Genomic DNA, 144,179 nt, shown 5'->3' with positions numbered 1-144,179 from the left:
GAGGACAGTCCATGCAATCAACATAAGTTTTTTGATGACTCAGAGGAGTCAACTTTCACCCAAGGCTCAGGAAACCCCTTTGTGTTTTCTGAAATCCACCATTATTTTAGAATGTGTGGAAACTTGGTGGCAGCAGTGGGATTAGAGCTCTGTCCCCACTCTGGCCTTTAACAGCACCCCCTGTGAATCTGAGAGTTGTAAAACCTACAGTAGCAGTGTTTGGACAGAATAATTACCATACCACAGCGAACTAATGAAGACGGGAGTCTGCTATGCTGTCTCCAATCAAGCCAAAGCTACTTGCTCTAGAAGACACAACAGTCCCCATCATATACCTAATTGTGTAACACGGGACTGCAGGGGCACATTCCTGCCACTCACCCACTGGTGATCTGCAGCTTGTGCCCCGCAGCAACAGAATCGAATACCCTGGTAATTTTATTCTTGACAATAAATTGCCAGAACTCAGAGTAACGTGGAAACCTTTTCTCAAACACTCTCCAAGTATCCGAGGCAAGCTGAATTCAAACAAGGACTTCAGTGGAATTGCAGACACTGTGGTCTGTGTCTATTTCCCTGTCTCCCTTTACAGTTACTACTGTTTTGTTTCCCTTGGTGCCTTCATGTTTCTTTGCTACTGAAAAAAGAAAATGAGGGTCTCTGCTTATTTTTTCAACAACACTAGTTGTTTTTCACAGCACTTCCCACGACAATGGCCTCTTGCTTGCCTCTGTTTCTACATTTATGGCTACATTATCCCATTTCTCTTCCGGAGGAGCTTTCCCCACTTGACAATTCTTGCAAATTTCTTGACACATTTCTGGACTGTTTTGTTGTTGTCCTCCCTCCATCCATCCCTCCGTCCCTCCATATCTCTCTCTCTCTCTCTCTCTCTCTCTCTCTCTCTCTCTCTCTCTCTCTCTCTCTTGCTGTTTCATTTGTGAATGGAGTGACAAAAGCAAACACAGGATCAAAGTGTGAGCATATGACAGATTCTGAAAATGGCATGTGAGGATAATGGGCGTATTGCACTGTGTTGCTAAACTTCTTAATTCATGTGGACTAATATTTATTAACATATTGCAGAGACAAATTTTCCCTCCACCAGCTGTTTCATAGGAAATGGATTTCTTTTACATAGCTCTGAAAAACAAATATTTATATGCCTTGAGAAGTTTATAAATCATTTGGCATCCATCACCGACACAGGACAACTGCGTGGTACGCACACACATCTACTCTACATACATGTTGCTTTGGTTTTCCTTGAGAAATTTATCTGTCAAGCCTTTGCTCGATCTTAGATGATTGTGTTGGGCCATTTTTCTCTTTTTGAGGATTTTATTGTATTTTCTCTTCCTTCTTCTGACACTGTGTTTTCAGTAAGTGTTAGTACTTGATAGTTCATATATCTTGTGAGTCACTGACATTGGAAACATCTGTATTGCATGTAGTCTACCTTCTCAGGTCACTTTTCTTAAAGTTATTATGAGAATGGACGATTTTGCACTAAGTATTCCCCCCATCAGTTTAATCCATAAGATATTTGATTGTGAGTATGTTTCAATGAATCATTTTTGTATTTCAACTGGGCTTTTACTCTCAGAAAATTTGAATCATTTTGTCAAACTGCCAATCTGTTTGTACTGTACTCAATGGAGGCAAGACAGGATCCCAGGTAATGATTCTGACTGTTGACTTCTATGAATGTTGGCTACCCATTCCCTGTAGTACTTTAATTTTAATAACATTTAAAAATTATAGATAATTCTCTTCCTTCTTGAACATTTCAGAAGAACTAATGAAATGGTCATGGATGCCCAACAGATACGATCTGTATCCCATCCTTAGATTTGACACTGAGATAAACTGATGGCAAGAAACCGCACAAGACTTCATGCTCTATGGTTCCATGACTCACTTGATAGTTTCTATCCCTTCCTCTCTTTTCATGTAACAGAGCCAAACGACCTTCCTTCTACTGTACCCTTTGCCTGTTCGGTTCACCACTTTCCTATGATGCCATGATTTGTCTCTAGATCCCTATCAGATGCAACACAAATCATGTTGTCTTCTCTGAGCCACGGAGAAAACATAATTTAGAGGAAACTGTCTTGGCAGAAGGGGTTCAGATGGGGTGTTGGGTGGATAAGGATGAGTGAGAGAGACACATATGATTAAAATACATGATATGTATGCATGAAGTTGCCAGAATAAATAGAATTTCATTTCCTGCACATAAGATAAAAAGAGAGGTGTTAAAAAGTGTGCTAGAGCCAAGCTGGGAAAGAGAGGATATGAGTGAGCATGCTCAGATAATTGCATATGTGCCTTTTGTGTGATCATGCCATCCATAGAAAATCATAGAATTAATGACATCAGTAGCTATAATGTTTATATGCTGTTATTTGTATTGTGCTAGGTCACAGCAGGCTGGACACCTGCCCTATATTATTTGTAAGTGAGTGAGCCTGTCATTTGCCTACACCTGTGGAGAACAGTCCACACTGGATTTCTAAAAGAGGTCCATTCTGTGAAGGATAGTATATTTGAATGGTACACAAGTGAATTTCCCATGCCTTGTGGAAATTTTACATCCTGAGTGATTTCACCCTTAAAAATCTGCAAGTTATTAAGGATAATATTTTAATTGGGGAGATGGTTTTTCTTAACAGTACCATGAAGCTTTCATATACATGCATACATACATACATACATACATACATACATACATACACACACACATACATACATACATACATACATACATTTTCTGAAATCACCTTTGGTCTTATTAAAGAGCTGGGTATCACCTTGGTAGTCTGCCAGTCTTCCAGTTCAGTGGCTGTTTTAAATGATAAATTGCATATTTTTGTTAGTGGCACTGATACTTCTTTCTCTAGTCCCTTCATATCACTTGGATGGGTTCCATCTGGCTGGTGATTTATTGCAAAGTAATTTTTGAGCTGTTCCATCACCCCCCACCTCCATGATTTTAAGCATTTCACCTTCAACCACAGAGAAGGGTAACCCAAGCACTACAAGGATTGTAAGAAAAACTGAGAAATGTGACTATTGCCTCTGATATTCAATTTCCAAGAGGCACCCTAGTAGAGCGGCTTCTCCTGGGTACTTCCTCCTGAGCCCATAAGTCACCTGCTCCTGGGCTATCACTGGTGACTATGGGAAGATACAGAGTTTGTGTTTTTCTATGACTAGATACCGGGGAAACCTGCTCATAGTTGCCCATGAGGAAAGAGACAGGACCAAGGTGGACAAGTCAGTCCCCAAAATTATAGTTCTGTAGAGATTTGTTTAAACAATACAGATCTTTCCCTGCCAAGTACTTTTGAGTTAGTATTTTTCAGAAATTTCCTTTTCAATTTTCATCAGATGGGGAATTTGATCATTTGCGAATCATCAATTAGTTTTTTGAGATGGTGTCTCATGTACCATAAAGGTAACTTCCAACTTACTTTGTAGCTAAAGATTGCCTTGAACTCCTGATTCCCTTGCCTGGCTCTTAAAAATGCTTCTGAGATTACAGGTATGTGTTAACCTGCCCGATTTGTGAATCTTTACATGTAAGCAAGTCTTGTGTACTCCTATGCCAAAAGAAGTCCTTTTCTGGTATTCATCTGTCCTGGTGATATTTCTTTTTGGCTTTCTTTGGACTTTTCTATGGTTCACTTGCTTCTATCCCCAACATTCCACATATCCCTATTACAGTGGCTCCCTAAGTTGATTTTATGGCAGGATACACCAAGGAGTTTAATCACAATGCAGATTCTTGATTCTGCTCTCAAATATTTAGAGTCCGTAGTTCTAGTTCAGGTACTGATAACTTGTGTGTGTGTGTGTGTGTGTGTGTGTGTGTGCAAGCACATATGTCTTGTGGTATCTTTCTCTATAGTTTCTACCTCTATTTTTGAAATGGGTTCTCTCTCACTGAACCAAGAGCTTGCAAATTTGGCTGGTCAGTAAGGTGCAGTGATACTCCTCACTTTGCCCCTCAGCACTCCTGTCACGCATACATACCATACAGCATTTAATGTGGGTGCTGGGCTTGAACTAGACCTGCAGGTGTAGCAAGAACTGTACAGATGGAGCCATTGCATCAGTCCTTGATATTTGATATTTTTGACAAGCTCCCAGGTAATGTTGCATCCATCAGCTCTAAGACAGCATTGTAAACATCAGATCTTTCTTGGTTTCTCTTCCTATACTATGTCCTCAGTTGCTTGTTTGGTGTGTTCCACTTGTGTAACTCCCAGGATTTGATTGACACATTTTAATACCTTTTTCCCATTTAAAATAGATAAAAATGTACCACTGCACACAAAGTAAATGGCAAGGAGTTAAAGAATTGTAAATATCTACATGGCATGGCACACTGAGCTTGAGAATATAAGCATCACAAGAGTATTTGTGGAAACATATTAGTTACGGTAATGCAGACTTGGAACATGGGAGATTATACCTACTGTATACTCTCATGGGATAATAATAACATCACAGTGGGTTGTATAAATTAAATTTGGTTACATTTGGATTGCCTCATTCGGTCTATACATTTGTGTAAATCAGTATTCAACAATCCTGATTGATTCTTTTAAAGAAGTTCTCAGTGACAAAATAGAATACCTTAGAACAGTATGTCTATTATTTCATGTAGATTATTATGCTGCTTTTCATTTTTCTACAACTCTTTGTTTTCAGCACCTGATTTTCCATTACTTATTATTCTCAGTATCCAAGTTTAATCCTTTAAAAATCTTTCTACTACGTAAGATTCATAGATTACTAAAAGTACAACTTTTTAGTGGAAAATAGTTGAAGTTGTTTTCAAGTGACCAGAATGATATAAGACAAAATAAATTCCTGACCATTTTCTTATCTAACAATGTACTTAATTAATCACATGGGAACTGACCAGGTTCAGTGTGACCAGAGTAAGTGAATGAGTTTTGCAGCTTCATGCATAAAGAGACTAATGCAACATGATCTTTGTGTCATATAAAATGCCAGTTGTTGAAATATGAATGGTCATTCAAAAGTTAGTTGCTCATTTATCATATAGAAGATCAAAATATGCATGGGCTTCTGTGCTAATTTCAAGGCACTCTGAAATATACGTTAAAAATATACATGGTAGTTTACATAAGATTTTAAAGAGTATACCACCTAGTTATATGATGATTATTACAACTGATATGTTTTCTGAGAAAGCTTGCATAGGATAAAGAAAAAATCTAGTGCAGAAGCAAAGAGAAAAGAAAAACCCATCTAATCTTGTTCAGATGATGAATATTTAAGTTTGTAAAACAGTAGACAATCATAAGTAAGAGAACAAGCTTTTGGCTTTAGGAGCTAATGCTCTAACTTGGATTCATTATCTAAGTTGAACATATTATAATGGGGAGAACATGCATTAGAAGAGGTCATGCTGATCATATTTTTTACCCTAAAAAATATAGAGTGACACCAAAACACTGGGAAAAATCACATAAGTTCTACAGATTGAATGTCACCTCCAGAACTCACATTGAACACTCAATTCACCATCATGACATTGTTAAGAGATAGGGCCATATGGAAAGACATGGCTTATTGGGTAAGGTACTTTCTGAGTAAGAATTGGATTTTAATTCATAGGATTTACATAAAACTGGACACAGTAACATACCTCATTATCCCAATACTGCTATAGTGAAATGGGAGGCAAAGGTAGGAAAATCCCTGGAGAAACATGGCTTAACTATCCTAGTGTGTGTACCCACAAGAAACAAGAGAAACCTTGTTTATAAACAAGGTGAAAGTTAGGGTTGGCCCTCAAGTTTGTCTCTGATGTCCACCTATGTGGCATGACAAATGTTCATGTCTATTCACACATACAAATTCACATGTGTGTACACACATACATGTATGCAAACATTCACACATCATGTACATACAAAATTCACAAAATCAAACAAATGGAGAAGAGAAAGGAGCATTAAGAAGCAAGTACTCCATCCTCAAGAGTGATCAGTGCCTTTATTGCAGGGGTGTGTTAATTACTAAGGGGGAGGCTTACTAATAGATACAATAAATTCTGCATTTTTCATCTCTGTGTCTTATGGGAAATGACTTGCCTTCCCACGATGTTATAATGTAGCAAAGAGTTTCTTGCAGTTTCTGAAGCCCTGATCTTTGACCTCCCAACCTATAAATTGATGAGCTAAATAAATGTGTCTTGTTTATAAATTACATACTCTATGACATTAAGATATAGTAACAGAAACATTCTTCCATATAACCATAGCTTCAAAACTTTAACTGCCTTATTAGTATGTAAATTACACAGTATTAATGAGTCTTAGTACTTATGCTAGAGAAAATTTAATCCAGTGCCCTTTGATTTATGATTTAGTTATGATTAGCCAATATATATTCTGTGTCTCTCAATCTAGGTACTATGAGATACTACACCATTACTTATAACTTTCTTAACTAGAATTATAATCATATTACAGTTTTAAGCAAATCAGTTTTAAAAGTAACAAAATAATGAGAATTACTAGGTAAACTGAATAGTACAGAGTCAATAATTGTATAATTTTCTTAAATTGTCTCCAACCCATCTTTGTCACCAAACTTCTGTGGACCAAGCCTACAGATTTTCAAACACAGTTAAGTAGAATATACTCACCTCCTTATAACTCTACATCTACCACATATCCATATAGCTGCTATACATCCATCTAGCAATCCAACCATTTTTAAATTTTTTAATCCATTTATTTCTTTCAAAAATTATTTGTTTTGCTCTCATCTCTGAAAATGAACAATCTATATTAAAAGGAACAAAAATGTATGTCTTGTGAATGATTCATTTAGTGTGAGTGATGTAAGACAACAAAAAGAAATTTAAGAATGCAACACATTTTAAATTTAGTAAGAGCTTGGTGTGGATAAGATGTTCAAGTCTTTCCTTCTGCCGAAATAATCACTTCCAGAGTGATGGTATTAGGAGGTGTTGACTTGGGGATGTCATTAGACTGTTAAAGCAGAAACCTCATGAAATGGAATTAGTAGTATCTTTACAAAGCCATTCCATAGAACGCTCCTGTCTTTTCCTGGCTGGAAGGTCTTATCAATGGATAAGATTGCAGGCCCTTACCAGATAATGAATTGATCCAGAGCTTCTCTGGCTCTTAATCTTTGAAACACTGTATTTCTACTCTTTATCAGTCACTCAATCTATGCCATCTTCTTTACCACCCCAAACTGAATTCAATGGTTTTATTGAGGGAACAAAATTGTGGAGACTACAAACAAAAATCTATCCCTCCAAGGACTTTGTTTTTCCTGTCATAAAGTTCTTAATTTTTTATTTTGAAAATATCTGCAGGCACATCATTTCTCACTTTATCACATGGCCAGGTGGAAATACCAAATAGTTTTTGCTGCTGTAACTTGAATAGTAGTGCATAACACACTATTGTTATACAGAGCAGTCTAACTTTTCCATGTATTCACTTTTCCACCGATGTGCTGCATATGCTAGACTTCAAAGGCCAAATCAAAGTGGAATTAATACATATGTTTTGTTTCTTACTGACCATATGCATGTTGGCTGCTCACTGATCCTGAATGCTCATATAAGAAATATACTTCTATTTTGATGAAATGGTGAAATTTGGGGAGCTCTTTTGTTACAGGAGCTAATTTATAGATTGATCCATAAATAAAAAAACAGGGGTTCTTGGAGATGGGGGTTGATTTTGTGTAATGTAGTATGTTGATATTTGTATCTATATGTACTTACATGCATCCATATGAACCTTCAAATAGCGTTACTTTTCATTGTTTCTGACAGGCACAATGAAAAGTATTTGCCTTTGCTTAGAGGGAATGATTTTTGGAAACATGTTAAGTATAAGACATTGACATATCTACTTGATATTAAGAGACATTGAAAAGGGAATTCTGGGATTTTCTAGATGATATTGAGGTAGAAAGACCCATGCTGAATGTTGAAGTCACCATGTCATGAGCAGAGGACCCAGATTTCATAAAAACAAAAAGTATAATTAGAGCTTAATACCAGAATTTAATCTCTGCTTTCTGACTGTGGGTGAAATCTGAAAAGCTGCCTCATACTTCTGCAGTCATGACTTCTCTGTTATTAACTGGACCTTCAACATGTGGGCCAATATTGGGTAAGATCAAGGATGAAGGATGTATGTGCAGATAAGAACAGGTAATCCCAGAACTGAAGCGAAGTCTTGGAACCTCCAGTATTAACCTCTTGCTCACAGGATAGAGTGCAAGTGAAGAAGTCTGGCCAGGAGCACCCAGAGATGCAGGAAGACAAGGCAAACAAAAGACTGACTTCAAAATTGGATTTGTATACTTCCTTTCTTACAAAAAACTTTAGCTGAATGGGGAACTAGGGAGTGCCAAGCTTCATTCTTGCAACTCAGGTGAGATTCAGAGTCAAAGAAGACACAAGAGCCATTTTGATAACTCAAAGAGTTTTGCTGGAAGAAGGAGGAGAGAAGGTAGTAGCTGATGAAAAACACAGCAGCCTGTCCATGTGTTGATGCTTAGATAAGTGGAGATCCGGGCTCAGGGAATATTGTTTATGGAGTCTCAAGTGTCAATACCAGGAGCTAAGGTCTTAAGACATCATTCGGGGCTCAGAGAACAGAGCCAATTCCCCTTCAGTCTCAGCTAACCAGGTAGAGGAACATGCAGGTGACAGATGAAGCTGTAGGAGCTTGTAGTGTTATCCCATGGCTATTTCAAAAATCTTCACACTGTGCCAATCTTAAAGTTGCTGAATCATTTTCCTCCACTTCAATCACACTCTTGCTGTTTCTTCTATGGTATTCATTCTTCTTCCATATCTATGTATTTTCTGTTGAGAATTTAACAACTATTCACAGTTTTAACTATCATCTCCAGGGCACTAGGTCCTCAAATTTCCAAATTTTCTACTCTACTCAAATCTAGGCATCCTGACTTCAAACCCATGTTCCAGAATACATGCCATGCTGTTTCACCCATCAGTGCTTTCTTGTCCTCACTTTTCTCCACCAATCTTCATAAACAAGTTAGAAAGCTGGGTTAACTGAATTTCTAGTGTAAATCCAGACCAAGTGTCTTTTCTACATTTTAAACATGTTCATTAATTCCAGCCTTTATGATTGGGAAACTTTTAAATGGCTGGTTCCTTTGAAATCATAGCATCTGGCAATACAGAGCTTGTCTTCCCTCCAAGTAGGTTCCCTAGAAGGGACAAATCCTTATTCCACTCTGAGCTCCCATGAGTTCCCACTTTATATGTTGCATTTAGCTTATGCCCCCAACTTACTGAAGAAAATCAAGAACTGTTTAGCAGATGAAATTCAGAAACACTCATTGGTACTATTTCAGAAGCTAACCCAGAGCTGAGGGAATCAGGAAGCACCAGTTTCTGTGTGTTCAGAAACCATCTGTTTTGCAACAGCTTTCTCCATAATTGAAACCTCCCATCTTTCGGGAAAGCCCCATGTGCCAGAAGGTAAACAATTCAGTATAACTTTAGGAAGTCCCTGAAACTAACTAGATTCACTAGGCTGCTCCCTCCAGAGAGTAAACAATAAAGGCTGCTAGAAGTCACCCTCAGACCAGCCAAGCTGTAAAGAAGATTCGACACCTGGGAGAAGCAGAAACCAGCCAGGCTGCCTGAAAGAGGTTTAGGCCCTCTCAAGCACTAGGAAGGACATTTTCCAAACTTGGGCTGCCTTCAGTACAGTGTACTCTTGACCCAGTTTAAGTATGCCAATTGCTCACCTAAGACCATCTAGGATGAAGGAGAAAAAACTTATCCACATCAATAGCAGCATGTGTTAAAATACTTAGACAATAATAAATTCAGTAAGATTATTTGATGTAAACTGAGTTCAAAGACACATTGTTTTCTTTTCCAAACTATATGTGAATATGAATCCTACTTGGTGTTCATTTTCCCCATAAGATAAACACCAACAACCCCCCACACAATATTTGTATCTACAATTAGCTAAAATAGTATTAAAAAGCAGCATTAATTATGTAGCAATCACAATAAAAAATTTAAGTCACGGAAATTCATTTTTCAACTTTCTCATTTGCTATGCCTACATGCATCCCCTTCTGCTGATAAAGAGGAAATTTCAACCGCTCAGTCCCATCCAAATTAATGTGAATTCCTCTTGTAAATCTCATGGGTACAAATAAGAAATAAATAACCTTATTTTCAGGGATGACTCTCACAATAGTTATATAACTCTGTTAGCAGATTGCATATTTTTATTGCTTGTTCTTCTTATTCCATCAAAAACTGATGATAACTATAGAATACATTTTTCATGAAAAGATTTATGAGGTATATTCATTTCAAAATAATATATGCAACTCTCTAATTAATCTATAAAAGTAAAATTTAAAAATCACTGAAAGTTATTTTAAGATTTTTAAGCAAAATCAAAACCGTAAACAGCCATGTTAGACTGTTTTGTGAGAACCAGTATAGAAGCTAATAACAAGATTCATTAAGGAAATGGATATATTAATTTAAAGTGATTGAAATTTTGATGTAAATTATGAATCATCCATTAGAGCAAAGGCATTGAACACATTAATCTAAAAGAGCAATAGAGGGATATCTTATTTCCTACCAGAGAGACTTAAAATATATGTATCCTTAGCTCACTCCTAGGGGTAAGATCAATCAATGGAGACATATGGTACCCGCAATAGAAAATCCATAGGAAAACAGATAACATATGGTTTGCCTTTGCAAGGTAAGCTGTGTGAGAAAAAGTATTTCACACCTTTCCCCTCAATTATAAATGGTTAGAAAAGACTCTTTTGAAAAAAAAAAGCACTATTAAAAAGCAAAGAATCAGATGTACACTGTGAAAATAGATCCTTGGCAGAATGTGGAATCTTTCAAGGCACGAAAGAATCAAGGCCTTGTTTGTTACATCAATATTTCTTCTCTAGGGTGGACATTCAAGGAGCAAATGGCTGTTTACAGCCCCATAAGGCCAACAGCGATAAAAGGCAAATTTACAGTTGGCAAAGGCAAATATGTAAATATGGTTTATAGCTTTCTCCAAACATCAGCATTCGAAACCGTGACAAGACAGAATATCTGCTAACAGAATGTAATCACTGCCAAAGCTACCTGCCATCAATGTGTTACACTGAGACTATCAATGTGACGGATCCGAAGATGGAAGTCACATTTCTCCCTGAAAAGCAGAATACAAATATGGAAGAAAGAAAAAAAATGATATTCTTCACCCTCCCTGATAAAATGTCAACATGACCTTAAGGTAAATTAGCACATTGCATTAAGGGATTGATAAAAGGCTTTACTTTGGTGCCAGACAGCATTTGACACGAATCAGTTTAGTATTCAAAGTAGAGAAGATATAACTTGCTGCAGCTGGTTGTGGGTGGGAACAAAAGTTACCAAGTCAAATTTATGTTTCCTGTGTTAAGAGACCCAGGGAATAGGAAATTCCCCAAATCTACCATAGAACATTTTTTTTTTTATTTTGCAAAAGAAATTGGACATCTAAGTAGGGCTCTCAGCTATTACTTCTAAGTCTTCAGAATTGCTTCTTCCCCAAGTATCACTCTTTATAGTCCTCATCAAATAATACTGATCAAACTCTTATGGATTAGCTTTATAGTAATTTTATAATTCATCTTAGATCTGAGGTGCCTTCAGTATCTTCTCTGAAAGCCCCGGAACCATAGCATTTGCAGAAACATCAACCATTTTAGGAATGTGACTTTCTATGTACCTGTTGCATTTGACTATGGAAGAAAAAATATCAAAGTTGGATACATTATTATCAAAAATGAAAATTCATAGTCTCACTGTAACCCATTCATACCTTAGGATATAAAAAATAAATAGCTGCCAAAATAGAGATTGATTACTGTGTGTGCTCACTCTCTCAAGGCCTAAGTGAGCTTTTTTTTTTTTTCTCTTCGTGATTTTCCTTAGGTGAATTTTATCTTATTTGCTAAATATTGAACAAAGAAGTCACAAAATTTATGGGGAGTGTGCTGACACACATTTGTGGCTGCGGGGCTATGCATAGTGGTTACTGCACAATCCTGCCCTCAGCAGCCACAAGAGTTTAATGACCGTGAAATATAGACATAGACCACACTGTGAACTTCTCCCAGGCCAGAGGAATTGCCCACTTCTAGGTGGGGGGTAGATAAATTTTACAAAGCAATTTTGGGGGTTGGTAGAAAGGACTCTCACCAATATTGTTACATGGTGATCTATTGTCCCTGAAGCCAGAGAATAGCTAATGCACAGCAATATGCATCCCAATCACCGCAAAGGTTAAGATTAAAGATTAATTTTGTTGAAATTGTTTGGTTTGGCTTCAGAGTTCCTGCCCAAAAACGTGTTTATGGAGTCCCATTCTGACCATCTTACTCTCCTATGCAGGAACCTTTAACACAGCTACATCTGTCTCAGGATTCAGAGAAGTCAAGTCCAAGAGAGAAGTTGCCCTGACGATGCTATACTACCCTAAATAAAATGATCATTAAAGTAGGGATCATGTGGGAATCATACTGAGACATGACACAGAACATGTATGTGGGAGATCACATTCTAATTCAGAGTACCAGTGACATTTTTGCAAAGATTCTGACTTGTAAAGATCTTAGCTAATTTTCTCATTTTGGTACCCTGAACTGCAATGCTGAACTATGGTTTATTTAGTATCTTCAAAGATTTTTGGAAGATTCATACAGTTATAGCATATACTTCTCTGTTTTATGCTGTAAACTTTACCTAGATCATATACTTAGGAGTTAGTGCATACTGGTTTTCTCCCCACACCTCCATGGCCTTAGAGATTATATGACAGGCTCTTAGAAACAACTACTAAGTTGACACAGTAACACCAACTTCTTCAATAACACATCTGTGTTCAGAAGACCTCCCAAAGGGTTCCGTTTTCTTTCCACCTCCCAATACGTAGTGCACATGTCCTGTATAATCCCACTCCTTGGTTTAGTGGGTTGGTAAACAGGAGTGTTAGATGACACTGTATAAGAAAAATCAAGGAATATTGCAGATGATGTTAAAGGTATCACATGATTAGACTATGAATTAGCAAAAGGAAGAGAGTCTCGGATGGACCTGACCCATCTGGTAAGCAGTAGGAGAACTGGGCCTTTCAGACAGGAAGAAAGTGCAACAATGAGATAGATGCCTTAAAGGTGATCTCAACAAGGATCTGGCACTGGTCTCCAGGATTTGTAAGTCATCCCTTGGTAGCATCCAATAGGACATATACTAAGGATGATGTCTTGCAGTAAGAAGGACATGGAGTTTGGAATGGGATCATCTGGTTAAATCATATATATATATATATATATATATATATATATATATATATATATATATGTTGCTTCTACTACCTGTCCAGTCCCTCCCAAGCATGAACATCTCTCTCCTGGATTTTAGGATATATGTTGTCCTGCTTCCATCTTGCCCTGGTAGGATGTATTCTCCACATACTTAGTAATATTCAAATGCCCCGACTAGGTCACTTTCCAGTCCACACTTTTTCAAAGCTAACTCTCAGTAAGACCCAAAGCCCATCTGAATGGTTGGTATTTACCTAGTTGCTCTGAGACCCTGCCACTGCCAAATGTTCTGAGCCCTTCAATGACAGTGGCCTTGCCATAGTTGGCCATGCTTTACTGCTTTCAAAGCCACAGCCCCCAAACATACTTTCTCTCCTTCACCTCTGCTTGAATCCTCCCTCCTAATGCCTTAGTTTCCTCAGCTGTGGCAGAGCCAGGTGAGACCAGAAGGATTGGAGGGGCTCAATTGTCAAAGATTTGTAGAGATACCTTTGAGTCCATATGTGTTTAGGTGAAGTCATTGGAAAACTGATGTAGTTCATAATTCATAACTCCACTCTGGATGTCAATATCAAGAAAGGAATGTTCATGATATAAATCCTTTACAGAACTAGCCTACATCAAATGTATTGTTATGGAGGGTTTCTTCTCATTTTACTGTGTCAAGATTTTTGACATGTTTTTACCATAGGAAATAAATGCAGTTTTAGAAAAAGAAAGCAGAATTAAAAATTACAAAAAGCTGGGCGATTGTGCACACCTTTAATCCCACTCTGCCCAACAGAGGCAGGCAGATCTCTGTGAGTTCAAGACCATCTGGGTCTACAAGAGCTAGTTCCAGGACAGTCTCCAAAGCCACAGAGAAACCCTGTCTCGAACTGCCCCCCTCAAAAATATTTACAAAGAGGTGGTCATTTATCTGCTCCCTGATTGATCCGATTGTCTGTTAGCCCACAGTGTCCTTCATCTTACCAGATGGAGATGGTTTGTGCTAGCTCCTGGGTTGGGTTGTATGGTGAGTACTAACTCTGTCTGAAGTGCTTCTCAATTCTCTCTGACAGCTGTTCAGGATACCAAAGAGGCAAATTCATTCTTCTCTGTGAGCAACATCAAATTTTGGGTATTTTACCGGCCCTGTCTTATAAAATATCATGCAGACATTTTTTCTATACCTCCTAATTCACAATGAGCTTACTTTGTGCATCACCTCTCAAGTCACTTAACATCTGGGTAACTATTTCTGCAGGTTGGTCACTAAAATCATGACTTGTCCATGAATTATTCCTGCTGTCGCATTTACATGTTAATCTCCACAGAATGTAACAAATAGTTGTTTACAAAGTACAAGAAAGCCCACAGCTCAGAATGATTTTATCAGTGGCTCCAGCACACAGGAGCTGGTGACTCTATGCTGATTCTGTGATGTTTCAGGAATGATTGTCACATCTGCTGCCTTAATAAGTAGAGTTTAAGAACACTGATAACAAGTGCTTCTCAAACTTGTAAGGAAGGATAACTATGTGATTTTTTTAAAGCTAACTAAACTTTTCTTTGTTGCTTTTTCTTTACATCTTACCCTTAGGTCACAGTGTCCTATGAAATAAGCTTTTCTTCAATTTTCTTGTGGGAACTTTTCAAGACAGACGCACAACCTTTATATAAGTTGTATGTAATAACTCACTTATTTGATATCATGAATCTATGAGATAGATTATTTTCTCATTTTAGGCATATGGCGATTAAGTAACTCATCTAATATCACAAAGAATGTAAACAGAGCAAAGCTGTATTGAAGCAAGGGGCAGCAGATTTGGTAGCCTAAGTTTTTATCAACATTGTATGGTTTAAATGAAGTCACAAAGTTTCCCTTCATTCAAGTTGATTCCCACAATGTCATATTGCCTGGAACTTTACTATTGTAAGTGAATTCATTGAGGTCAATCATTGTGTTCATATAAATTCTTTTCAAGAAATACAATGCCAATGGAACAGAGTTATACAACAAAATCCTAGTAAGTATTAAGCTATTAATTGTACTAAGTTAAGGAAGAATCTTAGTCAAGTTAGAGGAAGAAGGACTTGGTTAAGTTTCCAAAAGCCAGAAATTCATAAAAATGGGAAAATACCTGTGTTCTATTTTTGTCCCTTTGATAAAGTACATCATAGAAGCAATTAAGGGAGAAAGACTTAAATGGCTCCCAGCTTCTGGGAACACTGTCCACCATGGTGGGTTAGGCCATGTGGCTGTGGTAGCTCTGCTTGTAACACTGGAAATAAGAGTATGTTTACTCACATGTTGGTGGATTTGTTAGCAGAGAGGACTGGAAGTAGGTCCAGGCTATACTCGTCAAGGAATTATGTTTTCCACCTTGGCCCTACCTCCCAAAGTTTCTACTGTGTCCGTAACAGAATCAGAAACTAAGGCCAATTATTCAAACCCATGAATCTGTGAAGATATTTTCCATTAAAATAGTAACATCACCGGAGAATGAAAGCATGGGAGGTAAGGCAATATTTTAGTTAGTTGTCTGTTGCTGTGGTAAAACATTGACCAAAAACAAGTTGAAAAGACATGGGTGTGTTTCAACTTACTGGTTGTAGTCCATTGCAAATAGAAGCCAGTGCAGGAGTTCAAGGAAGGAACTAAAGCAAAGGAACAGTGGTTCTTAACCTGAGGGTTACAACCCCTTTGGGGATCAAACTAACTTTTCATAGAGGTCATCTAAGACCATCAGAAAACACAGATATTTACATTATGATTCATAACAATAGCAAAATTACAGTTATGAAGTAGCAACAAAAATAAGTTTATGATGGTTAGAGGTCACCACAACAAAAAGAGTCACAGCAATAGGAAGGTTGAAAACTATTGCCCTACAGGAATGCTATTTACTGACTTGATACCCATGGCTTGTTTAACCTGCTTTCTTATACAACCCAGAGTGGGTTGGTTCCTCCTACAACAATCAAGAAATGCCCCTTAAGTCAACCTAAATTGAGGCAATTCCTCAATTCAGGTCCCCTGTTCCCAGAAAAATTCTAGCTTGTATTAGCTTGACAAAACAATAATAACAAAAAAAAGTCAACCAAGTAAATAAGAAAAGAAAACTGAAAGACTCTCTGAAACCTAACCAGCACAGGTAGATAAGACAAATCTAATTTATATGATTTATATTTTAGAAGATGCTAAAAGTTGAAAGAATCCTTCTAAACATTCAAAAGCCACACTACACAATAGCCTCCTTATTGTTAACAACATTAAAAATTAAGTGATAACAATGTACTATCAGTAGTTATTAGAATCTAGTTTCTCAAATACTGTATTTTTATATTTATTGTATTTATTATTTGAAGTTTTATATGAGGACCTGATACTTCAGAAAGGAAATTTTTGATAAGGGGAACTGGGAGTGTTGATTATACATAGATGAATTTAAAGAACATGTTTTGACTTTTAATTTTTGATTGACTGACTGATTGATGATAATTAACTTAGTACATGGAATCTCCTAGCAACAAGGGAGAGAAAACAAAACATGGCAAGGGAATTCCAGTAGAGTCCACAAAGGATTTTCTGCCCTGAAGTTCCTAGCTTTACAGGCATCTGTAGACTTCAGTGACCCCATGTTATATCTCTGGAGAGGCTAATCTTGAGAATTCACTATCTTCGAAAAGTCCAATAGATAAAGAATTAATTCCAGGTGTACATTGCTCAGTTTACCTTACAAGAGACACAGTTCCCAAAATGTGGTCATTTTTAACCTGGATGAATGCATTGTTTAGAACCAACTGAAGACTCATGTCTATTTATGCTAAATGAATTAGCTTGGTTGCCTGTTCAATTGCCTCTGCGTGGATGGCCAAATACACTTTCCTGACTATTTCTCAGCCGCATAAACTAAATAATTCTTCCACATTGGGGACCCTCTTCTGAATCTCAGTTTAGTATAAATCTAAAAGTCAGTGGCATGCAGGGTTCTTTACCTGGGCAATGATAACTCATTTTACTGTTTGGGGGTTTTTACATTCTTGACTCTGTGGCTATCTTTAATATCTAGTTATAAATGATGATACCTGACTTCTGAGAATTTTGTAGAAAGGAGGCAACACATAAGAATATGAAATGATTTTCTTTGTGAGACCCTGGACAGAGATCGCAGCAGGAATTATAGGCCAGCTGAGGTTTCCACTGTCAGGAGGCTATTCGTAAAAGCAGGTATCAGAGGAGACAAGCCAGTAATTAAAGTTAATTGATGCATTATTGTTCTCTGTACTGTAGCATTCAAATATAGAAGAAATGTTTACTAACTTGTTAGGTTCCCCTTCTATCTGCCAAGTGGAGACAAATAAAGACATGAGAAATATATGGAAGAGACAGTTTCTTTGGTCTTAGATTGAGTATGTAGACTGACTTCCTCCTTAGCAACATAGTAAAGCATAAAGAAAACCATTCACTTAATATGCAGTTTAAAGGGTACAAAATTACTTTAAATAGTCGTCTCTGCTTATAAATGGAATTAAATTAAAACACATAATAATTTCATCCATGCTAAGGTTCAAATGTAGTTCATCATATATATTAACAATTTGACCTCTGATTATTGTAAATTATATTCATTCTTTTTTTCATTCTGTCATCTTAATATGTACATAAAGACAAATTCTGGTTAAGATGATTTTATTTAAGACTGTGCTGAAAGAGTTAACTAATGTAAAAATCAAGACACTCTTGGGTTTTTACTTATTCTGTAATAACCATCCAAAAATGACTAATGCATCCTCAAATATTTTGTACTTTCTCTAAGTCATAATATAATATTTTCCGTATGAGAAATTATCACAGTGTTGAGCAATGACAACCACAGCAGTTAACATTTCCTGAAACTGCCTGTTCGAATCCACCTGTTACTAATGTTTTAACTATTGTGCTTACTGTGTTCAGGTTATAAATTGAGGTCAATTTGTACAAAATGGATATTAAATTTGGGAGTTATAAATATAATTTCTCTTTTTAAAAATTAATCACAAACTATTTATATGCATATACATATATGTGACAAATATCATAGGTGATACCAATGCAGTGATGGAGGAGGGCTTACTAAAGACATGTGAAGGAATTGAAGCTGACAGTTTTGTGTCCTGAAAAGTGATGAATGCTTAGTGAATTCCTGTGAAAGTAGCTTTGAGTTTAGAAAGGGCTATTCAGGGTACCTGTGGCCTTACAAGAGGGAAAATCCACCTCACTATCCACTTGGGAGATCCCTGAGTAATACATACTATCCCAGCCACAGTCTCCTTTTCCCTTTGGTCTCCTGTTCCTTTTCCCACTGACTGAGAGCCAGGGGTCAAGGTTCTGGGCTTGAAAAAATGGACTGGTGTGTATCGGGCAGACGAAAGTAGTGATCAAAACCAGAAGTTTTGTTTGTCTCTTAGCCCTTTGGTTTGACACTTTTCTACATTGAAGTTCCCAAATATTACCAACACACTTGTCCTCTCTTCCTGAATCATATCATTGAAGCGGAAATTGGAAAACTCCCAGCTTCCTACTATATATCCTTCATGCAACCACTACCAGCACAAACAGGATCCAGACCAGTGTGCATTCATCAGGCAAGAACACCCCAAGAGGACGTGGGTTCAGGCCTTCCCATTGCAATGGAAATATTGGAGAGAAGGGTTATATCTATAGAACATGCTCAAGTCAATTCCCCAGAATTCTCCAAACTGGCTTAAAACCATTACATAGCTCCCATTGCCTCCTAAATCTTTGACCCAAAATAGACTCCTACTACAAGCACCACAGCTGCAGACATCAGCAACTTGTAGGAAGTTAAAATCGACACTGTCGGGGAGCAAATTGCCCTCTGGTCACCAGCTGATGGGCTCACACCCCCAACTCCCTCTTTCCACAGCAATCAAGCCCAGGATGATTATGTCTGCTGATGTGTTTCATCTCCCAAGGAACTCTTTAGGTCTTCTTAGAAAGTTCTTGCTGCTCTATCTGCTGGAAGTGCTTCTGAGAGGGTCTAGCTAATTGCTTGCTAGCTGTATGAGTCAGCCAGAAAGCGATGATAGGCCTGAAATTGGAGCAAGCCATCAATGTTGATAAATTGGCTCTGGACTTAACCCACACTGCCTTCGGGAACTCATAAGGGCCACAGTCTGTCACAGTGTAGATAGCTTAGATAAGGTGCCCGCTCCAAGCAGAAGTTAGTGCCAAAGTTTAAGTCAGTGTCTTCAAACTTTATACTGTCATCTGTGGTTTTCATAGATGACACCTCTCATGCAGACTGTGCAGTATGTAGAGCAAGTCTGGATACTGATGTAAGACTTCAAGTTCAATTCATACTGTGTGCTCCTTAGGCTTCTGTTCGGCTTGCACTGACTCCACTATTCATAGAACTATCAAATTCTTGTTTTCTTGCTCCTTCAAATAAGCAATGCATGCTCCTATAAAAATCCTGCTCAGAGATGATGCCGGCTTTCATGGTTGATGTTTAATTGACACATGATGGTTGGGGGGGGTCACAAATAAGCTGCAAGGTATAAGGTGAACTTCTGCTTTGCAGTAATTAGCTCCACTGTACTTAGAGGTACTGTATTTCTAGTCATTGTTGACTAGTTAATTAACAACCATGTAACTCCAAACTTACATCTGCCAAAGGCTCCCAATGTAAATAAATCAAGTCTTCAATATAGGAAAAAGTTCACTTCTTATGACTTCACATACTTATAAGTTCTACTGTCTCTCCAGCCTCTGCTTCCTACCACTTGGTCCCTTATTGCACAGCATATGATGGCGGCCTTCCCCTTGTTCCAAAATCACTTTTCCAAACTCTACTAAAGAGGCAAAGCAATAATAACCTCTTTATAGATCATCTGCACTTACCACCTACCCTTGGGTTACTCTTGGTAATATCAACAAATAAATATACTTCATGACACACACTAAGATCGTAATAGGCCTTAGATTTTATTTCTTTGTTGGTATCACCTTTACTTTGTACCTCTAGGAACTCCAGTTTCTGGCACAGTTCTTCCAAAAGAGTGATTATTAATTGCTGAATGTATTTATCTAAATCTGAATTCTACTGACTGACCAAGTATTTGTCCATCAATCTGTTTATAATACTTACATGCAAAATTTTGTGGGGACTGCTGTGCTAGAGAATTTACTAGTGGGAATCTGAGTACTGAATTATTAGGACTATGAAGATACTGAAGATCACTTTTTATAGAAAGGATTGTGCTGCTTAATATTGAACATCTAATTTTGAGTTGATTAAGTAATTCCCAGAATGTTTATAGAAATTATTTCTCATTGTATCAGCAACGGTTATTTCTAGAAGAGACTAGTGTTTAAACCAGTGACCCAGTAAGGACAATCCTCCACCACTCATTGCAGGTAAGCAACAACCAAACCAGAGGAGCCAAATGGGAGGCATAGTGATGGTAAACATAAATATGACTATCCTCCCTGTCTTCTGGAGCTGGGTCTCCTAATTTCATTTGCCACAGCTATGAGGACTCTGAGTTCTCAAGGATTTGACCTTCAGCACTAGCCCCAGCAGCCAGTCAGATTGTCACACTTTCGACAGAAACACACCTGGTCCCCAGCTACCCAGACTTTCTGATTTGCACTGAGCCATACTTCCTGCTTACTTGGTTCTCCAGCTTTTAAATGGTCTGTCATGAGATTTCTCAGCTCCCTATTGCAAGAGCCAATTCATACACAAATTATTTCCATTCCTGGTAGTGTTTTACTTGAGAATGCCACTTGAGATGGGTTCTGATGCTCCCTCAGGTCTGAAAAAATGTTAGTATGTAGACTACATTGAGCATATGCATATACTGATTTTCATGTAAATTAAAATCACATATTAAAACTTCTCAAATGATTAAATAAAATGGAAAAATAACTGTGACTTCAGACATTTCTATTTTTTATTTTATTATTTTATTTTTATGTGTATATATGTCACCTGGGGCAGAAGGGGGTATTAGATCTCCTGAAACTAGAGTTAGAGGCAGCTATGAGATGTTTGGGTCCTCTAGAAGAAGAGCAAGTGATTTTAATATTTGAGCCAATTCTCCAGCTTGGACATCTCTTCTTTCTATTGTTGCTATCTCACACCCAAAGAATAGAGAAAAACAAGCCTAACTAGTATTCCTCTCTCTTGCCTTGCACTCCTCTTCTCTCCTTCAGTCTCTCTCTTTCAAATGCATTCTAGTAACTGTGAAACTGACACAGGCAACAAGACTCTCCATTTAGACAGCTATTACAAATATTAAAATTACTTCTGCCTCAATTTTCTCACTTAAACTTCCTGCTTTTTGTGGGCACTACAATAACTTCCTCAAAGGAAGAAGTATTAATCCATAGTAGATGCTAAAATGTCTTCCCTGCAGGCAGAGTTTTCAAAGGCTTTGCATTCTTATGTCTTTCTTAGTGCCTCAACCACTATGAACACAATCAACTAACATATTTTGTTCATGAGTTACCTTCTGACCTATAGAATTAATATTTTAAACTGGAAAAAATTATCACTAAATAGTAGTAGGAGTTTTGCTGGTATATAAAGCCCTTACAATGTATTTGGAGTTGCTGGGGGTTGCAATATCTTATGTTTGATGTACCCATTCTATTTTCCTTTCCTCTGAAATAATTCATTTTCCTTCTAAATGGAATCATAAAAATACTTAATAAAAATGGTAATACATCCAAGGGCACATGGTCATAACTGAGGGATTGATGTAGAGGAAGTTTTAGTGGGGGTAGAGAATAGCAGCTGAGGGAGGTGTTGGGGTACTCATTAAGTGATAGTGGGTTTCATGGCATTTTTCTTTTGAAAAATACTTAGCTGTGGTCAGAATTCTTTTTGTTAATTTTGATCGGGGATTAATGTGCCTTTTTCCTGTGGATCTGTTATAACCAGTCACAAATCAATCAGAGCACAGTGGAGAACTGCTATTTAGAAAATTAAACTTGTGAATAATTTTGAAGGCATAATATTTCACATATCAGTTCTAGTAAGTACTTGAACTAGAGGCATAAAGCCAACTACTCTGATAACAGGGAAGTAGTTTAATACTGTGATTAACTTTTCATAAGAGATATGGCATCATCAGCCTGAGAACACACATGCTCAATGTCAAGCTTTGAATTTTTTTATTTTCTCTCTGTATCATGTTCTTCCCTCCCAAAAGGTAAATAAAAAGGTTTCTTGCTGACAGAAAGTCAAACAATACATACTACTCTCTTATCCAGTGTATTCTCTGTCTACCTAAATTTCTACCCCATTCTAATCTTGTTTGTCACAGATGACAGGATGCCTGTGGGACAAAGTTCTCTCTTCCTGTATGTTAGCCAAAACCTGATGGCAATCATATGAGTGCCATCATGATACCTAGACAACATCAACTTCTTTCAAATCCCATCTGTAGATTAAATGATACACCCTTACCTGATAATAGTTGAAAATAACCATGAGGATAACTAAAAAAATATCATAAACAAAGCAGTCCCTGAGTGGGTAAAGTATTTGCTCTGCCACGTACCTGAGTCTGGATGTTCAGAATCTACATAATGCCAGTAGTGGCAACACACAACTGTAATCTCAGTGCTATTGCTGAGATTGGAAGAAGAGACAGGAGAATTCTAGAAAGCTCCTGGGACAGCTACCCTGATATATATTCAGTGAAAAACAAGAAACTCTTGTCTCAAACAAGGCAGAGGATGAATACCATCAATGTTGTACTTTGACACTTGTGCCATGGCATGACTGCTCACATTTACACAAAACAAAACACACACACACACACACACACACACACACACACACACACACAGTGGGAAAGGGAGGGAGGGAGGGGGAGAAGAAGGGAGAGAGAGGGAGGGGAAGAGAAATAGTGAATATATATGTATATATAAGTATATATATATACATACATAATTCTTGTTTTAGTATTATATAATATTTTCTTATATGATACATTATATATTATACATATTTTCTTGCTTGAGTATTCCTCACATTCATTAGTTGATCTCTACTCTCAGTTCTTTTAGTCTATACCTACTAATAGATTGGGGACTTTTCAAAATGTAAGAAATGTGGTGAAGGAGTTGATTTGTGAATTGATCACTTACTTTTCAGTCAAGAATAAGCCTTCCTTCACTACTTAATTGGGGCTAAATTTCCTTTACGTGTTGGCTCTATGATTCTAAAGAAGAAATAAAAGGAGCCATTTAGATATTGGCCATAACAGTGTGACTCCATCTACAAATTCTCTGAGGTTGTCCACAAACTACTCTTATCTCTGTGTACTGCTCCTTCCTGGTAGCTGATCTTTCATCTCAATTATAGTCATGGTTAGTTCACTATACCCATATAACAACTATTTGTAACTCCAATTTTAGGATTTCCCACACCCTATTCTGACCTCTACATTCAAATGCAGCATATATGTACATGTAATAAAAACATTCATACATATAGCATAAAAATACATTTCAAAAACAAACAAAAAAGCTTTAAAGACTTTGAAGAGCTTTTGTGTATTCGTGGTTATATCTGTTAGTGTGTTTCATATTAGAAATTTAAATTGAGAAATTTAAACAATTATATAAATTCACTTGTAGTGAATTATATAATTATATAATTATATAAATTGTATTGTAGTCATTAATATTAACAGCAATGGCATTCTTTGATGAAAAGTGATTACATTTTCTGAAATTAAAAGCGATAAATATGGCATTTCATATTTTTGCAATTAACTTTCACTGTGTGATTTGTTAGAAAGTACACTGGATTTCTAAAATTTCGTTTTGCAGTTAGTTTGGCACAGAGTCACAGGGCATGTGACTTTTGTACATTCCCAGTCTAATCATGAGAAAAAAAGAATAAAAATGTCTAATAGTACCTCAGAATTATGATAAATACAATTTGACCTTAGGAGACTACAAAAGCTTTCCCTGAGGCAAAGTGTGAAAGTTAATATATATAGTTAGTTTGACTAGATTATGAATCATCTAGGAAAAAGTATCCTGGGGCACATCTCCAGGAATATATAAAGAGCTGAGGCCCACCCTAAAAATAGATGTAGCATGTCTGGGCCCGCCGACCTTTGAAACATACCTGAAAGGGGAGTGAGGATTGAGACAGAAAGAGACAAAAGACAGAAGACAGAATTGGGAGGGTTCTCAGTGAATACTGCAATAGCCTCAAATTTATTTCTCATAGTCCTTTTTACACCCAAAGTAAAAGGGGAGGGCAAGACTTCTTCTCCATGGTTCAAGGAACAAACAAGCGTAATCACCACGTTAGCTCTCAAAACATCTAGTAACTACACCTTAGTCCAAACATCCTATTATTTGGCCTTGAGGAGCAAGAACAAGCTAGAACTCTCTGACCTTAAGTCAAGATGGAATGGAGTCACTGTGAGCTCCCACAGTCTCAGATCTCAAATTTAGTGAAAAGGAGAATACAGAATACCAGAACCCATTCCTCTCTACATCTTGACTGTGGTTTCAATGTGCTGATAGTCCTCATGGCAACATGCTTTATCCACTATGACTTTCTTACTATGAGAAACAATGACCACCAATGGGGTAGCACTCACAAAAGTATGGATTCTTTCAGTGGATTTGCAGTACCCTAAATTACAGGTCAAGGGTTGGAATAGCTATATTTATAAGATATTTGAGGAATTTCTAAAAGTTGTTAGGGAAACAAAATTCATTAAAAATATAGCACAAGTATATGATTGCAAGAATTTTTAGACATTCTTTTTCACTTTAATCACATAGAATTTAACTTTTCAGAGACTGGGCAAACTGGAGTTGTATATTCTTATTTAAATAATATTTTTCTCAGCACAAAATAGTTTAAATTTGTTATCTAGACCCACAATGATATAACATTATTATTTTTAGTTAAGGAATGTTAGTATATTAGCAAGTTAGGTGTTAGGCTTTTAGGCAAAGTCTTCTTGTTACCCATTATTTCAATAGACTGCTTATTTTATCAAATCAAGAGGCAGGAAGTAGAGAACACACAGACAGACACACACACACACACACACACACACACACACACACACACACACACACACACGAACATCCCCACACACATTGCTTCTTAAAGTTTACAAAATCACCAGGAGGTATATCCCCAACTTCTAGTAATATAGAGGGTATTGGCAGTGAAGAAGTTAAACATTTCCTGATTTCTCTCACATCTTAGCTAAAGAATCATTCAGATCTCTAAGCTGTTTCTAATTAGGTGTTAATGACCTCGAGTTGTGTGAGTTTACCATGTTCTGTACCTCATTTGATATCCCCCCCTGGGCTAAAACAATACCAAGAGGAATAAAATGAAGATAAAATACACCTCCACGTCCCCCATGGTTATAGGATCAGAGATATATAAATACAGAGAAGTCCAGAGGGAAAGATTATTATTAACACTAGTTCCATGACCTGTGTGAACCCAGAAATGAAAGTAATTATAGAGCTTTAGTGTGCTGGGTAAGGGGACCCTCATGTGCAGAAATCATGAATGAAATAGATATGCAGAGGGCCACAGAACTTCAGAGGCTACAGATTTGGTGTCTACTGGATCTTCTGAATAGAGGGTTATAGAAAAACAACATATATTCCCTGAAGGAGGCTTCAGAAAATAATTTTCATCTTGGGTGAGAAGGCTATTGTTATCTTCCATATTCACAGAAAGAATTAAATAATAAATAACCACATAAGCATTACAGTTTGTGAATTTTCAAAAGTGAGCCTATACAGGATTTGGAGTGAATTCCAATTGATGAAGTTTATCCTTTAATTTGTGTTTCCAATGGCTACTTGTCTGCATACCTGTGCCTAGTATGCTGCCACTTTCTATCTAGGAATGAGTGAAAATAGAGTACTTAGTTTTCAGTAATCCTTGATGCAACAGTTTTCTTTCATTATAATTCTATAATTGGCAATGCCTCATACTAAGAACTCATTTGGTTGTTAAAAATTAAAACAACTCAACAGATTTGAGCCAAGGATTGAGAAGAGAAAGAGTTTACCAAACAAAATTTCACGTGTTATGAAGCAAGATTGATCACTTTGAAGGGCTGTTAAAACCATAAATTTGGACTAGACTAAAATAAAGTGACCTGGGTATCATTAAAAGAGAGCTTAAAAAGGAAAAAAAGAAAAAGAACAAGGGGAATGAAAGGCCAGCAATATGCCATTACAGCACATTGACTAAACTGGTAAACTCACCATAATTAAAATGAAGTAATTCACTTTGAACTAACTCTAGTTGACACCTCTAATGTGCCAAAGGATTGTCTGTGGCAAGCCCAGAGGAAATCTTTTGTGCTTCAGTTAGCAATAAAGCTTAGAAATCATTATTCTTTCAAAGATGAACATAGATAACAGAAGGAACTAGAAATGTTTGGCCACTAATATTATTCAGTCCGTCTACACATAGCCCAATCACTTTGCTTAGACACCAGTGAGGTATCTATGGGTGTGTTAATTTAAATAGCACAAAATCTTCACACACCCCATTAGTCAATATATTTAGATCATTAACATTATAAAACAAGTTGCTTAGGATATGTCTAGAACATAATCAATCGTGATACAAATTTTTTCCAGTTTGAGGAACCAATGTACTCAGCTAAGTCATTATGAACTAAAATCAGAGACAAATTGGCCCTTTCGATCTGTTCAAGTGAACTATCCACATGGCAATATATCTCATTTTGTTTTGTTACATTGAAAAACCAATCTGTTAAGAACAGATGTTTGGCTGTTTTGGGGGGATGGGGTGGGAGAATGGTGGCATAATTAAGGAGTCCTAATGATGATCCTAGGCTTCTTGTTCTTCTCAAGTAAATATGTAACTCCAATTTTGATACCAAGATTTTGTGTCTCCATATGAGAGCACCTAAAGGATATTGAAACGACAACAACAAGCAAACAAACAAGCCCACACATGCTGCATTATACTTTTCCTTTCTTCCTCTACCACCTTGCCCACACCACATTTAATTACAAGGTCCATGTCTACAGCTTAATCGGTTTCTCATTGCTCATCTCTACTATTTCACATGTAGAAATGAATCCTGCCCTGCACTTGGTGTATAAATGCCGTCCTATTCAGGGCTTTTATGCCACTGTGTAAAAGACAGCAGGCAGAGGCATATGAAACTAGGTTAAAAAGCTTTAATATGACTACACTAGGTTGACAAAGCTCTAGAAAGCTAGGGATTAAAATTCAGTCACGCATGCAAAAATGTAATAAATGAATGAAAATGTATGCTATGGGTCATTTCTGCTTCAATAGCACCTCTGTGCTGTAGACTCCAAATAGCAACAGTCATCTTATACATGCCTCACAAATGAAATAACATTAGGTTTCCAGGAACCTAATGACACACGGCTAGCAGAGAATGAGGACTGTGCCCACGGATTTATTTCATGCAAACATAGAGGGCGTGAAGAGACAACTTATCAGTCAAAAGATAGGACTCCGTTCAAAGCTGTTGCAACATTGATGTGGTTCGTTTCCATTTTTCAGCTAAATAGAGGTTTTCTTTCTCACGTCACATAAAGTCTTCAACTTGCTCAAGCTTTCTAATAAATTGCAAACTCTGTAACAATATATCTTCCATTATGCTGCTTGTTACTCTACTAAGACAGGAAATTAAAGCAATAAAACACTTTCAAAATGATAGGGTACACTCAGGCAGTCATTTTTCTTACATTCCAGTAGTATTCTTCAAAGGTCCTTTTATGATACTAATATTAAATTCTTTGAAGTTAGAAGAATCTGTTGAAAGTGTTGAATCCCTAAAATATAGCGCTCAGATATTGCATCTACTCATGCATTTATTAAAACTGAATATGCGATAGAAATTTTTAAAACGCAAAATACAATACAGCTAAATAATACATGACCAACTATATTTCACATACACATTAGAGAGTGCATTGTGTGGAAATTTGATTTAATACTCAGGAAAGTCTATTTTTTTGCTTCTCACCTTCAGTGGCTAAATGTACAACCATGTGGCCATTCATTTAAAAGGCCAGTACAGTGCAAAACTGCTCCCGAACCGAATACCATAATGGTCACTTATGCCTTATGCTCACATAAAGGAAATTGAATCAGGCTTATAAGGCATTGCATTCTTTATTAACCTCCTAGAAAAAGGTCAGACAACTGTTCTCTTAATGGCAGGAACACTATGTGGAAAAAAAAAGCTAAAAGAGAAATGCAATATATAATTATATATTATATATATATATATATATATATATATATGTATATATGTATCAATAGATACCAGGCAGGACATTAAACAATTGTATTAAAAAGCTTATAGAGAGAGGTGGGAAAGCGCCCTTGTCATTGACTGTTACGAAAAAAAAAAAAAAAAAAAACTCTTATTTGCTTTTCGGCAATAAACATTTCTGTCAAACTTCATGGCGAGAGAAGAAAGGAAAGGACAAATGAGTAATGTAAAACTATTGCAGTATACAAATAAAGGGGCACTCATAAAAAACGGCTCTTCCTGATTGATTGACTCCCTTTCTCTTTTACTCTGCACCCTCCTCTAAAGTTCTTCCCTCTTTCTCCCCCTCTCTCCATCCTCCCTTCTCTCCATTCCTCTGTCCCTTTCTTCCTAGATTTGCAAAGATTTGCAAAACCATCAGGATTAAAGGTGAGCATTCCCATCCCCTAAGACTGAGCAAAACCCTGCTTTTCCTGCTCCAAGCAGGAATCCTCTTCTTTGGAAACCTCCAAATGGTTGATCTCTTTCTCTGTGTCATTTTAAACAACTGCTATTTAGCAGGTGTGAATGTTCCAATTAAATAGCAAGTGCTTTTCAAGGCGATCCTAAGAGCCTTTATCATGTCAGGCTCCATCCCAACCCACTAGCTTTCCTCCCTCAGCTGATTAGGGTCACCACTTTCAAATTAGAAAACGAAGCCCTTGAACCCCTTGTCACAGCTATAGACACACTTGCTAACATTAAAGGATCTTCCACACACCAAAGGGAAGTCAAACTGAGTCTGCATGCTGCCGCTAATTTACTGCAGTTCTTTACCAATTTCTATTTCTGTCTCAAAAAGAAAATCTTTTTGATATTTTCTGAAACATTGTCCTGAATTTTCCATAGTAAAATTAACCAGTCCAATCTGAGGTTTTCGTTCGCAATAACTTATGTGTTCCTTCTCAACTGACACAGTTCCTCTCTGTTGGAGTTCCAAAGCAATCAACTACCTGGGGATACTTTTCCCCAGAGACCTTTCTTAGCGCACTATATCAATTAACACAAAAGCAATCTTGGACCCCCTCCAATACATGGCACTACCATCTGGTCTCCCTGGAACCTCGCAGAGAGGGGCAGATTTCAATTTGTCAAAACAATGCAAATTCCCCAAATTATTTTCAAATTATGCATGTGTACCTTAATGTCATGCTCATTCATCTTGTAAAAAAGGTACTTTGTAAATTCCTCTTAATGGATTCTCCAGTTGCATCCCCCCTCCCTTTAAGACTCTGTTATTCTCTTGCTTAAAAATGGAGGGTTATAAAGGTTAAAATCTACCTATAAAGTGTAAGTGTTTATAATACCCAAGGACAATAAATGACTAGGTATTTTACTTCCCATGAATCCACATGCCCTAATGATTACTATAGGAACACATGTTTGGGAAAGCAAAACAGTGACTATTACATGAAAGACAGTGTGAAAATATTTGAACGAAAGAAAATTGTTCATGATAGAACATAAGCAATTGATTCAAAAGTGTTAATGAATTAAGTTATTCCCACCCAGTATAATGAATTGATTTGGCAGAATGTCTTGGCTTGGAAAATTCTGACATGTGAAAAGACCTATGGCTGCACTGCCCAGTTTAATAGCCACTGTCACACATGGGTATTTAATTTCAAGTGTAAAATAATAAATACTCACTTGTTAGATTTCAGGTACCTAATAGCCACAGATGGTCAGTGACTATTGTATCAGACTGTCCAGATAGAGAGTATCTCCCTCACTTCAGAGATTTCCATTGGTAAACAGGACTGGTTGGAGTGGCACACCAAGAGACAGAGACATGATTTAGAATTTATATTACAAGCAATGGAAACATGTTAAATGTCAGCATCTTGACTTGTGACATCTGTTTGCCTATTATAATAAGTTGGAAAAGATAAGGTTAGAAATATGGTGACCTCTGAAGGAACCCAGGTAGAAGATTTGGGTTGACTGAACCAAAATGGTAGATGGAGGAGGATAGGAGAATATAGGGTGCAAGCTAAGAGTAAAATGAATAGAATAGAATAGAATCCAGTTTTTTTTTCTTTGTTTTGTTTTTTGCTGCTGAGGTTGAATGGATGTTCATTTAACAAGATAAGAAGCTGAGAAGGAAGAGAAAAGATTTCCAGGTAGAAGGAGTCCAAAGTGGAACTCACTACAGTATCCCCAGTCATTTGATGGACAGGATAATCTGGACAGTTCAAATTAAATCCAAACTTATAAATGAATCCTAGACTTAGAAAGTGGGAATGTGCCCTGAGGAATCATCCAGCTACAATTTAACTGAAGCTTGAATCCCACAGGCCCAATACTATCAAAAGATTTTAACTGCTATGTTGTTTTTGGACAATTAGGGTACCATTTATTAGGTTATAATAACGTTCCAAAAATATCACTTTTAAGATTAGAGTTTGATTCTATTCTAGAACTTTCCTGGTATTCTGGCCTTATAGTCTTTATTTTATGCTTAAGAAGTTAGTTTGTTTTCTATTAAATAGGCCTGTTGCTGAACTGGGTTGCCCAGTATGTCCCTTTCTGTTTCTATTTGATAACCATAGGACCAATATAGCTATATACCTTCACATACTATTTCGATGTTTTCATTATTTCGAGCCACATAGTATATCTAAGACTATATCACACTACATTAATAACAGTAGTCATTAGTAGATGAATACTTTGTAATATAACATACATACATTTTCACAAAAGAGGAGCTATTCTATGGCCTCATTTTACAGAAGAGAAAATTGAGGTACTAAGGGTTAAGCAATATACTAAAAAATGACCAAGAAAATTTCTAACCAGAATCGTTGGTCTCATTTTATGCTTCTTTTTTAAGAAAGACCATTATAATTCAGTCCATTAATTTGGACAGTTCATGAAAGATAAAAATGCTGCACATGCATGTCACACATGAAGCATTCATTCCTTTCTAATTGTAAACAGCTACGTTAGTACAATGTCAGCTATGGAGACAGTAGCAGTGGTTAGAATGACTATAGGGTGGCTTGAAATTATGGATGCAACACCTTTTTGGACTTGTTTGTGGCCCTGCCAAATGTTCAGCTCTTATACTTAACACTAAAAGCAGATTTTTTTTTTCTGTTTCAAGCAAGTAGATAGAAAGCCCTTGGCAGCCTCACTGGGAATATCTCTCACAGAGCTATAATTTGTAATCTGAAGACTATTATAATGCTTTCTACAGCAGTTGGGTTTTCCATTCTGAAAGGTGACGTTTGTTTGAGAAAGACAACTTGAATGAAGAAGGATTTCTTCTGGCTTATAGTTTCCAATGATTAAGTCCATGCTTGCTTAACTGCATGGCTCTGACATGTGGTGAGGCAGAATTTTATGGAAGAGTGCAACAAGGGAAATTGTCTACTTCATGGAAGCTGAGAAGGAGGAGGAGGAGAAGGAGAATGAGAGAAGAGGAGAAGAAAAGAAAGGGGTAGAGGGGGAAGAGGAGAGTTGGGGGAGAGAGATAGAGACTTCAAATGTATATGTCCAGTGACCTCCTTTCTCTAGCCAGGCTCCTATCTCCCAGGAGTTCATTCATCTATGAATTCATCGAGTTTATGGGTGGATTAATCCACTAATAAAATCATTACATTTATTTTGTAATGAATTTTCACAAGTGCCACCATCTGGGCACCCTAAACCTTCAACACCCGAAGCTTTGTGAGTGGGCATTCCATTTCTAAACCCTATTGCCTCTCAAAACATTTTTTTCTTTCTATGAAAGCACATATCTGTTGACATAGTTCTTTTGGGGGGGGTCTTTCAATGCTTATCATTTGAAGACATTTTTCTTTAGTTATAGACAGGTTGGTCCATGTAAGTCAATGCTCCAACCACAACTTCTATTTCTTTAGGTAAAATGGAGTCATCCTTGTTTCTAGCCTTTTTTTCATCCTGAGTATTAGTAATGGCATGTTCTTTTTCCTGAAGTTGTTGTGAGCTCTGTTTTCCTACATTATTTTTATTTCCAATGAACTTTAATAAGATTCTGAAGGCAGAGTGTATGTCTTTATGCTCCTTTATATTTATCAAAGCAGCTTGCTCCTTGTGGGAAGCAGGTACTTGGTGTATAGAAAGAATTATGTTAAAGTTTTATAATTCCTGATTTTCATGTTATGTTTTACTGGAAGGTAGAAGCAACATTGTAGGGCTATTTTCTAATACTCCTTGCAGCTAAGTTTGCTTTTTTCTTTGACTTCACCTTCGTTTAGGATTCTAAGCCTTGGATTGTGCTGATGACATTGATGTCTTTGTCTTATTTTAGTGTTGATTTTGCTGGTGTTAGATTGAAAAATCAGCCTTAACTGTAGTGGCTAGTAATAATGATATCAGACTTTCTCATTGACAATTTGTTCATGTCCTCTCTGCCTATACAAATATAGTTGTATTAGGACTTTTGAGGCTTTCTGCTCTCAAGTACCACACCACAATATATGCAAGATCAGCTGATTGTCTCAACTGAAAAAGAATGATACTGCTTCATCTAGAGTCAGTAATGAATATTGCTATAATTTCAACAACTATGGCATTTTGTCATTAAGAGCCTTTTCATTTTCTAAGATCTTCATCTTGAGTCATCCAGATAGCCTGGTTACATCCCTAATAACGGATGGAAAGAGAGCAGGAAATAGCCATTTCACAGGTGGCATGGCACATATTTGCAGCTTCTGAACCTTCTTTAGGCAACACAGTTGAAGGCTGCATGATGAATGAGCAGCCACTGATTGGTCCTATTGTGCATTTGTGATTCTTCTTCATTTTTTAAAAATTTCTCACTTTAGTATGCACAAGACACTTCTGGTGATCAAAAGCAGCTATGTGACACATGTACCAAGCCAAAATATAACAATGAATTTTTTTTTTTACTCCCTGAATTGTTGGACTGATGACAGTCTCTTAGAGTGTCCCATGTGTCACAAATTGCCAAGAGTTGTTCAAATTTATTCCTTAAAACCCAAATTTTGACTTTTAGAAGTACCATACAAGGAGCGACGGAGACAATTCTATTCTCCTGAAGTTTATTCCTTATTCATCCCCCTCCCTGCTTTCCCTTTCTCTATCTCCACAGATCTTGAGAGTAATGACTTGCCTACCATGCAGAAATGACTTCTGACAGACATTTCCAATTTCTGATGGTGCAGAATTTTCATTTCAAGGTTTAAGTACAGACTGCATAATAACACTTGTCACTAATTGTTCAAAAAAATCTTGGCAAATCCCTCTAATACTAATGATGGTTTTCTGTGTCTAACACTAAATACAATGAAGGATATCACCACACAAAAATCTCCACAGTACAAGCTTGGGAAATATAAACCAGATGCAACAATAGAATGCCATAATAACATTTGATTAGTAAAACCACAAAAAAACAATAAATAGTGAGTCCCAAGACAGAGATTAACAGCATCCCTTATACTCACATAGCAGTAGAAAGTGGTTTGTCCAGCTTTGGAAAACATACCTTTTTAATTAGATAAGCATTTATATATTTTTCTAACCAGAGATTCCATCTTAAGTATACTGTTTGCTTAAAGTTGTCTGCAGCTCCACAGAAAGACTATTACAATGGGTTGCACTATATTTCCCCAGAGATGTGCTCACTGGGAACCTAGAAGTGGGCCCTTATTTCAAAAAGGGTCTTTAGAGAGGTAGGTACCTTAAGTATCTCTAATGGCACCATCCTGAATTAGGATGTAACCTAAATCCAAAGACATGTGAATTTATAAATCAGTAGAAGGAACACAGAGGAGGCTGTGTGAAGACTGAGGGAAAAACTGAAATGGAGCATCTTTAAGATATTTTGAGTATTGGTTACTGAAATATGTCTTCCTCCCCCTAACTGGTATGTTAAAGACCATATCTCTACTATCTCAGAATGACATTGCATTTACACACAAAGTCTTTAACCAGTTATGCCAGACAAAGAAATGCCAACAAATGTGAGCTGCAGTGCAACATAACTGGTGCTTTTCAAGAAGAGGTAAGATGTAGATAGTTGCATATAGGGTAAGGGAACATGTAAGGATATGATGAGAGGATACTCATCTTCTGGATAACACCAAAGAGATCTCACATGATTCCAACCCTAACTACATCTTCATCCTGTACTTTCAACATCCAGTACTGCAAAAAGAATCATTTCTACCCTTAAAGTCACCACACCTGCCAAATTGTGCTGTAGCAACTATAAATGAACATCCTAAAGGTTGTTTGTCACAGCATAGAACAGCAATATAGAGCAGGATGCAAAAGTAAAGATCTGGGGGGAATGATTTAGCCTTCTGTAGTTACAAGGGAATTATTATTTAGTCCCAATTTAGGTTCAGGTCTGCTGAATCCTACATCTCAGTCTAGCTTCTGATTTCTCTGCCTCTCATATCACAAACCCTTAGTGGCTTGAGAGACAGGATGGCTCCTTTATCCTATGGATTGTCATCCATTCCTGAGGTAAAAAAGATGTGGGTCTCTAGGCAGGAATTGGACTCCTGGAGTGGGTGTGGGTGAATTTATATTATCAGTGTTTAGAATTAATTATGCCTGTGCCTCCATTGTTCTCTTATTTGTCCCTTAGAAGCAGGTCTATGTAAAGAGGAATATTTAGGCACACTTACAATCCCAGCTCTCTGGAGGTAGGGGCAAGAAGATCATGTGTTGGAGGCCAGTCAGATCTGTATGACAAGACTTGTCTCAAAACTCTGAAGAATGGAGCTGGAATCTAATATTCGAGCACTTTCTTAAATGTGGAAAGCCCTGGGTTCATGATCTAATTCTGGATAGAGAATGAGAAGAGAGGGAAGGGAGAATGGGAGGACGAGGGGAAAGGGAGAGGGAGAGAGAGAATGTATGCCATACTAAATCATTATATACAATGGCAAATTTTAGAAACTCAAAGGTCCACAGTACAGGAACAATGAATTCAAATGGTATTGTGTAGTAGGCCCTTTGTTGTGGGGATGGGATTAAAACCCTAGTGGATAACTGAAATATGGTGGGACTAATCCTGAATATGCTTTGGTTTTGTCTTTACTACATATTGATAGACACATATAGACACACATATATGACAGTCTGAATTATGAATTAGGCATAGTAATAGATTAAGAATGGCTTGCATATAATATAGTAATGTAGAAGTATTCTAACAATATACATTTATTAAAATTGTTTAGAATTTAAATGATTTATTTCTAAAATGTATATTTCAGATGATAGTTGATCCCGTGGTTGGTAATCTGGACCACAGAGCACAAATCTGAGTTAAAAGGGAATCCCTTTAGTATATCACAGTCAAAAATGATTAATTGATTGTTACTTTAGCAACGTAATACTGAACAACAAAAGTCAACAGATTGTATATTGCATAATTTTATAGTACATTAAAATCTCAAATGAAAAGTACATGATTTTTATGATGTACAGATCTCTCTATGGAGAAAGGAGAGAATGCATGTAAGACTCAGGGGAGAGGTTATCTTGGGGCAGGGGAACAGAGGACTCAAGATGGTGAAACCATTCACAGGGAGATGGAAGTTACTGTAACAGACTAGGTAAGGGCTTGAGTGATGTGCTCCTCAGAATTAATGTATTTTTCTAAAAAAATTATAATAATGAACAAATAATAGGGAAGTATGATAAATATATAAAGGTTGTTAGATAATGTGCTTCACAAAGAACTTTAAATTAAGTAAAAATTATTATTATATTCATAATAATAATTATTATAGTGGTTGTATATGTATGTGAGCTGATGGGCATACCTATGTCATGGTCTTATTTTGGTGGTCAGCAGACAATCCTTGGTAATTGATTTGCTACTTCCACTCTGAAATCTCATATCAAACCAGGACACCAGGCCTGTGCAGCGTCTTTACCTCCTAAGTCATCTTGCTGCCCCTATTCACGTTTGAACACAGATATTAATACCCCTCCCAAGAGCCTTACACATATCAGATGAGTACAGGAGAAGGAAGTAGGGAGCTGTATGATTTACTGATTATTTACAGAGCAACCAGTTGTTCTTTGTTGTATTTACAAATGCAGCTGTGTCTTTAACCTGAATGTTTCAAAAGAAGGAAAATATATGAAAGTTGTGGTTTGCACCATTCCTATGGCCAGATAATTTTTTTGCCTGTGAAAAAGGACTGTAGAATGTAATTTCATGTGGCCTTTGAAGAAGTTTTCCTGTTCTTAACAACCGTTGGAGGTTATCGTGTCCTGCTGTTGCTTTTGTCCCAGTTTTGAATGTGGCACTTATAATTACGGAGTGAATCACAGGAGCCATGTCTCTGTGCTGTATCCCCAGCATTTGTACATAATGAAGGGAACACACACTCATTCGGTTGGGTTGCCTTGAGATAATGAGGCCGGTGAAAGGAAGCTCTGCTCAATGTGATTCCCTCATTCCCTGTGAACTTGGGGTAAATCTTTCTCCAAGAGCTTGTTAGGGCTGGGGATAGCTAGACAGTTTTGCTCTACCTGAATATTTACACAACTTTTCACCCCACTTGTCAGTTTCAACCACACTTGGTAAGGAAGTAGAACTGAGTTGCATGCCAAGATACAAATAGCTAAGTTTCCTATGAGTGAACATTACCTGTATATTAAAGGGGAAAATGAAAATGAAAATTGAAAATTTTGTTGCTATCTGAATGTGCACCACAGGTATAATGAGATTATTGCACATATGTTTGAAAAACTGGCATGGTTAAAATCGGAGTCCTATAATCTCCATTTTTATAATAGTTGAAAAATGGCAAGTGGTTCTTTGAATTAATAAGCAAATGATAACTCTCTTCATGCTTCCGTTTTCATTCTGGTCAGAATTTCATAGCTGTGTTATGACAAGATGTAATCTCTCCTACTTTCATAGTCTCATTTTAATTCTACTGTATGCTTGTTTAATGATAAAATCAAGACATGTTAAATATTGGCCTTCTGACTAAAGAATAAGTATAACCTGGGCAATACCTGAAATATTGAGATTTAACTTTCTGTTAAGATATGTGTCCATTTCCTAACACATCACTGGGAAATATCAGTGAGTCCCAGAAAATGATCAAAAACATTCCCTTTTAAAAATAGTTTTGTAAATTTTTTAAATTAAATTTACTTTTAAACTGATACATAAAACCCAAACATAATGCATGGATAAACAATGAACTGACAATGCATGGCAAAGGTGTATGATATTTGCACTGGTGTGCACATACTTATTTCTTTAAACATTATCAATTCTTTGTGGTGAGAACATAAAATGCCTTTATCTAGACTTTAAAATGTACAGTGAATTGTTCTTATTTATATGAACTATTCTTTAATTCAAAAAAGCCTGAAGAGGAGTCAGGAGAAGATTTCTTCTGTCTAGGGGCAGAGGAAGCACCCCTGTGGGTATCTTGCAGAGCATTCTATGGTGCTCACCATCTCATATGCTTGCCAGAAGCTGGCTGCAGAATACTGTTAGCTGGGGACAACCCACAGAATGGAATCAAAGTCACCCCATAGGCCCATTTGTGAGGATTATCAATCTGGTTTTCAGGTGACACACATTAAAAACAAGGTAGCCAAGGCTCACCTGCTACAACAGCTCTCTATGTGGATTGGAAAAGAAGAATATTTTTTTTTCTTTCCTGAAACATTCTATGGTAACTCTGAATTATTGATTAATGGAAACATTCAGGGATGTGAAGCATTTTGGACTTCTCTATCTATGTTAATCAAAACTACAGCTTCTGCTCTTCCCAGTGTGTTTCAAAACAACAGGAGTGCTGATTTATTGAGAGAACCAATGGCAAACTGCTTTACAACACTCGTTCTCTGGGGAGACTCAGTGGTATATCAATTAGGCAATATGTGGCATGCTAAAATATTTTATCGACAACTGTTAAGGAATATTTAAATGGGATTAAAATATAGTCCTAGATATGCTAATTCTTGGGGAAATGTGTTTCAACAGGGAGAAATTTAATAAAAGATAGACTATAGCTATATTTGTAGAAAAAAGACAAGGGGAGCAGAATACAAAAGAAGAAATGCAATGCTGTCTTCCAGCCCCGAAGGGAGAAGCTTTGACTTTGACTAATCAGATATGCTTGAAATTAATCTAGGATCTGCTTATGTCTTGTCACAAATGTATTTTTATAGTTAATTGACTCAATCTCTACATAATAAGACTGGATCAATATTTTCCCTAAAATGAAAAATAAAAACCTTCTTTGCAACAGACAGAGACCATCACATAAAACCATAAGCAATCCAAATGAAGAGTTGTGGAGTCCAGCCTAAACAGATACAATGCAACTCCTGTGCCTAAGGCTCCGGGATCACGGCAGAAGAGGGGTAGATAAAAGGCTAGAGGATCAGGGAGTTTGCTATGAGATTGCATCTCTTATAATATAGGAAGCAGCACCAATGAAATCTCAGCACTATGACTACCTAAACATGATTTGAACAAACAACAATAGCTATGCTATCACGAGGATTTGCGGAGAGGGGAGTGGAGGACAGAAAACCTTGACCTTGCAGAAAGAACTACAGATAACTAATAAACGGCAAGAGTGGGAGAAGTTTGCTTCCCCAGAGAAGAGTACAACAACTGGCTATCCAGTGCCAGTGGTAAGCCCTGAAAACCCACATACCACTAATGCTATACAGACCAAATATGTTGAATTTATATATTTAGTAAAATAAGTGTAAATATATATATATATGTAACAAAAATTAATGAAAAAATAGTTCATTAATTTGAAAGACAGCAAGGAGTATATGTGAAGAATTGAGGGAGGAAAAGGAAAGACGACATGCTATGAATATATTATAATCTCCAAAAGAGAAAATAATACAAAGGTAAATAAATATTGTTTAAGAACTTATATCCCTTCTCACAATGGTCAGTGTGTTTAACGTTAGCTACAGCACACATTTAATGATGTGTAAATGAAGCTTCACAAAATAAGTTGATATATGTATTGCATAAAAATGTGTTTATGTGTGGGGGGGGAAGTACATGTGTGAATATTTAACTACAAATGATATTGTTGGTCTTTGGTTGGGTTCAGGATTGGAGTTATACCTTAACAGTCCACTAGTAAGTTAAAGTCAGATGAAATATAGCCCAATCCATAGTGTAGATGACAGACACTTAGAGGCAACTACTAAACGTTTCCTTCATGTTCTGAATCAAGGCAAAGCTAACAGTGCCAGATGTTCAAAATTTTCAAACACGGTCCCAATTCTAATTTTTAGGCAAAATCTTATTTTTGTTATTGCTTCATAAACAAACAAACAAACAAAACCATGGAGGCTTCTCAAAACGCATTCTAGTGATCATATTCCCTACATCTAGAGCAAAGTTAGGAAGCATCTCCTCTATTAGATTAGAAGTTTATAAAGAAAAGGTACTTGACTGCTTTTTTTTAAAGTGATACACAGATGCATGTTCTCATAGGATAGGAAATAGGCAGGCACTCATTTTCAAGACATGCTGTGCAGTTGCCCTGGGACAGGCATTGTGCTGGAGCTACAGATGAGGTTGAGGAACATAATACAAATCAAGCCCATGTTTTCAAGGTTCTTCAAAACCTAATGAAGGGCAAGTGATCATAAACACGGCAGAGATAAATGAACTGGTGAGAGATGCCAGGACAATTCAGTGTAAGGCAAAGACACATGTGACCTGGGTATGGTGTTCTAGCAGGGATAACTCTTTATACTCATCTGAGCAATATTAGCTGACCTGACACCCCTATAAGGCCCAGGGATTCAGTTACACCAATGCATCACAAAATTGATTCCTAAGTAGAAGCATAAACACTGAAAATGTCCTCCAAGATAGAATCCATTCGCCAGGTTGGACAAAAAGATAGTTGTGTGGAGAGAAGTGGGTGGAGCAGAGAATGATTTTGGAGGGAAATTCAGAACTCAGATTAAGTAGGGCTTAAAAAACAGTTTTCAAATTGTATCATTTAAGTGGATCAATTGGGAGTCTCATTAAAACAAAATTTCTTATTTGTTATGTTTAAGATTCTGTCTCTCTAACAAGCTTTCAACTGAGAGCCACATAACTACTTGTCTTGTCATACTTCTTTTAACAGAGTGGTAAATAGTGAAAATGGGTTGGAGATAACTCCACTTCCATTATAAAATCATGCAGGGCAAGCAGGGATGAGGAAAGATGGACGGAGAGGTGGGCAGAGAAAGTACAGTAGGTGAGGTATCTCAGCAGCTGCTGACAGGAGAAAGTTGAATAGTTTAGGTTTCAAAGAGAGAAGGTGCTTGTATGGTATCAACACAGAGAAACCAAGCTGACCCATAATACCCCTTAAGAAAGAGCAGAACTACTCTAGATATTTAACAGTTTATGATTCTAAAATCTTTGGGCCAAGATGCCACAAGAGGTACTGTCCTTGAATGTGGATGTCAGGAAAAGTTTGGCAATCCTTAAAGGTTTTGAATTCCCAGTCACCAAAAAGTAATTAAAAGTCAAATTCATAATGGGTCTCAGGTGTTTTTGGTAGTGTTTACCCTTATTGTATCATGTGGCTACACCATAGCCTTGGTTCTAATACAGGACCTGAACATTGTCTGCAATACAACGGTGGCCAATGAACACTGCCTGGAAGCAGTCTGGCTCAGATTCAAAACTATTTTAAGTTATGAATGGTAGTGTTTTTAGTCTACAAAGTATTTCCCTCTTATCACAGCATAAGAATTTAATTAGGGAAAACAAAGATGATTAATGTTTTTCTACCATTATTGTCCAACATATAAGTATCAAATTAGCCTGAATTTGAACTATATTGTGTTAGAATTTCATGCATCCATACGTGTATCTCTGTCTGTCTGTCTGTCTATCTATCTATCTATCTATCTATCTATCTATCTATGATTTGTTACTGCCTTTCATTTATCTACCTACCTACTATCTATCTATGTAAGGCAGGGTCTAATTGTATATTTTGTTTTGGTCTAAAACTCTATGTAATGAAAGCTTGTGATCTTTCTTCTTTTTTTTCCAAGCACTACATTTTTATTCAAGAACTACATTATGTTCGAACCAATAGAAGGTAGATATAGCATAATTCATTGTTACTCATTGTTTAGGTTTTGATTTAACACCCAATAGAAAGAAGTTATTAATCGCTCTAAATATTGTTCATGACTTCAGTCACTACATTGGTGATGGCTGAATCTTTATACCCAGAGCTAGTCCTTCTTCAGTCTTCATGCAATGTAAGCACCTGTTGGCAGGGTTGAATTAAGAAACATGTTGTGTCACCTTATTGCCTTTGTATTTTTAAGAAAAGCATTATTAAAATATAAAGTGACACCAAAGTTCTGTTCTTTTCTGATTTTCATTAGATTTATTTTGACATGGTAAATATACCCTTCACAATTTTTCATGTTACTACTTTGATTATTTTTACACACTCATGCATACTGCATATTTCCATTTTAAGATATGGCCATTGCCTCAAGTACAGCCAATCTACAACTGTACTCATCAATTTTTCCTAACAAAGCAGTGTTGCTTTTAGACCAGCTTTCTTAACTATTTCAGATTGAGTCTCTCTGAAAGGCTGATGAAGCCTATAGACCTCAAAAAATACACACAAATAGATATGCAAATATTTTCGCCTGCTTAATTTTCTTTCACTCCATGCTCATTTCTACCACATAGCTAGATTAGGAGAGCCCATGAAGCGTCAGGTCACGTTTGCTCTTGATTTTCATAATGATCACTTACTAATCGTAAAATGGAAATGGCTCCAAACTGTGCAAGTAAAACAAAATAAGCCTTAATTCCACTCAAAACAACTTTTAATGGAGAGGCTTATTGTTTGGTTTGTATGAGAAGTGATTGTAGCATAACTGTAAATGAGTAAATAATCTCAAAAGGCAACTGATTGAAGATTTTTGCTTTGATAGAAAAAAATGAAGGAATTCCACACTCACAAAGAAAGGCTGAAGCAAGTAGAAACTGAACTCCCAAGGCTGACTTTGTCAACTGAGGGGTAAGCTTGTCAAGGCTTGTAAGAATCCCCATCCCACCATTTCCTTTGTATCTGAGTCAAAGAGGACATTGTGGTGAGGGCTGAATCATTGAGACCATCTGTGTTAACAGCAAAAGGATTACAATTTGTTGGCTCCATTTTAAAGCCTTCAGAGCAGAAGTAACCTTCAGAGAGGTTTTGCAGATCTCTGCCTGCTGAGAAATTGAAAGGCTCCCTTCCTCTTGACACCAGCCTCCAGAAATGTTTCTTCCACATTGAAAAGTTTGCATTCTTCACTTCCTGCTCTCTTTCCTGAGAGGCAGACAGGACACAAGAAAGCAGCTTTTCAGCAGTCTCCAAAATAGTGACTTCAGTGACTCGAATCAAAAGTTTTGCTCATTCTTACAACTCAAAATACTAGCTAGAGAGCCAAGCCAGGAGCAGACCACCCCCTGGCACCAAGTCCCAAGAGAAGCTTGTTCTCTGTAAATGATACCTCTGCTGCCTATACTCAGTCCTAGGATCTAACAACATGAGTTTTTGTGTGATCAGGTAAATTAAATTTTTAATAAATTCCTTTCTGTGAACAGTTACCTCAAAAAAAAAACTATTTTGTCTGTTTTTTTTTTTTTTTGAGAAGGGGCAGATAATGTGAATTTGTGTGTGTGTGTGTGTGTGTGTGTGTGTGTGTGTGTGTGTGTGTATGCTATGTGTTTGCATGTCAGCACTTACTGATGTGTAACTAATATATTGCAGTTGCATAATTTTTAATCATATAGTCTAAACCTTGTAGTAATATAAACATTCTAAATCCCCTTTGTATTTCTGTCCTTCCATGTTTTTCAGACCCCAGTCCCTATGTAACCATTAATCTACTAATTTTAATGTAAAATAAAAATATTCTATATGTCAAAAAAGATTAATAAATTTGAAAAATGAATGAAAATCTAGAAACATATTTGTAACATATCACAAATTCCTAAGCAAGATGTTTAAGTCTGGCATAAAATTGGCCTTTTCTCTACTGGAAGGTGACACTGAGAGAACTATTTTCTAGACCTTGTTAAAGTAACTCTTACCTTCAGGCTTCCTCACATAATTTAGTTGCTATATTTAAAACATGCCATTTTGTTCAATTAAGTATATAATTGTTTCATTTATATCTGTGGTTCTTCATTTTTCTATTCCATGTAAAGCATGAATGTATGCTTTTGTGTTGTGGATCAGTTTTATGTTAATTTAATTCTCATGCCCCCATAATAAACAAATAAGACCTAAAATGGGCAAATTTTTCTATGTACTATATCCCCCCTTTTTAACTTTTTGTGCTTTCCTTCTAATCACACTCTTTATCATATTTTGTTTTTTCTCAGTTGTTTCAGTATATAGCTTGTCATTCCTTAAAACATTCTTGTATTGAGAATTAATACTAAACAGAAGGTATAATAGATATCAAATTTTCTTTTGCAATCTGTGCAAAAGTACTTCACAAACCAAGTTATAAAAATGAAATTATAAGGAGTCACTAGTCAGATCAATTCATGATAAAAATATAGGATATGCATGCACGAAGCTATAAAACTGGGAAATGTTTAGTAAGTTATTTACTTAAAATTCCCTTATCAAGTTTATTTTGTCCAGTCTCCTTTTCTAAGAAGAATTACTAGAAAATCATTTAGGACAGATGGTTGCCTCTATTTTTAAAATGTTCTAGAGTTGATAATTTCACAGGCTCCTTCAGTAGCCTGCTTCAGTGTTTAATGACTCTTACTCTCAAGACGGTCTTCCTTATGTCTAATATATGATATCTAAATAATGAAACACACTGAGTGAAATAGGGAGGATAATTTTAACTCTCATAGCTGCTAGAACTAGAGACCTAAACAATTTTTCAATGAGACACATGACTCAATTATCTCCCTCTGGAGTTGACATCTCCATCCCTGACCTCTCACCCTCTTTAGAAGTCTATAATTCTTATTTTCCACAGGATATTGTCACTGAATATCCTACAGACATTTGAAAATTTAACTAATCAAAATAAAGTAGTTTTACTTTGTGAAGCAATGCAATTTCCTTGAGATTGTAATTTTCTATTTTAGCCTGCTGAATCTCCACTCCATTTCTGCCTTTCTCCATGTTTTATTTTAACACAAAATTTAACAAGCTGCTATATCTAACTATTGATTAGCTTATAGACATCCTTTGCTGAAGGTTCTAGAAATTTCATTTCTAATCTATTTGTTCTTTAGCTCCCAGTTGGAATCTCTATCATTCCCACATCAGTAATTGACCCATTTTTACCATAGAGTTCGAGCTATTAATGACAATATTAGGCATGTGGCTCTCTGTTGCCTCTCTTCCCTCCAGCATCATCTTCCATCCAGCTGGTATACCTCTGGAATGATGGCGACTGGTTAAGTTATTATTCTTAAGTTTCTTTTAGGTGTCGGGGAATCCTTTCAGGATTGACCTTAGTAACTAAGGGGCAGAGCATTTTTTGGTTAAATGAGAGATTCAAAGTCCAAAGGTCTCAGATTGTATAGCTATTTTCTCCTAGTCACACTGGAACATATTCTCAAATTTATTTCTACCCCTTTCTCCATCAGTAAATTGGAAAGCTAACCAGCCCTGGAGGTTCTTGTTAGGCCTAATCATCAGATACCACATTAGCACTGAATTACAGTGAATATAGACAATACTCATTGGTAACAGACAAGAAAGCACCAGGTTTTCTGTGAGGAAAAAAAAAACAAGCTATATTATTTCATATTAATTAATGGCAAGAAAAATAAGATGTTGGGAATATTAAAATGTGTGGCAAAATGTTAATGGCTTGAAAGTGGTTTATAGAGGCTAGTCACACTGACTTCCTAGCAACAAACACTTGATTGAAAAGGTTTTAGGCATCCACTTGAAATGGGTACATTTGCTGTTAACTTTCAGTTTAATGGTAATTGTTCTGCATTACGTTTTTTTTTTGTCCTTTTAAACAATACTTATAAGAAAAAAAAAAAGAAATGAAAACATATGACCAAATGCCCTTTTTCCTTGCTGGAGGGAGAGTACAAAGCCAAACAGTCTGTTTATTTAATAGGTCATCCCATTTAAGACAGAGTTTTCTCCTTATGTTACATTAATTGATAGATCTAAGTAGTTCAATGTACATGTATTGGGCTTTGGGATTGATTTTCTCCCTCATTTTGCCTGATAGATGAATACACAAATGATGCCAAAAGCTTAAGGCAATGGTATTCATACAAGGACAACAAATAAGAGACTAAGAATTAGAATTGAATTCACATGCTACACTTGTATTCTCTGAATATTTAAAAAAATACAGTCTATTTTTTGAAAACTGTGAATAATGGTAATTTAAAAAGTTATCCCATCCATGAATAAAATCCAAAATTCTCTGCAGCTTCGAAAGGAATGATTCTTATCACACTTGAAACCTTTATGCTTAGTTACATATGCTACATGCATTCAGCATAAAACCCTGAAAACGTAGCTAGTGGTAAAACTATAAAGAATGTTTTTATGTTTTTAATTGAAATAGAATTATATCACTCTCAACACTGTTTCTCTCCTTCAGGCCTTCACAGTTACTCATCCTTGACTTTACTCCAAAGTTGATAGCCTTTTATTTTTGATTACTGTTTGCACACACACACACACACACACACACACACACACACACACACACACCCCTCTGCTGAGTCTACTTTTGTTGTTGATGTGTGTCTGGTTTCAAATATGACCACTTTGGATTTGACAGCCAGTCGGGGGGGGGTGTTCATCCTTGGGAGAGTCTAATTCTCTTTCTCCCATAAGTCATTAGTAGCCTGTAGTTCTTTGTCAAGGGATAGAAGCCCTCAAAAATTTACTCCTTCTGTACGAATATGTCCATTGATATTGTCATTGTTTCACTCTTGTCAATGTAGTCATTTGTAGGGTAAACTCAAGATCCTTGTTTGGAAAAATCATGGGATGACTGGAATGAGGAGTAAGTTCCATCACTAGTCATGCTTATGCTGGAGTTCATGAGGATTCATATTCCTTAGCTTGCAAGCATCTCTGTGGATTAATTTATTTGAGAAGTAATGCCAGGAACAAGCTATCATTCGTGCCCTGGCCATCTAAATAAACAGCTATGTGCCAAGGGAAAAGAAAATTTGCAGTAGGTACTCTTCTTTGTACACACTGCTGTCACCACCAGAGGGAAAAATGATGCTTAATTGCAATTTTATATGGATATGTATTTTTTAAGATTTATAGAACAAATATTGCTGGAGAAGAAAACTTTGTGTGGAATTTTCAGCACTTGCCTCTAATTTGAAGTTTTTCACTTAGTTCAGGTCTATACTACACCCATTAAAATTTCTGCATTAACTTAAAATATTTGTTTAAGAAGTGAGATTTTTTTAAGAAAGAGAATTTTTATCTGTGATACTATTTAGTTAATGCCTTTTCCATTGCTTAAACACAAGATGATTTACAAAAGCATAAAATAGGGATTTTAGTGATACTTCTTAAAATTATTATGAAGGGTCAACTAGGAATGGGACCCACTTATTCACTCCCATGATGACTGCATTCATTCTCACCACTGGGTCACTATTGAAAATGAATAACTGCTCTCTAGAATGGCTGTCTGCCATGGTCTTTTTCACATTTCCAGCCCTAAACTTAGCTCAGATGGCATAAAGGATTGCCCAAAGCACTAAGCAAGGGTACTGAAGCTAAGAAAAGACTAATGAACTGAGTGGGAGGCCAGTCTTATAGGAAAGTGGAGGTGGCTGTAGCAAAACTCCATCAATAATTAGATCTGAAGATAGAGTTGCTTACCTCTGCTTCAGAGAACCAAAGATTTTCTGGCTTTGGTAGTAGAATATTTGAGCCTATAAGGCAGTGGTTCTCAATTTATAGGTCATGGTCCATTTGAAGGTAACATATCAAATATCTTACATGTCAGATATTTCCATTAGGATTCATTACAGTAGCAAATTTACAGTTATGAAGTAGCAATGAAAATAATTTTATGGCTTTAGGTAACCACAACATGAGAAACTGTATTAAAGAGCTGCAGCACTAAGAAGTTGAGAACCACTGTTCTAAGGGAAAATTGTTTTTCTCCTCTTCTATTCTTAATATAATTGCTTGGTTCTTTGGTATTTATATGAGAGCTACAGGCGTTTTGCAGTGTTTGGAGCAGGACATTGCCAATAATTATATGTACAAATACATAAGTACTATTCATGTAGTGTGCTTGATGGTGTGGAATATTGACTATTAGAGATACTGGTCTCACATAAATCTCTAGACAGATGACTTCTTGGAAAAGGGCCAAGACAGTGTGTGACAAGGAAATGGATACAGGCTAATGGTACAGGAAAAGCTTTTTGGAGGAAATAGATTGTGAGAATAAGAACATCTATCTAAGGACTATATATTAATCTTAAGCTATGAGAATGTGTTATCAGAAAACATACACAAACCTGAGAAGTATCTGTGTATCAGAATGTTTTGAAAAGATAGACATAATCAAAGAATATGACTGAATTTCTTAAAAAGAAGAAAGGTGGTGAAGATTTAAAAAAATATTCTCCTACTTGAGAAGGACATTATGAGACTTAAATGTATAAACCATATTAGATACCCACCACAGTGGCTAGTAGATGCCCATGTTTTACTGTACCCTGAAGGATGAATATGCAACAAATAGGCCATATAGGTCAGTCATAAAATTTGTTGCCTGTAACACAACAATTTGGAGCATGCAAGGATGAAGGTATAAAGTGGCATGTGTAGTCACCCATTCTCTACTTTACTGTTAGCAGAGATGATGGTTATCAGCAGTTAGCCAGAACGGTCCATCTGAGGTACAGACAATTGCCTCAGCACCTCCCTTCTTAGGATGCCCTGGTAAAACTGCATCTAGAATATTCTGACAGAATTCTGGTCTAATAACGTGGATCATTTTTTGAGTATAAGGATATCGGGTAGGAAATCCTGTGGCTATTACTGATTTCCTTTTATTGCAAAAGTAATATCTGCATAAGGTAACAGACTTTAAACACTATAGAAGGGTATAAAACAAAAAGTAAAATTCTCCCAGCTATTTCACTGCTTCTACTGCCCAGAGGGATTATTTTCTCTCTGTAGTTATAAGTATGTGGCTAATGCTTCAGAAGTAATAATATACTTCATATCTTAAGGGATGAGCATATTTAAGATGAATCGTTTTGGCTCAGGACATACAATTTTCCTCAAAGGTGAATTTAACAAAACTTCTCCTCCTTTAAGGCCAATGACCTCACTAAAGAGATGGCAGGTTTCATCTCTAATTCTGAAGACCTTGGCCACCAGTAGGGGGGAGTTGTGTAGTACGGCCGGCTGTGTGACCCTGGTGTGTTACTCTAAGCTCTTGTATCACTCCTGACAGCAAAGGAATTTGATTTCAGACTCCTAAAGGTGGGATGCTATTTTTGTGGGATACAGCAGCTGCATCTGCATCCTGACTAGCCCAATTCCCCTGCACCTGTGAGGATTCCAGTTCATTTTTAGTAAAGCACACTGACACCAGGCAAGTCAGATGCATCCCAGAGAGCAAGTGCATAAGTTTGCCCTTGTTCACATAGCAGTCACAAATGCCTTTCCTCTCTCTTTTCATGATCTCTTCTTTTTCTCAATGCAAAGCAGTGCATAACAGTTGTGAATGTGAGAGACAGACCCGTGCCCTGTGAGAAGAGAAACAGTCACCAAATACTTGAAAAACATTATGGTGCCTGCCATCAAGAGCTTGTGACTACATTTAGCTATTAACAACTTTATTAAAAAGCAAACACATTTCTTACAGTATAAGACTGCTTACTGAGAATTAATTGCTCAACAGAAGTAAACTTGGGACACAGCATCCTTCCTTAGAGAAGAGGAACCCCAAGGAAGAAGTTCATAAAAGAAAAATAGCGGGTGAAAGATTTTTTTCCATGAGCCCTGTTGGGGAGCCCCAAATTAGTTTTACTATATTTTTAATAAATACAGTGTACTGTGAGATTGGGAGAGGGAAAAAGCCTGGTCTTTTGTGATGCTTCTTATAAAGTTTACAAAGTGCAACAGCAAAGAAATTGGTAGAGACTTTCCTGCTATTTGTTCCACCTTGAATCCATTTCCTGGAGTTGATTTTGTTGTTGTTGTTGTTGTTGTTGGATATGCTGCTATTCCTGTTTACCTGATGCTGGAAAGCATAGGCATAAATGATATATGTTCAAAGTTGCATAACCTTACAGGATTTAGGAAAGCGGTAAATCTAAATAACTTGCCTCTGTGAATAAGTAGAGCTACTACGTATCAACTAAAGCATTTAATAAGTATGAGATAAAGATGACTCAGTCACTTGGATAGCTTTCTGGGATAGAAAACTGAAACACACACACACACACACACACACACACACACACACTCACACACACACTCACACACACACACACACACACACACACACACACACACACACACACACACACACACACACAGTTCTGCTCTCAGTGCCCCATTTGGCAAAAATCAGAGACCATCAGATTCACTTGCATGCAGTGTTTATGAGGACAGGGTGCCAGGCCTAGGGTATTTCCTTCCTGGATGAATCCTGAGCCAGGTTTATTCTGGCTTTGCAGGGGTCAAACTCAGGCCCAGGCTAGATGATGAGTGTGAAATATTTCTCTTCTTCTCTTCCCTCTTTGCCCTTTGACTCCCTCCCCCACTTTCTGTAAGATGCTCTCCTGGTAGGAGTGCCTGGGACTCTTCCCACTTCTTCCAATCTTGGAGAATAAAAATCTGAGCACAGCAAAGCTATCAGATACTGGGACCCTAACCATCTTATATGAGGATTATCAGGCCTTCAAATCTTCATTTACTATCGAAACTTACCTCTGTGAGAAAGTTACCCTCTGCATAGAGACACTCTGCTGTCTCCCTCCAGGTTTCCATGGAGAATCACTATGACTGGCTGTCCATGGGGTTGTGGATATCAGAGACCCTGACTGGACTCAAGAGGTTCTGAGGAGGAAAGCTCCTGAGCTATGCATCCTTCTATACTGTGGGTATATCTACTGGGGAACAGGGATGCCATCTAAAGGCCCCCTCCCCTTCCAGCCATACAAATTTCCTGAGCATTTTTAACTTAACCCAAGTGAGTTAAGTGAATAGGAACAAACAAAACAAAACAAAACAAAAAAACAAAAACAAGAACAAAGACTTTTCCATTCTATACAGAACTTGCCTTTACTTCCTAGGATGGTTTGTGGAGGGAAAAGGCAGGGCTGAAATTCTGGTTTAGGAATTCCCCTCAGCTTCAAACACATCTTAAATTTGAAGGCTACTCTCATCCTGACCATCTGTGTTTCTGGAAAAAGATGCTGAGTTGAAAGTTACTATAAGGATTTGGAAATAACCTGAATTTCAAAATTCTAAGTGACCAATTAGTTGTAAAGATCCACTGAGAAACTGAGGAAATGTCCATCTTAGCAGCTTCTCTAGAGGACAGAATGTGTTCATTCTCCTTACCTGCCTGCCTGTAATTTCCAAGGAATATTATCTATGTGCATGAATTAGTAGTATTTGGTCTATTTGGGATTTTTCCAGAGGGTTTTTTTTTCCAGAAAAGATAGCCCATGAAGGAATATTCAGAGGAAAAATAGTAAGTGGTATTCCTAAGGATTTTACAATTCAAAACCACAAGTTGGTGGTGGATGGGATAGGGAGGAGTTAAACAACCACAGTGACTTCAGTGTGAAGAATAGATCATAGGAAAGAAAGAATAGCTATATTCCAGTGTGAGCTCCATGTCCCTAAGGGGAGTTCTGTCTGGGCCATAGAACACTCAGTAGCTTATTGCTCATCTTATTTCCATCTTCCTGCTGGCTAATTTTCCAGGGATGGCAGTGTGGAGAAAACTAATGGGGAATCATGGACAGGGAGTCAGACAAACAGGAAACACAGCCATAAACATGGGCAGGAAGCTGTTTGTTTCAATTAGTAATGAAATCCACACTAGAGGAAGCTCAATCTAGACAGCCTTTTCTAGTGGCTAATGTGTTAGGGACTGGATCGTGCTCAAATTCCCCCTAAATCTATATGCAGTTGAAACCTCCTGTACTTTGGAGTCAATTAATGCAAAAGGAATTATTGGCGGGGAGGGGAACCCAGTGTAACTCTTGTCCTCATGAGAAGTGGTTTAGTAGTCCTGACCACATAAAGGCATGGCAATTTTTGAAAGCCAAGCTTGGGCAATGTGGAATAATCTAACCCTCCTTATTTCCAGACATTGAACTTCTAGCCTGCAGGGTTGTGGGTGGATGGATTTCTGTTGTTCAAGCCACTAAGTCTGATATTTTGTCATAGTGGCTTGAAGAGATTGACTGCTTGCCTTCAGTAGCAGGTTCTGAGTTGATCTACATAAACACAAATCTGGAAGCCCAGAGAAATGAGGACACTGTTGCCAATCCCATCCTTGGGAGTTAGAGGAGTCTCCCTGAGGGCTGGAAACCTAAGTCCTGCAGTCAGGTGGGCTGTACTATGGGGCAACACCCCTTGAAAGTAGACTTTTGGAAGCTGGGGCACGAGGATGCAGAACACCCCAGAGAGTCATTTTTCTCCTGCCAGATGGGTTAGACACACAGTTTTCCTCTTTCCTGCAGGAACTGTTAGCTGTGTTTGCCATCATGGTTTTGGTTCTAAGGTGCTGGTGAGCTGTTTAGATGGAAGCCTAATGAAAGGATTTCTGACTTTGGGATAAAGCATTACACGTTTCCAGGTAGACAACGTTTCACTTTGAGTCATCAGGGAGCACAATGGAACAGAAGCCTCTCTTCTGGTGGGAGGTACTGAGGACACCTTGGCCTCTGGAGAAAGGCTGTCCTCTATCAGTTACAGAGGCAGCCTCTGGCCCTTTGCTGGGCTCTGCCCACCTTTGCAATCTAGAGGCCTGATGGGTTATGTGACATCATCAGCTCTCACTGAACTGCCCCACTGTTCATTTAGTGGCCTGTAGGGTGAGCAGACCAGAAACTAGAGAACTCCAACACTGCCATGCTTCTCCTTCCTTAGCAGACATGGCAGAGAACTCAAGGAGTGGCAGACTTGAGGAAAGCTAAAAGGAAAACAAAGCAAAACAAAACAAAAAAAAACAAAAATAGAATTTTCCTCAGAGAAAATCCAGACACTTGGGACCTGACGAGAATTTTCTAAATTACAGCTGTTAATTGGTTTTCAGAGGACAGTATATACTTTAAGAGTAGTCAAATTGGCATTTATCCCATTTTTAAATCTTAGTTTTGAGATTATAATTGAAATACAAGTATCCTCCCTTCCCTTTCTTCTCTCCAAGCTCTCTCATATACCCTTCCCTTCTGTCCTTCAAATTCATGACCTATTTATTTCACTAATTGTTGTTGCATTATGCATCTCCATCTCTCTCTCTCTCTCTCTCTCTCTATATATATATATATATATATATATATATATATATATATATATTTCTCATTGAAAACCATTCAGTTCATAAGTTAACACCTGTAGATATGATTTTAGGGTTGACCTTTGGCACTAGAAAACCAAAACCAACCAATGTGCTTTTTTTCTGAAGAAAGCCACCTCCCCTGCTCCCAGCTTTCCTTGTTCTTCCTGTAGGGTTGAGGCCTCATGGATTGTTTTGCTAGCCATTTTGGCACGTTCATGGGTGTCATTCCTGTTTAGCTCACATTTGGAGATCATGTGATGATATTTTAAGGTATAGCTTCTGATACTACTAGAAGACACAATCTTACAGCACATTTTGAGTAATCATGTATGTAATCTATGTAGGGTGTGTTTGGGTGCACATGTCTGGGTATACATGGCGCGCGCGTGCGTGTGTGTGTGTGTGTGTGTGTGTGTGTGTGTGTGTATGGCCAGAAGTTGGTGTTGTCCTTAACTGTTCTCCAATTTATTTATGGAAGAAAAATAGCTCACTGAACCTAGAACTCAACAATTCCATTAGTTATGCAATTTGCCCTAGGGATTCCCAATTCCCAAGACTATGGGCAGGTAGCCTGAATCACTGGGCTTTGTAAAAATTACTACTTGGGACTGAACTGCATCCCTCACAACTGTATACATCCGATGAGCTATCTCCATAGCCTAAAAACTTTAATACATGTATTGTATGGTAAAACATCTCTACTCTTCCTTCTATAATAAAACAAACTTGAATCTATAGAAAACTTGTTTTATATTTTGCAAACAAAACTTATTTGGCCATAATCAATCAGACATGCAATATAATGTAGCTGAAGGAGATGAAAAACCATATTTAACTTGAACTATTTATGTTGTTGATGAGATAATAAAAGGGTAAACAAATATTTTGTTTGACATATTGAAGGGGAATGAGCATATAGAGAACAAACACAAGAAGAAGAATTGTAGAGGACAATGGTGGTGGTGAACTTAAGACATTTATTTGGAAGAAGTTTAGAAGGAAGGAATAAAATGTCATGAAGTTCAGTGGTAAAGCACTTGCTTAGAATATGCAAATCCATGAGTTTTACTCCCATTAGCACACACACACACACACACACACACACACACACACACACACACACTGGGAGGGGGAGGGAGGAGAAGCAGAGGAAGAGAGAGGCAAGAGAACACATACACACATAAATTGGGTGGAGGGGAGGGAAAAGAAGGATAGGGAGAGAGAGGAAGTTATTGTCTTCAACTATTTAAATTTGAAAAAAGAAACAAAGGTCTGATCAGGATATACATATGAAACACTTATAGGAATTGAAGTTCGGCACCTGAACTCTTAAAACAATCTAAAGATGAGAATGGGAAGCACTTTAGAAAACATACTTGCTTACTTCAATGAAGTCTTATTGTCTTCTTGAGTTGCTAGCACTTTAAAATTATTTGCACAAAATCTTTCTAGGAAAAAAAAGACTCAAAATAAATTGATTAAAGTTACAATGATAGTTTCAATGCCTGACAAGAAAAACTTAATGCTGACCCTTGTAAACTTTTATTGGCATCCCTGCAATGGTGCAAACCCTCAATTTTCTTTCAACTACATCTTAGTCTGGCAATTTACCTTCTCCTCTATATTTTCAGTTTTTTTTTATTTTTTTATGAGGAGCTTGATCACAGCATCTCCTTATCTGGCTCTGAGTTCCTCTGACTTCTATTTATGGTGCTTTATTTCAAAATAAGATCATTCTTGCTTTAATATAGAGGGACTAATAATCATATCTATATGATGTTATGATAACTTTGCCCCTTTCATCTTTTCTTCTTGAGTTTGTCTCCTGCAGCCTTACAGACTTCTTTATTTCTGAATCAATGTTTCTATCCTAATGAAAAGAGAAATCATCTCTATAGAAGTTATGGGAGTTATATTTCCCCTGATAGCCAAGACTTCAGGAGAAGGGGTTGTGCAGTGACTTCTGAAAGAAACTTTCTTCAACCAAATGGAAGCTCTGGAGCAATACCAGCTGCAGATCCCTCACTGTGCATGTCACAGTGCTAAATCCTGGAAGGTTGAGTTTTATTAACGACTCCTTTCCTGAGTGTTCAATATTTGTAAGATTTATGAACACATCTCCAAGGGGCTCATTGTGCAAACTATGCTTGCACGATATCCTGAAGGGGTTTCCCTGCTGGTGAAAACCCCTTTCCTTTAATTCCTCCAATCTTTAGCTTTGGAAATCTTGAGAAGTTCATTCTGAAAAATGTAGTAGCCCTGGCAAACAGGCGGGCTCCACAAACAAAGGGCAAGAGTGGGATAAGAGGATAACTTCAATGCTTGTCTACTTTAAAAGAACATATTTTAAGCATAATTAGTATGTCATAACAAGTAAGTCATTTCTTTTCTAACATAAACTAAGATCATTATTGGGTGGTATTGCACTTTGAATGTGAAATGTTCCTCGGAGGCTTGTATATTTGAACACTTGTTTCCCTAGTTGCACTGTTAGGGGATGTTATAAAATCTTTGCGAAGTGGAGATTAGCTGGCAGATACATATCACTTGTGCTATTTCTGGGTATTTTATTAACAGAAAAGTAATTGATATCAGTGGATTCAAATGTTAGCAGTAAATTCTGTGTGCATTTTTGCCAAGGTAGTAGGAGAAAGAGGGAGGAAGAGAAAGGAAGAGAGAAAAGATTGGGACAGAGAGGGAGGGAGAGAAGGAGGGACAGAGGGAAGAAGGGAGAGAAGGAGAGAAATAGGGAAAGGGAGGGAGGGAACATTGCTGGATAATACAATTAGTCCTTCTAGTCCTTCTCTAGTTCCTTTTTTTACATTTTATGCCTCCACTAATTCATGTTTTTATTTCATAATATATACAGCTTCATTTATACAGTTTTATTTATACTTAAATAAAACAATCATGATTAATCATGTGGCCATCTACATTAAAACAACATTGTATAAGAAATGAGGTATTTAAAAGGTCTATAGCTATTTACAGAGTAGTTGGTGAGTTCCATTGACACTTAAACCAAACCATACTTTTTTCTAACTGAATATAGATATATTTTTGCTATGCAAATTTTGGTGTATTATATCATGTACATATTTTTTAATTTTTCCTATATTTTCAAAAGACAAAAAGTAACAATATATTTTTAAAAAGCAACAACAACCAGAAAACTCTTTTGGAATCTTCTCCCCAGCCACTGTTAGAAGCACAGAGAAACTTAATAAGTTACTTCTCCCAAGACCATCAGTCCCTTTGTTTAGCCTTTTTGTTCTTAGAAATTTCCCTTCAAGCATCCAGAGTTTGAATGCTGCTGAACTGAGTATCTAAAATGGATAGATCTTCCTAAGTATCAAAATGCTTATAAACTTGCTTAATTCCACATTTCATCACAGCAGTGTTTTCTCTACACCTTTCAAGTTCCCAGGGTTTCTACATATACATTTTAAGAAAAAGAAATGTACTATAGTATAAAAGTGACCACTTCTGTTTGAGAGAATATTTGTTCAAATACTGTCATAATCATGCTGCCAAACATCTAGGCATGTCTTCTATGTCCTTCCTTTTTGGTTCTTTTCATTTGAAAAAAGAACTAACACTAATGTTCAGCAAGTGATGTTCGTTTTCTTATATGTAGTAAACTTCATATGTGATAAAGGACAGAGCACTTTTGATATATACTGATGAAAATAGAGACAGGTATAAAAAAACAAATTGTTTTCTTTACTTGATTATTTTGTGTATTACTTGGGAATATATTGATTTGTTATTTGATCATTATGAAAAATAGCTGCTATAAAACTACATTTGAAATAACACAAATATTTATAAATAAGGTCAATAATTCATAATGTAGTGAATGTCTGCCTTATACTCTTCACTAATTAAGCAATGGTTTACTTAATATTTGTTTGCAGTTCCTCCATAGTCTCTTTTCCCTCTACTTTCCTACCCTTTCTAATTTGATATTTAAATTGTACCACTAAGATGTTTTTCTATGAAAAACTACTGACAAATAACAGTTATTGTCCTTCTATATCTATTGTCTTCTTCTCATAAAGACAGTTTGTCCCCTAGGCAACCATGGAGGGATGATATAACCTTTCCTCCAAGACACATTCTTTTGATCTGTGCCACTTGTGATCTGGTCTCTCATCAGCCTGGTAGTCAGATGTTCCTCAGAGAGTGAGAAGTATCTTTTCCACTGTATGATACTCCCAACACCCCCCTCTTCTTGGCAGGATCAGAGCATCATATTACTTTGAATGCTGCCCTCCTTATCTGTATCTTCTTAAGTAAACCACTTGAAGATCTCATCCTGTCTTGGATATTTACACCAGCAAACAGTCTCACAAACAATACTTTCTTTGCATCTGTCTTCCACAGCAGGCTACTCATTTCTTGTTTTCCTACTATCACCTACTATAGATTCCTTTCTGACTATTACCAAGTTTCCCTTTGCATTCCAATCCATTCTTCTCTGTGTGCATTGTTTACGTCTATGACCCCTTGTTTAAAGGATTTCTGCTTCTATCTGCATCGTTTCCTTATTCATCCTCAATGCCTAAACCTGCAGCTCACATATATTGCATGCTCTCAAATATTAATACATGAATGCCAGTCCCTAGAAAGATTGAATTACTTAGTGCTGGAGCATGTTTCTTTTCAGATAAAGCAGATGCAAGCTGACTCTTATTGTTCCTGACATCTAGTGGCAGGAAGAAAAACTATCCGGAGACCAGAAAGTAATGTCATTGGCTGGCTGAATTCCAAACAATTGAAAACAGCCAAATGGCTAGTTTGTGGCCCCAGAAAAATTTACAGGCATAGTGCAAGTTTTAGGTATTTTAATGAGATGTACACATCAGTGAGAACTCAGGTAGATCTCAGCATGAAGACAGAAATCTGATAAGAAAGGCTAGCAGTACCCAAGTGGCCAAATAAGTTAGACAGTGACTGAATCACCCCACTGTAGAAATTCATTACTCCTCAGATCTTGCTGTGTCTACTCATAGAAAAAAGTGTGTGTACATGGAAATTCACCAAACCCTCAACATGATGTGAGCAGGGTTTAGGATATGAATGTCAGAATTGAGCATCCAAGTCTACTATAGAAAGATAATAAACTTGAATTCAAACTAAACTTAATATGTCTGTATCAAAGCAGGCCAAGTGGAGTTAGGGAATGGGAAAAAGTGGCTTTTATATCCCCTTCCCCTTTAGTTAGCATGCATTTGATAGTTTTAAATGGTGAAGATGCGCTATGCAGTGTCTACCTCAAATGCCTAGAACAGATATGGAATCTTGGCCAAATTTTTAACCTACCTTCTATTAGTTACTTTTCTATTTTTCTGGGGAAATATGACCAAGATAACTTTTAAAGAAAATATTTAATTGTGCTTACAGTTTCAGAGGGTTACAGTCCATGATGGCAAACCAAAGGCATGGCTGCAGGAACACCTGAGAGCTCATATCTTGATCCACAAGTAGGATGCAAAGAGAGAACTACACTGAGAATGGCCCAAGTGTGAAGCTTGACACAACTGCTCCAACAAGTTCACACCTTCCTGTTTTTTTTTTTTCCCAAGCAGTTCCACTGATGGTAATTGAGTCTCAAAACACATCTGCCTATTATGGTCATTCTCACTCAAACCACCACACAGCTCATCAAGCACAGCAAGAGAGATAAAAACACCTCATTGTCTCATTTAGCACCAAGATTAGAACTGTTTTAAGCCACTGTTGCTGCTTTGTCAAAAACCCCTGATGAAGGAAATTGGTATTGCTTAGTTATAAAAGATAAGAGTTTTAAAATGTCTACCTAATGTGATAATTGCATAATTCCTTAGTACCTACCCCATTCAGTTTTTCTCTCTTGGTAACATTATGTTAGTCAAGACAAACACCACTGCATTTTCAAGAAATCCACATGATACATGTGAATGTATTTGTGTAAATTCAGTTTCATGAATTGGAAAATTGAAGCTTCAGAATTTCTAAACATAAAACATAAACTGAAAGTTTCTAAGGTGATGGGTGCTACTCCTTAAAGAGATGAGGTAGCATATATAAACCTGCAGATAGACCAATGGTTGCCAATTTGCCAACAATTGTTGTAATGTCTCCTCTGGGAACCACTAGATACACAGTGGTTAAGAACAATTGCCCTTCATGGCCTAATTCCACGTTACCCAGATTTTCTGAAGAGGTTGGAAGACTTGATGTCATGCAAGCTGGAGGAGGAAAAGCTGGGATGAGGACTCTCTGCTTGGATTTTTACATATCCTTACAGGCAAGTCCTTGCATTCTTGGCATGGTTGAAAATTTCAAGACAGAGCTAGACAGCCTGACCAAAGACCCCACCAACTAGTGTGGCATGGTAGAAATGACTTATTTTGCCATAGTTTCAAGGTAGGCCTAGAAATCAACAAGAAATTGTTACCTGACCTGAATGAGTTTCTGAATGAAAAGAGATGGCTCTGACTTAGATGTAGCATGAATGGATAGCTGGGTAGACAGCTGGAAAGTCAGAGATCAGGGAGAATAATCACAAAACTGAAAACCAGATGAGTATTATAAACCACAGCTGGTAGCTGTGTGAAGAGTTACCAGATGAGAACCATATGTCTTCTAACACCATGATCTCACAAACTGCCCAGGGGCTCTAATGCTATACTGAGGTAGGGGATGGGGAGTGAACAATCTCTAATTGATGGCACCAGACATTGAGCTGACAAAGATGTTTTCACTCAAGTGGAATGGAAACTCAAGATTGAATTTCAACTTAGTAATAGGGAAATTATATTTTTGAAATTACAATTAGAAGAATTTAACTTCCTTGGCATGTATAACTCCCTTTACTGAAATCTCTCCTATATGTCCCCTGGAAGGATGCCATATCAGGTGTTCTAAAGAACACAGCAATTTCCTTGCTCAATAATTCAAGGAAACTGTAGCATCATCTATTGACAGTTCTAAGATGTCTTCGAAGAAGAAAATTCCTATAATTTTATTTCAGCTCGTATTTTCCCTAAGTCATTTTAATATAAAACGTGTTTCCTTTGCCAAGCATCAGTAAACATCTTTTGAGGACTGAATCCTGGAGAGGTGTCATTTGTTGATGCTCTCTGTGTGTAGGAGCATATGATCTCTATATCCCCACCCACGTTAAAGCAATATATTTGCGGTTGGTTTAGAGCCTATTTCAAATCAACAAATTCAGTTATCATTTTGTGATCACCTACTGTGTGTTGTTCTTCATTCAAGTATTTTAGAACTCTTCTGAGCATTATGAATAGATTCAGTAATTCTTCTGATGTAAAAATTGTAGACCTTTACATTTTAAACTATGTGTTAATATTATATTTTTATAAAAGGAGACCTTATTAATTAAATTTTACTTCTCAATATGATTATCTATAAGAAAGCTTATAAGGTAATGTAGACTAGGAAAACAAATATGACTATATTTTTAGTAAAATAGTATAATTAAATGATTACATATAGATATATTCTTTTAAGATTTTTCCCAGCTATTTCTTTCTATAGGAAGATACTCTGTTAGTCTCTATCCTATGAATGTGTTATGTGCTTTTCTCTATGATCCTATAATATGACATCTGCATGTCTATGTGATGTGATATTTTGATTGCATTTTGACAATAAAGTTTTCTATGAGTCAGAGGGTGTAGCTAGCCACTAGCTGAACAAAATTAACTATAGATGTTTTGGAGGACAGAATAGATAGGAGACAGGAAGGAGTAAGGCAGATGTGGATAGAGTATTGGAAGAAAGAGGAGGTGACTGGCAGCTTTTCCTCTTCTCTGATCATTGAGGTTCTTACCCTGATATCTGACTCTCAATTTTTTTATTGATTAAGAAAAAATTAGGTAAATGCATCATGTCCATTATTCCACATATGGTGTAAATTCTTTTCTGGGTACTGATAATCTCCCATGACTATATCATTGACTTCTTATATGCATTTATTGTTTATATATCTGTCTGTCGTGTAACAGTTTTCTCTGAGAAATTCTCCATCCCATAGGAAGTCCCTTAAGCAGGAAGGTAAACAACTCAAAACAGCTTCAGAAGGTTCCTGAAATGGATCAGATTCACTAGCCCTCTCTATGCCAGAGTAAGCAATAAAAGCTGAGAGTCTCTCCCAGGAGGAAGAAGCTGAGCTGCAGGGAACATTCTCAGGGTAAAAGAGCTGCAAAGAAACCTCTGAGAAAAGAACAGCTGTCTAGAAAAGGTTTAGACCAACTTACGCACCTGGCAAGGACAACCTCCAAACTGTTGATCTGCTTCAGGCTGTGTAGTATTCTCCACATTCCCAGATTTGTAAACTGTCACCCATGCTGGGTGTGGGATTTGTGGTTCAGCTATCTTAGAGTTATTTCTGCTTCTGGAAGTAACCCCAATAAAACTCATAGGTTCACCAAATTGAAGCTTGGTAGTATCTGTGCTTTGGTCTGTCATGTGTTCCCTATCTGGTATGACTAGATGTATGTGTTGTAATTCCTAGGAAATGTTTTGTTACACAACTGAAAGGTCTGACCTTTTCTTAACTTTTCTCATTTTATAACTGGGCCTGAGTTCAGTCTCCCAAAAGGACAACAAGAGAGAACACAGAGAGAGAGAGACAAGGGAGAAAACATGTACCAGGCCTGAGTCAGCTCCTACAATATCTCAAGACAATGATCAAAAGGGAGAGGCCCTGGGACTTATCCAATGGTGCCCAAAGATGGAAAAAACTTTAATCCCAGCTAGCCCCCTGCCAGCCCCAGCCAATCAGAAACGTACTAATATAACTGCCCACTTACTTTGCCAATCATTGATAAAATGACTTAACTGCTTCTGAAATGCCTCTTGGCTATGCTTAAAAGGAGCCTGTACATACCACTTCACTCAGTGTCCTTGCCATTTTGTACAAATGAAGGACCCCAATGAATCCTGGAATATTAATAAGTGCTCTTGCTGATGCTTGCATATGTGAGTGATGGCCTTTGTGAGGTGATCTGTGGACTCTAAAAACAATGTCTTCCATACTATAGGATTTTCTTGTTGTTGGCTTAAATTCTTTGATAAATAATATTAGTATATTAGTTAGCCTTTTGTTGCTGTTATAAACACCATGCCAAAAGCAACTAGGGGAAGAAAGTGTTTATTATATCATGTAGGTTATAGTCTTGTTAAGGTAGGAACTCAAGACAGGAACCTGAAGGCAAAGACTGAAGCAGATGCTATAAAGGAGCACTACTCACTGGCTTACTCAGCTTGCTTCCTCATAAACTCAGCTTCACCTTCTTGGGATGGTTCTGTTGTTCCCTTTCACAGCAATCATCAATCGAGAAAATGCTGCACACACACATGCCCAAGGCTAATCTGGTGGATGTAATCCCTCAGTTCCCTATCCCTAGTTTTGCTGATTTTAGTTTGTGTCAAGTAGACAAAACCTCTCCACTACATGTAGCATACTCCTTTGTAGAGAGTAACCATGAGTTTATACATGTATAGGAGCCTTCGATTCTTCCCAAAAGATTAAAATCATACATAGACTTCCATCTCAGGCATTCCTGGGTGATACTCCTGGTTGCCCATTCTTTTCTAGCCCACAGTATGGGACCCGGAAGCCTTCAATTGCCCCCAAAAGACTGAAATCGCAGAGTTTCATCTCAGGCATGTCAGGTAACCAATCTCTTCTAGTCCACAGTATGGGCCTCTAATAGTCATAGGACAATTTTGGAAAGAAAAGGCAGAATATGACTTAGGGAACCATTTGAGCAGAAAAAAATCTCACTTTTGAAAAGTGATGCCATTGTAAACAGCATGAACAACCTATATATCCTCCTAGTATGATGCTACTAATAAATAAATAAAAATAAATCAGCAAGCTCAACTATTAACTTGATATATATCTGGAGGGTTTAGAGGTCCTTGGATATGAGGATTTAATGCTGGGCTAGACATATATTGGTAAAAGCTGCTAATAGCTTCCTTATTGAGAGAAAGTTGGACCAAAAAGCCTCACATCTGCCCACTGAGATGTTGCACAGAGAAAAGTAGAGCTTCATTAATTCTGTAAAGGTGAACCTGCCTAATGCCAATGACTTGCCCAGCAGGACACTGTGGCTTATGTAAATGGATGCCTTCATTAAGGATACAAAAATATTTTGCAAATTATGGTAGGTCAGAGCTAGTGGTTGACTGGGTTTAGCTATGAAATCTTTTATTAATACTCCATACTTCATATCAAAAACCCAACCTGACCAATGAGAGGAACAGATGAAGGAAGGGTATTTTTATATCCTTTCGTATGATATGCTATAGGTTCAGTGTTTAAATGCAAGATAAGCAGATACTATTTGTTTCATTTGATACTTTAGAACACTGGACATGGAATTTGTCTCAATATTTAAAAGCTTAGTTCCTCAACTCTGATGCCCCTGAATTTCAAACCCTCCTCTACCCTTGTGAAATGTATCTGAGACTCAACCCCTTTCCCTGAGAGCATCATGTCATAGTCAAGAAGCAGTTTTCCCATTGTAAGTTAGCTATGAGTTTCATCACCACTGATTATGTGGATTCCTAATGCTTTAATGAAGGACTCTTCTCATGCTGAAATGCTTCAAGTCATTTCTTTATCGGTAGGTTAAGATATAAAAAAATCATTCATTTTACATAAATCATACACTGAGTCAATGCACCAGAACAACAACAAGAAAAAGATAGGATATAAATACACATCTAAATGCTCGAGGTTTGCTTATACACTTTGAGTCAGAAATCTCACTTTTCAAAAATACAGTAAGGAATTTACTTAGAGAATTAGAAGAGACATTCTCACTAACACACACACACACACACACACACACACACACACACACACGCACAGTCACACAATTCTTTTGAAACTATGCTCTCATTTTGTAGCTCTCCCTGACCTTGAGCTCAACATACAATTCAGATTACTGTCATTAATAACAAAAACTAGAGACAAAATTACAACATCTAGTTTTAAAACCCTATTTTGTGTGTCCAAAACAATCTCATCACATGTCTAGGTTGTAAAATTTGTGCCCCAAATCTCAACTATCAGTAAGCTGCAGAGTGTAGCAGCAGTGTCTAAGAGAGTAATGTCCAGAACCTACATGAAAAGTTAAGTTTTGTTGCCTTTCTAGAGAAAACTTTAATGATTTGAAAAAGACATTTTCATTTTTTTATTTTGATACGTTCATTTTTTTCAATAGAATTTCATCATCAGAAAAAAAAGTTTAGCTGCTCATCAGAAAGAATGCTGTATTCTTCCCAATTTCAGTGTGTGTGCACAAAAATATGTGCATGTGTGCATGTGTGTATGTGTAAGACAGAGACAATAGTTCATATTGCATGTTCTTCCTCCCCTGATTGCATGTGTGCATGCACACACACACACACACACACACACACACACACACACACACACACGTATGGTAGTGATCAGGAGCTAGCAGGCTAGTAGTAGGCGTGGTGGGGCCTGGCTGACCTTCCATGTAGTATTCAATTTCTTCTTCATGTGTAGGTATGATTTTAAAATTAATCTTACAAATCATATAACCTAACACCCATTCTATACAATGAATAGGGTCTGTGTCCTGCAGTAATCATATTCTCAAACTTCAACTCTCAAAATTCTAGGACTAGGATACTGGGTCTCTGTGGGACTTTATGCTCTCATGAATGGAATTTATACTGGTAATTAACAGAAGAACCTTGCCTCTCTCACATGCCAGAGGTGACTGAACATTAATAAGTTACTAAGCTAACAAATTTCCAGCATTTATTATACAACATATGCTATTCTATGTTAGAAATACTAACTGATTTTACTTTAACAAAAATAATGTTGATGAATTTTAAAATGAAGATTAGAAAAGTACTGATACATTGCCGTTAGTTACAAAAATGGTAATTGGTATATCTGGGCTTTGAACCCATATTCTCTGAGTCTGGAAATATTTGTAATGGCAAATCTATGGGCATATGTGAAAATCTTATAGACAAATATAATCCATCATTTAAATGGGCTGCAGAATGAATTAGATCAATTTCTGGTTCATAGGTCAATGCACACTTTCATTTTTGGAGTTTTTCCTTTTTTCTTTGAACTAACAGTTTCTTTATATTTGTCTCAGGATTAAATCACTGAATACTCAGATCATCAGAAATTATCAGAAGAAACACATCTTAAATCCTAATGTTGCCCCTTCATCATCAGTAGATAATTACTCCAATTACCCTTTAGGAAGCACTTTGCTTATCCATACTCACTGGAATTGTAGATAATTTATTTAATTTGAAAAGCAAATCAAACCCTTAAGTTAAATCTTTAGTTCTATCCTGTGAAATACCAATGATAAAAGATAAACAAAGGTTGGAGGGTTCCATGTGCTGCCAGAAGAGCTTAGCTACCCTCACTTCATCATATTTACAGCAGAATAATTATCAAGATCCATAATTATGTTTCTGAGGCTTTCCAAATCCTTCAAATGCAAATGCATTTGAAATATCAAATATCAAGAAGCAATGGTTACAATGGGTATTTTTGAAGAAATTGAATATTATTGTATTTTAATTCTTTTAAGGTTTTCTATGCATGCAAGGTACTTCTTAATGGTATATTTGATTAACCCAAGTATCTTCAGCTTGGCTCATACTTCACTACAGTCAGCTATAGAGATCAGCTTATCTGTGCATTTGGATAATTGCCAGGTGTGCCCATGTTCTTTGCAGAACACTGATTGTTGATAAATGTTACATCCTTATAACACAGGCATGGCTGCTACCACTAATAACACAGATCGGTTCTCCCAGGCATACCTGTATACCATAAAGGCATCCATTTGGACTGACAGAAAACTGTCTGCTTGTATTATGGAATGGTTTATGAGAGAGGGTTTTCATAAGTGCTAGGATAATAGTTTATAATCCTCTATTGAATAGTTCATAAACTAATTTATTACCCATGTCATAATACAGATTTCATCCTAGCAGAGCTGTGGCCGAACTGTTCATTCATGTTAGGAATCTTATCAGCTGTGCATTTTGCAAGCAACTCAGAGTTTATTGTTGAACTCAATTGTGGAGCAATCAGTGCTTTGACATCACATCATACTCTCCAACTTCAAATCTATATTTTTGCCCACAATATCGAGTGTGTTGACAAATTTTTGGCAAAGAACTCCTGTACTTTGTGTCAAGTGAGACTCTTGTCTGATGCCTTTACAAAGTACTTGGAAAATTGATCTGTTCATATAGATTCTTTTTTCATGCACTCCTTCAATATCTGAACCTTCTCAATAGTACTTAGACATCAAAAAATCAAATCCCTTCAAAATCTCCAGAGGGTTACACCTCGTAACGACATTGGGATCATTAAACACAGAAAACCCACGATTATTTGAAGAAATACTCTTGGCTTTGGTAATCACCAGAGAAATACCTGAGCCACTGTGGACCTCTTCATGTTTCAACATCCCTTGAGAGTCAATTCTCCCAAGTGTCTGTACTTCTGTAAATCCAGTAAGACATACTATACTATTCTATTTTCCATATCTTAATTTACTTAGAAATATTTGAGTCATGTGCAATGCCTATTACATACAAACTTTTATGAATGAACTGCCAAACATATTAAATGACCTAAATTTTAAAATAAATTTCAAATGTTTTTTTTATGATTTCTAAATGTGGTGATATCTTGCTTGTACAAATAAAGCCTGCATGAAGGTCAGAGAATGGACCTTGCCACTAGCTAACCATAGAGTTCTAGAGGTCTGTACAGACAGACAGGAAGTAAGCTAGCTGGGCAGAAACCAGATATAATCAGGGAGAACTGGAACTTATCCTCTGGTCTGCTGAGATGCTAAGGAGATAAGGTGTGGCAGTGACTTGCTCCTTCTCTATGAACTCTCAGCATTTTTCTCTATATCTGACTCCTGTGTTTTATTACTTAGATCCATTAAAAACTCCATGTACATTTAAGCCTTCAAGGCCATCTCACACATGAAAGTTAGAAAGGGGACTAGTATTTTTCAATCTGATGACAGATACAATATAGTCACACTGGGTGAAATTGGTTTCAGGTGTCCCTTCTAAATACTGACATCGGCACACATTGTCTCTGTTTACTGTGCACACAAAAGAAAGGAACACGGACTGATGGAACGATTCTGTACTCTTGTTTATTTGTTAAATAAATAACACAAATAAATGACACCATATGCCAGTTTCATCCTGATAACAATTCTTAATATTATTCCTTTGGCTACATATATTTAATTTTTTTTATCAAGGGGGTTTAGGGAAAAGACACCATATGTAAAATTAAAAAAAAATACTAGAGTCAAAATTTCAGCTACATTTATGACTAAACTACCATTAATAACAAGGATTTTTAAAAGCAGGGCTGTAGGGGAAAGAGGGAATATTTATGAAATCAAAGGGTTTTGGAGAGCTTTCATAGGGTAAAAAAGGTTACATTTTCTCATTAAACTGAATTTGGTGTACTATGCACTTGAGATGTTGCAAGTTATAAAATCTAAACTTAAAAAGTGAAGACAATGCATAATTTTACAAAAGCACAAATGGAAAATGTTATGAAATCTCATGGTAATGACCCACTGAGACAAGAATAACAGAATAATTTTACCAACAATGTATCAACACTCAGGATGAGTAATCCATAATAAGAAAGAATTGAGATGAGATTATAGAAAGCGAGAACCCACAGGGGTTCATATTCAGAGGTACTCAGGGGCCATATTCATGTGGTAAATAAAATATTTGACTAAGAATGCACATTAAACTTGGTTGTGATAGAAAAAATGTTTAGTAAATGATTTTTCTGGGTTTCTCATAAACTTTGAAATTCTTTTGCTTGATTCGTAGTATCTAGTTTCTTAGTTCACTGTTAGAACAGTGATAAGTGAGGGTATGTGAATGTGAATTACCGTTTATAAATTCCTGTCAAATTCTCATAAGGTTATGCTGTAAAATTCATATGCTATGCATTACTCAATTTTATGAAAATCTCACTAATTAGAATATATTGAATAGGCAATTAGTAAATTATCATGCATAAATTCTACTCCAGTTGCATGTCTCAGACTTTTACAACATAAACCCAAAGATGTGTGCTTGGACAAAAAGACAGTCAAGGTGCTCTAAAGTTAAAGAGAAATCTGCTAACTAAAATAAATTTATAAATATTTCTGATAGTTGCCAGTGATTCTTTGGAAACACAAATTATAATGTCTACAAATTTACAGAAAAGGAAAAATCATTAAAAATAAATACTCAAAGCATAAAATGTGTCTAAAATAATATGGAATATAAAGACACATGGAAAATGTAGTTTGAACTGAAGTCTTTTGATTTGCCACCTGGCTATGTCTGGGCCCAGGACAGTAACTAGCTATCAATACCCATGTTCTGTTCTTAGTTTAAGAGTCAAATTTGTCTGTGCACTGCTTGCCAAGGAGGTGCATCTACTTTACAGGTGTACAGAAGTTATAACTATTTTGGTGTTTGGCTCTTATAAAAAATACACTACCAAATATTTTAGAATTTGTTCAGCAAAGTCAGATGGAAAATAAGAAATCACAGAAATTTTCAGTCTCAGGCATTAGCCTGTCTGGATCACAGTTTCTAGCTACCCAGTTGTTCACTAGTCCAGTTTTGGGAGAAGACACCAGGAGCTGAGAGCACAGGATGGAAGATTGAAAGAGTAAAATAAATGAAGAGATGAATCAAATGTTATTAAATCCCTGTGTTTCTGAGAAAGGTCCCATAATCAGGCTGAGTTGTAAGAAGAAACAGGCCCTTATCTCATGCCCTATCTCCCTGTTATGACTTAGTCATTGCCCAAAGGAATCTGAGAAAGTATGCTCATCTTAAATGTTTATGTCACTGCTGTCTATCAGTCCCCTCAGGCTCACTTTTACCCTATTGCAGAGAAGGAAAGCATCAACATGGTCATGTCACAGAATCTATGAAAAATATGTATCTGAGTGAACAGTCCAAGAGTTTGTGTGGTTGGTTTTCAGATAGTGAGTGTGAACTAACTTCATAACATTTTTTTTTATTTCTCCTTCCTGTCCTGTGCACAACCAGGAATACTCAGCCAAAGACAGTAACATGTATCTGATGAGGAAGAAGGCTCCTGCTGTGGTCACACACTGAGATCATGAAGTATACCAGGGGATTCTGTAAAGTCTGAAAATACCAGGTTCAATATATTGCCAGCCAAATATGGGAACTGTGTGCAACATCCAAGACTACAGTGGCCAGGACCATTGGATTTTTAGCACTGCAGCCTCAAACAAGTTAGTCTCATAACTTTTTCTGTGGTTTCAATGTTTCTCTAAAGAGAACATATTTCATAAAAACAGTTCTAACTTTCTATGTTAATGGCCTCTGCAACTGTTCTTGCCTCCTGGGTCTTGTACTGCTTTGAGTCCCTGTTCTCACTTCCTATTATGGTGAACAGTGATACCTTGTCCTAAGATAGCATGAGCTCATGCATCTGAGATTTTGTCAAGATGATGCTAACATAGGAGACACAGGCCAATTCCAGATTTCTTCTGGCTCCATCTTTCACATTCTTTCTTTCTATACAAGGTCCGGTCAAATCTATGGGATGAAGAGGGGATCTCCAGTGCTCAAAGAGAGTGCAGAAAGGCCACCACAAGAGAAAAGTGCTCTTGGCTCTTTGGAGTAGAGAACTGACTGAAACATGTTATGATTTACACTAACTTAACAGTTAGCCCATTAAAAGGGGTTTGTGACAAAATTTACTTAACGTGATTCATAGGTGAGGAAAATTCCAGGTAGGGAACAGCAATAATTTTCTATGCAAATTTGTAAGTTAACTAATTTGCTTATGCTGATAAATGTGTACTCAATCAATTAAATATGACTGCCTACTGTCATTTTCAAGTCAATTTCAAAGTTCTACACACAGAATTTCTTTGAGATAAACCTACCCAAGAATTAAAAATGCTAATAACTTACTTTTCCTATCCACTTAGAGTGAGAAACAACTAAATGTTTGTGGCTAAGAGCACAGAGATACAGATCCTAGAGTGAAGTACAACTCAATTACTATCCTATTTTGTAGTAGCTACTAGCTGTGTGCCTCTGGGATGCTGTAAAAACTTCTTTAAATCCCTCCCTCTCTCTTTCTCCTCTCTCTCTCTCTCTCTCTCTCTCTCTCTCTCTCTCTCTCTCTCTCCCATCTTCTCACTCACACATGTACCTCTCTCTCACTTGAGGAAAATAATAGTAGTACTTTTTCATGAATACAAGGCTGAAAATTAACAATCTATTCAGATGATTGTGTTGTCTTACCACCCATGAATCACTCAGTAAACTGTAGCCTTTGGATTGGTGTTCCTAAGGAAAGCTAATGTGTAAGAGCTGGCTCAAACTTCAAAGCAGATCTCTCAAGTGATAAAAACATGATGTTATTAACTTCAGCACCTTGGGAATTTTAGAGACAATTTTACCTAAAGGGAATACCAAATGTTTGATAGCTCAAAGTAAACTGAGTTTTATAAAACATACTGACACAGAAGTTAAGCCCACTCCTTTCTCTGTAAAGCTCCTTGGGTTAGATGGGCTTGGGGATTCTTGTTCCTTCTGGACAACTTGCTTCCATGTAGGCTCTGCCTTTAAAGTCAAAGTTAACACATTCTTAATATCAGTATGAAACCCTTTCTATTTTAGTGTCTGAGACTCATAACTGTGCAACAAGCATTGTTATTTTCTTGGCACACCATTCCTCAGGAACTATTAAATCAACCAAATTAATACAACGATTTTGAAATTATTCACAGGGTAACATGGAGACTAGACCCTGCGAATGGAGGGAACATATGATTTGTGACAGTTACTATACAATGATAGTTTATGCTATCTTTAATAATGTGGACAGTATTACTTCTGTTCAGAAATTGAAGAGAACTTCCCAAGTCTCCTCAATTCATGCTCATCATGGAAAAAGAGCAGCGCATTAATCCATGTGAAGAGAGGGAAGAGGGAAGACATGATCAAGGGAGGCCAAGATCATGATGGGGAAATCTACAGACACAGCTGAACCAAGCTCATGGAAACTCATGAAGTCTGGACCAACAGCTTTGGAAACTTCAGGGGACAGAACTCGGCCTGCTGCATGTGGGAGACAATGTGAAGCTTGAACTATCTGAGGGGTCCCTGGAAGTAGGACCAGAATCTGCCCCTGATGCATGACCAGGCTTGTTGGAGTCTACACCCTATCAGGGGATGCCATGCTCAGACTTAATGCACAGGGAGCAGCTTGGTCCTGCCCCAACCTATTGTGCTAAACTTTGTTGACTCCCCATGGGAGCCCTTACCTGTTAGGAGAAGTGGATGGAGGTGGGCTGCAGGGGCAAGGGAGAGGATGGGTGGAAGGGTAGAGGGGAGAACTTTGGTTAGAATGCAAAATGAATTTAAAAAATAAATTTAATAAAAAATATTGGTAGCATTGTTATTTTCACGTTTATCATTAAACTATTAGTATATGCATAATAGTGCATGGTATGCAACCAATTTCCTGAAGAAATTTAGCTGAGTAGATTATTAGCAGGAAGGAACTTTATTGTCCCTCATCTTCCTCACCTTAAATCCTTTCTGTTAAATGTTCTCCTGTGCTAGTTTTCCAGTTGGCCATAGCTTACATTGGGCAGATCGCTGTAGTTTTCCAACACACCCTTCAATAACATAAGTCTCGTCACTTTAACATGGCTTCTGCCCTATAATTAAATAGTAGGTTCCCAATATTAACCTATTTATACACATCTACTTGTCCTCACAGATCTGGCTTCTGACTCTTGCTCCATTTTTGCCATTTTCAGTTTATACTCTTCCTCCTGCCACCCTAAAAGCAGGCTCATAGTGTTAAATTTTGGTTATCAGAGCAGTTAAGGGGAAAATGGGTGGCAAAAGGAAGCAAAGTCCCTAGCTGAAGGTGAATACAGGAAAGGGTTTGAGAAGCTCAAAGTGAGCAGGAATATTCTCAGCAGTCATTCACAACAATGGGTACATTGATAATACCTGAATTACAGGTTGGCCAGCAGGGTAACCATTCAACCCCTATTCTATTAGAAATTATTTGGCAGTATGTTGGACCAAAATGTGATCTTCATGAAGACAGGAACATGACATATCTCCTTCATTCCTTGATGGGGGAAGTCTTCTGTGCATATGTTGTCTTATTGGGTGATAAATAAAGCACTGTTGGCCAATAGGGAAGCAAGATAGGTGGATCTAGGAGTCAAGGAGGATTCTGGGAAATGTAGTAAAGGGGAGTCACCATGTGATCCCTGGGAAGATAGGACACAGGCTGCTGGCATTCTCTATAAGTCTTTATAAAATACATAGATTAATGGTTATGGTTGATACTTAAGACAGAGCTGGCAAATAAGAAATCCTAGTCATTGGCCAGCAGCACTGTAACTAATGTAAGACTCTGTGTGTTATTTGGGGGCCCTAATGTGGTGGTGGAATTCAGGTGGCTGGCTGAAAGAGTTATCGTTACAATTCCTGAATTCCCAAGGCCTACCGCATACTTATTGCATAAGATGTAGAGAGAGAAACAGTGAATGAAAGAGGTAGGACAGGGAATGAGAGAAAGAGTAGTTACAAAGGAGCTTTGGAATTCTCTGCTTCTTCAGGAGGAGGATTCTAGGTTACAGGGACTTGAATAATTGCATCTAGTACTCTTAATCACAAACTCACATCTGCTAAGAGCAACAGAACTTCAGCAGAAATAGGAGAGCCTTAAGTCAATAAGGCTTGGTAATACAAAACCAAAACCTGATAGTTTTTGAGGGAAGTCAGAGAGAGTCCATCAGCCTATGTTAGCTTGTCTAGAAGAATGTGGATATGTGAGCATGCCTGGCATTCATGGCTGTGTATGCATGCCTAGGTTTGGGTATGCATAAATGAGTACACATGTATGCCTATGGGACATATCTCTAAATTATCCACAAAAATGTGTCACCAAACCGATGGTAAATAATTTGAATGCAGAAATGTTTCTGTACCTTAGCAGCTTGTCTTAAGGATCTCATTTTGCTGCCTTTCTCACCTTCCCACTCCTGCAATTTCTATCTCTTAATCTTTAACACAGTAAATCTTTCTCATCTCAAACACTGATAACATAATAAAGCCTGCTTTTCCCTCTAGTGACTGGAAATGCAGAAAATATACAAAGCTAGAGCCTGTGATATGGCATGTTCTGAAAAAATAATAATTCATAGAAGCATTTGGTTTACAGAAAATCATTACTTGCTGACGGGACTTCAGTGAGGGCTTTGAGCAGGCTCTTACCAAGAACTAATGAGGACCAAGTCCGGTATTAGAGACTTTGCATTCACCAGCAACCAGCAACCCTGCTTCTATTGTACCATGACTTCAGCATGCAATAATGCTGCAAGCAACAATGACACAAGAAATGTTTGTGAGAACATCTTCCTCCTGCCATCTTCAACCTGAGGAAAATGAAGAGATCTTTGCTGTCAAGAGCAAAGAGCTACAAATTTGGCCATTTAAGACATCAAGGGTGACTTATTTCATAAACATTTGCTAATGAATTAATGAAAACTTACCTTATCCTATTATCTTCTAATTCTTGGATGCTCTAGATATTGCCTAATATTTACACTAAGGAATAAAATTGTTCTTTTTATAACAGAGGCATGATTAAAATTCTTCATGTTAAAATCTATGAAAATAATTTGAAATATGAAAATGATTTGTCCCATAAGCATTTGAAGCTCAAGAAAAGCATCTTGAATATTTTTTAAAAAAAAACCCTATTCTATCATAATAGTTACTGAAAAAAAGATATAGGTAGAAATATCTATTAACTTCTTTATTGGTGAGGAAAACTAAAGGAAGGAAAAAATTAGCAATTCCACTTGAAAGTTTAGGCTTATCACAGAATCACTTTATTCACTATTTCTCAGCACCATATATTGACGATTTAGGCCATCTCTTTTCAAATATTTGGTACAACAATTGCCCTATATCACTGACAGAGACTATTCTCCATGAAGTTTTCTGGAGTGATTGAGATAAAAATAAAAATGTTCTGATATATCCCCCCAGGAAAGTGCCAGTGGTTTCCAAAGCTCAAATAAGCTTTAACTATATCCAACAGAGCAAACCTTCACAGTGTATTATTAGTGTGATCAAAAAGGACCAAAACCTATTTCCAGGAAGCCCTAAGTACCAGCCCATGTTAAATATTATCATGTGAACATGGCATACTGAGTTTTCAGCAGCTGAACGTGTGTCTACTGCAGATGGAATGGCAGCAATCTCAAGTGAGACCTTCATTAATTACAACAGCAAAAACATATTTTCCTTTTCTAGATACAGTTTCATCTCCCTTCAAGTTTGCATTAGGTTTTCAAGAAAATACCCAAAACAAAATACTGTTTTACTCAATCTAGAGACAATTGAGACAGAGTAACATCATAAACACTTTTAAGAATCTGTTTCTGCTGCTATCAAGAGAGGCAGTAGCATGGCATCATAACCTGAAGTTTGTAGTCTTTCTGTCTCAGTTTATTTATTCCTGGGGTGCCAACGAGACAGAAGTGTCTGGCATATGTATATTTTAATAGATAAATCATTTACACCTGTAGATATGCAGTATATATCAACTCATTAGTGTTTGTGTGACTTTTGATAATATTGAATGATGAGCCAGTACTTCCACACCAACAATCTTAATATTAAAAAACTTAGTGTTTTCTCATTTAAATCTTATTATAATCTTTATTTTATTTTTGAGATAATATAATTACTATATGCTCCCCTCTCTTGAATAAACCCTTCCATATATCTTTCCCCTGTCTCCTTCAAATTCATGACCTATTTTTCGCTAAGTTTCATTATGATCATGTGTGTGTGTGTGGGGGGGGGGGTTCTAAATGTAACTACTTGTTGTAGACTTTGACACTTTCCTTACAGAGAAACCCAATCTAGACATGCTACAAGTGGCTTGCTCATTGTCTGTTACCTTTGATGGAAACCATCTTATTTGGATTTTGCTTCAAAGCAGGTGGTATTAGTCATTTACTTGGATTCAATAGAAAAATCTTCATAAAATAATTTAGATTTCTCTGAATCAAATTGCCTAAGTCAGAGGATTAGTGGTACCATAATTTGAATCTTATATTTTTGAAAATATAACATCCAATTCTCATGAACAAAGCTGTTCTATGGACTTCTGACAAGCTGTTTTGTGATTTCCATTAAAGCATGCTGCCTCCTAACACACTGTAACTCTGATGTTTAGGTTACCACATTTCTTAGTCAATTGAAAGTGTTACCTAACACTTTATTGGAAAACCAGAAGTGCAAAATGAACTCCAAGCACTTCCGTCACCATGGGAAATGCTGACAAGACACATTATGTACATTATATCTTTAAGCTGTTAAAAGAAAAAAAAATGTGTGGATTTCTAAACCACATCTGGGTATTAGGTTTACCAAATCAGAAAGATTTAGTACTGAAGAGATATTTATAGAGTACGAAATCCAACTTCCGCGTTTTATAGGCTGAGGAAACCAATGTTGTCTTTTCCTAAGGGTCCCAAAAGGGATGCTAGTATGCCCATCCACACCAGGCAAACACTGAACAACAGTCGGAAGAGATGGCTGGAGGAACGGCTGGAGGAACCGTTTTATGTCTTTCTTGAAAATGAAAATCTTCTCAGAAGTTAAGAACTTGAACTAGGTGAAAATACGAAATAATTGCAAACCACACCATGTGATTCATATTTAAGAGAACAAATCTAAACATACACAGAATAACAAACTTACATACTTAAGAAGTGCTGAGCCTGGCACACCATATACTTGTGCAGCCAGGAAGGAAGTATCATGAGGTAACCTGTTAGGCAAGCCCTTCAGCATCACAAGGAGTGTTATGAAAAGAATCCCAGGGTGAGTAGGCCAAAGACAATGAAGACGAGAATTAAAAACACTACCAATCTGTGTTCATGCCTTGAAGTTGGAGGGAAAAAAAGAGATTTGCTGACACCACCACCCCCACCTTGCCCTGGACCATGAACAGTGCAAACAACCCCTTTCCTTTCCTTTCCTTCCCTTCCCTTCCCTTCCCTTCCCTTCCCTTCCCTTCCCTTCCCTTCCCTTTCCTTTCCTTTCCTTTCCTTTCCTTTCCTTTTGAACTTCAGAAATGATCCTCAGGCTTGTAATTCATTTCGGGGTCATCAACTCCAGGTGTCACTGTTCAAACCTATTTATTAATAGATTTGTCTGGTACTCAGCCTCTCCTCTGGTGGGGAGTGAGGGCATGAAATATGGAGAATGTATGTTTGTCTAAGATGAAAAACTAGGTGGGATTTCCAGCATGATCATTGTCAATTTTAGAAGGAGGAAAAAACCTCAGACCATTTCCATGGTATCAATCCAAACAGTTGGGCTCCTCTGGCTGAAATGAATATCTCTCCTTTTTGGGCTTTAAATATACTTGGTTTTCCTTGATTCTAAGAAAAGAAGGTTTAGAACAGGTATTATTATTATTAAGTGTCTAGTGTTTGTCCAGTTATCTATCCTATCATCTATCTATTTATCTATCTATCTATCTATCTATCTATCTATCTATCTATCTATATTCTATCATCTATTATCTAATCTTCATACCCTTTTTACCTTTAGTTCTATGTAACAAATATCCTGAAGTACAATCACTAAAGATCAATAATTATTGGTAACAATTGATATTTACTCCAAATTACTCCTCTCTTTGTCCACTGATACATCTCTATTAACATTCTGAGAATGGTGTTTTCTTTATGTTGTGGCTGACTGTCATTTCTCCATTTCTACACTGACTCTCATGGCTGAGTGTTGAAAAGCTCTAAAGGCTTCCCAAGGAAGGCACACAGAGAACTATTTCCTGAGACCTCTGTTCAGTTGATTTTCAAACAAGCATCATCTTAGTAGAATAAAAATAGAAGCATGCATTTGAAAGCAGAGTATTCATTGGGGGAAACATTTTAAGACATTGACTAGAAAGCTCAAAATAATTCTGACACTGGTCCAGTTTTTGATATGAAGAACAATCTGGGATTTAATTGACTTGTCTGTAATCGAATGATCTGTAGAAGTGTTATGATTATTTCTTCAATCCTGTGACCAGAACATCAACAGGGCTTTTAACTCTTATGAGTGGCTTTCAAATCTTGTATGTTTTTGCATATTCATAAGTGACTTGTGAATTTTCATTTTCTCTTTAAGATTCTTGAATTTTTATTAGCTTGATATTACATGCCCTGGATTGATCTTCTAAATAATTTAGATTATTCTATTACTGTTTTTTAAAAACGTTTTCAGGCGATTGCTTCAACTTAATTTTTCAGAGATAGTATTACTTTTTAAACTTCTGACATTTTTAAGGGAGTTATTTCTCTCTATATAAAATATCATTTAACTTTCTGAACATATTAGTTATACTTAATTTGAAATGTTCTGCCACCTCCACTTTCACCATTTTTCAATTTTCTAATAATTTTGTTCTGCTTCTCTACTTTTGCCCTAAACAATTTTTTTCTCATAAGTGTTGAGATTCTTGATTGTCTCTTTACATTTAAGGGCAAACTAGTAAAATGAGAGGGTAACATGGTTCGGCACAGAAATTATCATTTAAGGTGTTTTGAGTCCAGACTGTCTCAGAGAATGATATTACCACAAACAATGTGACAAGGGCAACAGAAGTAACACAATTCCCTCCAAACTAAAGCCAATCACATCAAGTTAAAAGCTGCGACAGAGGGCAGGCTGTTTGCACTTGTGAAAACTCTCACAGCATATTACCTAACCCCTCTCTAGGAAGATCTGAACTTCAATAAGGTGACCTTCCAGTTCAATTACTTTCCCCCAAAATAATCAATATAATGAACAAAATGCTTTTAATGACAAATTAGTCTCCAGATGTGGACTTTTCATGGTGGCCGGGCAGTAATGCTGCGATCCCAGGATCCCTAAATATTGTAATGCATTTTTGACTAATCAGAAGATACAGGGAAGGCAAAGAGAACAGCAACATGTTTGTGGCCAGGGAGGACATGAGCTACCATTTGAACAGACTGGTCTCCAGAGGACACTCACAGATGCAACAGCTTTGTCCACAATGGCTAAAACCACAAATCCTTGCAATGCCCCCTAGAGAGAAAAATGCCAGGTCAACAATAGGCCATGCCTGAAGGCTTCCTGTGTGTATTCTAAAGACAAAGTGAAGAGATTGGTCCCACTGTCCCTATGCACATGTTTTCAGGAGAACAATAGTGCTTCTCCACGGGTCTCTTTTATGAAAAAAAGAACAATGGCTGCAACAATGTAAAAAGCAACATAGAACCTCACAGGCTCACTTCTTTCTGCAAGTCAAGCAAATAACAAACAATGCAACTAAGAAGACAGAAGCAAGAAATTAGAATACTGCATAAAACAAGTTTATATATGCAGAATTTCTTTCTACACTTAGTGAACTCTAACATAAAAAGATTATGCATTTAGCTACTGTAATATGTAGACAGCAATCATCAAACACTAAAAGTAAAATACAGGACAAAGGCTCTTCTAATAATTGGATTTAGAAATTGGCTGGCCATGCTTTTGTGTTTCCTGGTGATCTACAAGCAAATGAATGTTTAGCAAAATGAATATGACATCCTGACATATGAGGTTCTAGAAATTTGAAGAGGGCCAAGACAAGAAAATACTGTATTGTCATTTATTTGTTCAAATGGCTTTAAGACCTCTCAAAGCCCCATGGGAGTGCAGTATTTTCTCCAGGAAGTTTGTAAATTTGGAGATAGATGATCCTTTAGTGCCCAAAATTAGAACAAATGATATATTATTCCTTTCAACTGGTTCTTAGTTGAATCTTGAGATGCCTTGCTCTATCTGTCCTGTCTCAAGTACAACGGGACTGCAAAGAATGTGCATTTCTGGTGGGGTAGGTAGGACCTTGTTAGGTGCAGGAGGCACTGTTATACAGGGGATCCATGTGCATTCAAGTTTTACATATTTGTTTACTAGCAACATAGGATGAGATAAACAGAGCACACAGCAAGGAACCTAGGATTAAACAAAATAAATCTCTCTTGACTCAAATCTAATAACTTGCTCCAAAAGCTCTCATAAATTATTAGCTTCAAAATCATTCAATGTGTCTGAACCGTAGAGCGTGTCAGTGGTGTACTTGAAGTTCACCTAAGAAACTGTATCATCAAAATGTGCCGACAGAAACTGCCAGCAGCAATGCCACTTTGCAATCAATCACATATCTGTTTCAGAATTATAAAGTGTCTGAGAGCTATAATTTCATCTTGCTTCTGCCTGCATATCATTTAAAACTTCATAGTCTCATGCAGAAAAAAAAGTAAAACCGTTTGTCAGCTCAGCTCCAGTTCTTCCTTTATGAAGACCCACTGTTTTTACAGTACCTTCTGGCTCCCTTATTTTAATATGTGTTTCTGAGCCCATCTCTTTTTTTTTTTTTTTTGTGGGCTACGTGTGGTCTGTAGTTTATGAACACAGTAGTATAGTCAATTCTCAATTATCAGTCTGAATGGAAGCCTACGGTGGGACTGGTAATCCAAAATCATTTTATATTTGACTTTAGAATACATTATGTGAATTTTCCCTGGGAGGTTTACCTTCCTGCTAATACTTTGCTAGAACTAATATTAAAATATGTTTGCATTCCTTGAACTCGTGCCAACTGACAGCAGTAGGGAGCAACAAAGAAAGGGGTGGCCGAGGAATGGTAGATTGGAATTAAACATTCCCATAAAGAACTGCATGTGAGTTTTCCAAATGTGGGTAATTGATAGTGGGTGACATACTTGGGTTTTTTTTCAGTCCTAAAGGGAAAAATATCACTTTGAAGTACCTAAATGCAGAAAACCATATTTTAAAATATTAAGTAAAAGCCAGATTTTCATGTTAGCTAAACTACTTAGATATGAGTTAGATATTCATTTACTTTAAGAGAAAATATAAAATATTCTTAAAGTGAGTTTTATAGCTTCAAATGTATTATTTTAACATAAATCCACCTTGCCACTTTTGTTTTGATACAATGTTAGCAAATGAAGTGATCATTATTAATGGTGAACAGACAATTTCTTAAGAAATTTGGTATTCTGGTATATTAAAGTGGAAATCAAAAATAAATTTTGATGAGTGGAATTACAGTACCAAGGATTGAACCCAAGTTCTCTTCCAGGCAAGGCAGGCTCTCTCTCACTGAGGCAGAGCACCAGTCATTAGTTTTATTTTAAAATTTGAGACAGGGAAGGGTCTCTATGTTGACCTGTGTCTCACTTTAACTGAAACATGCCTTTAACTTACAATTCTGGTTTAATAACTGAGGGTCTAAGCTTACTGGATTGCACAAACACACCTGGAATGTGTTAATATCTTACAATATTTTGTTATTCATTTACCTTTGATATCATTTTATTTAAAGAACTTATCCTGTGACTGTCATCAAAATCTGTCTATTGTTTGCACTGGTATTGCATCTGTATAATGTTAAATCACTCTAAAGCAGGTTAAGATGCACTTTGTCTATTTCTGACATGACCCAGGTTGAAGAATTGGGATAGCAGTTCCTAGTTTATAGTTAGCACTCAGATATTTAAGACCTGTTAGTATGCAAGGTCAGGTCAGGCTGGACCTACCCAGAGTTTAGTTGGGAAAAATCATGTGGTGATTTAGCATTGTTAAAGCCAGAAAATTACAGTTTAAGGAACACTAATAGAGCTGATCATTAGAAATAAAATCCTTCTGCAATACATCTAATAGAGCTTTGGCTTAGGAATTGGCTCCTTTGATAGTTGTTCAGACAATCCCTTAAGCCATATCGTAAGATTGTTTTGTCCTTTGTCTCCTATTTCTATACCTTCTTCTTCTTGGACTCTTCCATGCCTGTATCCCTCCATAACCCTATCACTTCCCTTGTTTTTAAGAGCCCTGGATCTATCAGAGAACTCTGTGCCATTTCTGGCATCCATGATGCCAATCTTGAAAGGTAGTCAGAATGAGTCCTTATTAATAAAGACATTTCTAGACAAAATTGATGAGCAAAGATAGTATGGAGGAAATGGTTTATGTGGCAGTTTCTAGGCAAACTTTTGGGGCTCTAGTTCTCTAGGTATATCCATCTCCTAGTTGTTTCATCTGAATTTTAAGTGTTACTGGGAGTTGGGTGAGACAGGAAGGGAAGAAGCCATGAAGAATATATTAATGCACTCTGTGGAAGGTCCTCTTTGATAGTAGGTGGGTACAGGGGATGCTGGCATCCTTGATGTACTTCAGTGAGGAAAGGCCTTTGGTGTTTTTGAATAATGAACTACATAAAATACTGTATTGATGCTCTCAACCCAACTCTAAAACACACGGAGGTATTGGAAATTTTCTAGGAAAAGAGAGTATCCTCTTGGTTAGAGATCAAAGGCTGGAGACCTTAGATGTGCTTTTCAATTAATCAATTAATTTCATACTATCAGAATAAGTTATATAAGGCTAGGAAAAACCACTTAATCTGAAATTTTCCAGGTGATATCAAAAGGAGGAATTTTTCTCTTTAATCCATACCATTCTTGCCTATATCCAATTCACCTGACATCTAGTGAATTTTAAACACAGCCATTTGTCTCCATCCGAACTTTTATTTTCCTAATATTGAAATACTAATTATTTTTATTATGACTGCAATGCCATTTAAGACACACAGTTCCCTATTCTACCATCAGTTCTTCACAGAATTACCCATAGTCCATCACAAAGGACACTCTGTCATCTACACAAAACCTTCAAGATTCTCATTACTCTTAGCAGATATCCCAAAGTCTTCTCATGGCCTTCAAAGAGATTTGGTATAGGATTTAGTTAATCATTCTGCAAACAATCCTGTGACAATTATCTGCCAAGCCAACTTCTCTCCAAGTGAAGGAAGCCCCCACATCCAGGCCTTATTGTAGCTGGGAAATACTCAAAGGCTTCTACCTCAGGGACCACTGGGCACTCTGACAGCCATAGTTAATTAATGGCTGTGCTCTTTCTGTCATATATTTTACTTAATTTGTAACTTTCATTTTCTACGCAATTTCAGTTTCTACAGTCATATGATGAAGGTCTTCCAGAAGCTAGTTCTGATGGACACGTTGACATGGGTTCTACAGTGCTTCCTACTCACTCTGCTTTATATAATTCTCTATGACTATTTGTTCACTCCATGCTTCGTTAAGCACTGCCCCCTCTTTCTCCATACTTTCCTACTTGTAGTGACCTCCAATATTTGTCACTTCTATCTTTGTAGCCTGAGTTTTTACAAGTCCCTAGGAGACACCTAATAAATATATAGCTGACTATATTAATATTTAAAAAGTGAGTAGATGATAAAAGATTGAAAACTTATTTTATCCATGCTTGCTGTAAGCATGGTACTAATCATGTCGGGAGGGCAGACTAATTTTAATCTATGCATTACAAACAAACATAGCAGGTGACTGAGTATATGTTCATTTTTAACATTTTAATCTTATACTTAATGATATTTCTACAGTTTTTTCTTTGTGTCCATCTCTTACAGGAGGCCAGGAATTTTAAATTAAAAGAATGGCATGCCCATGCTTAGTTAACTATGAAGCCAGTTATTGTGCTGGAATAAAAATTTGTGAAGTACCTGTGTATCTGTATGTCTTTTCCAAAGCACAACTGTGCAGTCCTTAAAATATAGTAAGAAAGTCATATTTGTAAAGTAAATCATATTTCAGGTGCCATTATTGTCTTTATTGTTATTATTTTTTTGTACTTGGGATTGAGCACAGATCCTCATATATGGTAGGCAAACTGTCTAACCCTGAACTCTATTAACTAAATAGTTTTATGTTATATATTGGCATAGTGTAATACTGCTTATAAATGTTTTTACTGGTAAGTAAATCAAGAAAGGAGATTATCTCACTAATTTTGGCTAAGTATTTTGTAGTGTCATACATATAAAATATGCAGATTTGGTGGTAGAAATGGACCTCTTAGCCTCTTTCTTTACTAGCTCTGTGACATTGGGTGAACGATTTGGCTTATCAGATTGTTTCTTGAGCATTGATAAGGGGAAGATAGCATCTCATTACTTGGAAGTTATGTAATGAAATGCTGATAATATAGTGCATAGGACACAAAATATATGCATTAACTATTAATGATTTCCTTTTCTCCTGATGGACTTGAATATAATACAAATTTTCCTTTGGCTTTTGTCTTTTCTCTGAACCAGTTACTGGCTCTTTCTGCAAATGCCTAAAATAGTGAGGCTTACTGAGTCCATGTTTCCCCATGGACTCAAATGCTCCCTGGCCTGTTCTACTCTACAATGCTATTTGACTTTTGAAAGTTATAGGATTTACTTGGTGGCATAGTATCTCACAAAGAAGTTCTCCACAGAAATATTTGGTCCAATTCTCAGGTTAAATTAGCAATCATACCCATATAAACATCCTTGACCTTTGAACCAGGAGTCAGTAAACTTGAAGTGATTTCTAGCTGTGTGGTAACCTCCTTTCTTAACCAAGCCTACTCTGTCAGTATTTCCAAAGTTAATCTTCCTCTGCCTCTTTTTGGAGGCAGTAAGTATTATAGAGGACTTTGAACTTGGAAAAGACAAATATAAACATGTAAAGTTTTATTACATCTAGGATCATTCTCTAAATTGTAAGAGTGAATTCCTACTTTATCTGTAGCCATTGGCCTAGCTGATGTTGGTAAGTTGATGAATCACTGATTAAGGATTTATGAGTCAATCTGTAACAGGGAGCAGGGTTCACAAGGGTCCTCTTCCCATTTCCTTATTTCATATTTCTCATTGCAAATTAATTCTACAATTTCATGAACCATTGCTCCTTTTTAAATCCAGCAGGGCAAAAAGCCCATGAGCCAACCACATGAAGATATTTTTTTATTGAATAATTTTGTACACTAGATCTTACTGGTAGAACAAAATGATAGAATCCATTTCAAGGACATATTCACTCCAGAGAACCAAATAAGTCAGTGGCCCTAATGTCTCAGAAACTAATGCAACGGCAGAAATAAACAACTTGACCATTTCCTCATAGGAACGCTAAGAATTTATTTCTAATTTAACAGTTCCTTACCCACTTTTCTATCCTCTAAATAATAGTTGAATGGTTTTATTTTATTGACTCTGATTTTGAAATGTAACAAATACATATACACAAGTTTTATGGATATCACACACACACACACACACACACACACACACACACACACACATACACACACACATTTTTGAGACTGGTTCTTACATTGTACAGTTCAGGCTGGATAGACTCACTGACCGATATATTCCAGGCTAGCCTCAAACTTCCAGAATCCCCCTGCCTCAATTTCCCAAGTGCTGTGATTGTAGGTCTGAGATACTTGAGATAAGGTAAAGGAGAAGCTTACTAAGAATTCATGTATCATCTCAGATATGCAATATGGCCAGACTTTACAGTAACTCCTCATGCAGGAGCAAGAAAGAAGGGTGCCATCCAAAGGTGGCAATGAGCCTAAAACAGCAAGAAAGGGGCATAGCATGACTAGAAGTGGAATTATATTGCCTTTTAAACAGGTTGGCTACTGAAGATTGTATTTAAGTATTCACAGTATACCAGAAGCTCTGCTATGCAATTGGGACTCATCAGTAAAAATATATGACAGGTTTATGAGTTGTACTTGTTATAATATAGTTGAGAAAAGGAAATAATGCAAGTATTTATAAATATGTAAGTGTGGAAGAGGATGTTGGGTGAAAAGTCTTATTGTGGAAATACAGCTAAAAATCCAGTGTTGACTATTCTAGGTCCAAATATCCTTCACTTTAAAAATAGCCTCATGAACAGCAACAATTAGAGTCAGACTTCTTCCTATCTGTGGGTTTAATAAGAGGCTGACAAATTCAGCTCCACATCTCATCCTACAGTACATCAGTGGAGAAATGAAAAATGCTAGAGAACATTTGTGTTGGGGAATACAGCATTCAAGTAGGAGGCTTTTCATCTCTCTCTAGAAGACTTTAGGGGCTGTGCTTCTCTACAATGTCAAGGTCATGTTAGTGTGACTTGCACATGTAGGAGAGACAAGACTCCTATTTTATTGGTACTGAATTAAAAAGTAGTTGATGAGATATTAATTAACTTATTTATTCAAGCAAAATATTTATTGAAAACACACCATGTATTTTCTAGATATGTTCTAATAACTAAACCATTTAGATGAATAAAACAAGATGTAATGGTCTTATATGTAAATTTTATTTTTTAATATTTATTCTGTGATAATATGTATATGTATTTGCTTGTATGTGTTCATTGAGATGGATAATCAGCACTCATATATTATGTTGACCAGTGTGTAGTAGGGTAAACTACTGGGTGTCACCCAGTATGACAGGTGCTTTGGGGTGACCTTTTTCACATGGTATACTTCAAGCAAGATCTAATGGAGCAGGACTGAGCAACACAGACACTAGAGAATCGTCTTGGCTGATACAGGAATCAGAGAGAGAGTACAAGACCTGAGGCATAGACATGCTTGCTGTACAGAGGAACCTTTAAAAGATCCATTTGGCTAGAACAAAGTAAGGAGAATGCAGGTGACAGACTGGAGGCTGAATCTTTCAAATTCATAGCTTTCATGAAGAATGACCTTTACTTGGACTGAGTTAGAAGCAGACATTTGAGTATTTTGTGCAATGTGTTGTATCTCTCAGCACAAGATTGTCCTCCCTATCATATATTATAGACACTAGGGTGATAGAAAGCAGTGGGATCTCAGTACAAACCTATTGCAAACGTTTGACAATGACGCTAGTTGCTTTAAGCCCATCTGAACGTCAAATAAAATAATCAAAGTCATGGCAGGAGGGGAGCAAGCTATCTGGCCGTTATTTGATGGTGTAGTGAGGTTCTTTGAATTTCCACAGAGTGATACGAACTCAGCAAAACCTATTCATATTGAACATATCGATTCCCACTTCCAAATAGTCTATTGGCAGGACAGGAATCCTTAGCAGTGGGAGGCAGGGGGAGAAATGCTGTCTACTAATTTATAAACTGAAGGGGTGAGTAGGATTGTTCTGGGACTATACAAACCTGGATGAGCTCTTCATGGCTGCTTAAAACATTTACCCAGATGTCCTGTAACAGAGTTGGCATTGAAGTCATGCTACATAAACTACACGCTCAAGCAGAGGGATCCACCGATACAAAGAGCAAGGCCAGCATGATTATCATTACTGATGAGTAAAGAAAGGCTCCTGCCATCTAATGCATCCTCCAGGAGTACTCCAACTTAGAAGAAAGAGGAGGAAAATCAGATCAGATGTCAGACTAGATCTCTCTCTCTCTCTCTCTCTCTCTCTCTCTCTCTCTCTCTCTCTCTCTCTCTCTCTCTCTCCCTCCCTCTTTCTCTCTCATACATTATTTAATAAAAGTTTTAATTATCATATAAAATAATGGATGTCATTATGACATTTTCTTCTTTATGGATATATATATATATATTATATATATAGTGTGTTGTGTGTGTGTGTGTGTGTATGTATGTATGTATGTATGTGTGTGTGTGTGTGTGATTGTGTAAGCATATGTATATGTGAATACAGGCAACTGTTAAAGCCAGAAAAGTGTGTGGGATCTCATTGAGCTCCAGTTGAAGGTGGTTTTGAAGCATTCAACAAGGGTGATGGGAGCCAGATTTGGATCCTTAGGAAGAACAGTGAGCACTCTTAATTACTGAGTCATCTTTCCAATCACATCACACATTTTCCATGCATGTATATCATTGTGTTTTGCTTATAAGCACTGTATCTTTTTACCTTTCAAGGAAGATTAGTGTGGGTCACAGAAGCCAAATGACTGGAAATCTATAAGTGTTGCCTACAATACTATTGATTGAAAAGCAGGGTGTTATGGACCAGGGTGCAAACACCAGAAGCCAGGAAGTAAGACTGCTGATCTACTATAGTAGAAGGGTACAACAAATGTTGCAAAATAGATGCAGGAGAATCAATAGGCATTCTGGAAATATTGCAAAAGAAATCTTTCTTATTATGGGATGTCAGAAGGCCTTCCAGATAAATCAAAACTTGGTCTCAGACTAAAATACAGAATGTTTATTGTCAAACAAATAGGATAAAAACATATTTCAAGACAAATGTATAAGGTGCTGAGATAGGAAGGCAAATGCATTTGAGTAAGGGGTCTTCAGAATTGTCCACATTGGCTACCAAGTTTTCATGATAGCACAGGAACTAAAATGTGTTAGTTTAAAAGGTACTTTTCACTGGGGTAGCAAGATGGCTCAGCTGTGAAAGGCACTTGCTGCCAAGTATGGCATGAGGTCAATACACAGAACTCACACAATAGAAGGAGAGAATACCTCCCCCAATGTATCTTCTAGTGAACATACCATCAAAACACTAGTTCATAGAACTTTCTACAAAAGTTAGCAATGCATTAAGATACAAATCAAGTCTCCAAAAATATTGAGCAACTGAAATCACATCCTGCATTCTATCTGACCATAATGAAATAAAACTGGATATAAGCAGCAATAGAAACTGCAGAAGGATTGTAGGCTGGTACTCCTTTGCTGTATGTGGAATTCAGTTGCAGAGAAGGAGGAATTATGAACAAAGGGGTCAAGACTAGGCTGAAGAAACCCACAGAAACAGCTGACCAGAACAAGGGGTTGCTCATGGACACCAGACTGATAGACTGGATACCAGCATAGGACTGTTCCAGACCCCCTGAGTGAGGATGTCAGTTTGGAGTTCTAGGCAATCTATGGGGCCTCTGGTAGTGGATCAGTATTTATCCCTAGTGTACAAATGGACTTTGGGAGCCCATTCCACATGAGGGACACTCTCTCAGCCTAGACACATGGGAGAGGGTCTAGGCCCTGCTCCCAATGATATGACAGATTCCCCCATGGAAGGCCTCATCCACCTTTGGGGAGTAGATAGGGGTTGGGATGGGGGTGGAGGCAGAGGAGGATGGGAGGGAGAGAGAACTGGGATGGATATGTAAAAGAAGCTTGGTTCTAATTTAAAATTGACCTAATTACCATTATAAGAATAAAAAGTATATTAAAAATAAAATAAAAAAAGAAACTGCAGAAGGCACACACAGATTCATGAAAACCAAATAGCATATTACTGAATGAGAATTACATCAAGAAAAAATGCAAATTCCTAGAACTGAATGTAAATGACTACACAATTTATCAATATCCATGGGACCAATAAAGAGAATTCTAAGGAAATTTCATAGCACTAAAGGTTACATTACAAAATTTGAGAAATCTCAAGTTAATAACTTAAGGATCCATATGAAGCCCTTGGAAATCAAACCTCAGCAAAACAAATCAGTAAATTGAAAGATACAACCAAATTTAGGATTGAAATTAATAAAATATAAACAACAACAACAAGAAGAAAAAGAAAAATAAATACAAAGGAACAGTAAAATGAAGTATTGGCTATTTGAAAAAAATAGCAATGTTGATACCATTCAACCAAATTATGGCCCCAAGTAAACCAGAAAAGCGTACAATTAGAGATGAAAAGGGAGACATTAAAACAGACATTGAGAAAATTTAGGATATCATAAACACATTCTTTAAATCCCATACTCTGCTAAACTAGAAATCTAAAATAAATGAAATAAGAGCCACTAAATTAAACAAAGATAAGTCCATAATCTAAGCAGATGCATACCAATCCATGAGAGAGGAGGCAGTAATTAAAAAGAAAAAATCTGCTTAAGCTAGCCAAGGCCAGATGGACTCAGAATAGAATTCTACTAACATCAATACTCCTCAAACTATTCTCCAAAATAGGAAAGGAAGGGAAACTTCCAATTTCTTTCTACAAAAGCAGCATTACCAACACAACTATACCAAATAAAGATTCAACAAAAAATTGTAGGCACATCTCTCTGAGACTCATACATGCAAATTTTCTCAATAAAATACTTACAAACCAAATTTAAAAGTACATCAGAAAGATGAAGTACCATGATCTAATCAGCTTCATGCCATAGATTCTGGGATGTTGCAACTTATATAAATAGAAAGTCAGAAACTACATGATCATTTCATTAGATGTAGAAATGACCTTTGACAAAATCCAATATCTTTTCATGATAAAAGTCCCAGAAATAAAGGATACAAGGGGCATATCTTAACATAATAAAAACAATATAAAACTCAGCCATAGTCAACATCATACTAAATGGAGAAAAAATCAGCGTATTCTGAGTAAAATTAAGAACAAGACAATTAAGTCCATTCTCTCAATTCCTGCCCAACACAGAACCTGAAGTCTTAAGTTGAGCAATATGACGAGTAAAGGAGCTAAAGAGGATACAAATAGACAATGAAAATGTATTGTGACTTGTAAATATTATAATTCTATATATAAAAGACTTTAAAGACAGCATCAGCAAACTTCTATAGCTGGTGAACACTTTCAGAAAAGTAGCAGGATATGGAATTAACACAAAATAAGTAACCTTTCTGTATACTACCAACAATTGTACTAAGGAATAGAAAATGGAAAGAAGACCATTCACAATATCCTCCAAGACAGGAGATTAAATTTCCTAAACATGAAACTAAAAGGCTTGCCAAGTTCAGACTCTAATCATCAAATAAAGAAACTGAAGAAAACATCAGAAAATGGAATGATCTTCTATCTCCATCATTTGTAGAATGTTGAAAATGATCATTCCATCAAAGCAATTTATAGATTCAATATAATCCCCATGAAAATACCAATGCAATTCTTCATAGAATTTTTTTTTACAAAATTAAATTTCATGTGAAGAAACAAAATGCCCATGATAATCACCAAATCAATTCTGAACAATAAAAGGATTGCTGCATATATCACCATACTTGATTTTAATTTATACTATAGAGTTGTGTTAAAACAGCATGGTACTAGCATAAAACTTGAGAGTTTTACCAGTGGTGTAAAATTGAGGATTCACAAACATATACACATACATTCTTAATTTTGACAAACACATAAAAAACATATTGGAGAAAGGATAGCATCAACAAATATTGCTTATCAAATTGAATAGAAACACATAAAAGAATGAAACTGAATCCCTATTTCTCAGGCTAAACAAAAAACTCCAAATTGGTCAAGGACCTCAACATAATACCCTGAATCTTTTAGAGTAGAAAGTAGGGCATTTGCCTAGGAACTGGCTTTCTGCACAACACTTTGGTAGCATGGGTATTAAATCCAATAATTGATAAATGAGACCTCATAATATTAAAACGCTTCTGAGTAACAAAGGACACCATTATCTAAGTGTGAAGGTAGCCTACAGAATGTGGAAAGATTTTTACCAGTATACTGACTGGAGATTGAAGTCTGTAACATACAAAGAACAAGAACAAAAACAAAGCAAGTATCAAGAAAAAAAAAACTCAATTAAACTTTGGGGCATGGAACTGAGTAGAAAGAAGAAACAGATTGGTTGAGATGTCCAATTACCAAATGGTTATCCCTGAAAACATAGGTATCAGTAATATTATACAGACTGAGCAGGTTGTATTTAGGAGTGTGTGTGTGTATAACAACAATTAAAGAAAACAGAATCCACAAACTTTAGAAGAAAATACAGAATGGCTTATAAGATGTTTTAGTGGTTTGGAGGGAATAAGAGGAAGGGGTAAATGATGTAATTTTATTATCAAAAAAATTAAATATTTAACACATTTTGTCATGCACAATGGCTAATATATAAAAAACACAAATAACAACAAATATTGGTATCAATGTGGATAAAGGGAAACACTTTTGAAGCTATACGACTCTCTGGCATATACCACAAAAATAGGTAAGCTAAAATAGAAAGCTATTTTATTACAGAAATATTTTTATCCATAATCACTGCCATTCTATTTGTCATCACTAAAAAATGAAATGGCCTAGATGTCTATCAACTGATAAAAAAACCAAAATGTAGTATATTTACCCAGTGGAATACCACTCATCACTAAAGAAAAAAATGAAGTTTATAGGCAAATGTATATAACTGGAAACATTTATAAAATGAATTAACCCAGGCCCAGAAAGAGAAATATCAAATATTCTTTCTCATATGTGGATGCTAGCTTTGATCTTTAGATGTGTATATTTAAGGCATAATATCCACAGAAGTCATGAAAGTAATGTGGGACCATGGGTGTATTTCAATGGAGGGGGTATACAATGTAGGTAGGATGAGAAAGAATAAGAAATAATAGAGCAAGAAGGATTAAGTGGAATGTGGGATGGGAGGTCAGATTGGAAGAGAGAATATGAGTGGGGATAACTGACATTAAATGCCTTTAAAAAGCCCATGTGGAGACTAGTTGTACAGAAGACTCCATTTGTATATTAAATGGAATTACCCAGAAACAAGGAAACAACACCTCACTTAACTACTGGTGGGCTAACCACCAGAAAGTTCACTGCCAAGTATGAATTGCCTTTTGTTGGAGTTGTTGATTAGTGCATTTCTACAGAATCCTTCAAATTACAGACTACTGCCAATGTTCTTGTTTACCTCCAGAACTTAATGCTAAGTCTCTATTGTTGAAGACACCATGTGCTTGAATCATGGAACATGGAACAATCAAGTTACTACTCATCTGGTAGCTTCATCACTATTAGTTAGCTTTCATAGCAATGGAAGATGATGTCCACACTGCTAAGAAAGAAAAATAATCATCATCTTAATCAGCTCTGTACTCTTTGTGCGGCCTACAGCAATTACCACTCTGGAAAGGTTCATGGGGGTAGCCAAGCACTTTCTGATTGGAGGCAAGGCATGCTCCACAAAGAAGTAGTAATTCCTGGCACCATTAACTGGGCCAAGGACCTGTGGTAAGGCAAGTTGTGGGGAGAACCTATTATGAATATTCTGTTAACTGGACTTAGTGACACAATAACTCCTAGTGACTTATCATTATATCCATAAAGTAGTGCATCCCTCATCCCTCATCAGACAAGCTTCTTTCTGTAAAAGATGGTGATGAGTGTAGGGGAAGCTATAGCCACGCCTTCTTAGGTGCTGGCTACAGGTGTGCCTGACCAGGCTTGTGAGGGCGTGGTCAGAGTGAAGTAGTGTGACTGCATTTGTGGTTTCGGTTTCTCTTTGCTTCTTGCTGTACAGGCTGCTGCCACCGGCTGGCTAGGTCGCTCTGTAAGTCAGGCTTTTCCCTATTAAATACCCTTATATTTCTACCTGACTCCATATTGGTATTTTCCCACTATAGATGAGTATGGAGAACCACAACTGGTCACCATGCAGAGAATAAACCCCCAAATATTCAGGGATCATGAGAGAAGAGGAGGTTGAAAAGATTTTCAGAGGCAATAGAAAACAACCGCAAAACAGTCTTCCAGACTCAACAGTAGAGTTGTGCATATAAACTCACAAAGGTTATGACAGGCTACTGAAGACTTGTGCAACAAGGTCTTCATCAAGCCAGACAAAATGCCAGCACAGAAATGGGGAGATGATTCAGAATTCCCACCGTAATCTGAGGTTACTGGCAATAGATCTGTACTGGTAGAGTTAGCTTCTTTCAGAGATACAACTCTTGACAGGTGACCCATGCTCCAATAGATGGCTCCATGCCCATGCATATTCTGGCAGAACTAAGCACATTGGACTTAAAAAGAACACATAGAAACAGGGAAGGAATGGTGGTGATGACTATAGGAAGGATGCTGGAAGGGAGGAAATTTGGATGGACTTGATCAAAACACATTATTTGCTTGTATGAAATTCTCAAACATTAAAAATGGAAAAAACTACAACACTCAGAAACCAATTTCATCAAGTCATTCTTGTACAACTAAATTAACCATAAGGAATTGGGGTTTTATTCTCTTTCCTTTTTTGATGGTCTAATGAAAATTGAGAAATTTTAATTCTGTTGATTTCTAATCCATTTATAATTGAGAACACACTGAGATAATCTTGAAATAAACAAAATCTATGAATACATTAAAATGTGGTGTTTTATTCTCAAATTTGTATCTAAGGCCAAGAACTTTTCCTTTCAGAACTACTCTTAATTTCATATTTAATATTCTATTTTATGTCTCATCTTGTGCCTAAAACACAGTAAGTTAAAAGCCGAGTCCCATCATGTTTTGGTCTATGAGTTGGTACAATGGACTGTATTCACCCCAAGAATCTGCGTGTTCTTCTGCCTCCCTAAACCTTACTCTCTCTAGTTGAAGTGCTTGTACCAGTTTCTGTAGAGGGTTAGAGCTAGCCATGGTCCTAATTCTACAATCAAAAACATCACAAAATAATAGTAATAAATAAAAGTAAAACTTCTCTCTGTTCATCAAGCTTCACTACTCCTCTTAGAACAAAATAATGAATAATGTTTTAAATGCATTTTATACAAATGGCTCAGTGGGGTGTGGTGGTACATTCCTCTAATTCTATCAGTAGGGAAGCAGAGGCAGGAGGATATCTGTGAGTTCTAGTCCAGTCTGGTCTACACAGAGTTCCATAATAACCAGGGCTACATAGAAAAACTGTCTCAAAAAAAAAAAAAACTGACCAACCAAACAACCAAAAACACAAAACAAGTGACTTTATGTATTTAATTAAAATGTTACAACAGCAAAGTGGATAAAGTTCACCCATTGACTCCCTGGTGTCATTACTGCATACCACAGTTCTGTTAAAACTAGTTTATTCTCCTTCTTCAAGGATAAATTCCTCTCTTGTAATCATTTCCTAGCCTCTATCATTAGCTATCTAGTTTTTAATTCATCTTCAGGACATCCATGCAATGTATCACTTACATGTACAGGGCAGATGCACATATGGACTTTATAACATGAACTAGTGGTACCTTTTGAAGTTGAGAGCTGAACACAGCATTAAGGACTAACAACTCTGATTTATCCTTCATATTTCTCCTAATGTGATGGTTCCTCAAGGAAGCTTTGTGCACATTCCCTTTCCCCCATCCCTCAAATCTACTGTTATGTACATTGTGCTAGGTTTTCCACTGTCTATTGCCACTGCAGTCTAGGCTTCTCCTTTGCAGCATGTAACATCGTCATTATTTATATAATGTCTTCCTTCCTCTTTAAACTTAAAGTCCCATAAAGTAAGAATCCAAGCTATACTATATGCTCTCTTCCCAGAGTCTTGGACAATGTTTGGGGTTGGTGGGCACTCAGTGATTTACAATACTTTCCATCCACTGGATAAACTTTTTATTAAAAACAACATATTATAGGGTAACTGATTTCAACCATAGGAGGAAATATTGGAGCAGAAAGAATATACGGCCAACAAAACCATCAGAAATGGACCCAAGGCGTTCAGAGCTGTCTCTGAGCTAAGTCAAGAACTGAGTGAGAAATTTCCACTGGCTTCTCTGACTTTGGAAGTTCCTTATGCATTCATTGTGAGTCTTTCTATTTTTTTCTTCCTTTACCTAGACTTCAAGCTAGTGCTGATTACGATGTAATCCCCCCCAAAACATCAGCCACAGATCATTATATCATTTAAATATTCAACTGAAGAAAAATGGATAGCTATTTTGAATTCCATAAGTACAATGCTAATATTCATTTTGGATAAAGAGGCATGAGATTTTTCTGAAAGTTCTTGGCAATGGCATCAGAACAAGAGCTGAACAACTGGAGATGATATGTAAATGACAGTATGGGACTGTGCATGCTTGAAAACCTGAGTTCAGATCCCCAGAACATGTGTAAAGCCCTTTATTGTAGTAAATGTCTGATAGAGATAGGAGAATCCCTCAAGACCTAGGGGCCAGCTAGTCTGCTGTACACCCCTATGAACAACAAGAAAAACTATCTCAAAGAAAGCAAGAGAGGATTGGCACCTGACAATGTCCTCTGATCTCTGAAAATGCATGGCAGCTTGCAGGCACCTGCATTCAAACACAAATGCATACACATACAAACACACAACACATACATCGTACACACATATCATACACAGACAGGCATATAAAATATATTTTAAGAATCAGCAAAAGCCACCTTCTAATTTGTAAAAGACAGAATTGCTCTTCATAGAAGTGTCATTATGAAGAGAAGCAAATGCAACTAAATTCATAAAGAAGTTCTGAGTTTTAGAAATAGATATACCCATATGTGTGGACATGTCCATGCAAAGAATGTGATATTTGAAAATTTTGAAACAATTTTGGATGAATCAGCATTTATTAAAGATAAACTAGATTTGTTTTGAGGATTCAGATTTTTTGTGATTTTAAAAAGGTATATTAAGAGGTGTTTGGATTTATAAATGCTAAAATTGGCAATGATTGGTCAGAAGAATCTGATCTTGCTATGATAGGTCAGCAAGATCTGTCTTAGAGCCAGCTTGGCTTGTTGGGTAGATTTATGAATTACCTGTGAATTACCTGCAGAATGCTGTTAAAAGTCAATGAGATCTTTGGCCCTGTAGTTTCCTTCTGTGTAGTAAATGTCGGTCACCTCCCCCATTCACTGACAGCTACTAATGAGAGTTCACTTCCTAAGATCATTACTGGAAATAAGTTCCCTTGTAAAAATTAATCTATTGGTGCAACATAATACAAAATTTTAATTATTCATTTGTCTTATTTATTACCCTATATGTAGGGCTTTTAAGTATCTAGCTGTCCTGATTTCAGAATGCATGTTTTTATGATCACTGAGAAAGAAATAATAGTTTAATATGCTTTTTCCATGACACTTAAAAAGCCCTCCTTGAAAAAATACAAAACAAAACACTTTCTCATTTGGAGCATAAATTAAATTGTAATTGTGCACAGTTATTATTCTAGTTTTCCCAGATAGAAATGTGAAGAGGAGTCTATGTGGGTACGAAATGCTTCTTGATGTGCCCCATTTCTGATGTTTGCTTTGTTTTAGTTGATAATAACTGACTTAGGTCTTTACATGGGGCCATGTATGTGGTTTGTGTCTTAGAGAGTGAGCATCTACCCATATAAGGCTGACCTTAGTCTTAGTAGACTAAGAGTTCAGTCCAATTCTATTTAATCTCACAAGTGCTTTTCAAACCCATAATATCCATATCATTGGGCCTTCTGAGTTCTGAATCCAAATACCCATCTCCTAAATGTTGGAGCAGGACAGAAATGGAGCTAAATGACCAGTGATTGGCAACACTTGAGAGCTCCCATCAGTATATTCTCTCCCAAGATAAGCATGATAAAGTCATCTATGTGCCTAGTATAGGGAAGAAGTGAAATGACCATGACATCCATGACAATTATTTTCCCACATGATTGTATATAGATTGATCTGTGAGTTTAAATTCTTGGTTTTTGTTTTGTTGTTTTGTTTCTGTTTTTGTTTTGCTGAAAGGGTTATGTCATAGTAGTTGCATCATCTACTGCTCTTTTCCTTGAATTTTCTGTTTGAAATTAATCCTTATTACTGTAGAGGTTAGAAACTTGACATGAGCTGAGTGACTCTACTCTTCTGTTGTGTGTTAACAGGGCCTCTGCTGTTTCCAAAAAGTAGTTCAGTCATTTCCTTCTCTTGTCAAGATCAAAACAAATACAACTTGCAACCCTTTGTCCTTTTCCAAGTTGGTCCACATTAGTTTCTGTGACATGTCTGGACATTTTAGAAAGTGCACAATTGGGGCTGCAGAGATGGCTGAGGCATTAAGAGCCCTTGCTGTTCATTCTGAAGGCAAAGGATCAGTTCCTAGCATCCATGCTTGGTAGCTTGCTATTATTTGTAATTCCAGGTACTGAGGATCTGATGCCATCCTCTGGCTTCCTTAAGCAAACACACGCGCGCGCGCACACACACACACACACACACACACACACACACACACACACACACACACACCCCTGTATAAAATGGAGTACATTTCAAATGAAGACTTGAGAGAAAGACCATTGGACTAAAGACACTAGATCTTTTTTTCCAGCTATAAAACATGTTCAAAGATATTTCAACCTCCCTGAAACCTCGGTCTTTACATCTGTGAAGTGGGTTCAATAATATCTGCTGTGCTTTCCTCACAGGAAGGATACTATAAAGAGTACTTGAACACAGGAAAGTAACAGTACTCAGCTATTCTAAACAAACAAACAAACAAACAAACAAAAAACAACAAATGAAATCCACAAATGGATGAAGCAAACAAAAAAAAATCATCTTCTGTGAGGATTCAGACCCAGAAAGACAAATATGTTATGTATTCACTTATGTGCAGATATTTTCTGTTAAGTCAAAGAGAAGCAAATTTGTAGAACCACAGCAGTTAAGTATAGAGTCAGAGACTAGAGAGGGATAGACAGATTTCCCTAGGGATGGGGAAAATGAATAGATAGTTACAGATGGGTGAAGGAGGGGACAGGACAGGAGGGACAGCTGAAACTAAGGGCCATTTAAGGGGTCATATGGAAAACTAACACAGTAGAAATTTCCTTAATGTGTATTTATAAATGAAGTTGATGTAATTAAACTAAAAATGGGGTAAGTGGAGCCCCAACTGGACAGCTCTTGTCACCAAATGAAATTTTCAGTGTTGGGAATGGATTACAGTTTTACTATTTCTAGGCCAAAGCAGCTCAAAAGGAACCCCCAAACAACCCAGGCTGTTGTCAAGGCTGTTAGTTGCTCTCCAAAAACTGAGGGCAAGGACTTGTTGCTGAAGTCAACTATACAACTCATTGAATATGGAGATGTGAGCTGTCTAATGCCTCTACCTCTATGGACTAGTGGTCATGGTACTTGAAGGTATTCTGTACCCAAATAAAGGAGAAGGCAAACACCAACTTTTAGTTTTGTTTGCCCAAAATATGCAGTTCTATACTTCTTTTTTAGGGCTTCCCTTTCCTGCCTTCCAGCCTCAGCCATCATTCTGTTTGAAAGGGAACCCTGACTTAACTAATATTCAAGACACACTTTCCTGAATGTTTCAAGTTTAAGAAGCATCAAAGTATCTTTTACAAATTAGCACATGGATACAGTTTTTAATACTTCTTTATTCAGAAACTTTTTCTGATCTGGAATTAAAATAATAATCTTATGGTAATAGCACAAAAATGGTTTACTTAGAGTAATATGTAGAACTTAGGTGACTTTTGTTTTAAATACTATGTATACCAAAAACCCAGTCTAACAAATTAATATAAGAGATGCCATTTTAGTAAGAGGGAAAGTGGGAATTAGGGAAATACATCATTTTTACACATGAGATTCTAAAAAAAAATGACTTTTGTAAATCTTAAAAGCAAAAATATAGAAATAAATTAGTTCAAAGCAAAAAGGTAAAAGGTTGATTTGAAATTTATGGATGTTTTTGATGAAATAATTTCATTCATCTTTAATTTTTAAAAGTATGCTGAGATTTTTTTAAAAAAATAAGGATTTATTCTCCTTTAAAATAAATGTTTTTCCATTGTATTTTGGCACATTTATACAAGGAAGTGCTTGGCCAATAATATGATTTTTGGAGAATATTTTAAAACCCAGAAGTATTGATGGGATATTTAAAGAGGAGAAAGGTGATCTAAAAACTGTTTATAAAATAGGACACAAAGTGTGTACACACAGGGTAAACAGACAGCCAATGTTCTGTTAATATATAGTGCTGTTAGTGAAAACATTATGACTGCCTCAATTATTTTCTCATGAACACATATATACACTATACACAAATACATACTTTATTTGCATTTCCACATTTTATTTGTTATAATTTTATCATAAAAATAAAATACAAGAAACCTATCTCTAAGTCTGTATATTGTCTAGCTCATGGTGGGTCCAGACAGTGAATACCTTTAGGTGCATATCTAGTTACACCTCAATTTATGGTCATTTTTTCAGCTCCTCTGTTATGGCTCACTTGTAAAACATCATTGATTGCTTCTGCAATGTGAGACATTCGAGAAAGTGTCTTCCATGCATTTTAGTTGAAGTTGGGGGCCTCCTTTGAAACAGAGTAACAGAGTGCCAGGCCACATGGAATCATGGTGACCAAGGATAACAGCCTCTAGATTGTAGTGCTTGACCCTGAGCCTAATTTAATGTTTGTTACTATAAAAGTATAGAAATCTGCTAATGTACTTTCCCACTTTCAGAAAGAAAAAATTGATTCTTAGAAAGAAAGAGGTGAAGAAGGAGAGAGAATTGGGGATAACATGTATTGTGAGAGTCTCTAAGGACAATGAGGGACAATTGACCATTAAGCTATAATCAGATCTTCCTGTTAGTTATCCCATTCATTCTAATACTTCTGTTGTAACAGCCTACTTGTAACTAAACATACTACCCATAACAGTACCTTCACCTCCACAAAAGTGTCAGAATGGAGTTAAAAGAAGCCCATGAACTCAGATTAAAGGATCAAGTTGACATTCAACAAGTGTCACCCACATGAGCAGTTCCAAGAAGCCTTTCAAGGAGGACCATCAACTTGAACCTGTTCCTGCCTGGTTAAGATTTGAAAGGTCGCAGTCTCTCCTTGGTATGGGTCAAGCAAGCAAAATTAATTGAAATCTACTTCTAAAGGGGGAAAAAAGTACATGCTTAAATCCAAGTGTGGATGTGACAGCCTCAAAACCCATGGAGCTGGCAGACTATATGTTTTAGGTCCCAGAAGACCATGTCATGGCCTCACCCATTTTCTGGTTCTTGTGAAAAAGATGAATACTTTCCCATTGCTATTTAGATTATTTTAAAACCATACAGCAAAATAATCCAATACTCTAGCATCCCTTTCTCTTGGAATGTTGAAAGAATCATTTTGTTCAACCATGGGAAAATGGGTCAGTAATTTAAATTTCAAATTATTCCAGAGGACAATTCCAACAAAACATTCCATACTTGAAAGTGTATTTTTGATCTTGATAGAATGATGATTCTGTTGTGCCCCTTTGGGGAAGCAGAATGCAGAGATTCTTACAGGCATGCCTTACTTGGGCATCCTCTTATTACATTGTTTGCCTAAGGTCTACTGTGCCCTATTCTTATGAAGCGGAAAAAAATCAACTCAGGTACAGGTTGACATTCCTTTAGCTGGCTGTGGCACTCAGTTCTTCATTATCCATAAGGAAATGTGCAAAGTAGCACTGTGCTTGTCTTAGCTCTTTCTAGGGATACTAATGCAGCCATTCCTACTAATGTGGGGGAAAGACACACTGGGTCATAGCCCCTGGAGCATTCATTGCCTTTGAGAAAATGGTTTCAGTATTAAGTAATCTAGTTGGTGACAGTTTTATTCTAAAACATCTATACAATGGAAACATTCAAGCCAGAAAAGAAAAAGGAAAAGCATAGAGGAAACAGTGATTAGGTGAAGGGCTATGACAATGGGTCAAGGGTTGGAATTTCTTGACATTAATATTACACAACATGAGTCAGAACACTACACAATACAGGTTACCAAGTGAACCCTGGTCATTAGTCACAGCTCAGTTAAGTGGCACTTCAATCCTATTAAAAGTCAGTGGTGCCTGTGCTTGGGAAGCTTTTCTTTTTGTCCTTTGTATTTCTCCATTCTTAATAAGCAATACAATGTCAACACTATTTAAAATAAACTACGTAAAACACCACCTTAGGTTAATGTTTGCATCATAAGCAAGCCTTTGCTGGTAATCACCTTATTTGGGGGAAACACAATATTAGTGCCAAATGTGCCTTTGGAAAGCTGAAAACTTGCCAAGCCAAAAGGACAACTTCTAAGCCTTCAAGGCTTGCTAAGACTTCTAGTATATGGTCCCCATAGAGGAACTGGTTGAAAGGAACACTGCTAAATTTACTTTTCCTTTCCTTAGCTTCCCAACTCTGCTTTACCCCCTACCTAGTAAACCAACCTTCAAGCACTGAAAACAAAACAGAACGAATTAATGGCTCCTGTTCTGTTTCATTATTTATACCCTTCTCATGTACCATTCTAACCAAGGGATGCTCTTTGATGATTGTATCTCCAAAGAACATAACTGTGATCATGGGATGTGCTGGGGAACCATAGATAATTAATCAGTCAAACTGAGAGACATGGATAAGAATAACTTTTGCATTTTGAAAAAGTAAATTTAATGCATAAATCCTGCTAGGAACTGATTAACCAAATAGACCCCTAAACTCATAGCTATGCAGTTCAATATACTAAAGCTGATTGTACACCTATGCCTTCAATCCAAAAAAGAATATGTGAATGTCTAGTTTTTTGTCTACACTATTTAAACCTTTCCTCTTAATTCCAATAGCTCATGGATCTGAGAGAGAGTTTTTCCAGCCATGGCAGTTTTGTTTTCCTAACTAATATATTAAGAAATGAACTACCAATTTATTTGAGATGATTTCCACTTGTCTTGTAACAAAGCATTTGCAATCCTATCTGCAAAGTGGAAGAAGAAAAATTCCCTGTTCCTATGTCCACAAACCATGGAAATGGCTGCAAGTGTTCTTCTCCCACATCTTTGCAGGCTACTGGTTATAAAGGAAAATTTGCATGATGATAAGAAGGTTATTGTTGCATGGATTATAAAGGAACCAGTGACCTTTGTCTTCTACAGCAGTGCACCATGGTGAATCCTGGGAACTTAATGGAGAGGAAAAAGGAAGAGAGAATTGAATGGCCTTTTGTTTCTGGGGGTGAAAAAAAAGAAAGAAAGAAAAGGAGAACCAACAAAGACTTGTTTCCCTTCCCTTTTGTTAAATGAAAGCTCTGCAGAGCTGATTGAGCCCTCCCATGCTATGTTTGAGTCCTGGAGCATGGTGCTCTGTGTGGCTTTGCTCTGAGGACACCAAAGGAAGCTGCTACTTTTGAAGGTTAAAACTACTTTGCTGTGCAGAGGGAACCTGTCTGAAGATTTCAGATCCTTGGGAGAAGAAGAACACCCTCTCTTCCCTCCTGAAGCTTGCTTTAAGGAAACAAATTTGGATACCAGCTCACCAGTTTTCTTGGGGCACTCAAGACAAGGATATTGGGGAATAAATGCATCCAAACTAGGATTAAAGACAGAAAGCCACACCCTGCTTTCTGAGTGTGCAGGCTTCATGCTTTGTATCTAGTTCTCTCTCATATGCATCTATGTCTATAAATATACAGATAGATACAAATAGAGATAGATAGATAGATGGATAGACAGATGATAGATTGATCAATAGATAGATATTTGTGTGTGGGCCTCTCATTTCAATCTTTATCTTGTCCTTGGAATGTGGTTTTAGAAATGACTACAACCCCTAAATCTGTCAATTCATTAAGTCAACACAGAAGAATGAATCCACAGTCTCTTTATCACCTCTCCAAACTTACTGTTCAAAGCTCCCAGAACATAGGTCCTTTTAAATTTCTACCATTAAGGAAGGGAAACTGAAACAGTTAGTCTATTTATTGTCCGGTAGCTTGAAAAATAAAGGTTACAGACTTGTTTTGGAAGACTAGCTCAACAAATCAGAGTGGCACAGAGAAATTTTCATAACATTATTCTAATCATACGAGAACATTCTAAAATCTTAAAAAGATAATAAAATAACCATGTTCATTGTGTATGTGTACTGGCATGCATTTGAGTTTAAAGGGTGCTGCTCAGATTTTTCAAGGCCTTTGTGTTGATGAGATAGCATGTCAGTTTTGACATTGCAATATTTTAACTATGAGGTTGCATTCTCTCTGTATACAGAAGCCAGCTTTTCAAGGTATTTCACTGGATTCAGATGGGATGGATAGACCATTTCATTCATGCTTGGTACTACTGCCATGAAATGGAGAAAAGGGGACTACAAGTGAAACAGTCAATAACTGAGGAAATGATATTTTAGCTTTCAGCTTACAGGGAGAGACTAGTTTAGTCATGTAGGCAGTCTGGTTTGAAACAGTTCCAATGTTGAAGCTTATGGATGGGCCCAACATACATGTATATCTCTTGTCATTGAATTTCAATTTCGTGGGCCAAGCGAGTCTGTTTCTTTCCAGGGAGGAAACAATGCTAAATATAAAATAGGAAATTTCTGCATAAAAATGTCATTCACTTTATGTTGTATTAAAATACCTTCATGTTTTAATTTTCCCTTTACAGACAAACTATTTCAGGTAATCTGACTGCTAGACACTTTAAATACCATATATCACTTTACAAAGCTTGTATGTTTAACAAGGACTAAAAACAGTTAATGGTGTTCTTAAGAGTGAATTTTGTTTTTCAGAGAAGAGCTCAGAACAAAGAGTAAGAGGTCAACATCTGGAAGGAAGAAGCTGCTGTGTTTCTCTGGGATGCACAGATGCAATTGGCATGGATCTTACAAGACCCTGTTCAAGGGCTGTAGAAGGTACTTGAGAAACAGAACAGAGGTTCAGATGTGAAGAGCTATGTCTTGCTCTGGCCACAGGCTGCTCAAATTGAACCTTTTGATTTAACCTGAAGTATCCAGAGGAAGAGTCCTGTGACATCACCTTCTCACTAAAGTGAACTGTATTTCTGAGTGGTTGAGGCTTCTGGAGAGGCATATGCACATCATAGAAACACATGCAGCAAGCCCTCTGGGATTCTCCTTTCTCCTACATGCTAATGAAGATTAAAGTGTAAGAAAGTGCAGGCATCAGTTGAACAGATAATTAATGATGATTGATGATTTACTTTTAATTTATGCCACATGATTAATTCGGGTAAAACATGCAGATGCTTAAAACTTCTGGGGCTGTGATATTGTTAAGTGTCCAAGAGGCACTGACTAAAGTACAACAAAGAACACATTGGAGCCCAATATTATATGTAGAGTAATTTCCATCAAATAAATAGAGTAAGAAAAAGCCTCAAGTATTTAAAATAATAAACTTTATCTTCCAAGATCCATATTTACCTTGTTCATTCTTTTATTTCCCGAATGTCTTTGCTGTTATCTTGGGTAAAAAAACTATTTAAGCAATTTCTCTTTTTGTTTTCTTACAAAAACCATATGGGATTTGTTTTATTTTGCACTGTACTTATGCATACTAGTTTGTGTAGTCTTATTAAAATTGTTTCTCACATCCTTCTCATGCTTGTAAGATAGAAAACACAGAAACCACACACACACACACACACACACACACACACACACACACACACACACACACTGATATATCCTGACAGTTGCAAAGATGCCACGGTGACAGCAGTATTTCACAGACAGAAATATTCCAAACTTCAGGCTGTAAATCCAGCAGGAGGAAACACATCAGCATTTTCTTCTGCCAGCGCAGCAGAGTTCTGGGCCACGCAGGTTGTTGCTGTATTGTGTAGAAGCGGTGTGTCCACACCACATCAAATGATAAGGCTGTTTACAAGTGGTAAATTTAAGGCCTTTATGAGTCCTCAGAGTTTATCTCTCTAAGGATGGCAAAGCTTGAAAAGAGTACAGGATTTGGAGCTTTACCATCATACTGTAGAAAAGCTTAATGCTTCATTTGCTGACCCAGAACCTAGATTGCACGTCAGTAACCAGGCAGCCTCCTGGGCCTGAGTGCCAGAAGGGCATTTACAGCTACATATATTGGGAAATAAGACAGAATTTCTGACCTGAGCAATTCTAAAGCTTCCATGTACCAAATGGGTCACGTGGGCAGGTTCCGTATTTGGCTCCAGGAGTCCTTTACTAAACCTACCTCTCAGAGTTTAGCTTCAAGGTATTTCTATTTAGGGGGCTTTTACTGCTCATAGGCACAGATACAGGGAAGTCAACTGCTCACATTTATCCCTGTGGCTAAGAAAACATTCAGAAAAGTTGACAATGTATTACCTTTAAAACAATGATGTCTAATTTCTGTAATTATAAGATGACTTGAATGAACCCTGCAGTGGAAAACATAGCAATGAGCCATGAACATCTTATTATTAAATATTACCATCATAGTCTTTTCCAGTTTATCTGATGTAACATAGGGATTGTATCTAAGCACTCCATGATGTTTTAAAATTAATATGCATGTCTAAATTTTATGTAAGTAATGCTTGGATATAAAAATGACTTTTGATAGAAGATGAACACAAGGATATCCATAGGGGCCAAATTTTATGTAAAACTGATCTATACTAATTATGAGGAAGGCTATAACATCTCTGAAATAATTTTTTCAATAAGGAAATAATAAACATACATTTTAAAATCTTCATTTGTAAGTTATATTCAGCAGCTTGAGACATATGTTAAAGCCATATCATCTCTGTTTTTCTCTCTCTTGCTCTCTCTCACTCTCTCTCTCCCTCCCTCCCTTCCTTCCTTCCCCTCTCTCTTTCTCCATCTGCAGATTTGAGACTTTTAACACAAACATTAATTTTATTAATCACCTTCCCCAACCTTGCATCTTCAGGAATCGCTCAAAGTGTTTAAACAGATCACTGTTACTATTATGTTATGGGCAATTAGAACCCAGGTACTTGTTACACAGCTGGTATCCTGAATAGTAGAGGATATTTACAACTGTGTGGCTGCAGTCACAGAGTTCTGTAACTCATGGACATAGAAAAATACATTAATCTTCAGGGATTGTATGTGGATAGGCAAGGAGTCACATAAACTCTCTAATGTGCTAAAAAGCAAGCTTCACCTACCGAATGGCATTAAACAAAGTATGTATAACAGTTTGTCAAACTCTAGGTCTACATGCTGACAGTCTACATATCCTTTTGTGAGGAATATCCAGTCTAAAATTTTACCACAAAAGCTAATGACCCTATTAACTCTAATTTGTTTACTCACCAGTCTGGAACAGACTCTTCCACAGGTACCTCTTTGATGTTCAAAATTAAGCTTCCTAGAGGCTTGAGAAATTAAATGCTAAAGGAGGTCAATTATACAACAGTTGCCTTCAAAACATGGATCACCACTCCCATGTTGCTTCAAATTGACTAATTTTTTTCCTTGATGAACAGATGAACACAAATACAACACGATTACTACTCCACACATGTTAAACCCTCCTCCTGATTTGCTTGGATGTGATGGATAGCTTTGAATGAGTGCGCCTGAGCGTGTGGGAAAGGGCTTAATTAAAACCTGGCAAGTTTTTCAAGGCTTGTTCCTTAGGCAAAATCTGAAATGTACACCCAAACTGAAACAAATCAAAGGGAAAGGGCATGTTTGATAATAGTGGAGAATTATTCTGTTATCACTTGTGAAGTCTTATATGGGAGAAAATTTACAACACAGGATAGTTCATGTGAATCATTTGCGTTTCTCCCTGTGGTTCAGGCATCAGCACTATTATGAAATAGTTGTGAAGTGGAGAAAGCATTCTGGTTATTGGAAAATAAATGAACAAACCAATTGTAATACAACTGGAATGTGCTAGGGGAATAGACCCTACAACAGAGGTGTGTGTGCAAAGAGCTCGTTTTGTTAATATCCCACGTCTTGTAGCTGTTCTATGGTAATAATGAGGAGCAAAGACATTTTAAAGAGATGGAACAGTGCTCTGCAGAGGCAGAGCTAAGTTTTGTACTCATTTTTTGTTAGTGACAAGACAGTGTGTGTGTGTGTGTGTGTGTGTGTGTGTGTGTGTGTGTGTATACATGTGCATGCACACACATGCAGAGGATAGTTTTTTTTTTTTCTGGTGTCTTTCCCTACCTCTCCACTTTACCCATTTGTTTTCTTTATGTATACATATCTCTGTCTGTCTGTGTCTGTGTCTGTGTCTGTGTCTGTGTCTGTGTCTGTGTCTGCGTCTGCGTCTGTGTCTGTGTCTGTGTCTGTGTGTGTCACTAGACCCTTTGGAGCTGGAGTTGTGAGTGGATATGGTTGCTTAACATGTGAGAGTCAAACTCGGTTGCTTTGGAAAGGCAGTAAGCATGCAGGACCACTTAACTATCTCTATAATTCCACCATGGTCTTTTTTGAGACAATGTCTCTCACTGAACAGAAGCTTGTTGTTTCAGCTAAGGTGACTGGCCAGTGAGATCCAGAATCTGCGTAACCCCTTCCCCCAACCAAGGCCACGGTTACAGACACACAGAGAAACACCTGGTCTTTATGTGGACACCAATGTGATCTGAATCCAAGTCTTCATGCTTACACAACAAGAGCCCTTATTCACCGAGCCATCTCCCTAGATCCTTTCTTTGAATTTTAATGATGACTGATTCATAGCCAGGTATTGTACATGTATTTTATTTTATGTGCACTGGTGTTTTGCCATGGGTTTTGGGTCCCCTGGAACTGGAATTACAGACAGTTGTCAGCTGCTCTCTGGGCACTGGGAATTGAACCTGGGTCCTCTGGAAGAGCTGTCAGTGCTCTTACTTATTGGCTCCATAAAGATATTTGTTTTCATTGTTCTCCACTTTCCTTTGTTTCCATCCAGGTTTGGGTACCAAGAATATAATTGTGTCTGCTGAATAGACTGCACTTTACAGCCAGAGGCCAAGCAGAGAATTTTGGGAGTACTTTTCAATGAGTGAATGCATAGTGCCCTGCTAATGGGGGCAGCCATCAGCTGTAGGCTGAGACCCTTTTTGACAGTGGAAAACATCGAAAGCAGAGACTTGTAGTCATCAAAGTGCTGAGAATATGTAACTACTCAGTTCTCAGCTCCAGGCTGGGTATCTGTGTCATCCATTCTGAAGGCCAGGGCAATGTCCTTTGGAAGAAGGGCCTGAAATAGTGTAAGAGCTAAAGGGTGTGGATTACTGTAAAATGCTGTCTTCTGGATATGAATGGCCATTTCAATTATGAGCACACAGCACATGTGCTGAACTGTGTGACACCTGCTCAAAAATGCTGTTCATTCAGTCATGACACTTCTCTTTCATAATAGATCAGTTCTCACTTATCTGATTTCTGAGAGTTGTTGGAGACCATGTGACCCCAAACAACTCCTTCCTGCTTTCCCTCCCTCTCACTCTCATGCCCCTTCTTCACTCAGGTAGTCTAGACTTACCATCTATGTGATACATTACACCATGTGCCTCTTAAGTAAGGGTATGGAATCCCACTGCTTTGCTTATTATCATTCAAAAGGGACATAAAGATATTCTTGTTTATTATCATATTATCATATTGATTATCTATCTACCACTATGTCCTTAGCATTTGTTTCTTTTTTTAAAAGTTTTTAAAAAGTTTAAAGCATATCCTAATGAAATTGATTTATGCAGTGTGCTTTAAGTTTTACCTATACTAGAGAACTCCTCTAAAAATTTACAGTGATACTATTATTCCTGGCAAACAAACAGAAATTACTTAGCATCCTCTTATATTTAAATTTCCATTAAAAATGGTTTTAATCAGCTGGCCGGTGGTGGTGCATGCCTTTGATCCCAGAACTCAAGAGGCAGAAGCAGGCACAACTCTGAGTTCAAGACCAGTCTGGTCTACAAGAGCTAGTTCCAGGACAGCCTCCAAAGCCACAGAGAAACCTGGTCTCTAAATGCCCTCCCCCTCCCCCGAAAAAAAGGCTTGTATCGTTAGTTTCTTTGATTGTTCATGTTCAAATTTGTCTCTCTAATAGGACATTTAGTGACTTCTTTGCTGTATTTATTTACTTTTATGCCTAGTAAGGATAATGGCAGGACATATGTTATTGAATATTCATGGTCAAAGGCAAGTTTTTTGTTTTGATGAATATTATTGATATGTTCTAACTTGAATCATTAAAATATTTATAAATACAAAATTAAGCCATGACTTAAAAAAATAAGGTATGCAAATAGGAGAAAAGCTATTTGGGAAAAGGAAGATTCTAACAATAACTCTTCCTGACAACTGTCTGAGTTCCAGCACCACTTTAGGACCCCCAAATAACCCACCCCATTTAAATGAAAACAAAAAATTTATAAATAATATTTGGGAATTTGGGCATTGTCAATTCATTCCTGCTGGTTCGGGGTGATGTCCATACCATGGGGATCATGATAAGACCCAGAAACCTAGCCAGGTCCTTGTACACACCATTCAAATGTTAGCAGGGCCTCTTAAAAGAGCCCTGAGGTTTTTTTCTACTTATGCTGAGTCAGGAAACCTCCCTTAAGGGAGGCTCTCGAGTCTCTGCTTGTCTCTAGCAAAACAGAGAACACCAGAGAAATGCTGCTACCAAGAAGTCATGCTTGTCTCTATTCTTTTGCTTCTAAAATCACTTTTTAAACTTTTTTGAAGTTTTGTGTTGAAGTTCGTAAAACCATGTGGTTGCCATTTATAACGATAACTCTTTCTGCTAGTTGCCTGAGTTCCATTGCCACATTAGGGCCCCCAAATAACACACAGAGTCTTATGTTAGTAACAATGCTGTTGGCCAAAACCTAGGATTTTTTATTTGCTAGCTCTGTCCTAAGTATCAAGCATAACCATTAATCTATATATTTTATAAGACTTATAGGACGCTGGCCTTATGTGTCCTCTCTTCCTGGGGCTCACATGGTGACTCTCTTTACTACATTTCCCAGAATCCTCCTTCTCTCCTAGTCCCATTTATTTTGCTTCCCTATTGGCCAACAGTGTTTTATTCATTAACCAATAAGAGAGACATATACACAGAAGGACTTCCCCCATCAGAAGATGAGTAGAAATGGGAGGATATAAGGGGGGTACAGGGACATATGATTACAGTGTACACAAATAAGAACTATCAAAGTGAATGGAACTAGATAAATAATGGTGTATGGGTGATCGGTATTGGTTGAATGTAGGCATGGTAGAACTGGGATTGAGAACAAGACTCTCCACTCTGTCACTTAGATTTGGTACTTGTTCTAATTTATGAAATAGAGTTAGTAGTAATAAATATCAACTTAAATGTTTAATGAAGCAATATGCACACAATGATTAGAATATTACATGGGTTGCAATGAGAAGTCAGTATACACTAATATACATTATTATTCTGATGAGTGGGCCTTGTGTTTGTGTTCTTGTCTCCAGGTGGAATGGGTTTGGGGACTGCTTTGATTGTAAGCAACACAGAGATGAATCCATTTGGATACTAAGGCAAAATGAAAAGTCATCATTACTGCTTCTGTACTTATAATTGGAACATTGTTATTTATATTTTTGAATTATTTTATTTTAAACAGATTAAAATATTAATTTTGGGGTCTCTGCTTTCTGTGTGTACCCCTTAAGCATGGAAAGGGGAGCTGGGCACACTAACCTATGCCTAGCCATGGATTTGATGGCAATTGTTAGCTGCTGGGAGAAGAAGAGATTTTGTTTTCTAAGAGAAAGCCATTCTAACTCAACCATACTTGTATGAAAAATTACACATCTAAGATAAGACACAGACTTGAGAGTGTGTGGAAGAGGGAAGGATCTTGGAAGAGTTGGTAGAGGGGAATGCCTATGATCAAAAACACTTAGACAACTATCTTAAAAAGGAAGTAAATTGTCCAAATGATGGTGTCCTTTGCTGTACAGAAGCTTTTCAGTTTCATGTGGTCCCATTAATTAATTGTTCATCTTTGTGCCTGTGCTAACAATGTTCTGTTCAGAAAGTACATTTCTGTGCCAGTGAGTTAAAGGCTATTCCCTACATTCTCTTCTATCAGAGTTAGTGTGTCCAGTTTATGTTGAGTTTGTTCAGGGTGATAGGAATGAATATATTTGGCATCTTCTACACACAGCTGTCCAGTTTGACCAGAACCATTTGGTGAAAATGATGTCTTTTCCCCCAGTGCATAGTTCTGGCTTCTTTATTTAAAAATAAGATGCCCATAAGTATGTAGATTTATGTCTGGGTCTTCAATTTGATTGATAATGTCTGTTTTATGCCAATACCATACTGTTTCATCACTACAGATTTGTAGTACAACTTGAAATCAGGGATGGTGATAGTTTCAGCAATTCTTTTATTATTCAGGATTGCTTTATCTATCCTGGATGTTATGTGTTATGTATTAGATGAAGGTGAAAAGACATGTAAAGAATTGGGTTGGAATTTTGATGGGAATTGCATTGAATCTGTATATTGCTTTGGCAGGATGGCCATTTTTACTATATTAATCCTATCAATCCATAAGCATGGATCTCTTAATATTCTTCAATTTCTTTCCTTAGTAACCTGAAGTTTTTAACATACAACTCTTTCACTTGCTTAGTGTATAGTTTACCCATAGATATTTTATATTATTTGAGGCTATTGTGAAAGGTGTTGATTCCCTGTTTTCTTTCTAAGTATTTATCATTTGTATATAGGAGGGATACTAATTTTTGTGAATTAATTTTGTATCCAGATACCTGGCTGAAAGAGTTTATCAGCAGCAGGAGTTTCCTGGTGGAATTTTAGGGTCACTTATGTATACTATCATATCAACTGCAAATAAAGATTCTTTGAATTCCTCCTTTCTTTTTTGTATTCATTTGCTTGATTTCCCTCAGTTGTCTTTTCTCTCTAGCTAAGATTTCAAGTACTATATTGAATAGGTATGGAGAGAGTAGATAACCTTGTATTGTTCTGTTTTGGTGGAATTGATTTCAGTTTCTCTCATTTAGACTGATGTTGGATGTGGTCTTGATGTAAATTATGTTTATTATATTGAGATATGTCCCTTTTATGGCTAGTCTCTCTAGTACTTTTACCATGGTGGAGAATTGGATTTAGCAAAGTATTTTCTGCATCTAATAAGATGATTATATGTTTTTTTTATTTTTCAGTCTGTTTATATGGTGGGCTACATTTATTGATTTATGTATGTTGGCCAATCCCTTCATCTCTGTGATGAAGCCTATTTGATCATGGTGAATGATCTTTTTGACATGTTCTTGGACTCAGTTTGTATGTATATTAATTTTTGTATCTATGTTAATAAGGGAAATTGATCTGTAATTCTTTCTATGTTAGGTATTTATGTGGTTAGGGTATGGGAAAGATTTTTAACAACTGTGCATCTGACACAGGGCTAATATCTAAAATATATAAAGAACTCCAAAAAACAAGGTATTAAGGAAACAAATAACCCAATTAAATGTTGGATCCAGATTAAAATGGAAAATTTTCAAACAAGGAAGCTCAAATAGCAGAAAAATACTTAGAGAAATGTTTAACATCTTTAGTCATAAGGGTAATATAAATGAAACTACTTTGAGATTTTTATTTTGCACCCATCAGAATGGCTAAGATCAAATACATGACAGCTCATGCTGTTGAAAATATGGAGGGAGAGGATCTCACATCCATTCCTGGTGGTAGTGCAAACTTGTACAGCCAGTATGGAAATCAGTGTGGCAGTTCCTCAGGAAGATGGAAATTATTATACCTTAAGATACAGTTATACCACTCTTGGCCGTATACCCATAGGACATGTAAGCCTAGCAGCACAGAGATACTTACTCAACCATGTTCATTGACAAGGAACTGTACACAGTGTAGATGTTTTTCAATAGATAAATGGATAAAGAAAATGTGGTACATTGACCCATTGGAGTATTACTTCACCATTAAAAAAATCATGGAATCCACAGGTAAGTGGAAGGAAATGGAAAAATATCCTGAGTGAGGTAACCAAGACCCAGAAAGATAAATATGATACATACTCACTTATTTGTGGATATTAGCTTTCAAGTCAAAGACAAGCAAATCATACTCCATAGAACTAATTATAGAGTAAAGGACTAGAGGATGACAGGCAGACCTCTCTTGGAAAAATAAAAAAACTAAAATAGATAGTTATTGATGGGAGGGGGACTGGAACAAGAGGGCTTAGTAGGGAGGAGGAGAGAAGATGGGGGACAAGGAAAAGACAGCTAAAATTAAAGGCCATTTGAGGAGGTAATATGAAAGCCAAATACAGTAGAAGCTTCCTAAAATATATGCATATATGAAAGCAATCTAATTGAAATCTCCAAATAATAGTGGAGACAGAACACCAACTGGACACATCTTGTCAGCAAATGAAGCTTCCAGTAAAGGAATTGGATTACATCTTTTTAAGTTGTTGGCCAAAAGGACTATGGGAATCCCCAAACAAATGTGACCATGAGTATTTCCCAAACAACCCAGGCAGTGGCCAAGAGTATAGATTGCTTTCCACAAACTGAGGGCAAGGCCATTACTGAAGAAAACAACTACATAACTCAATGGGAGAAGTCAAACTTGTATCTACATAGAGCCTTAGCCCATATATGGTTCCATCTTGGGTAAAAGAATGTACTCTACATACTACCAAAGGTGAATATGTATACACCAATTTAGCCAAAATCCTTGGATAGATAATGGTGTCCTGCCTGAAAGAATTGCTAGTGCAATAGTGGCACAAAGCTTGTGGGAGTAACCAAACAGTATTTGATTAACTAAGGCCCACTTTATGAGATGTAACACATATGCACATTGCTTGTGTGACATTAGATAGCCTAGGGACCTGGCATATAACCAAGTACTACTGTTCTAAATAAAAAGAAAATAACACTAAAATGACTCTTCTGATACACTCATAGATCAGTGCCTTGCTCAGCCATCATCAGAGAAAGCTTCCTCATACAGCAGAGGGGAACAAATACAGAGATCCACAGCCAGATATGATTCAGAATGAGACCTTGTAACACTCAGCACCAAGCAGGATATCCCCATCAAAACCCTCAGCTCATGACTCAGGGAACCCGAGGAAAGAGGAGACATAGAGAGTTTGTACAAGAGCCAGATGAGCTAGAAGACTCCAAGAAAACAAGGCCTTCTAAATCAACAGGATGTATACACATATGAACTCACAGAATGGCAACATGTAGAGAAAAGCACGTGTATACACTAGATTGGGGTGCTAGAGCTGAAAAGAGAAGTGGATACAGGTCCCCATCCTTAACCCAGAGAGAATCCCCAATTAATAACCACTTGTGAGTGAAAATTTAGTTTCCTCCAAAGGAGTCTCACTGGAAAAACATACTACTCCTAATTGTTAGCTGTATGCCTTGCGTAGATGTAGATGTTCAACAGAAAATGAACTCAGCAGCATCTTTGGAAATTCCTTGTTTCAATATGTCATGTCAGATCTTTATAATTTTATGTCATTTACATTTTTTTCGTTTTTCATCCTAAAGGTCATTTGTGTGTATATTATAGCTTCCATTTTAGTATCTTTATGGTACTTGTGACTGCAAATGAATGTGTCTGTGTTTCTTGCACATTCTCTTGGACTCTAAAACTTCTCTGTATTTGTTTTGTCCAGTTCTGATGTGCCATTTTTGTTTTATTTTATTATTGTCACTTAGAAGCATGTTTTTCTCTAATTATAAACAGAAAGGGGGTAATCTGGATGGGAGAGGAGGTGGGGGGAATTGGGAGGAGTATGGGGAGGATAAACCATAATCAGAATATATTATGTTATAAAAATATCTATTTTAAATAAAAGGGAAAAATAAATTCATGACATCTGCTTAATTCATCTATGTAATATTTGGATAGCATTAGCCATTGGTAATGTTAATATTAAGATGAAATCATTTATCATTCTTCTGTTCACATGGTTTTCATTCTGTATACATGATGATGTATTGATCAATATCATTACCCTTTTATGGAAATTTTAATAAAATTAAGACAAATAAGCAGCTTCAAAAAGAAAAAGGAAAGAAAGGAATTACAAATCTGACATTCTCAAAGTAAACACAGCACTGCTTTAGTAATGGGTTTCCTTAAAACTGAGAGTCAATGCTTGATTTCCAGAAACCTCACCTGGGCTGAGTTTTGGATGTGTTATCAGGGTTTTCTCTTCTGCAAACTCTGATGACTTATTTCAAATTGCAACCCAAGGACCAACTACTCAAGATGGATTGTCAGCCTCTGTCCTTGTGTAACTGTGTTATTTATATTATGGTTCCAGTAATTTCTATGAATCTTCTAGTTGATGAGGAAAATCATTTTCTAGTTTACTTTTTTTTTTTTTTTTTGGTTTTTCGAGACAAGGTTTCGCTGTGGCTTTGGAGCCTATCCTGGCACTCGCTCTGTAGACCAGGCTGGTCTTGAACTCACAGAGATCTGCCTGCCTCTGCCTGAGTGCTGGGATTAAAGGTGTGGGCCACCAACACCCAGCTCTTGTCAACTATTTTATACCAGCTTTGTTTTAAAGGAGAATGAAAAAGAAGCAATATCATGTCATCCCATGAAGATGTATAGTTATGCTTTATGTATTGTTAAAAATAAATTTCCTGTGAATTTAAAAATAATGAGATGTGTTTAATGATGTGATGTGGAGTGGCCCCTTACTGAGAGCTAGTGTTGGACTGGTAGGGAACTTTTAGGCAATACACATCCTAGGGAATGGCCACAGTGACAAGAAAGTTAGAAGTAGAATTCCGCGGGAGGAGTAGATCTTGTTACAACCTAGCTGTTTCCATATAAATTGGGTTTAGTGTGAAGACAGAGATTTGAGGTTGTAATAACTTTTACTAGGCTAGCTGTTTTCAAGGAAACACTATCCAATCTGCTCCTCTTCCTGGGCTTGGCTAAAGCAAACTTGCTCGAATATTTTCTTTCATTTTATTGACATGCATTATGGCCATTGGACATCCAATGGAATTCCATTTATCATCATCATCATCATCATCGTCATCATTATTATTTGAAGTCTTTACAGTTTGATGTTTATGAGTAGTGAGCAAATCAATGTAAAAGGCACACAACTATCAAACATTTATCTTTTCTTACTCGTATCTGAGTATTTAAGTAGCATTAATGGAGAAACTAAGCCAAATGCAGAGGGCTTCAGGTTAAGTCTATTAAAAAATGCTGCCTCGGTATTATGAAACATATTATCTACACAAGTTTATATTTACAAATTTACATGACTTAAGTAGCATATATAACACTTGTGTTTTCTCTGTCTGTGAAAATTCATACAGTTAATTAAAAATTATAGAGAATGAAGGACGTGGCAAGGAGAGCCATCCCTATCTAAGAGTTCAGCAGTTTAATACACTTAAAAAACAAGGCTAAATGACTCAAAATGCTATACATAATGTCTTGGAACATTTTAGATGAACGTCTAAAGCAGTGGTTCTCAACCTTTTAATGTTGTGACTCTTTTTTATTGTTCCTTATGTTGTGCTGACACCCAACCATAAAATTATTTTTGTTGCTATTTCCTAACTGGAATTTCAATACTGTTATGAATAATAATGGGAATATTTCTGGAGATAGAGGTATTTCAAGGGGGTCAGGACCCACAGATTGAAAACCTCTGCTCTACGGTATAAACATTTTATAGCCAGGACCCTCTTTTAAGTTGTTAGCTTCATGAACATGGAGGTAAATATTAACTCATAAGATAGATTTTAATGCATTCTAATATACTTTCCTATTTGTTTCCTTATATTTCGACTTTGTTTTCCAAAAACAATTATAGTCTAAAAAAGAAAGCCTCAACACTTAATTAGTATCTTTCTACAGATGTTCCTTAATAAATCAAGATGATAAATATATGTCTAATACACATTCTGGGCTATTTCTAATCTAAATGAGTCTAGACTTGTGTACCTGATGCATTGCATAGGAACCGGAGGGCAAATTAGCACTGTGATGGAAGAGTAAGATGTACTTCACTATTTATTATTTATGTTTGGTTGTTTCCTATAAAAACACTTTTAAGTGCCATAGAAAAGCTGGTTCATAGACTCTGCTGCAGAAAAATTCTCTGAAGTACAGGAGGCTGGGTGATAAATGGAAAAGTGTATAAGTTAAATTTAGAAGTTTGTAAGGCTTGAGTCTTTCAAAAAAAGAAGTGAGCTATTATATTTAAGTATAAAGAAGGAAACCACAGTCAAAGCACTATACAGTAAAAAGGACTGAGTTATAGTAATTTATAAATACATACTTTGGGGAATGAAGATGAATCCACACCACACCTTTTTCACTTTTGCACGGAAGTAAGGAAAACAAAGGCAGGCTCTTAGATTTCTGCAGGAGGCAACTACAAACCACTGCATTGTGCTCTGGGACACTGGGGAAAGAACTGTGGGCAGGTTCGAGGGAACGGGACAGATTGTTTTAGAAGAAAAAAAAATGGATGTGATGATAGTGCATAATAAACAACACAACAGAGAGAGTGCAAAGGAAGGATAAAGTGAGAGGGGCATTGGCATCTGGGAGGAAATGGCAGAGCAGGGGCTCCCCCAAAACAAGGAACTTAGGCTGCCAGAGAGACTCTGCCAAGAAGTAATGTGGACGGTAAATGCAGAGTTGGAGTATGTGTAAGCATGCTAGGTACTTTTAATTTATTCCTTTATGATTTGTTTGTTTATTGCTGCTGTTCCTGAATATATCAAGAACCTACTTTAAGGGAAGAAGAGTTATTCTGGATTGAATATATACACACACATTCATTTATAAATACATCATATATGTATATGTACATATGTACACATGTATCATATATCAACATACATACATGTTGTCTTAGGGTTTTTTATTGCTGTGAAGAGACGCCATGACTACAAGAATTTGTAAAAAGGAAACATTTAATTGGGAATGCTCAAGGTCTGTATTAAAGGCTTGTGTTGTCCAACTTTCTCCAACAAGACCACACCTCTTAATAGTGCCACTCCCTATGAATTTATGGGGGCCAAATATATTCAAACTAATATATATACACACATATATATATAATCATATATATTATAATTATATGTAATATATGATCACATTTACATGTAAATACATACAGTTTATGTATACACATCCATATATAATTGGGCACACATATATACATGAATAGTGTGTGTGTGTGTGTGTGTGTGTGTGTGTGTGTGTGTGTGTGTGTGTCTAGAGAATACACAGTCATTATGGAAAGGAAGGTGTAGGAGAGCCTAAGCTGCTGGTAACATTGTTTTCACAGTGAGGGAGCAAGGAATTGACAGGAAGTGACATTAGGCTATGAAACTTGAAGACCCACCCCTAGTTAACAGACTTCCTCCATTAAGGCTTAACTTGCCAAGTATTTTACAACTTCCCAAATCAGTTGCACAAGCTAGGGACCAAGTGTTCAAACATATAAGCCTATGGAGGAACTGTCACATTCAAACCTAAATCAGAAGGATGCTTGGGCGAAGGCTTTTAAACCTGTATGATACTTGCTATCTGCCACAACAACACTTTGAGACTCACACACTGTTAATAATTAACACAGATCTCTGCAATATTGGGATGCCAGCTGATTTTATCACTGTCTTATGTGAATTTCTATGCCTCTATAGGATGCAGAATCCCAGGCATTTCTGACCTACAGGCTGCCCCAAAGACATCCACTTCTTTCCTTCCAGACTGAAGGTTTCCCACAGGAGTTGTATCTGTTTTGAAATTGTCATTGATGGTCTTTTCTGTTGGTCTCTCAGGCAAGTAAATGACTGAATGAACCATATGCATATGAACAGTTTCACAGTTCCAAAAGTCAGAGTCAAACCACCCCAGCTAAGGTACAAGTAACACTGGGAGAGGGGAAAGGTTTATTTCTGATTCTCAAGTAGATTTTGATAAAGAATGGTAGAGAATACCTGGAAATGCAAGTGATAGGGAGCCAGAGGCTCTAGAGTTCAAGCCAGTCTGGCCTATATGGTGAAACATATCTCAAAACATCATAAGTAACCAAGGAAGTAAATAAATAAACAAACAAAAAGATATTGCTACCCTAAGGAGGGTCTGTAGGAAAAATCTGGCAAGGAATGTTCACTATACCTGTACAATGTGCTCCTATCTTCTTGCTCATTTAGGGTCTTCAACAAGAGCATAGGGACAAAGAAGCCTCTGATATTGCAGGCAATTTTTTGTTTTTTCATTTGGAAAAATGGAGATTCTAAAGCATATATCCATGGCTGGTATTGTATGGGTTTGAAACTGGGCCAATTTTCAGTGTAACTTGCTTTATTATATTGATGAAATAGTTGCTTTTCTCATGATGTAAGCTGTCACAGGGCTCATCTGTCTAGGAATATTTCCTCACTAGAGATACTGTATGATCCTATGATATAGGATGAGGAGGTTGCCTTCACTGTACTATCTGTTGTACTAAGTTTTATATTTATTTATAATCTTTAAACACTTTAACCTAAATTTCCCCTAGGATCCATGGAATATTAGCTCAAGGCCCCCAGCAGATGTTAAAACTTGGGGGTGGTCAAGTTCCTTGATAAATGGTATCACAGTTACACAGAACTGTTTATCTTTCTGAACACTCTCAGACATCTCTAGATGACCTGTAGTACCCAACTCAGTGTGATGCTGCATAGACAACAAGGTTCTATAAATGTTCAGTACAGACTATTTTTCTACAGAATATTTTTCATATAAGTTTATCTCAGTGGAGAGAGGGGGGGAGACAGAGAGAGTCAGAGGAAACAGAGGGAGAGATAGAAAGAATTTATGGATCAAAAGGCCTTTTCTTTAGCCTTTCTTCATGCAAGTATGTAGCATGCATGTAGGCTTTCTCACACAGAGGGGCCCAGAAATTGTCTCAAAAGCATTCCATCCCAGATTTCAGCTCAAGATATGTCTTCTACATAGACTGCCAATCTAAGTACATGATAATGAAGGTAACTTAGGAAGCATAGACTCAGTTTCAAAATAATACTGCCCAGTTCTACAAAGCAGGGGAATTTAGAATTCCCTCAGGGCTCTCAGCTTCCCCAAACAAGGTAAACTTAACCTGGTTTTCAAGGAACAAGCTATTCCTTCATACTTACTAGAAGGTTCTTTTTCTTTTCACAAACATTTTGTAGTTGTTGTTTTGTTTTGTGTGTGTGGAAACACTTGTTAACTTGTCTGAAGATGCCAGTGAACCTTTGTTCTCTTGGGAGCTGGAGACTGACCTCAGGCTCAGGGTTGGCTGCAAGCACCCTCATCTACTGAACCATGTCCTCAGCATTTTTTCTTTCTTAAATACTGCTTAGTAACCAAACCCTAAGATGTCCTCAGTCGTTGCCCCTCAGTTTTCTGTCTTAAACTGCTTAGTCTCTCTCTCTCCTTTTGACATTCTATTTTTAAATGTGTTAATAGAGTAAATCATTTAAGTTTGTTTATGTTTAATATGTTTTATTTATTTATAAATGTATTGATTTGAATCTACTATTACAAAACAAGCTTATTCTTTTGGAGACTCTAAGATAGACAGATCAGAGTTCCAGGTGCTCTACAGCGAGCATGGAAATCTCTGAAAACTAAGTGTTTTTGATCTCATACTAGTTTTCCTACTAACTCAATATGACCTCAATATATTTCTACGGATGAGTGTTTTGCCTGCATAGATTTCTGTGTACCATGTGTATCCAGAGCCTATGGAGGGTATAGGATTCCCTGTAACTGGAGTTATAGACAGTTGTGTGCCTCTATATGTGTGCTGAGAACTGAGTCCAGGTCCTCTGCAACATTAGCAAGTGCTTTTAATGGCTGAGCCTTCTCTCCAGCTCCTACATTAACTTGGCAAAGAAGCAGCCAATTTGAAAATATTTTTTGTTGTCGAAGTCCACGGCCACTAGCTGGGATCTGCTTCTTCTGTGTCTTGAGCTCCGAGACACTATCTTGCCTCCACTTGCACTCCATAGAAAAAGCAGTGGACACACACCCATGGGAAACACTTGTGCTACTGTTGAACTCCCATGAAGGAGCCAGTGCTCTGCTCTACAGAGTGAAATTGCATGTTGACACAGATAAAGCTTGAAGGGAGGAAAGTGAGCATTTAATTAGGGGCTTTGCTGGCATCTGTTCTCTGGCATTCTGTTTTCGTTTTAGTTTACTATCTAGCTGTGATGTTCTACTCCACTGAAATAAATTATAGAGTTAGGAAAGCTCCCACATTCACTTGCACGCTTCTTACTTCAGGAGAGACCGCAGTCTGGGCTTCCTATAGGCTGTGGAATGAGCTGTGCACTGACATTCCCTCTTAGCTAACTTGTGTTAATTCTCTCCAGTTATCCTGCACCTTGGGCAACCTCTGTACAGCCTCTTCTTTCTTGTGCTTGCCTTTTGCCATGGGTGACATCATTTCAGTAGTGACTATAGAGCAATACAGCTGCCAATCTCCGCTTTGTCCATGTGGATACTTCATTGTTACTTAACTAAGGCCACCAGCTGGGTGCCAACCACCTACAGGAAGGTCACTCCTCTGGATGGAATCCATGGGCAACAGTCGTCATTCTCTAGACCCAGTGGCTGAAAAGCTGCTTTGTGACAAGGAGTGACTATCCTTGGGAAAGTTGTTACAAGAAATTCCTCACCCATACATAAAATCACTCCCTTCAAATTGTCCATCCTCTGAAGAAATTAAACCCTGATTTCCATTAACTTAATCATTTGTTCACCAAACAACTTCACTGGGCAGCCTTGAACTCTAGAAAACAGAATTGTCTAGGGATTACATTTTTTTTATAATTCACTTAATACCTTCACTTACAGAATACTAGTGACATATTCCAGGTATAAAACTTCTTTTCTGCATTGCTATTGGGTTAACTACTTTTTTTTTAATATCATGCAAACGAATTTGTCATCCTTTCTGAAGAAAGATTTTCTTACCATAGATTAGTGGGTGGTAGAAAAAAGGTAAAGAAAAGTAAATCCCTACATGTGGGGCTTGTTTTCGTTAGTGGTTCCCTCTAACTTTTTTTTTTTTAATCCTGGTCAAAAAAAAAAAGAAAGAAAGAAAGAAAGAAAAAAAAAGGTGTTTGAAATAAGCCCCATCATCACTCTTGATGTCAGAAGTGCTTTTGGATTCAGTGAAAAGAACAGATTAAGAGCAAGCCAGGAGAAAGCAAATTGGAATTTGACCTCTGTACCACTACCAGGGTAACTTGAAAATAGACCAAACTGTATTCAACATGGCAAAAGTGGGGCCAAATAAAGGGCTGGGCCATCCTTGGTATTTTTACCCACATGACAATTAGCAATTTAGTGCCATTTTCAAAGTCAACCTTTCTACCTGGTGTCCATTTCAGCGGTGTCCTAAATTATATGCACACATAGCCCTTTGCACAAATGATCAGTGAAGCCATCAACAGTGGGGTAAACAACTAAGAAGTTAAATAAATAATTCATTTCTTTCCCTAGTATCCTCCCTACGGTCAACCTTAAAATACTGCTTGTACGGCATAATACCCACTTCAATCCAGTCAGCTGCTGATCATTAATTGCTTCAGAAAAAGACAATATTTTCTCCATCCTCTTTGGAGTTCCAGTGTGAATGGGGAAGCAAAAGAGAGTGAAACTGAGTGAAACATGAAAAGCTTGATTTGTTAGGACCCCTGCTGTGTGCAAAGAGATCAAAGCTCAGAGGGAGGCTGTAAAACCGCCGAATGCACAGCACTGAAACATGGCCTGTGGCAGCTGCTCTGGGCACTGGCTCACAACCCAGGTGTACCTCCAATTCCACTCTGCCAGCTGAATCTTGGGAGCCGGTTACCTCGCCTCTTCCTTCATTATTTCTCCGGCAGTCACGGAGGAGATGCTGCCTCCATCCATCACAATGCACAAATTCACAGTGCGCAGATTCAGCACAGGCCTAATTAAAGCTTTTCCTTTCATTTGTGGAGATAATTAGACTTTCATCTCACCAGGAAGCTTCAGAAAGATCTATTTCTTTCTTCAATAAAAGCTACATCAAACAAAAGCAGATTTTAATCGCCTTTTCTTTGGGGCATGAGTCAATAATGAAAGATGTCATGGGTAACAAAAAATTGTGTGTGGAAAAAAAAAAGAGGCGAAAAAACGCCTAAGCAATGTTCTTTAATTAACATCATGTTTGCAAACACCATTAATTTCTCTCATTAAAATGATTTTTATCTGCAACTGATTGTTGATAAAACAATCGATTTGAGCGTCTCATCTGTTTCACCGCTACGCAAGAGCCCATCTGCTCTTCCGTACAGCAGTAATCATGCAGGCTGTTAAGCAACATGTGAGAACAATAAAAAATGCATGCGTGTGTATCAGGGATTTGTGAGGCTGACTGCAGGGCCAGGGCCACCTTTCCACAGGACATGTATAAAAAATGACTTGGTGTCAAACGAAAGGACAAAATGTCAGAAAGATCAGAAGTGCATAAATAAAAACGTAAATTAATATGTGCAGGCAGAAAAGGCTCCATCTGTGTTTAGGAATCATTTTGTAAACAGATTCCAAAAAGGAAGACAGGGAATTTAGATGCATTTAACAGTGTGCCATTGGCTGGCGCAATGTAATTTTAGATGACACACGTGTGACACTCTAAGGTTTTCAAAGGAAAATTCCCCTCTTGAATGTTATGATGAGAAGTGTTGATTCTGGGTTTTTCTGCTCCCAACTTCAACTTTGTGAAGATAAACACTTCTGTGGTACATGGAATTCAGCTGTGGGATCAAGCTTTTAGGGGCAGAGGACAAGCAGCTACTAGGACAGTATACAGTCAGACCAGAATCTACAGGATCAGGGATGGGTACAGGAAGGGAGAGTTTATTCAAATTCGTGTCTGAGAAGAGAATTTAGCTTTTGGATGGGACATACAGCACAATACTGTCTGAGTCCAGACCTCTTACTACAAGCTATGAAATGGTGCCTGCTACCACTCTTTCTGGAATGCAAGTAACTGCAACCAAGGTTGACCTGAGCAACAAGTTCTAAGAGTGAGACATGCCATTCTTCAGGCGGTTCAGGATTCTTCTTACTGACTTCCAGTCTGAGGTGGTACCCTGTGGTTCAGAGATGGAGTCAAAGTTAGGGCTTTCCTCCTGGTGAACTTTAGTCTCAGGAAGCTTGTCTAGATAGATCCTGCCCTCTGACTCCTCCCTGATAAATACACAGTCCTGCAGGTGTTCTTCAGATGGTCCGTTTCCCTTTTGTCCCATTTTTTTTCCTCCTAAGATTCTACTCTTTACCTCCAAATATATTCCAGGGTGTTGGTTTACTAATTAAGTTACAGTAGCTGGAAATGAATATTCTATGCAAGACATGAGAAGAACGGCACCCACCATGCATGCCATTGAGTTAAAATGCCAAATATATAAAAATGTATTTCCATTTTGTAGCAAATAATTATATATAATCCCGGGTTTTTGAGACAGAGTCTTTCTAATGTAGCTCTGGATGTCCTAGACTTTGCAGTGTAGACTAGACTGGCCTGAAGTCAGAAATCTGCCTGTGTCTGCCTCCTGAGTTGTAGGGTTCAAATTGCCACCACACCCAGTGAGAATGTTTTTTGATAAAAAGAAAAAGTTCTAGCCCAAAAATCCCTAAACATTATGGCTGGTAGAGAGTTCACAATTCTTGGGAGGAATATTATCCTCTTTTGGTTTGTCAGTAACTTAATACTACTTCATCCTTTCTGTATTTTGTTAAGTATTATGTCTCTTGGATTCCTGTATGATGGATGCTTTACTGAGAACAGAATCTTATCTTCATAGTATGAATCTAAGTAGTTAAAAGTATAGAAAGCTCTTTTCATTCATTCAACAATAATTTGTTCCCATGACTGGAAATATGTGTTCGATTTAACAAATATGTAAGTTATAAATAAAAAGCATGATTTATTAAAATTTTTATTCTCATAAATTCAAATAGATGAGTGAGTGTGCTTATTTTCTACCTTTAGGATATAGGAGATTATTTTTTGCAGACAGTTTCACAATACCTGGCATTTAAAAGCAACTATAGACACACAGCAAAAGTCAAATTGGAAATTTGGTAGACTTTCCTAATTGAATTTCTCAACTTTATAAAAATCCTTTGGCTTTAGATCATTAAATTTAGATGGTATCTTTTGTTTTTACATTTTTCTCAGTAAAATAAAAATAGTCATCTTGTTAAATGCTATAGAAAGTTCAGTTGAAATGAGCACATAGGTTGTGTTTCATTGTTATTTACTGAACAAATATGTTGCAGGGTACTACCACGACTAAGCTTATCTTTCAGGGTTTATCCTATGGAAAATAACAGCTTTTGGCACATATAAATAAAGTATCTCAAATAAAAATTAAGCTCAATCCTTGTGCAATTGTAGGAGCTGGGGATAGTATTATTTACTGTTGGATGCCGAAGTCTCAACTTAAAAAAAAAAAACAAAAAAAAAACCAAAAACCAATCTTTTCAATTATCTACTCAGGAAGCAGGACCACACCTGCTGCCTGGTAAAGCTCCCAGCATTTGAACAATTTCTTCCTGTTGGAAGAGCAAACAGTGCCATTTCCAATGAGAGTGCTGTCCATTAGCCCACAGATGAGAAGGACTGAAAAGTGGAGTTCTTGTTCCCCAGGGATGGGGCTCCTCGCAACACACCTGATATTGAGCCGAGCAAATTGGTGTCTCGAGGTCATTTCAGAAATCAGATTATGTGCATGACAACACAAGGCACCATTGCTGTGCCATCTGCCTGGCCCACACCTGGCACATTTAACCCCAAATGCTTTTTTTCTGGAGTCAAGTATCACTGTTTTGTCTTGAGCCAGATTTTCAGGCTGTGCCAGACAAAGATCAATTGCATGTCATCACTCGGGCTAGCAGGGCTAAGTAAACAAATTTGTGATTTTAGTAGGGATTAATATGATTTCGAATATCATACAACTGTTTATTACTGGAGTATACTTTAGGGATCTGGTTGATTTCTTGACTATAGGAGACAGTTTCTCAAAATACAGCGATGCTATCAGCACCTCAGTAAAGAATGGGTGGACATCTAAACATACAAGCAGATTTTTTGGGTGGGATTGAAAATTCATGTCCCATGTAAATGCCTTGAACAAAATCATTTGGTTGAGGCTTTCTTGCAAAGCTTTGTCTAACCATCAATGTAAAATTAACCTGTGTTCTAGACCTCTAGGTCATATAGGAAAGAGAAAAGGAAAGGGTGAATTAAAAACTGATGGAGAGAAACAGAAAATGAAAAAAAAAAAAAAGGTCATGATGTCTATTGTTAGCTTCCTTAGGAAAGCAATCCAAATCAGCATAGTCACCCACTTTTCCACACTTGACTTTTGAGCAAGAGTCTGCTGCCATCAGTTGTATAAAAGAGGGGAGACAAATGCAAGATTGTGCCTATGACTTCTTCAGAGGGGCATCCCACATTCTGAGCAACTGGTGAGTACTTAGGGGGTCTTCTGAAAGGCTGGTGTTTCTAAGCTGGCAAGGCTTTTAATCAGGATCCAATCGCATTGCACTTGACAGTGAGTACTGCAAGGACACACAGTGAAGGGGCCTGGTTAACCACTTCCAACCTCCTGCCCACCCAACGAGTAAACCAGATTGACCTGAAGGCTGATGAAGGCACATTGCCAGCTTGAGGAGTGTTTTGTCACTAACCCCTTGGATTAAGAAACAGAAAAGGTGGAAGTGCTTTTGGCACCTAGACAAGAAAAAGGGATAAGCAGTCTCCTCCAGGGCTTTGAGATATTCCCAGCCAAGAAGTCCTCTTCCTAAGAGCAGAGCTGTGCTTTGAGTGGATCAGCTGCTGTGATGGGAAGGGAGCTGATGCTCTCCTGCATGCAAGGAATGGGTGGACAAGATTTCAGAATTAAAATCAGGGCTGAGCCACCCTGGGATGAGAGAAGTTTCTGTTCCCATTCCCCCAGAAAGGTCACTGGGCAGATGCTGACTTGCAATAGATGAAGTTTTCTTTCTTTTCTGTATGAGCAGGTGGATAAGATGAGGCCCTAAGTTCAGGGTTCTCCATCTGAGGCTGGAGAGAAAGCTGCTTAGCCTTGGGATGTGAAGAGCTCCTAACAAGGAGACAAGGTCTGATATGAGCTTACCCTATGATCTGAATTGAAGACAGTGTGGACCCTCTTTGTGTGTGTGCAGGGTGTGCGCCTGTATGCTCCCCTGTAGGGGAGCACTGGCATGTGCACACACATGCCTGGGCTGCAGGGAGACCTCTTGAGTCTTCTACAGATTCTCACCTTAGTTTTTGAAAGAAGTTCTTTTGTTGAAACTGGATCTTGGGGATTGGGTAAGACTAGATCTCTATTAAGTCCCCATGACAGCAGTGTTTCCATGTCCAGCTTGGATGTTATGCTGGAATCCCAAACCCAGGTTCTAATCCATGAGCAGGAAGGCAGTTTTGGGTCTGTGCTACCCTGCACCCCTTTCAAGCCTCTTTCTGAGCGTAGATTTGGCCCTTAGATTTTGCAGCGCACCAGAAAAAATCAGAGTGGTATAAAGACAATTTATACCTGTCACAGTATACTTTCTTATGTGAACAATACTCCTTTTTAAAATTCATGTTGGAGCTTCCAAAGTGTATTCACATCTTAATGAACAGACAAGTTCAGAGAAGGGAATCTGGAAGTGGTCAGGCTAATGAATGGATTATACCAAATGGTGGTTCAAACTCTTAGGATGTCAACCACCATATGTGTCTCCTATTAATATCTCCTATTCATAGGGGCCAATACTCACAAAATCCTCTGTGGCTACTTTCTGACACTATTTTTTTGCTTATTCAATACCCCCCCCCCCATTACTTTACCTGCAGCACAGGTGGGAGGCAGCTCACCTCCTTGGCTCTGTAAGGATATCTATTAATATCTTTCATCTTCAGCTTGTTGTGTGTGTGAACTCAGGAGCTCAGTGGTAGAGGAATAACCATATTATAGACTACTGCAGAAGGTGGACCCACTAAATGTCTAGTTTCTTCCCTTTCCTGTTTGTTTTCCAGCACTTCCTATTGCTGACCCACTATGGGATATGACATCTTTGTCTTCCATTCCATGCTATAAACTTACTATAATTGAGTTCCTAATCACAGGTTGACATTATGTTTATATTAGACTATCTGGTCAACTCATTAAATTGATCTGCTTTCCTCTTGGAATTCACAATATTATAGGGAGATACATAGTAATTTTTGCTTCTGTACGTACAAAGAATAGTTACTCTGAGTACTATTATCTAGCAATAATATTAGCATTTGTTGCTGGTACAATATTTTTCTACTTTGAATGACTTGGGACATCTACCAGATCTTGCCTGCCTGTGGAACCTAAAGTCATTCTTGACTCAACCTCTCTTTACCTCCTTTTGCCACCAGCAAGGGCCAAACATAGTGCCAACCTTTAAAGTTGCTACTTGCAGCCTATTCTATTTTCTGCTGTGTTGATGTCTTTTCTTTGCTTGGCCAAGAAGAGGAAATCTGGTGACTCTGTGATATGGGGCAGTCATGTCATTAGCTATGAGGTCCTCAGGTTAAGAAAATGCCAATAGGAGGCAAGTGAGTATCAAAGGTTTAGGCAAGAGCCTGTACCAAATTGTCAGGCCAATGTTGTTGTCAGGCCAGTTTGTCTTTGAAAAGAAATGCATCCCCAATGACTAAAGTAAAGTCAGTACTGGGCAGATGTTATGGGCTTAGAAGGATAACCAGTAGTTACTAGAAAGATTCTGTGTGATTCAAGCTGACTTTTGCAAGGAAAATAAAAATGCATTCTGAGTGAGGAGCTGTCTACTACTGTCACTAAAAATAAATACAAAAGAAAACAGGGGACATAAACCCTGAGTACAAACTTGATTCGAATAAGTAATCCAGAGAGAACAGTTCTTGTACGTGTCCATTCTGTCTGTACTTTTCAGTACTATACAATGGCATTTTCATTTGGAAAGTGGAAATGACTGGAAGTTATAGAGTATAAACATATCAAGTGTGCAAGCATCTAACTGATGACAGAGCGATTACTATCCTGTCCAGATCCCCAGCATTTCCTTACAAAGTCACAAACAACACAGTGGGTTGGGAGATTGCTTAGTTTTCTTAAAGATATACCAAAACTTTTGATGAAACCCAATGTGTGAGTTATTTATCATTGATGTGACAGAATATCCATAGAGTCAACTTAAAGGAATGAGGAGGTGGCCCATAGTTGAGAGGCTCTGGTCCACCAGAGTGGGAGAGGTTCTGTCCACGGTGATAGGAGAAGCAGCAAAGCTTGGTGGAGCAGATGTCAGAGAACACAGAACAACACTAAACCACATAGTCTTCTAGATGGAGACCTACATCCCCCATGAGCTTGACCCATGTCGAAAAGTTTTCATAGCCTCCCAACAGTGCCACCATGTGGGGATATGAGCCTGTAAGGGGCATTTTATATTCAAAACACAATGAATGTTGCTCTAAAATGCTTTACAAAAAAATCACGAAAACAATTCTAACTGAAATTTGGAGTTATGTATTTAAGTGGTATGACGGGCTGAAATTTTGTCTTTGAGACAGCAATTTTTATTTTTCCTCTTCCTTATGAGTTGGATATGAGGTAGTAGTGGTGAATGGGTTAGTGACCCAAGCTTCTAGGCTTCTTTTCTTTTTAATTAAAAATTTTAAAACTTTCTACTGCTTCCTTGTGGATTTCATATCATGAAACCGGATCCCATTCCTCTTCCTGTCACTTCTTATCTGCTGTCTGCCCTTGCAACCTCCACACCCACAATAAAATAAAATAAAATTTTAAAAGGGAAAAAAATCTTGTGGTGGCAGCTATATATAGTATGTCATAGGGAGTCACACAGTATACTGTTTAGTCCATACATATTTACTTGCAAGTGTTCATTGCAATGCATCATTAGTCTGGTTTGAGGCCTCTGGTTTCTGTTATACTATTGATCTGGGCCCTCACTGGGACTTCCCTTGGATATCCTAGTATTGCCCTGTGTCACAGAGATCCTACAGCTTTGGTTCTCCTGGACTTGCCCCTTCTGTTCAGGACTGGCGCCAGCAGTTCATAGTTTGGTGGATGTTAGGGTCGGGCACCTCATGGTCTTGGTTCTGGGCCTGGGTGGTGTCTATGTTGGTCGTCTCTTTTATCATAGTGGGATGAATTTTTTAGACTGTTACTCCTAACAGTCTCTTTGAAAATTGTTACACCAAAAATATGCATGCTGTTGAACAGGAATAAAAAATAAAGCCCACAAAAGACCCATTATTGTTTATCTAATGCATAAGACATTTTGTAGGAACATTAAGAATATTGGAATAAAGTTTTGCAAATTCCTGGGTACAGGTTGGGAAGGAGCATAAATTGGACACGTTTTTAAGGCTTTTATTTTCATTCTCCACTTGTCATTCAAATAAGAGCTGATACATGATACTCAAATGCTACCCATTTGCTTCTTCATGTCTCCAAGTCACACAGTTACTACAGGCTACATTTTCCTTTATAGTAATTCCTGTATAGGGATTATTATATAGAATTATCAAAGAGTGGTCCAGAGTGGAGTTCACTACCAAATATTGACTAAAATATGCTATATGTGTATGCATGCACAAATACAGGTGCTACACAATTTAATATATCTATTACTATGGTTCTAAATTTCAATTGAAATGAAAAATTTCTTGTGGAAAGACCACAAGAAATTAGGATGATTCCTCTCTATTTGATAACTACTGTCAGTCTCATGGGGGCCACATATCTCTAACCCTGGAAGATGTTTGTCCTAATCAGTATATTGATCAGAATGATAGTCTTATAGTTTCCAAATTGTGGGTCCTGATTTACTGTTGGAATGTGACATCAATACAGGTAGGCAAATATGAAGTGGGATACCTAATGGGAGGGAATATATGAAGAATGTTCATAATTATAGATATTATTTTGTGATCACTTTATTTCAGTTATGTATGCTTTTGTGTGTATGTCTATGCCTAATGTGAAACTCCTTTCACACTGTGAATCACATTAAAAAGAATTCCCAAACTGGTAAGACAATATAAACTCCACTCTTCTACCTAATATGTCACTATTAATGCTTCCTAGTTAGTAGCAGGTAATACTACCAACTCACTCCTTCTGACAGGTGTTAAGCAGATATTTAAATACTGGCCTAACCCTTGTGGTAAAGATACTCATTCATGAAATCATCACTCTATGTTCTGTTCTAATGTTAAAGTCTGTTTTTGTTGTGAGCCAAATTACTGTGTCTGCCTCCTATCAGACATGGTTTTATTCTTCAGCAAAACACAGACTGGTTACTTTATTTCTTTTACATGTTAGTCCTGTAACTATATGACCATTGCTAAGATTTCCTCATGGAATTTTATCATCATTTTCCTGGCAGCTTCTCATGTGGCATGTGTTATGTCACCCTCAAGCACATTGCTGTTAAGTCTTAAAGAGATAAGTGAGGAAATGTCTTCTTGAGATGCAATGTTTTGAACTGAGTGGAGGTTTCCATGTTTTGATCTATCAAACTAGAGTACTAAGCCATTTCTTTCCTTGTAGACTTTTGTATATGATCCCAAACTGTCTTCAGTTATCTGAGCTTACCATAGATTTTTTCTGTTCCAGAATTTACAATCAACTAAAATGTAATTTCCACAGATATCTCTACCAGGCCCTACTGACCTCTCCCTTAAAATTACTTAAATCTTAGAGTGTGAAGTTTGAGGAGGATTAGTCTTCCTTCTTGTTAGAGAGTATGCCCCCTCAAAGGCACTGCAGACATAAACAAGGAAAATAACATACTATAAATTTTTGGTCAGTTTCATGTTATTTAATAACTGCATGAATGCACCACATATGATATTTAGGACACTACATAAAATTTTGGTCAAAAGAGAAACACCTACTCTTAATAATTATAATAAAAACTGGTTGGGTTGCCAGGTGTGCTTGTGAGTGTTTAACTCTTTTAAGTGTTTCTGGTAGAAAACTCACGATGCTGGGTTTGCAGACTATCTGTCCCTGAATAGAAACACCATTTACCAAATAAAACCTTACATAGTAACATGAACTCAGATTATAACATGAAATAACAGTAATAACTACAATTCAAGAATTGGGAGAGTGGCTCCAGACTTACTATGTTGGATCATTAAAATGAAGAAGCAAATCAGGTAGGTTGGCATATCTCTATAATCCCAGAATTTGGAAAGTAGAAACTGAACAAATCTGAGCTGAAGACAAACTGGAGCTGTGTAATAAGATTTGACTCACAAAATAAAGAGTTTGGGGCTTAGTTCTTTGGTAGAGTTCTTGCCTATTATACACCAAGTCTCCATGCCAAATATCACAAAGGAAATCCAAAACAAAATCAAACAAACATATCCACCTCTTAATGATGCCAAAAGATACTGAGTATTGATGTTTTAAGACAAAACAAACACAGTTCACTGATTTCTTTTCAGTAGGACTTACAGACCTTTTATGCATCTTTCTCTTACTTTATGCATGAAATTTTAGGCCTGTTGATTACATTAAGTTAAAATTATCTATCACATATTCCTGAAGTTGTCTTTTTTTCTTAATCAACCACAAAGACCACTCTTCTATCCCTCCAACCATCTCTACCATGAATAATGGATGGGTTGTCAATAGAGGAAATAAGAGAGCCTTTTATATGCTAGTGTCCAAGGATTTCAGAACTTGTAAAAGCAGATTATCAGTAATTACAGTGCGGATGACATATAACTGTCATCAAAAACACAGTTGTCCCAAGATCAAATACCCGAGTCACAATGAGTCAATGTACATATATGTGTACCACTATGTGCTTTATTATTAGATTAAAGCAAACATGTGAACGTTTTTGCTCATTTCTTATATACCATATAATCTCAAGTGAGGAAAACCATAAAATTCTTGAAAAAAAACTCTATTAATTTCAATTCTGTGTTCCATGTAGTATTCATACAAATGCGTCTAAGAGTGTAAGTTTCTAGTGACTATGTGGGAAACATAATATAAATGTCATTTATAATTAGAATCTAAAATATTGAATCACTTTTCACTGAAACTTATAAATAATAGTAATTTCTCTGTGTTCAGGGGGTTAGAAATTTTTACTGCCCACAAAATTGCTAGCTCAACCTTTGATTATGCAGATACAATTAACATACAAGGATAATATGTGAGTGTCATTTATCCTCAGGGCTCATAAGTATAAAAACAGTAACACACTGTGAAAGTAATGGTAACACTTAGAAGTCCCATTATTATTAATTCACTTGACATTCCCTGTAATCACACTAGTCTTAATGAATTCATTTAGCACGTGCATATTATGTGTACTTTCAAGCAAGATCCATTGTAAACCATCACTAACAAACGTGTTGCTCATGGATAAATGATAATTTTTAAGAAACCTTTTAAATCAGAAAATAAAAAGTTATAGAATGACATCTCAGTTTGATGGCAAAAAGAAGTCTAAATAAAAATAGTACTATAATTTTATTATGTCACTAAAATTTTATTTTATTATTCTTTTTTGGGGGGTTGACTCTAAGGCTTTGTTGTATACTAAGTAAGTACTCTACGTCTGAGCTATACTCTTAGCTTTGCATATCCCCAGTTTTTAATTATATATGGGTTGTGGGTTAACTGATATTAAAGGAAATACATTTAGGTGTACATGTCCAGAACATTCAGGAAAAATTGAAGTATCACATGGATGAATAAAATTGAAATCTATAAATTATTGTTGTCAATAAGTTAGCAAGCATGGAAACACCAAAGAGATGAAACTACCCAGTAGCTTTCAAATATCATACCATCAAATATATAATAATGTCCATAAAATAAGTAAATAGAATGACATCTGCCAAATCTGCCTCTTTTTTTTCCTGCCACATTTAGGTCCAACTTTCTGTGCCCTCAAGTCCCTCTTTGCTGTTGAGTTTCTCTGAATCCACTTCCATTTCTGTCAAAGATCCAAGTGATCACAAGTATATTTAATACCTTCTCATTAGTGACTGGACTTAATCACTATGGTTGGAAATATTCTGACCACTCCTCTGACAGTATGCCGTTGTTTGGCTTGCAGCTTTTCTGAACGTATTTGGGGTATACTACATCTACAGAAGTACATGAAATAAGCAATGTTTCACTGTGACTTGTTTATTCACTTTTTCTTCTCCTGTCTGTCCATATTGGCTGGGATATTGATGGTGTTTTCTTGGAAATGGGGTTGCTCTTACATGCTACAAGGTTATTTCATAAAAAGCATTGTTAAGCATCCCCATTTTCCCATGAGTTTTTCATTTTATGTGCACACAGGGACATACACGCATATTCTACCTTCTTGTCCAACATGAGTACTCTGCATTATTTTCGCAGACTGAACTCTTTGCAAAGCATTGATAAAATCTCAATATCTTTTAAAATAAATTTATATATATTGAATCTCCAATATATACTGAAATGTTTCCAAAGAACTTGCACTAGGAATCTCGGTGTCTATTGAGTAAATAACTGGCTGTGATCTTTGTCAAGATAGAAACATGGAATATTTAGACTCTAACTGGAGGCAGTAGACAGACATGCCATTTTCTAGAATGCTTTTATTTCTCCACACAACTTTTCTCTGCTATATAGACGCCTCCAGAGCTGTTGAGACATTGTCCCTGACACCTAAAGGACAATTTCTCATTCTTGATAAACTCCAATTCCTTTTTAGTTTGTAGGCAAGACTTAATATACCTCTGGTTGTTTCTATTTTCTCCTTTTAATTTTCTATTTAAGGAAATAAACGTTCTAACCCATGTTTTTTTTAAAGACACATTTATTTTTCCAGTGAACTAAAAACAAAATCTGTGTCTAACAGAAATTATTTGGTTGCTAATTTTTTAAACTCGGTGTCTAAAATGTGATATCTTCTCAAAATGATATGAGACATGTATGAATAAATGTACTGGTTGTACTGGAATTGAACAGCTAAGAAAAACACTTGAAAGACACTTGGTTAAAAAGTAAAAAAGGAGTGAGGTTGAGGAAAGAGGAGGGCAGATGAATTGTGGAAATAATTTATGGAGACCGCATTGGAAGGACAATCAAGCATCTGTGGTAGAGTTTCAACAATATTTTGCAGATTGAAAACTATTGGAAGATTTTAATTGGGGAAGATATCACAAAGACAAACATTGTATAAAGATGACCTTGGATAGGTATGTGGAAAGCACGTTGGGAGAAAATACATGAACTACATAGTAACAAATTTTAAGTCTGTTTTCCTAGTTATAAATCCTTATTAATAGATTTGTTTTAACTGTATATATCCTTGTTTGCCTGTGCATCATGTGTGTGCTCTGGCGCCCCCAGAGGTCAGAAGAGGGCACCAGATACTCTGGAGCTAGAGTAACAGAATGCTCAGAGCTACCATGTGGGCTTAGAAAACAGAACCTGAGTCTTCTGAAAGGGCAATGAATGCTACTCTATACTGATGAGCCTTCTCTCCAGCCCCAGTCTGAAGCCTTTAATGAAGAGGCAAAGAGAAGATAAGGTGTGATGGCATGATGGAATTATTTCCGATAAAACTGACTACATGTGGAGGGTAAGGATTAAGGGATGTGACATCCTAGCACTAGGATATGATGAGAAAGAAAGAGAGAACAAGGCAGGAGACCAGCAGTCACTGAGCTTTATATTGTGTGTGGCAGTTAAAGAAGGCAGCTGATGAATGGGAGAGTGAGGACCCATGAGAATCATTGGGAGGAAACACTCTGGGACAGACCGTTGTGTGTGAATTGAGATGCTATCACTTAATAAAGTATATAACCTTGATGGAGTCAACTAACTATTCTGTATGGATATGGTGAATTGTAGACAAGTTCACATCTACACAGTCCCACAAATATGCCCTGGATCTCTGACCTACTATCTGGCCAGGTCTAAATAATTTGCTATTGTTATTGTTACTGAGGCCACTGTTCCAGCTATTAATGTGACCTAGAGGAATGGAACTCTTGAAAGAGATATGCAGTGAAATCAGCCACTTAGGAATATTGGAATGATAAATGACTATGAAAGATTTAGGAGTAGATGACAATACTGTACACACACAGGCGTTAACAGTAGGATTCTTAATATTTCTCTGTCAAGATATAAAAGCATGTATAGGAAATTTTGAAGCACATTCTCTGATTTTGGTAAAGTCATTTTTAAATATTTTGGCCAAACCTGCTGTTTATCTTTCATTATATAACATTTTTACTATTCAGAGTTTAGCACCCTAGCTTTCTTTATCACTGTGATCTGACTTGTGTCATCTCTGCTTCTTTTTAAATTTTAGTTAAATTATTTTTATTTAAATTAGAAACAATCTTATTTTACATATCAATCCCAGTTCCCTCTCCCTCCCATCTTCCCATGTCCCCATCCCACCCCCCATGCCCCAGCCCTCATTCACTCCCCAGGGAGAGTGAGACCTTCCATGATGGATCATCATAGTCTGTCACATCATTTGGGGCAGGGCCTAATCCCTCCCCTTTGTATCTAAGCAGAGGGTGTATCCCTCCATGAGGGAAAGGGCTCCCAAAGTCCCTGGCGGTCTAGTGGTTAGGATTTGGCACTCTCACCACCTCTGCTTCTTTTTAGGCTTTTTAAAGAAATGTGAAATCAAACAACATGTTTAGATACTGTTTTTTCTTCATCTCTACTGATTTTCTGTACCCCTACACACACAAACCAGGACATACACACAGACATAGGCAAATACACGGATGTACACAAAGAATTAAATCTCTCTTCCCACCCCCATGTATCATTAAATAGGTTATACCTGCAAAAGAATAGCTTCAGGAAAAGTGTAGATTCTCTATTCTACTCTCATATAGCAGATGAGAACAATGAACCAGGATTAACTGATTTGTCTGGGATAACACCACAGTTCATTTCCTTATCATATTCTGACAGCACAATTTAGTCAGGATACAAAATCAGCAATGGAAATATGGAATCTGTCTAAAGTATCAACAAAACTAAAAGGAAAGGGTACTGTAATTACCCTATAAACACAGAACAAAGTATTTACTAACATTTATAATAATTGAAAACAAACAATGCAACTTGCCAGAATAAGATTACTATATATTTTCTTCCCAATTTCACAAATCTACATACAAAAAGCATTACAACAATTAGCATGCTGTATTTGTGTTTTCAGACTGTCAATACTGGTTATGTTGACTACTTCATTTAGGAAAATACTTCTGCTGGGTACAAAAGGAGAGACTGGATTCTCTCAGACAGTCCTCCTGAGGCTTGCTAAAGTAATTGATACTTTGTAGGAAAACAAAACAGGTAGCAGTGCTTAGCATTTTCTTAAGGTATGTTCAAGTTTGATTTCATCACATCTTGAAAATTTCTTAAGTTACAGAAGTGTTTTCAGCAGAAGTGGTGCAGCTCCTCTTTCATACACAGAATGATGCCTCCAATTCTAAACATCAGATATTACCACGACTATCTAGCTAGGATAGAAATAAAGCAAAAGGACACATTCACAGCAAAAGATGAAAATAATAATAAAAAAACAAGATTTGTCTAGTTCTCCCTTTCAAGGAGGGAACATAACCCCATTAGAACAAATGCTTGTACTTCTAAATTCCCATTCATTAGAACAGGAAAAGGGATGAAGGTCACATTTTCAAATGATATCAAATTTTTAAAATTTTGACTGGATGGTCAGAAGTGGGATTCAATCTTTCTTTGTAAAGATCCAACTTCCATAATATATTAAGTAAACTGAATGACATAAGGAGAAAAATTACTAATGCAAAAAAACCCTACAAATTAATGTCCACTTTCCTGGCTGAAAGCAAAATCATACATAGAATAATACACTTTAATAGCACTCATCTTTGGTAGCTTTCCACAATGAATTTGAAGAGAATCATTATCCAGAAGACTTCAAAAGTGATTAATTGATAGGGCTATCTCTATTTCTCAAAAACGTCCTAAAATATAGACCCCACATTGTGAGAAATACTTCCTGTTTTTTAATTGTGAAGATGTAATTTAAAAACACATATGCTATACATATGTAGTTGTGGCATGACCTATTTCATTTCTCATTATAAGTTTATAAGGTATATTTCTGAAGTCTGAGGCAAGTAGGATGGACAGAAGGCATGATAAAATGCATATGAGAAAATTATTTAAACAAGCTCCACTTTATTCCACTTACTCATTTACTCTCTAAGGTATTTTATTTTTATAATGTGAAGATGAAAAATCCAATCAAATTATTAGAGTGACCTCACCTTTTATTTCTAGTTTATATAAAAAGACTTAATTTAAAAACTAAAAAGAAAGTTAGGCTTGAAGTTTTTGTTCTTCCTCCATCCCTTCTGCCTTCCCCATCCCTCCCTTCCTCCCTTTATCTGCCCTCCCCTCCTTTCCTTTATTTCTTCATTCTGTTTCTGTTTGAGACAACCTGCACTGTAGTTCTGTATGCTCTAGGACTCAGGAAGGACCCTAGGCTGGCTGACAATTTATATTCTTCATTCTATTCCTTCCCAAGTACTGGGTCACAGAAATAGACCATACATTCTGCTTTCCATTACTGTTGGATAGAGGGACAATAAATTCCAAACCTACATAAAACTTAAAAATTGTTTCTGTTAATCTATAAATTATTTTCTTAAATTCCTAAGTCCCTAATGATATCTCCCAGACCTAGCTCACAAATAACAGTCCAAATTAATTTGAAAGATATTACATAATCATTATAATTTTAAGATGCATTCAATAGCTAGTTTGTTTTATGAATAAAAAGGTAAAATTGCAGTGTGGTAGGGATGGAATGACGGGTGCCTAGAAAATTTCAAGTCACTTGGGATCATGCTACTTGATGAATCTGAAGACAGATGGGACATTATTTGCTCCATAGCACAACACTCAGGAGACTCATCAAAGCCTAAAAGTTCTAAGCAGCATACACAGCCCACACCTCATTATAGATTCTCAAAATTTAAATTCTCATATTTAAAAAAAAATCCTGACTGTGATGATGTGCTAGTAATAGGAGCATCCATTGTGGCATATATGTTATATATCTGTACACACACACAGAGACTATATATATATATATATATATAATATATATATATATATATATATAAAGCAAGATGCTCCTGCGGATATGATATTCTGAACTCTTGATGGGAATCATCACAAAGTAGTTATGATTTCTGTAGCTCTTTCTGGAAGTCTGTATATGGACTTGCATTTATTCCATCCTCTTGCCTCAGATGAGGGCAATTAACAGTGTGTTCTTTCTTGACAGAATGCTCTGCCTTATCATCTTCCACTTTGTCAGGGTAATAACAGAGGATGCTGTTTAAGCTCATGAAGATGTTTGCAGTGTTCAAATTGTCCTAGATACATTATTGACTGGATGGATGCCTTGCCACCTCCCTGTGGGCTGTCACAAACTTGCAAAGCAGTCAAAGTAGAGTCTGTAGATGGCAAAGTACCATCTGGTGTCACTGAATATCCCCAGGTATACGTTAACATCTTCTCTCATCAAACTGAAGGCAAAACTCTAGTTTATTGTAATATAAAATATAACTGTAGTAGCACCACATATGCGACATCAAAGCTACAAGATTTGAGGAATTGTATTTAACTTATTATCAGATAAAATGGGAATGCCATTAAAACCATTGCTGAAACATATGCCTACTCTGTTGGATAATACTGAGATGGCAATTTAACTAAAATATGTACCATATTAAACTGAAAATATGCCTCTCCGTTGATATTTTCTGTTTTCGTCACACTTAGACAAGGTTGAAATAGTAAACTTAGTTACCAAGGAAATCTTAAAAGACAATAATTTGCATTATGTGGGGTTCTAATCATGTATGCACATATTCACAAACACAAAACACATGTACAAATTAGCTTGCTTCTACTATTACCCTATTTCACTAGTGTAGTCAAATATTTTACATAATTTTTTCTAAACAAATACTAGGGTTTTTCTAAATGACAGAAATGGAGGCTGGATCAAATGCTCAAGCATCTAAGGTGGGGGTGTGACTGTACATAAATCATTAAAAGTGAGGGACAAATCAATTTTTACTTAAACTGATTAATTCTCACTCTTGTCTGAATTTGACTATAACTCATTCACACACATACACATTCATAGTCAAACATATTGTGCACATACAAGAGCACTTTTGTGAGCCCAACCTGACTTCTCTATGTATTTCCAAAATTGCATCGGGAGCTTACATAGAGCTTTATAATAGTCATTGCCTGCATGGAAATTTGTCTAGTGAAAGGAAACTCACAATCACTATAATTAGGGTTTATTTTCTAGAGACAGTAAAATCCTAGGATTCAGTATTGTTCACAGAACAGAGGCATCGGATGAAAGGCTGCTATGGGAGGAAACACTGAGAAATCTTAGAATCATGGTGCAGTTACCCCCCAGATGGAAGAATGGCTTTCTCAGTCCCTGAGATGTTTAGTAAGGGTTCCCTTGGGTCTGCAGAATTATCAAGAGTACATTATTCTAAGGAATTGGATCTCACCATCAGTGGCTGTGGTGTGAAGGCACTGCTCCTGGATCTTCATCTTCTCTGTTAGAGAATGACAGAGTGGCCACTCTGAAAGCTTTCTGATGAGGCCACTACAGCTATATAGCAAATCTTTCATTTTGAAAAATGTGCTGAGGGTAATTTTGTGGTTTCTAAACTGTGCTCTCTAAGCATAACTTGCAGAATAAGATTCCTGAGTATTACACTGTGCTTATATTTGTTAGGACATACAAGCAACTGCATACAAGCAAAACAGAAATTTAAACAGCAAAGTTGGCTGGTTAACTGAACATTTCCATGACATTCGGTATAATCTATTATGTAGTTAAGATGGACATTGTTTTTAAGTGGTAATTTATGTGGCTACAAATTTACATATCTTCCAGAAGGTTTTGATAATTAGACTAAATCATGTTAAAGTTGACAGATTCTATAGTTTTTTCCTAATTCAGAATAAATTTTCTAAGCAGTACTCCTTGTTTACTCATAAAATGATTCTCTTAATGAGAAAGATTATTTTTAACCTTGATTTTGCAGCCCAGAAATCTCTAAAATCCCACTCAGATGAGAATGTAAAGGGATAAAAGGTCTGAAAGGCTTGGAGATGATCTAAAGGAAATACAGAGATTTACCATTGGACTGAGATACTACCAAATACAACCAAAGGTTTATTTGTCTCCTCACATCCTGTTCAGAGTAGGCAGTATATTATATGAATGGAACATTTTATCTAGACCTACAAAATCACCAAGCAAGTCTAATAACATTTTCCACACTTATAGAAAGCAGATCTCAAATAATTAAATAGTATTTTGGTTGAAAAACTAAGAATTCAACAGGGTCCACACTGCAAAGCCCAAGTTCATTTCACAGCTTTCTTCTGGAGCTCTTCAACTATCTACAATGATCATGAAGTCCAGCACACAATTCAAATCTTTGATGACTTTTCAGAGTCAATATTGCCTCAGGAGATTTAGGAACCAAACTATCAGACTATGAAAACTTTTGTTCACATGTTTCTGAAATGCAAGCCCATAGAAACAATTTGTAAATTTGGACACCATACCTCCCTTTTCCTAGGACCCTTAAGGAACATTTAAAAATCTGGATATAATGGGTCCAGTAAAAGTAAATGAAATCAGTGTCGAATGGAATCTCCTAGAATCAATTTTAAGATAGGGTATCTTTAGCTGATGGTTGATGTGTCAGATATTTTGAGAGGTTATGATATTAATGCATATCCCCCTAAAATTTATATATTGTAATTCTAATTGCTTCTGATGTAATATTAGGTTAGTCCTTTGGGACAGAGATTAGAACTAGACCGCTAAGCCCTTAAGAATAGGATTAGTGCCCTTATGAAAAAGACCCAATCGAGCCCTCTTACCCCATGTACAGCTAAATGCATATAGAGAATGTGCTGTTTATTAATAAAAAAACTGGCCTTCATCAGACCCTGGACTTTAATCTTTGCTTCCCCAGCTTCTAGAAGTGGTAGACTTTCTATTGTCTATGAGACAGTCAGTTTGTGTGATTTGTGACAACAGCCCAAAGGGGTCAAGATTGGTGATTATCAGAGAGCCTCCTAACAGTTCAAGCATCACATTTAAACAATAATTCTCAAACAGAAAATGACCATAATGTAATCCACTGAGTTGTGATCTACATACACATATTACAATCTTGTTATTATTTGGGATTATGAATCTTCTGGTTGATAACGTTTTGTATTCTCTAACTAAAATAAACACACACACACACACACACACACACACACACACACACACACACCAAAGTTCATGTTGTAAATCTTCCTTTTTGCATAATATGTATATGCTAAGTAACTAATACACGCACTTCAGATAGCTTATAAATGTGACTTTAAACTATTGCTAGTTTCTCCCCCCTTGTTTAGATAAATTTCTTCTATTACCTATTTTGTTTAGGTCACAAATTAAAAAAAAATCTCAAAAGCATAAATGTCAGAAAAAATACAGATAATTGTTAACAGATTATATATGTAAATCATCAACATGTAGCAGATGACATTGTAACTTTCTATTATCTTCAAATTTTCATCTCTGAGAATTATGTAGATATTATTTTCAGGCTTATTTTCTGTATATACTCTACTGCAGTGCTCTTCTTATAGTCTAGAATAAATGTGTATGTGAAAGAAGCTATGCACCTTTGAAAACAGGTTGGTAATGGAAACTGTGACAGTATTAGCTGTGGTATTGTAAATGGCAGTGTTATAAACCTACTTTACAAAGACCCATCTAATGTAAATAGTAAGAAAGGGCCCCAAAGCTTAAAAAGGCTTAACTTACCCTATTTGATTTTGTCTTCAATACATTTAGCTGAAGATAACACAAGAGCAAGCTAATGACCTCCTTTTTTATATATCTAATTTTCAGTTATGGTTCAGTATTATCATATACACTTCTAAATGAGCCTTATTCTTCACAGCTAATTGGTGGGGCCAGTGAAGTGGATCAGCATGCTACAGTACTTTGTCTTATTCCCAGTTTGAGTCCTTACTGGGTATTTAAGCTGACAATGTGAATGCGGCAAGCCTCCAGATTTCAGCTGTGCTGGCAGCGAAGGCCACTCTGAGAGATGGGCAGCATGGCTTCTGTGTGTGCCATTCATCAGAGCAAGCATTAAAGGGCGCCAAGTGTGGTCTTCAACCTTCTGTACCTGGTGTGGATGCCGTCATGCTGAGGTGTGTTGGGGCAGTGAGGTCTGAGTCCGGTGTATTGTCAAGGTGGTGGAGTCTGAATCGGGTACCTTGTCAAGAAATTAAAAGGTTTTTTTTTCCTTTGTTTTTTTTTTTTTTTTTGCAAACTCTTTTCACAAAACAGTATCTTGAATAACCTCACACATGCACAAGTTTCTTCTTTCCAGTTTTGGAATGGTATCTTACATATCTTCATATTAAGAGCTGTAAATCTTAGAGCAGAATTCTTCATATATGGCTCTGTTTACAAATTAAAGTTTCCAAATCAGGAATCTTTCTATTAAAAATTTTTAATTTGAGTAACAACTGGCTTATTTTAAACAATCTCTCAATCATTTGGAGTCATAAACCAGGTTCTACTTTTTATTATTATCCATTATACGAATTTGTTGATTCATTGCTTGCATATTTTTTCAATGAATTCAATGTTATTCAACAATAAAGTGTTCCTTTCACCCACTGTGATTAGACATCAATGCAGTACGAATGTATTAACTATACTAATTATCTCTTCATGCCAATTTCAAGTGTTAATGATGTATTCCATATTATATACCTAAGACATTTTCAGTAATTGAAAATATACATTAAAATATTTCAAGTTCCCACATTAAGAACAAACCTCTTCTTTTGTTTGTGGTCATCAAATAAACATTAGTTAGTAGTTTGTATTTTACAAGGGCTGAAAAGCAAAAATCATCCTTTTTGTACCGTCAGTCCATCTAGTATAAATTAGATGTGTGATGGATAACAAGCTAGCAAAATCCATTCTTTTCCCATTAATCTCTCAGTTTTATACAGAAGTATCACTATTTCTAGCTTT

Source organism: Cricetulus griseus (assembly GCF_003668045.3).
Source record: "Cricetulus griseus strain 17A/GY chromosome 1 unlocalized genomic scaffold, alternate assembly CriGri-PICRH-1.0 chr1_1, whole genome shotgun sequence".
NCBI classification, from domain to species: Eukaryota; Metazoa; Chordata; class Mammalia; order Rodentia; family Cricetidae; genus Cricetulus; species Cricetulus griseus.
Note: the sequence above shows the minus strand (reverse complement) of the source record.